Source organism: Electrona antarctica (assembly GCF_951216825.1).
Source record: "Electrona antarctica genome assembly, chromosome: 9".
NCBI lineage: Eukaryota > Metazoa > Chordata > Actinopteri > Myctophiformes > Myctophidae > Electrona > Electrona antarctica.
In genome coordinates this window covers 40160688-40304866 of record NC_136790.1, presented here as the reverse complement: position 1 = coordinate 40304866, position 144179 = coordinate 40160688, and the positions used below count along the sequence as shown (strand labels likewise).

The window sequence follows — 144179 nt, the reverse complement described above, 5'->3', positions numbered from 1 at the left end:
AGGCTCCAGACTTCCCAAAACAAACTGGTCAGGCTACTACTTGGCCTCACTCCCAGAACCTACCTCACCCCTGCCCATTTTGACAGGCTGGAATGGCTTAGGGTTGACGACAGAGTACAGCATCTTGCAATGGGTCTGGTCCACAAGATTCGCTACACCACCAAGATACCCTGCATGTACCTGTCTAAATACTTCTTTATAATGTCAATGAAGTCCACACCCACAACACCAGAGGGAGTTCAACAAACCATGTGCAACCCTGCAGTTTCAGCTCAAACAAGGGACTAAATTAATTTTGCTCCTATGCCACCAAAATGTGGAACGCCCTACCAACAGCCATTAAGACATGTGAATCCTGTGACTCCTTCAAAACCGCCCTCAAAGAGCACCTACAGACGTCTGCAATTCGAAACTGGCCCCCGTTGTTACATTCACACCCAGGATGAATGTAGGACCCAAAATGCAGGAAAACAGCCAAAGGAAACAAGGAACTTAAATAGTCTTTACTTAGAAATCATAAACCCAGGATGGCAAACGAACAGCAAACAATAATCCAGCAACCAAACACAAGACATTCACAGAACACAACTTAATTACACATCCAAGTCAAATTACAGTCTACAGCTGGATTGCTCAGGTGAAACCAGTCCCTCACTCAGGCCACACAGCGAGGGGAGGAGGAGAACATACCGGAGAACAAGGGGGGAAAGAACAAGGGGGGATGTTTCCCCCCTTGTTCTCCGAGGAAGGCGACCCAGGCATGGCACGCTTCTGGGCACCTCTGAAGATGTAGTAGAAGTAGGTACTGCATTACTTATACATGGAGTTTTGAAAAATTTAAATTCTCAAGTAAAAGTACAGGTACAATGGGAGAGCACTGGTCAACTGGTTAGTGCAATTGACAATTGCACTAACAATACTTGTGCTTGAGTAAATGTACTTAGTTACATTTGACCAGTGCTCTCCACCTACACAGTCCCTAAAATACCAAATACATGCAGGTGTTGGAAATACTCACGCTTCCTCTCTGAAAATGTGACTGTAAGCCTTTGATTGATTGATTGATTGATTGATTACTTTATTAACAGTTCACAAAAAGATGAATTAATCTCAAACCAATCTTGCTGCCCCAAAATAGAGCACTGGGTCTAAAGGTCTAAAAGCCCATCTAGCAGCCCCTAGTGTCGTGCTGCTCCATACACCAACTAGAAACTGACCTATAAGTGGTGCTAGAGTAGCCTAAAAGCCATATTAGCTGGGGAGCCCAGTCACCCAAAATTTGAGAGGACCTGTGTGATGTCATGACATACTTTTTATTTGTGTTTTTGAGGGGTGCTAGCCCCTCCTATATACAGGTTTAATGTTTGTCTTTAGTTCAATGTTTGTTTAATAAACGGCATGGAAAACTTCACGTAATGTGTTACGTAATTTTGTAACACATTACGTCATATTGTCTCTTTATTTTTAATGGCATTAAATGTTTGTTTTATATCACCATTACATCACCTAATCAACATGAGTTAGACTTTAATATATTAAAGCCCCTCACTTCACACGAGTGTGATTTTTTACCAGCTGCTTCGTAGAAGCGGCAGGTTAGTGTTTACCTGGGAAACTTGCGACCGGTAGACGGACACCGCTATTGTGACCGGTAGACGGACACCGCAAGTCTTTCTGCTGAGTGTTGCCAAGTCTGCATATTTCCAGCCTAACGTGGATTCATTCACAGTTGCTTGCCTGGTTTGGTTTTTGGAGGCTGCTTAGCTTATTTCTGTCACGACAGTTGCCACCACTGGCAACAACCCATAACATCCCATCGTCTGCACGGCTAGTCGAGCAGTTCTGATCTGCTGCCTCGTCTCCAGCCATGTTGCCTCAGAATTCTTTAGGGTCACTAATTTGAGCATAACAGCGGAGCGCAGCTAAAAAGTGGCATAACGTCAGCAGCAGACCCACAGATAATAATAATGCAGCTGGTAATTCATTGATTTAATCAATTTGGGCTTGTTCTCTATTCACTTGGTCATTAAGGTCCACAGAATGAGAGGTCTGCTCTGCCAGAAACATCGCGAAAAAATTACCATTTTTGTACACCACACCATAGACAACCTATAAACAAACTCCAAATTCCATCATGCTTTAAGTAGCATGTGACATGTCAAACTAGGGGGGCTTCATGATTCTGAATCCATTCCAAGCATTAGTTTTGCACAAAAACACTCCTTGGCCTAAAAACGGCCATAGCCGTCATCACAAATGTGAAGTCAGCACATTTTGGCACATTTGGGCAAGTGTTTTTCATGCAAAACTAATGCTTGGAATGGATTCAGAATCATGAAAACCCTAGTTTGACATGTCACATTCTACTTAAAGTATGATGAAATTTGGAACATTAATGCCTTATATTGGTTGTCTATGGTGTGGTATACAAAATTGTCCATAACTTTTTTGTGATGTTTCAGGCAGAGCAGACCTCTCATTCTGTGGACCTTATGACTAAGTGAATAGGCACAAGAGTAATAATAATATATTAATAATAAACTTTATTTGTATAGCACCTTTCATACATAAATGCAGCTCAAAGTGCTTCACAGGGCAGGACACAAAAAAGAATACAATAAAACACAGTCAAGTAGTTAAAATGATAGAACAATGGCAAAGAACAAAATAAAAGTATAAAAACATAGAGAAAAAATTAATAAAAACACAACATGCAGCCTAGGCACAAGAGGAAAGGCATCACAAAATCAGTGGAGTTCACTCTTCCTGAGTGCATCTTTTCTGGCCATAGATTTGTGATATTGTGAGTGCATAAAAGTGAGTGCATTTGGAAATGTGGACCTCTGGGCAGTGCTAGAGGAAAGGCCATATAGGGTCACCAAAATAAGTAGGTTGCCTAATACTTTGTAGAATGAACAATTTAAGTCAAAAGTAAGTATACTTTGAAGGAACAACACTTGGTCATTTAACATAACCAATTATTTAGGCTGTAAGCATAACAACTTGGTAATGTTAAACTGCTCGTGGGGGATTCCCCCCCTCTTCCCATTCCACATGGTGTTCATGCTGTTCTTTTTAATAACCATTCCTGCAGTATTCACTGAGCAAACCCCCTCCTCTTCCCCTCACCATGGCACCATTCTGTTTAATAAGCTCCGCCTTAAGCTGCTCACTCAGACACATGCTGTCCCACTCTCTCTCTCTTTCACTCTCTCTTTCTCTCTCTCACTCTCTCCCTCTCTCTCAATTCAGAGGAGCTCTCTCTCTCTCTCTCTCTCTCTCTCTCTCTCTCACTCTCCCTCTCTCTCACTCTCTCTCTCTCTCTCTCTCTCTCTCTCTCTCTCTCTCTCTCATATACACACAAGGCACTCTCAAACTCTCCACATGGGCTCACTTGTGGCTGGAGAGGACATTTGGCTAGGAGATACTACTTGGGTGTCTAGGCTAGGCTTGTTATTTACCAAAAAGCACCAGACAGAGTCTTCCACCTAGAGCTAAATGGAAAAATAAAGCAACCACAGACGTCTGACCTACAAACCTCCTCCCTCAGGTACACTTTATCCATCCCACTCCCTTTAGTTCTCCCTTTAAATCTGTAGAATATTGTTTATAGTGTTGATTGTAGGTGTAGATTACAGAGGGCTGTAATCTCTGTTACAGCATAAGGGCATCCCCATAGTTACTGTAAATGCTTCAGTGATCACACTGGTGTTTAGTATTTGTGGCTGCTGAATGTAGGACAAAGGTTACTGTCTAAAAGCTGAACGCTCAAATGGGAGTGGCTGTTTCTTCTTGTTTAACACATCAGACGGCTCTGAAGCATGCGTGCCGGTATAGCTAGGCTATTACATGCAGGGCTTTATCGCTGAATAAAGTTTATAAGCATAATAATAAGTTAATATCTAAACAATTTATACCAGTGATTGAGCAACAAAGCTGATAGTGTGCTTACAGTATATGTAATAAACGCTTAAAAACAATATATTTTACACAAACTAATATTCAAAGATTGAAAGGGTTTGCCACTCACTCATACAAGTACAACCAGAAGAAATATGTGACATGCCGCAGAGACTGTGCTATAATGGTATACAACAAGATATGATATTGGGTATATATAATACAGGTTAAGGAAGTGGTAAAACGTCCTTAACCTGGTAAAACTGGTAAAGTGGTAAAACTCTTTAGCAGGCAGCAATGGAGAGTGATTGATTACTATATTTACCCAGGGTATCTGGGCTAAGCTCAAGAACTTGTTTCCAGTGTACAGAATATGAAGTGAGAATAAATTAGCAACCAGGATACAGTAGGATATCTACAGTGCATGTACAAAATGTAATTCATGGAGGTTTGACATAAACAAGAAGAATAAAGACAGTAGCCTAAATGTGCTCTGAGTCAAACGAGCCAATTAAACACAAACTTGAACTTCTCATCTAGGCATTTAATTGCCTTGATTCACCCTAAGCACCTATAAAAAAGACCATGAAAATAATATAGCCTACTATGATGTATTAGGATATTACCAAAGATTATGTATTGTTATTAATAACAAAATATGAATCAATCATATAATCAATCAACAATTTGTATCTCTTTGAAACCCCCTAAGGCATTGTTTATCACAGCAGTGTACTTTACATTTTCATTTCATAACTCTAAACTTGAGTACAGCTGCCTTTAGTCCATGTTTGTTATCACATACTGTAGTTTACAGCCAGCCTCTTCATTGAGACTACTGTCAATCAATTTATGAATGAAAAGTGTCTGCCCAGGACACGGTCCATTGCCTTTTCTAGGTGGACTCATTTTCAGGTATTTGTCAGAATCTCATCTGTGTATGTGCATTGTGCATATGGCACTACGCTACATTGATATTCTCGCAAGGTTCCCAGTTCGAACCTGGACTCCCCGAGAGTTAGTGCCGATTCTGCCGAAGTGTCCTTGAGCATGACTCTGAACCCCTAATTGCTCCCGATGTGAAGGTTGGTGCCTTGCATGGTTTCCGCCGGCATCGGTGTGTGAATGGGTGAATATAATGCACAATCTCTGTAAAGCGCCTTGGATAAAAGTGCTATTTAAATGTAAAATATAAAATTTAAATGGCCAAATGTGATTCCAATCCAAATGCTAAAATGACCAGAGTGACTTAGAAGTGTAAGATTGGCAGCAGAAGGTAGCAGAGAGGCATGAACTCTAGTCAATGAATTTAGACCAGAATTAAGCACAGTACTGAATCTGCTCTCTTGAGAGTTTTTAATGATTAGCTTTTAACTGCTGATTCTGGCAGCTCCTCAGTCCTGGTCCTCCTGGATCTTTCAGCAGCATACTGTGTAGACTAGGGCAGCTCAATCCCACAATGCAATACTTTGTTTTCAACATGTTTCACACAAACGTCAGTAGCATTACAAAGTTATATACAAAAATCCCTACCTATTCCATTTTCCACCTTTATTTCCCATTCCAAGTGCGTTTGTCTATGTAACTATTTTCAACAATGGGATAATTCTTTTTTTTTTGGTGGGCATTTTGAAAGTAGCTCTCAAGTCTAAAAAGTGTGGGCACCCCTGGTGTAGAGCAGGGGTTCTCAACGTTTTTGGCCGGGGACCCCCGGAAATGCTTTGGCAATGTCTCGGGACCCCCGCCCCGCCCCCTCCCGACCCCCAATATAAATTGACTGCTACAATAACCTTAAACCATTTTGGGCGGGAACCCCTTTTGGTGTTTTAAGCATTGTTATAATTTAGCTATTGAAAAATAGCAGATCTACAAGCTCATAGCGCGCGCTACGAGCTTGTAGGTCTGCTATTTTTGAAAAAAAGTGAAAATAAAATTTAAAAATAAATCTTTTTTTTTTTTTTTTTTTTTTGAAAATAATTTGGGGACCCCCTAAAATAATTTGGCGACCCCCCGAGGGGTCGCGACCCACGGGTTGAGAACCCCTGGTGTAGAGCATGACATCACAACGTCATAAAAATAGAGACATAGAAGCGCTGCAGGAATGTCAGTGGCTCTTATATTGACGGGTTCTCTTTGGTGATACAGGTAGGACTATAGACACATTTTTTTTAATCACAAATGGTATCTCTGGCACTGCCCTGGCCTGGTTTCAGTCGTACCCTGCAGACAGAGATTCCATCATGCTTTTATATTTTCAAGACTGAATTATTGCAACTCCCTATTCACCAGTATTCACCAGTATTCACCAGTCTTCACTTAGGCGCCTGCAGCTGCTGCAAAATGTGGCTGTTCGCCTTCTTACTGCCCCTGTCAATTTTAGAATTCATTTTAAGCTTCTATTTGTTTATAAATCTTTGCGCGGGCTGGCCCCTGCCAACAAGTTGCTCCTGGAGGTTCCTAAAACCGACCGATGAGTAGAGGTGACTGTGCCTGTCCTTCCGCTGCTCCTAGGCTTTGAACAGTCTGCCCACCCAAATTAGAAGTGCTCATTCTATTGAGATTTTTAAATCCCTACTCACAAATTCACAATTCCCTTTTTTTCATGAGCTTTTAATCACATTTGAGTCCATCGTGTCTTTCTATCTGATTGATGTGACATGTGACTTTGTTGTTGTTGCATTTGCATATTTCCTTGTTGATGTTTTGTCTCGCTTTGTACAGAACTTTGGTTGTTGTAAATGCCCTCTACCCCAGTGGTTCTCAACCTGTGGGTCGGGACCCCCAGTTGGGTCCCCACGGGATTTTGGCCGTCCCCACAGTGAAGTGACAATTTAAGGACTTTATTTTTAATAAAATAAAATAAATGAAATAAAACTAAAATAAAATAAAAGACCATTACTGCATCAAAGGGCATCAACAAACTATAGGGCTACTAAAAACTGGTCAAACATTGGTCAAACTGTCAAATAATATAAGAAAGAGGCAATATTTTTGAAAATAGACGATCTACAAGTTCACAACGCCTCGCAACGAAAGGCGTTGTGAGCTTGTAGATCGTCTATTTTCACAATATCTATCTGTGGAACTCAACCTCTACAATTCCCAGCAGACTGCAGTCTGCCGTCTGCGTCACCCAGGCGGATGCGTGTGTGTAAGCTTTGACTTAAAAGAAAACGATGGAAGGTCAGCCCTACTACTGACTTTGTTTGCAGTTTAAACAGCAGACCTTAACAAACATAGATGGCAATAGACATGCATGCTTTTGCCACGTTGCAATGCACAAAATCCTCCTTAAGTGATACAGTTGGGTGCCACCGATATTGTCCCTTATCATTTGACCCATTTAGGCCTGACCTCAAAATTTAAAAAAATCCTTCTAAGTTTTCTGAAATAAATATTTTCACGATTTTTCAAAAATAGCAGACCTACAAGCTCGTAGGGCGCCACTCGGTGGCGCGCTATGAGCTTGTAGATCTGCTATTTTTCAATAGCTAAATTATAACATAATGTTTAAAACACCAAAAGGGGTTCCCGCCCAAAATGGGTTAACTGTCCTTTTGAACAGATCACGCAAACCTCAGCAAAAAGAAAAGGACAATATCGATGGCCTCCAACTGTATGTAGCATTGATACTAGACATGTTGCTCACTGGATCTCCTAAATTACTGTTTTAATACCTATACCTTTATTCTCATGGTAGGCCTACTCTAGGCCTCTTGTGACTTGACAAATATTCACGGTATTTATAACAACCTTATTTAATAAGCATGTTTTTGACAAAGTAATACTAACCAATAACAAAGAACCGTTTAATAATCGTTCCAGAAATAGCAACAGTGCTTTTAATATGTAGGAGATGCAGTCAATCAAGGTTTCAGCCAGCTGAAAAATACAAAACTGTATTAATTAACTCTCTTATACATACTTTTTTAAAAGTGTATCTGCTAAATATCTAAATGGTACTTAAAATGCATTTCTACAGGCAACCACACTTTAGATTTGCATGAACTTTAGTGTGTATGTATAGAAACATTCACTGACGTCCATGGTGCTTTTCAATTAGCGTTCATTTGAATTATGTAATATTGTGCCATTGTTATTCAGGAAAATTAATAAATATATGAATAAAACAAAATTGTATTGTATTGTATTTATGTACATTTAGGCATTGATAAATGTAAGTTTATTTATTTTATTTTTATGTTCTGCTCTGACAGTTGGACTTCTCTTCACTTAAAATCAGACCAGTCTGGAGTGAGTGGTGCTGTACTGTACTCGTGCTGTAGTAACTCTACTGTTACTGCACTGTAGAAGCCCTCCTCCCTGGCCTCTCTCTGTGTGTGTGTGTGTGTGTGTGTGTGTGTGTGTGTGTGTGTGTGTGTGTGTGTGTGTGTGTGTGTGTGTGTGTGTGTGTGTGTGTGCGCGTGTGTGCGTGTGTGCGTGTGTGTGCGTGCGTGCGTGGCTGCGCAACAGTAACACTTGGTGGTCAACAAACGCTAGTTCCGTACTCGGAGGGACACATGTACGTACATACGTACGTACGTACGTACGTACATGTGGGACACGCATACATAGGGACACACATAGCTGTCTATAGGAGTGGCTCGCACCACTCAAAAACAGTGAAGAGAATGGTTTTCATATGAATAGTAGTGGAAAAACATATTTTCCAGTGTGTTTAACTCCCACTGTAAATGCCATGCACCAACACAAAGGCAACATTGATGACAGAATTAGACTTCTGCCAAGGCAGTGCTGAGCAGTGCCCTCCTACCCTAATGCAACAAGGCCTCAGGCATAGTGTGGAACTGGAATATGTTTTTTTGATTTATTTTGGCATTTATGCTTCATTTACAGTAGATAGGAGAGTGCATGCAGAGAGAAAAACCTAGGACAGAGAGAGTACAAGACATGGTGATAATTGGAACTTATGACTTACAAGGACCACCACATGGTCAGTGCATAGTGATGGGATTGATAGGATTTGTGGCACCCCCACATAATCAATAGTTGTATCGATAGTATACATAATATAAATAGTTTCATGTGTAGAGAAATGTTACACTTTTATGATTTATTTTAATTTTACAAGTGAATAACCATATGTTTTATGATATTTGGCGTTATCGGTCAATATTGGTTTACATTCACAGATGGCAGTGCTGCAGTAGCTAGTAGTGGCTGTTTCTGTTGCACTGGCTATGTTGGTGTATTGGTTGCAAATGGTGTAAATAATAACACCAAAAACTAAATAAATAAATATTTGTATTGACTATCGGCTAATTGTTATTTACATCGGTATCGGCCAAGAATTTCCATATCGGTGTATCCCTAGTTAAAAGTACATAGTTTAAGTCTGTGATTGTAGAAACTGTGATAACAAGCTCCAATATCAAGCACACACTAATTCAGTCCAAGGTTGAAAAGACAAGGCTTTTTTAAGAACTGTGGGTATTTAAGTATGATGAGAGCTGTCTGGCTCTGTATTGATGATATGCACACGGCTGCCATCTTGACAGCAAGGTGCTACCTAGGTGCAACTTCCCATAGACAGCCCATTCATCCAAACAGAAAAGTCATATTTAATTGTATTAAATAACGTCAAACTCACCAACATTGCTCGTTATCAGTAAAGCAACCTCCTGCTGCCTCCTGCATTATGTGCAAATTCTAAAGGTGGTACACATGGGCTGTTAAGTGATAGTCAACAAGCACTTCCAAACTCCAGCACTTAGAACAAAATCATCTGCAAGGAATTTCTTGACAGGGAGTAGCTCATAACATGCCTACAGTGGATTTTTATTAAACACACACATTGCAGATAGAAAGAGGATAATTCAAGCTTCCGTACAGCTGCAATGTTGGTGAGTTTGACGTTAATACAATTAGATAGGACTGTTCTGTTTGGATGAATGGGCTGTCTATGGGAAGTTGCACCGAGGTAGCACCTTGCTGACAAGATGGCAGCCGTGTGCATATCATCAATAGTAAGTCACTGGTGGGCGTTGCCAAGCTGCTTGATTAACCTCTGCACTACCCTCCCTACAGTATGATGGACAAACACTATGACCCAGCTGTCAAGTACAAACTGGACATGGGACTTGTCCATTGTCCACCCACCACCGTGACTAGAGACCAATGGTCAAGCAAGTTGGAGTTCCTCCTTGCTGTTGCAGGACAAATCATAGGCCTCGGAAATGTGTGGAGATTCCCATATCTGTGCTACAAAAATGGAGGAGGTGAGTCAAGACTGTAAAACTAAATGCATATAGCAGCACCAAAACAACATATAGTTTTCACATTGTTTATAAAATGTTTTGTAATAATATCGTATTGTTCACATCCATTCAATATCGGATATTTAATTATTCCATGGCTCTATAGAGCGTCGCAGTCCCGCCTCCTACCCTGGACCAGGAAATGAAACCCAATGCATTATTCTCATAGACATTTCTTAAAGTATTTATTTAAAGACGTTTACGCCGCGGACAAAGCCAACTCGAGTCGTGACAACTCATGACAACACAAACAATATTTTGGACCAAACAAATAATTAGAAAGAAGAAAAAAACGGCAGGTTACAACACTTTTTTTGTTGTTTTTCTTCTTTGTAATTATTTGTTTGGTCCAAAATATTGTTTGTGTTGTCATGAGTTGTCACGACTCGAGTTGGCTTTGTCCGCGGCGTAACCGTCTTTAAATAAATACTTTAAGAAATGTCTATGAGGAAAATGCATTGGGTTTCATTTCCTGGTCCAGGGTAGGAGGCGGGACTGCGACGCTCTATAGCAGTGGTTCTCAAAGTGGGGTCCAAGTACACTCTGGATTCTTTGAGGGGTTTCAAATGATCCTTACAGGAATCTGGGTCATGAGGGTCCTTGAAGTTACCATTGCCACTGCGTACCACTGCTCTAGTCTATAGAAATGCTAATATATATTCTCAATTCAGTAAGATTCTTATGTACTGTCAAATGTTGATAAATAACTTGTCTTGTTTCTAAGGGGTGTTCTTCATCCCTTATGTCCTCTTCCTCTTTACCTGTGGCATCCCCTTATTCCTCCTGGAGACGTCTATGGGCCAGTACACTGCACAGGGAGGCATCACCTGCTGGCAGAAACTCTGCCCCTTGTTTGCAGGTAAACATCTACTATTCACTATAAACTAAACCAGGGGTGGGCAACTTTGACGATGGAGAGGGCCACTATATTTCCACACTCACTCCCTAGGGCCATATATTACTGTCGTCGCAAAAATAGCCGATCTACAAGCTCAAAACGCGTCGCGCTGCGACGCGTTTTGAGCTTGTAGATCGGCTATTTTTGCTATACTCGAATTGAAATCTTACATTTTTGCTATTTTTGAATTGGAATCCTGAAAATTAACATTTTTATGTAATTTCAAATGCCTTTAATTATACTTGTGTTGAAGCATTGAGCTATACTAATTTCATTAGTATAGCTTAATTAATATAAGTAATTAAAGCGGGTCATGTTTGCATGTTGTGGAATTGTAACAGCTGAAACCAATATTATATCAGTATTCTGACATTAACCTGAGGGCCACATTAAGTGAAGGTGGGGGCCGCATGTGGCCGCCAGTTGCCCACCCCTGAACTAAACATACATTACAAAGTATCTTATGAGGTGTGATCATTTACAAAATGGTATTATGTCCAATGAAGCTTACAGTAGAGTTACACACAGATGCAGGAATGCATGCACGCACGCTTGCATTAAAAAAAGCAATATCAGTACAATGACAATATAGATACATTATCAACAATATACAGTACATTAGTACAGTAACTGTACTGTATAATACACTGAAAAAAAGAAAATACAGTATCCGTGTGAACGGCAGGGTCAGGATCAGTGCGGTATTGTCCTCAGGATGGATGTTACTCCAGATTTATTATGGACCAAGTGGAGCAACCATGTGCGTCATTGCATAACCTCATGGCTACCAGCACAGACCAAGTCTATCGTTATTCTTCCAGGAGAGAATTGAATCTGCCCAAACGCCTGCTGCGTGCTGCTCACCCCACCAATTCCTACGCCAATTATTGGCTTAGGAATGCAACACAAACAAAAGAATCTCCATGAATTCAAGGCTTCATGGGGTATGTAATTGATAGAAAATAAGTATTTGTTTTAGGGTGAACTACTCCCTTTAAGTTAGTATTGTAAATGTTGGTTGTAAAGCAATAATTAATGTGTTTTACCTTCTGTGTGTGACCTGGCACATGTTTGCATGAGTTACAAAAGTTAATGGTTATTCCTATCTGACAAACCTGTGCTCACGAGATTCCAACTTTCCTAGTATTTTTGCACAATATTAACACACTGTGTCGCCCTGAAATTAATATGTTACAGAATGAAAAAGAAAACCCTAGGTGGGGTTGGCAAAAGGGCCTTTTTGTGTGGAGTTTGCATGTTCTCCCCATGTCCCCTAGGGTAGGTACCCTCACAAAAAACATGCAGTAATCCTGGTCTCTATACTGCCTCCCCCTGGCCAGAGGCACCTGATGGAGGGGAAAGGAACTGGTTGGAATAATGTGTTCCTTCCACACACTACGTCCAACCAGTCCGGTGAAAAGAAGTTAAGAATTAAAGAGGTTATTTTTCCAACAGCTGGACAAAGTTAACTTTTATGTCCTTCATTTTCACCATACCATAGTGGGCAAGATGAATAACTGATATAATCCAAAATCTTTTTTTGAATTGACTTTATTTTCCTTGTAGAAACATTAGGTAAATTAGTGTAATTCCCATTCTGGGCGGGAACCCCTTTCTGTGTTTTAACCCTTCTGGACGGGAACCCCTTTTGGGGCTCTGTACATGCAGTAGCCTATGTACAGTATTCAAAAAAATTTAAAACATTGATGCTGCTATATAAATAGTTGAAGCTTTTCAGAAAACTTAGGTCAGGGTTTAGGCATCAGTCGGCCTCAGTCCGAAATGGGTTAACACTGAGTAACACATGATTTATTTATTTCCTTTCAGGAATCGGTTATGGAAGTCAGGTGGTGGTGTTATACTCCAGTATTTATTACATCGTCATACTGGCATGGGCGTTCTTCTACCTCTTCTCTTCTTTCAGCTCAGAGCTGCCCTGGTCAAGTTGTAGAAACTTTTGGAACACAGGTACGTTGAAGTTTTAAATGCACAACTGATAATTCATGCTTTGAATGCCCATACACGGTTGCATCATATAATTGTATTATATCGTTGCTGTCGGGAGGAAACCACCTAACTCCATTTTTGAGGGTTTTTATTTTTTATTTATTTATGTATTTAGTTATGTATTATTAATTCTTTTTTAACGTGTATGTTTCTGTGTCACAACCTCCCGGCTGTTGTTTTCGTTAGTTTCAGACGTTCTTCTTTTGGTTAAATCACTGTGTTTTGTTATGGCTTTAGAAGTTGTTGTAGCTAAAGTTAGCTCATAACATTAGCTGTTATCAGTCACAGTGGGTATTTATTTAAAGACCTTTAAAGCCACGGACAAAGCCAACTCGGATCGTGACAAATCATGACAACAAACACCATATTTTAGGCTGAACAAATAATTACAAAGAAGAAAAACAACAACAAAAAAGTGTTGTACGTGCCCTTTTTTCCTTCTTTCTAATTATTTGTTTGGCCTAAATAAAATAAAATAAAATAAATAAATAAATAAAATAAATTGTGTTTGTTGTCATGATTTGTCATGATCCGAGTTGGCTTTGTTCGAGGCTTACAGATCTTTAAATAAATACTTTTCTTTTTTTTAATATTTTTTAACCCACGATTTTGTAACCCATTTTTCACCCCTGTGTCAATTATCTAATGTGATCTTGGGCTCTACACACCCTCCGCCAACCTAGTCCCCATATGGGGGACATGGGGAGAGCAACGGACTTGAACTCATGCTTCCTTCATGCCTGAGTGTCCAAGTTGCTCCTTTGCACCTGTGAGGGGGGAGTTTCCCTGGTTGGAATAACGTGTTCCTTCCACACGCTACGTCCAACCAGGGAAACTTTCCCCTCCATCAGGCGCCCCGGCTGGCCAGGGGGAGGCAGTTTAGACCAGGATTACTGCATGTTTTTTGTGAGGGTACCTACCCTAGGGGACACGGGGAGAACATGCAAACTCCACACAGAAAGGCCCTTTCGCCAACCCCGCCTCGGGTATGGGCACTGATGACGCGGAGGAGGAAACACGCCGCCAGCACCCACAGTGTCTCGAGCAGGAATCGAACCCAGGACCTTCTAGCTGTGAGGCGACAACACTACCAACTGTGCCACCGTGCCCCAATATAAATACTTTTTGAAATGTCTATGGGGAAAATGCATGGGGAATTATTTCCTGGGCCAGTCGTCGTCATGAAGGGACTGCAGCGCTCTATAAAGACACAACACCAACCTTGATGAGGCAGTAATGCTTTGTTTTCAAAATATAAGGTTTTCTTCATTTCCTGAAAAATGTATAGTTTTCATTTTCTGAAAAATTAACATTTTGGAGTTCCTCCCGACAGCAACGACATGTAATGTACCTGTATTCATGCCTGTTAAGTGCCTATAAATGTAGAAAGTTTAAAGATGATTTGGTAAGATCTTTTCGATCTTGTTAATGTCAATGCCCATAGTACCACCTTCTGTCCAATTACAGTAAGGCCATGGATAAACTTTGACCTATTGCCCAAACATAGCATTCGGTTTTATCTTTTTGTTTTGTCTAGAATGCTAATGAAGACAAACACATGTTCTCACAACATTGCACCGTGACGTGTTATGAGCATGTAGATCTGCTACTTAAAAAGAAAATATTGGCAAATGTCCTCTTGTGGGGCTCCCGGGTCCCGGTATTTTCAAATTTGGATATGTGGCCAAATGTATGACCAAACATGACCAAAGAAATACAAATACAAAATTGAAACATAAAAATGTCAACAGGGGGGGAACATTCTCAAACATTTTCATCTCAAGGACCCCTGAATGTTCTTGAATGCTGCCTCGATCAACAATAGTATGTATGTGTATGTGTATTTCACACAGATACCTGTGTGGAGTTTCATCGAAAGACTGACCTCGTCAATTGGACTGTAACAGAAAATGCAACATCGCCAGTAAGGGAATTCTGGGAGTGAGTAGACAAACTGCAGCCTATCCCAAAATCCCATTTGTTTTGTTTTAGTTGTTTTGGGGACCAGATACAAAATACATTAATCAAAACTGAAAACATGCTTTGTATTTAGTCACTAGCTAGTTTCCATAATGTATGTAGGCGGCAGGTGACTAGAAGCCATAAAATACAGAACCTATCATTGTCACTACAAATGGACCAAAACACTATTGACATCCACTCACGCGCATGTGCGCATAGTCCGCATACACATTACAATAAATACAAAGCAGTATACAAAAACAAAATGTTACATAGGCTTCAGATTATCCAAAGTTATAAAAGATAGGCCATCAAAATGTCAAGTGAATTGCTTAAAATATATATTGTATTTATAAATATGGAAATCAGATTTGCAGATTGACAGGGAGGTTTTCCATAATTTATGGAATAGGAAATGGAAATGCTAATATAATAATCTGAAAGGATTGGAACGTACGATTTGTGACTGAAATTTTGTTTTGCAGGAGAAGAGTTTTGAATATAACTGGAAGCATTGATGAATTGGGCAGTATACGATGGGAGCTGGCATTATGTCTTCTTTTATCCTGGATTATTTGTTACTTTTGTGTCTGGAAAGGAGTGAAGTCTACAGGTAAGGTAAGACACCATCTCTGCTTTTTTCATTGTTGTTGTGATATCCACGTGCTAAAGTCACATAGTGTGTCAATTGTGTCATATGCGCCGATCCCGTGGGTGCACTCCCACGGAGATAGCCGAGCACCCACGGGGAACGCGCCCCTGTATTTATTATAATTAATAATTACAGCTTGTGACGAGGTGTTGTAGCTTTCCAAAATATCCTCTTTGCAGCATTCCTTTTTCAGCGTTCCTTTCATAGACAATCACTGTAAAGACAGTGGAGATATACAGTACAGGTGTGTAGCTAGACTCGCTAAAACAGACTATTAAAATGAATGTTACACACATACACAGTATGATACACAGTATGATTTTAAGTCAAAATATCTAAATATTGGCAGGCAAGCATTCAGAGATTGTGGAAGAGTGTCTGTCTGACTGTCTGGCTTGAGAGACAGTATCAGCCAGTAACACGCAGGAGTCTGTCCCCGTTACAATGTGGTAGTCCCCTGGGAGATAGATGCTGAAGTGGAGCACCACAACCACTATCAGATCCACTTACCACTTGACTTGACGCAACCAAGCCGTGCTACTCATACGCGGAGTAGGAGGTGCCCTGGATCGAACCCATGAATTTGTGGTCCAAAGGTTAGAGCTCTACCGACTGAGCTACCCGGACACAAATAACCTGACCATGATGATGACAAAGCACATTTTTGATCAAAAGCGTTGAACAAAAAGCACATTGGAGCGCGAGTGTAATATTTGGTATTTCAAAGAATTTGTCCTCAATTCAGTCAACTGCCAGTCCCATACTTACAGAGAATTGTAGCTTGGTTAGTAATAGTATACTTTCTGTTCAAAGACAAGACACTGTCGTATTGAATTTACTCAATATTTAGAACTTCTAGGTTCTTTTTATAACACAAGACCTTTATTTTTTAATGTTTTTTTGTGGCTTTCGCCTTTATTTTATATTTTTTATGGAGGGACAGACGGTAGGCTGACGGGGGGTGGGGGGGGGGGGGTGGAGGGCGGTGGGGGCCGTCGGGATCGGGAGTCGAACCCACGGCACACTGCCAGGCTGGATTACCAGCCAAGGTGCCTGGACCATTGAGCCCTGGCCCAGGCCACAAGACCTTTATTGATCCCGCAAGGGAAATTCAGTTTATGAGAATATACTGGATTCAGGGATCGATTGTTTAATTTATTTTGTCAAGATTTAGGATGAAGACAGTAGTGACTTTAGTAGCTTGCATCATTTGTCAATCTGTCATAAATGGTACTTCGAAATGTCCTAAAGCAAGTGTCTCACTGAAATATGTAAAACATCTTGGTAATATCAAAAATAACACTAATATTCCATGCAGAGACAACTAATGCACACTGGTTCTCTCATAGGTGGTTTACTTCACTGCTACTTTCCCATATTTAATGCTGGTGGTGTTGCTTGTCCGTGGGTGCACGTTGCCCGGGGCTATAGATGGAATCAAGTTCTACCTCTACCCAGACCCGTCCCGCCTTTCTGATCCTCAGGTAGGATGATGTGTTGATGTGTGTTTTCTGTTTTGCACAGAAAACTAGGGCTAACAAATGGCCTCATCACATTTGTGATGACAGCCATCTCTGTTTTTAGCCCAATGAGTGTTTTTCGTGCAAAACAAATGCTTGCAATGGATTCAGAATCATGAAAACCCCCTAGTTTGACCCGTCACATGCTACTTAAAGCAGAATGATCTTTTTTTACATTTTGCTTACAAATAGGTTGTTTATGATTCTCTTAAATAATTTTGAGTTGCGTCCTTTATTCCAATATGAGTGCAAAAAATGGCCTGTTCATCATCTACAATGTCTTGGCATGTATTAGTCAATAATAAGATATCTATCTATCTATCTATCTATCTATCTATCTATCTATCTATCTGTCTATCTATCTACCAAGTCTGTCTGTGTGTAATCCACGTAACTCGAGAACCGTTCGCCCCAACGACTTCAAATTCAACACACACGTTCCACAACACCGCAGGGAGTGCAGTGCCAGGTGTCGAGCCGGTCGGACCCACTGCTGTCCAGAACCTCCCCAAAAAGGCCTTTGCCTGTGCCTGTGGTTTTGACATCATTCTGATGTCTGCATAGACTCCATATTTGGGCATGTCTGACAAATAACTCCATATATGGGCATAAAAGGGACACAGACATAATATCTGCGGGGCATGCATTATCAACTTGCCTCATTCCAAGTATGGAAGCATCCAACGGGCAACGCTGTAGAGGCCCCACGGGCACCGCTCTAGTGCAATGAACAACTGGACAAATGGCCTAATTAGTGCAGCTGACGTACAAGAGAAATCTTACCTACAAGTGCACTTTTTTCATGATACTCACTGTCCTTGCTCTCTATTCGGTCCCTAGGCCCGATTATTCTTGTTGCTCTCATGCAGTTGTTTTATATTTGTTCCGTTTTATTTTTTGTTCTGGCGCCAACCCCAACTGAAAAACAAAAAAAAATATTTTTGTTCCTCATAAGGTATTAGAAGGCTGTGAAATTTGATACGAATTCAGTTGGGGTAAACCTATGGAATAAACTGGATACCAAACTAAAATGTAGCCACTCCATCAAAATATTCAATATTCAGATCATATAAACCTAAGGTAATTGAGACTGTTACAATCTGACTCAGGATTGCAACAAAAGGGAGACACAGGCACAGTTAAGTGTATAAAAATATATTTATTTAAAGGTTAACTAACTAAATCACAATCAAGTATAAGAATATGAATGATCATCGGTGTGTAAGCAGTGCATGCGTGCGAGTGTATGTGCAGTGGGAATGTTGTAAGGCGTAAACCAAGGCACACAAACAAACAACCCAGTAGAGAGGAGAAAAGACTCAGGAGTGAAGGGCAGATTGACACTTATATAGGCGTGGGACACACCAGACTCAGGTGTGGTCCAATCTCACTGACGATCCAACTCCACCCTGCCAATGAGCCCTAGCAGCGGCCATGTTAGGCAGGGTAGGAGAGGGTCGTCACACATCCCCCCCCATAAAACAGGGACCCTAGGGTCACTGAAAACCAACTAGATCAAACATATATAGAATCACTGTAATTAATTATAATTGTATGATTATTTTATTAATCATATTACATTACATTACATATTTATATAGTAAAAGTGAAAGTGTGTATCCTCATACGTACGTGTGCATACGAGCATACGTGCGCATAAATGAATATATGTATTCATATATGCTTACACTTACAAACAAATTTAAACAGTATATATACTGTATGAAGCAACCACTTCATATATATATATAAAACAGTGAGTTCAATAAATTATTATAGAATATTACTAATATTATGTAACTACCGTATTTATTGCCTGGCTGGCTGGCTGGCTGGCTGCCTGGGTCTGAGCACGAAAATCAAAACCAAGTGTCACTAGTGTGCAGCCTAACACACACATACATGTATATTAACTGTATATATGATGATTTCAGGTGTATCAGTACAGTACAGTACAGTACAGTACAGTACAGTACAGTACAGTACAGTACAGTACAGTACAGTACAGTACAGTACAGTACAGTACAGTACAGTGACCCCCTGGGGACCCCCACACGGAGTTGCACCACTTACTTCACACGGGTGTGATTGTTTTCTATGTAATAACTAATTTATATATTAGTTATATGTTTAATATGTGAACCTTCATTCTGTATGTACAAATGCTGTGCTAAACCATGACCGAGATAACTAACTAACTAACTAACTAACTAAATGTATTGTGAAGTCTCTTATATTAGATTAATCTATCAAAAGAAAATAGGAATAAAAAAAAATCCAAAAAGGTAGCACATCCCAAAAAAGTATAAATGGCTCTGATGAAGGCTCATAGCCAAAATGCGTAAGCGTTCCTTTTTGGTGTGTGCCAATAAAGAAATGGAAATGTGAGTACTTTGTACTCTCTCTGTTGCAGGTGTGGATGGATGCTGGGACACAAATATTCTATTCATATGCCATTTGTATTGGCTGCTTAACTGCACTTGGCAGTTACAACAAATACAACAACAACTGTTACAAGTAAGTCTGCAATGTACTGTACTGTACTGTACTGTACTGTACTGTACTGTACTGTACTGTACTGTACTGTACTGTACTGTACTGTACTGTACTGTACTGTACTGTACTGTACTGAAGGTGCATGACTGGTGGATTATAAAAACGTACAATGGGCACATCTGACCTGGTAAACAGATGCAGGACAGACATAGAATTAAGATGTTTGTATTTATTTATTTTTAGGGTTAGAGCCGATCTGATCGTACTGATGAAGATTCTTATATAATCAAAAGGTTGATTGCTATTAAAGACAGCAGGACCAAGTTTAATTTGTGTCATGTTCTGATTGTAAAAACCTACAACGGCTTGCATCCTGCAGTATTATAATACAAGTACTGTACTGGAATCATTTAATGTATTGATTATTGGTTATCATTCCAAATACAAACTAAATACATGCTAAACTCCCCAGTGTATATGACATACTCTATAGGAGTGTTTATTAGGAGTATCTAGCTATAGGACAGTTCAAGGGAAACTGCTTAACATTGTTATTGATCATGTTCTATGCATGTAGACATGTAGGCAATTTTTCCTAATGAAACACATTTTTTGCACATCCAAACCGATACTACTGTGACCAAAAATGTGTCTTTTAGGGACTGTGTGTACCTATGCCTACTGAACAGTGGGACCAGTTTTGTAGCTGGCTTCGCCATCTTCTCTGCACTTGGTTTCATGGCTTATGAGCAGAACATGGACATATCAAAAGTGGCTGAGTCAGGTGAGAATTGGAATAATAAAGAGGTCCTTCAATACTGGTCTGGTCCACACAGATTTTCTTGTTTCAAACCCCAGTCCCCAGTCCATTACCATGACATTGTTTGCCTTCTCCCTTGCCAACTGTGGGAGGATGTTTTAATTTACCCTAGAACATTGGGGGAATTTCACCCGAACAATTGTAATATTGTGATTTTCATAATGTTGCTGATGTCTGAGGTGGCCAGGCAGGCTTTCAGGTGATTTTCACCCATCATTAGTGATAGAGGGTACAAAAATAATCTCATACTCCACAATGGACAGTTGATGTAATTAGACTGTGCCTTAATTCACTGGACCATTCTCACATATCCCAGGAATGGGTTGACCAAAGTCCAGCTCTATTATTTCTTTTTAAGAATATTTTGCATGGTGACCCTTTGGCCCTTTGGGCCATTCCATGCGTTGAATCACTAAGGACAACGAGCATCAACGTGCCTCAACGTGCAACAGGACAGATCACACCGCTGGGACAACGCTAAAACCGTCTCGACCCTTTGGTGTGGTTAGGGCTTAAGGATCTTTACTTTCGCTCTATCCATGCAGGTCCTGGTCTGGCTTTTATCGCTTATCCTCGTGCAGTGGCCATGATGCCTCTGCCTCAGATCTGGGCTATCTTCTTCTTCGTTATGGTCATCTTACTTGGTTTGGACAGTCAGGTAGGTTTACCCTTTTCCTAAATGTGCGAAATAAAGACATGTTAACCACTTAAGTCCTATTTTTATACTTTGACATAAGAAAATAGCAAGACTAGACTATCCAAAAGCTCAGAATGTGTCATCATGTGAGGTTGTAGATCTGTTTTTGCTATTTTTATGACATGCCTGGACAGCAGGCAGGATGAAAGTGGTTAACTTCTTTCTGTGGTCAAAGACAATCCAGAAAGACAATCCAATTTCTGGTAACTCGTGTGATTGATTGATTGATTGATTGAAATATTTATTAACAGTTTGCAGAATTACAGTACATTTCAAGCACAAACTTAATACAAAGGCTGTTAACTGTGAGTGGACGACCCAATTAAGCATTACACTTGTTTCCAATAGGGTCCACCATGTTCAATTCATCAAAAACATTTAGAGACGTACAAATAGACACTTCTATATAGACAAAGGACAGAACAGGAATTCATCATAAAGGAGGTAAAAAGGGAAAAGAAACATATACAGAGAGGGAAAAAGGGGGGGGGGGGCAGTGGGGGGGGATTCAGATTTTACGGGGGCCAGTTTCGAATTGCAGCCGTCCGTAGGTGCCCTTTGAGAGCGGTTTTGAAGGAGTCAAGGGATTCGCATGTCTTAATGACTGTTGGTAGGGCGTTCCACATTTTGGTGGCATAGGAGCGAAAAGAATTTAGTCCCTTGTTTGTGCCGTAAATAATCTTTATACTATGACTTTTGTAAAAATGACTGCCTTGCTCCGGTCAGTGGTATCAAACAGTTCGGCCATTCAATGCTGTGATCTAACCACCCACTTTACCATGTCTGAGTTAAATTAACACTGATTATGTTACTGTGTCGTCATATAAACTGAAATTACACTGTTTCAGTTTGTAGGTCTGGAAGCTCTCATGACAGCAATTTCCGACATGTATCCTGAGTTCTTTCAAGTCGGACATCGACGTAAACTTCTTCTGCTTGGTATTAGTGTGTTCTGCTTCTTCATAGGCCTGGTGATGGTTACAGAAGTAAGATCAAGTACCAAACTCTGATGCTGCATCCTTTATTCATGATCAAAATGGTTCCTCATCTCTTATACAACTAATTAACAACTTACTCCCAAACATAGGGTGGACTGTACGTCTTCCAGGTGTTTGATTACTATGCCTGTAGTGGGATGACCCTTCTCCTCTTTGCTATACTGCAGTCTGTGGGTATTGGCTGGGTTTATGGTAAGTTACGTAAAAAGGAATGTAGGTGTCTTTGTTAATGGTATGGTTCACTGGAGAATACTGCACTTGTGATGACACTGAAATCATCAATCACATTGAATTCCCTGAATGTCGATATCCATCCCATAGGTGCAGACCGCTTCTACGATAACATAGAAGACATGATTGGATATCGTCCGTTCCCCTTGATTAAGTACTGTTTGAAGTACGTAACTCCATTAATATGTATGGTGAGTAATTTAGGTTAAAATATTCAACAAATCAATTCACTTGATAAAAAAAAATAGAAACCTCTGTTTGAGGAATTTGAATTGCAAACAATTGCTTGTGAACACTTTAAGGAAACATACAAAATCAGGTTTTCTTTTACAAGATTTTTTTCTTATTCATGGATTAAACTGTTCTCACAACTAATTTCAGGGAACGTTTGTGTTCTCCTTGGTCAAATTTACCCCTCTGAAGTTCAACAACACAATTGAATATCCATGGTGGGGCTACACACTTGGTTGGTGGTTCACTCTCTCCTCTACACTCATGGTTCCTCTTTGGATGTTGTACATTGTCATTGTTACTCCTGGTTCTCTGAGACAGGTACGGTATGCTGTTTGTGTAATAAACTAAAAACTAAAACATGCCTTCTTTAAATAATACTCTTTGGCAGTGGTGGAAAAAGTACTCATATTTTGACTAAACGTATCAATACTGCAATGTAGAAATAATGTTACAAAGTAAAATTCTGGAAAGTACTCAAGGTTTAAATAGGACTGAAGTGGTTAATGTATGTTTTTTAATACCGTAATAATCAAAATCTACAAAGCAACTAGTAACTAAAGTTTTAAAATAATTGTAGTGGAGTAAAAGTACAATATTTGTCTCTGAGATGTAGTGGAGTAGAAGAAAAAGTATATTGGAATACAGTGGAATACAGTAGTAAAAGCACCTCAAAATTGAACTTAAAGGTATATTCAGTGATTTCACTTCATTCAAATATCACTTAGTTTTCTTTTTTTGTGTTTATAAACCTCCCTACTATAGAGTGTACTGACCATATAAGGAGTTCCTCCCTGTCCCCAGTGAGCCCCTGGGGTCAAAAAACCCTAGTTTCAGTTTTGGTGGCGGGTGGCAAAGCCTTCATCCAATCAGGATGAGAGGGGCCTTCCTCCAATCATGATCGAGTGGGGGCGGGCCTTGGCGCACATGCTGTTGGCCTGTTGCACTTCCCCCCACTGTAGTGCGTGCATGACTGCATGTGCACATTTTGTTACCGGGGCGGACTGGGTGGTTTTCCAAATCACCCAAATCACTGAATGCTCCTTTAAGTACAGTACTTGAGTAATGTACTTGGTAACTTTACACCACTGCTCTTTGGTCATCTAAATCTTCTCTTCTTTGTTAGCGAATCTCAACCCTGTGCACTCCTGCCAATGACCTTCCTTTGACCAAAGCTCAGAAGAAAGCTCTTGAACAGCATGAAATGGAAGTATGGCTGCACCACAAAGACACAGGATCCCTGAAACCATAAGGCCTCAAGTGTATGTTTCTTGCCAACCCATTGATGATAAAGTTTATATTGATTCTTAGGTATGATATTTTGTACAGTATTACAATCTTTAAACACATGATGATTATGTGAAGGTGCCAAATTAATGAACGGGAGGTGGTGAGACCAGAAGACCAGGATGTGTTTGTTTTTGTCAATACATTTTTTTTCAGTAAAGTGATAATTGTGTCTAAAATCTAACTGACATGAATTAAAGCTAATAAAGAACAACGTATATATTTTACTACTATTAGGTTTAAGACAGAAAGCCTGCAGGACCAAACACCATAGTACCTCAACAATGCTGACATTATTTCCATCAGGCTAAATCAACACACATCACCTGTCTCCAAGGAGTATCAATGAATTTAAGGTCTGGGGACTCAGTTGATGCTTGATTGACACTGAAGTCTTTGTCCTCGGACCAGATGTAGAGGGGACATGCAATAAAATGATGGTCAAATCACTTACTACACAATGCAAAAATACTACACATACTACACAATGCATTACTAATGTGAGCTTAACAGTGTGCGTGGGATATAAACTATACCGTTGGCTCTTAAAGCACCTATCTTCATATAGGCTACAGTATATTTGGTCCTTACTGGTGCTCATAAGATGGCACAATTCCTATCTACTCGCTCTGTGTCTTAGACGTCTTTGTACAGTTGAAACAAGTTCAACATTTTAATTCTTTGGTAATTGGTGGTGATTTTGTTTTAATATTTTTATGCAATAACAATAGCTTTTATTTCATCATGCTAACTTTCCAGTTAGACAAAAAACTGTAGTTTCTATTGGCTTGACAAAATTAAGTCATTGGTTGTCATTGGTAGGCACTCAGGTTTCTTAACTGTTCATAGCCCACCAATTAAATGCTAAGTGAGAAGATGGGAATTGTGCCATCTCATAATGAACATTAGTGAGGAACTATTATATTAAAGGTAGGGTAAGTGATATTTGTTAAAAGGTTAAAGCATATATTCTGATAGTATTCATTGCTATAGTGTTTGTTCAATAATGGTGGTCTCCCCACCTCTCCAGCTCTGAAGTGAAGTGAGGGGCGCTTTACCAACCCTTATCATCTTACATCATCGCGATATCATAACATAACATCATATGCTGCCGATTTGCTCAGTGACAGACAAAACAAACATTAAACGCTGTTCATTGTTAATGGCATTTAATGTTTGTGTTAGTGACAAAACAAACATTAGACTCTGTCCATTGTCAATGTTGTTTTTAATGTTTGTCTAGACAAGACAAACATTAAACCTGTATAGTATAAAATACATACTCTGTTTAAGAGCTGGAGAGACAGGGAGACCTGTTACTGAACAAACACTAGCAATGATTAGTCTCAGAATATAGTTATTTAGCACTTATTTTAACAAAGGAATATCACTTACCCTACCTAAAATACAGCAATAAATGGGTGAAGAGCTCTAAGGCAAATTTATGCTTTAGTGAAAAAGTAACTTGAGTAACATATCTCTCCCTTTTTTGTCATCTATCTATAAATGCACCAAGTCTGTGTGTGCGTATATGTCTGTAATCCACGTAACTTGAGAACCGTTCGCCCCACAGACTTCAAATTCGACACACACGTTCCACAACCCCACAGGGAGTGCCCTGCCCGGTGTCGAGTCTGTCGGATAGCCTTGTCAGGAACCAGCACAAAAGCCTCTGCCCGGGCTCTGGACCTGATCACCCTTGTTCTGACATCACAATGCTTGTTCTGACATCTGCATAGACTCCACATTTGGGCATGCCTGACAAAGAACTCCATATATGGGCATAAAAGGGACACAGACATAATAACTGGGTGGGGCATTCATTTCCAACTTGCATTGTTCCAAGTAGGCCAGCGCCTAACAGGCACCGCTCTAGTAGCATAAATTAGGCTTTACATAAATAAAGGCTTATTACTGGATTTTCCACATAGATCTGGATGGAATAATTTGAACACACTTATTTTTTGTTATCAGATCAAAGTTGTCAGCCTTCAATAGATGTATCAACATGTTCACATGTAATTAGTATTTTAATGTGTTAATATGTTTTGTGACTGATTTTCAAATAAATATTTTTTTTGACAAAGTGAGAGTGAATGTGACATAATTGGGCTTTTAATTTTAATTAAGCTATTCATTCCTATTATTTAACCATGAATACAACATTCCTGTTTAGAATGGTGAAATGTACCGGTAATTGTGAAATGATGCGTTTCACGCATATTGTCATACTGTAAAAAAGTAATCTTATTTTACAGCAACATTTAAAACACTTACTGATAGTCCCTTAAAAAAGATACAGGTTTACAATTCCCAACAGAAACTACTGTATATTTAAATTCTTTGACAAATGTTACCATACACACACACACACACCCATATACAAACAACCACAATTCGTTGTTGAACGTACAAGCCTTTTTACACAAAGTATGTAAGACACCAAAGGTGTGAAAAACCAACTAAGGGTTTAAGAAAATAAAAAATGTATAGCCAAGATCTCATCCAGGCTTGGATTGATGTGGTTTACTTGACAAAACTGTGTTTAAAGACAATAGCGGTGGTTTTACAATCTTAGCAAAAGTGCATTATTGTCCACAATTTAACACACATAAGAAAATAAATTCAGTGGCCTAAAGAGTTGCCTGTTGCTGGACTAAAAAGGCAAGCAAAAACAGTAAATTGCTTTAGTCACATAACCAGATTTTCAAAAATGTTGGAAAATACAAAGATTACAGGGACGATTTAGAGAGGACAGCTGTTTTGATGATTCATACTTAAAGCTTCATTGACTTTTCCTGTGATTGACTTTAAGAGGGTGGTACTCACAGTGTAGAGTAGCATACAAGAATCAGTACCAATATAATACACAGCTGTGAGATGGGGTGATTTGGTTGAGGTTATTATACGGTTCACTTCAGTAGTACTGTGATGGACTTTGCCAACCTTAACTGCTTTGCCAGTCATAATACGTTGTGCTCCACTACTTTGCTGTACTTTGCATGAAAACTAGGCTCCTATTCAGAGCTAAGCCATGTGTTCTTCAGACAAAGCAACATGCAAACTGTCAACTATGCTTAGTCCTGTTTTACAGGTGCAGAGCTGTAAAATGGGGTGGTGTGTAATCTGGAAAATATAATATAATATAAACTGAAGAAACATTTACTGACATTCAGAGTATTGTATTTAATGATCCAAATTAGTTATGGTCAAGTTGTCTTGGTTTATTGACACACGTACAAGTAGATTTCTTATTGGGTTTTCTTCAAAATACCACTAGGTTCACAAGGGTTATTCCACCTTTTATCAATAGTAGATATTGCACTGCACATTATGAAAATACGTTAAATTTCAAGTCTGGATAAAAAATAATAATTAAAAAAAGTTACAGCAAAGACAACTCTGTGGTCTCAGTACCAACATGTGCACTTTTGGAACTGAATACCATCTGTCCTGGCTTACCTGTGTTCCACTCTGAATAGAAGCCTAAGGACATCTAAGGAAATCCAATTACACTCATTTTGAACTAAAATGAAGTAATGACATCTTTCCAAAAAGAAGTGGCCAGAACTGATCACAGAACTATCATAATTTAATCACGCATCACACTGGGATTCATTCTGTTTTACAAAGAACAGAACACAGGCTGCAGCACTGGCTGTATTTGAAGGTGCATTGTGTGGCTGATGCACAGTCCATGTGACAGAAGCGATGCTTTTTGGCTTGCAATCGTCCTTGCTCACATGCTGTTTCATTTTCAGAAACAGTGATTGGGGGGCTAATGAGGTTTGGATAAGTGCGTGGGGTTTGTACAACTCCATTCCTGCCTCGACCCCTGGGGTCTGTTTTGGAAGCAAAGGGAGGCCTGCCTTCCTTTCCCGCCTTTCAGATGTCATTTTCATCAGGGACAATCCTGACTCCTCCGTCGTCGTTTAATTCCCACTTCACCGTTCATGTTGCTCTTCAAACTCTCATCCCTTCTCCTCTTCATCTTCCCAACCTGGATAGCAACCATGAGATGAAATACAAACTTTAGAAATGCAATGTTCGGAAATAGACTGTGAACCATCTGTATGGAAACATTTACTAAAGGTCTTTCCATAGATTAAACCATTACAAATGTATGACTGGTGTTTACCTATATATGAAGAAGTTTTTAATAGAGCCATAATTTCATAATGTATAATGCAAGTTAAAGGGATACCAGCATGACGCCATAAACACAATGGCCATTAGGTGGCAGTATGACATCACAACAAGTTAATCTAAAACCCATGACATGAGAGGGAGTTCTGTCATGAATGTTCACACAGTTTTAACATAGCAATGTGCAATAATAATAATAAAGATGGTGATCACAAGACAAATGACGAATGCATAGGATCAATATAAAATATGAAATCACACAATTAGTTTTCCACATATCTGTTGAGAAACATTCCATGTTTTTACACATTAATCAACTTTCAACCTGGCATCCGTATTTTAGGCATGCCATTATGAACAAAACCTTAAAGAATATTCTCACATTGCGAAAATAGCTGATCTACAAACGCATAACGCGCTGCACCGTACCATGTTGTGAGCTTGTAGATCACCAATTTTCTCAGCGATGCAAGACAAAGTATAAGGCTCAAGTGGTTCGTTGAAGCAACACAATTTACAGACCTTTGCATCATGTTCCGCAAATTTTTGGAACATGTTGGCATAGATCCTTTTGTCTCGTTCATGATGCTCCCTCATTTTGAGCTGGCACATGGAAATCTGGGCACGGGCTGCTCGGTTTGAGGAGTTGACTTGCAGCACATGCCTAAAGTCCGCCATGGCAAGGCTAAACTCATTTCGAAGGAGATGGGCTTCTCCTCGCCGATACAAAGCCTTCTCATTCTTCCCATCAAGCTCAATCACCTGACAGACAGACATACAGTACACACATTGTAACTGGTTGCAGATGCACTCATCCAGAGAAATGGAACAAATACAACATGTACATACAGTCTGTATGTATTGCACTGGTAATCAGTACACTATTATTTGCAGAATAAAAGCTCTCTAGAACATCACTATGAAAAGTATGCAGGTGCAGAATATCATTTGACTCAACGTGGAAACATGGAATTAGAAATCTTGATGTGCTTATTAGCCTACAGATTTAGTATCTTTCACACAATCACACATACACAGTAAGTGTACTCATGTGTGTGTGCAACTAACCTTGTTGCAGTTCTCTACTACATGTGAAAGTTCCTTTAGTCGCAAGAAACACAGAGCTAGATTGAGCTGGGACAGTAGAAGTAATTCTTGGATCCTTTTCTGCTGCTCCATCCCAGCACCACACTCCATCTCCAGCCAGGAAACAATTCGTTGGTACTGGATGACTGCCTGAAAGAACTGTCCTGCCTAGAAGGAAAACAATAACGATTGCATGCTTTAATTAACAGCTACTTGTTTTCATTATCTTAACATGATAAGAGGATGCTAATAGAAAAGGGTCAACTCAAATGTACCTTGAAATATTGATTCCCTTTGTGCTTAACTCTAGCAGACAAATCCAGCTTTTCATTCAATTCCATTTCCCAGGATTCTTTGGCCTTAAGGAAAGATTAAGTTAGTGTCATAAGATTTGAACTGATGTTTCTTCATTTTCAGAGGCTGACACATGGAAACTTAAAAACATTTTCCTATATTTCAGCTGAGCTGCTTATCAACAGCCTTAGTAATCTTTTATTTGGGTTGTATATTTCTAAACTGAGGTGAAACTCACCTTCTGAAAATCTTTAAGGGTGACTTCATATACAAGCTCTGTGTTTGGTCCAATCTTGTACTCTGGTTTGCCCTCTTTTCCAAAGCCATACCTACAAAAACAGAGACAGAGTGACTGAGCATGAGCATTTTCAAACAGATATCAAGAATCACCAAAACACAACGTAATGTTTAATTTGTTCTGTTTTTTCTAAGGATGGATCCCTCGGTCAGTCATGCCAATACTTTGGTCTCACACAAGACATTAGGCATCTTAAACGCTACAGGCTCAATTGGCATGCAATTGACTGTGCACCTTCATGCTCCCTGGGCCCTGAAGCTTAACCAGGTTGATTTTGACTCCATGGCCTTTCCTCTGGCACAAAATTTGGGCCAAAATCTCCATTTGCACACAAGGTATCTCAAAATTGAATGGCAGGAACCATTTGAGTAACCGCATGACCTTTCCTATAGTACCACCCTGTGGTTAAAAAAAGAACCCTACTGATATTGAGGACCCCTTGACCTTTATTCTGTCGCCATTACTCGTTGAGTGAAAATGCGATATATAGCCTACCCCGAAATTCTCAAGTTAAGTACATTTTATTTATAAAGCACATTTATGGATTTTTTTTTAATAGATTTTTTGTTTAAACTTTTGTTATGTAGGAAACGGGAAAAATAAAGGGGATATTTACTTGCGAGTCGCGACCCATAACATTTGGCCTGCGACCCAAACATGGCTCCCGACCCACTTTTTGGGGAACAATGCTCCATCAATACAATGTAAATACATTTCATACAGCCCTAATGTTTTTTTGTTTGTTTTTTGTTTTAATTTTTAGCCCCACTACTGAGACCGCAGAGCTCTAAGGATGGCAATGTCGGTTCAAACCACTTTCATCCAGTCAGTGAGTGTAAGAAGCAGCATGGTATTTTAGGGGCTTTTTTTCACCCTTTATTTATTTATTTTTGCTGCACTCCATGTAGTCGTCAACAACAGTTGCCAAATTGGCCTATGTACAGTCAAATCCTGAGTGTTAATTTAACTCCCAAGAATGTACAAATGGAAACAAATGGACACCTATGGGCCAACTGGTTCCATTTGTACATCAGAGTTAAATGAACACTCAGGGCTCCATTGTGTGGAAGTCACCATTTGGCCCACAAATGTTTTCACCAACTGCCAACAAACAGCCTTCTGCTTGACAACATGAAGATCCATCTGGGTTACTGTCTACAACATGGATGTGTTTATACAGTAGCTGCACAATTAGAATTAGAATTCATAAAATTGTATTAATTCATTCTATTATTAAAGGACCACTTCACCACTTTTCAACCTATCTTCATATAATAGGTCCTCATTAATAAACATGATAAAATGTGTCTCATAGGAGAGCTGTGGGCAGTTCAGAAACCCGGCCACTTTTATTTATATATTTTTTGTTCAAACCTTAATTTCAAAAAGTCAATTATTCTATATATTTTATATTCAAATATTCCTTCGAATATGGAATATTCATTTGCAGCACTAGTTCTTCCACATGGGTTCCCCAATTAATTTTCCTCAAGGGCCATATTTTGACTAGAGTACCAGAAACCCATCCACCAGTGACATCATTGTTAGGCAGAATCTTTTTAAACAAGATTCTTTTACAAAAATGTTTAGATTTTTATTATCGTGAGAACGATGGCTTCCATTTTCGCATTGCAACTTTTCAGGACTAGAAAGCCTGCAGTTTCTATTAGCTTGGATTCCCCATCGATGATGTCACTGGTGGACGGGTTTCTGCACTGCCCACAGCCCTCCTATGAGACACAGACTGAGTAGAAAAACATGGTGCCATTTTATCATGATTATAAGTGAGGACCTATTATATGAAGATAGGTTGAAAAGTGGTGAAGTGGTCCTTTAACATTATTATTCATAAAAGTTAACACTTCCAAATGTTCACATTTAAATAACTAAGACTACATTTATGGACATTTACAAATGTCATTTACAAATGTCATTTTCAAGATCTGAGAAAAAACAGAATAACAATTTGGTTCAAATCCACGGTGCCTCCGGTGTGGTCGGGCACAACCGACCACAGTTTGGCACACAGTTTGCGAGCAGGCAGCCAGTTGACAGGCAGAGCTAACCCTCTGAACCCTCTAATCCACTGAACAGTTTGGTCAGGGTGCCTGGTCAGTAGAGAGATGACCTGGGAGGGACAGCGAGTTCTTCCTAGTGCTGCAAGAATTGGCCAAAAATGTCAGTCGAATATTCCTTTTAAAACACCACGTGGGTTTGACTCATTCGAACTTCGAATGTATATAATTTTAATATAAAATATTGTAGCCTAATATGCAGTAAAACTTTCTCTTTCTTTCCCTATATGCGCCGGCCGCGGTTGGTGCTGGGAAATGCGCTCTCTTGCAAGTTCAAATTATTCAAAAATATAACAATTCATACTTATCTTATAGCCAAATTTTTGTAATGGTTTAGTAGTTTAGGTACAAGCCTGGGACTTATCTGGGAAACAGAGACGCATAACTCCAACGATGTGCTCATAGTGCCGTGATAGAAGTTGGAACAATCCTTACCTCGACATGAAACAGGAAATATTCAAAGCAATGCATTTGTTTTTGGTTTCAAATTAAGGTACGCTACAAGATAAATGTGTCACAGAGGGAGCTTTACCGCGAGGGACAAGAATCCATGCATTATTGCGTTTTCGGTCGTCAAGTCTCACGTACTGTAAACTGTCTGCCTTCACTACCAATATTCAGCTTGACCTGTAATCATTTTTTAATCAATTAAAGTAACATTGTGTGATTAAACGTGTGTGCTTTTTAATACCGAGCAACTTAGTCAAAAGCCTACCGACTCCGAGGCTTATATAACTCTATGGTTCGAGGCATCTGTGTGTGGGTGCACCGTGTCTGTGTTCAGCGTGAAGTCTGTGTGTTAAACAGGCAGGGAGAACGTAGCGAGGCAGCTGATTTATTCTTTGTTGTATGCCGATGTCGCTTGGCAAACATAACTAATCTACAAGTGTTGCATCAACGACGCATTGTGGACTTTTAAATCGGCTCAAGTTTACATACGGCACCGTCGTACGATCAAGTAAAGCTTTAGGGGAGACACTTCTCCTGCCTTCTGACACTGACGGTTATGTGTTCTCGCGAGACCAGCCGCCGTTTAACATTACATGGCCCAGAGTTTCGCGAGAACTCGCACAGCATTCTTTTTTTTATTCAAACCTTAATTTTTTTATAGTCGATTATTCTATATTTTTGGGGGAAATTCATTTGCAGCACTAGTTCTTCCACATGGGTTCCCCAATTAATTTTCCTCAAGGGTCATATTTTGACTAGAGTACCAGGCTGGGGGCCGAGTCCCCCAGTTTCTTTTCATTAATTAATTAAGCTTAGAATAGGTAAATGGTGCATTTATATAGCGCTTTTATCCAAGGCGCTTTACATAGATTGTGCATCAATTCACCCATTCACACACACATTCATATACCAATGGCGGTGGAAACAAACAGCACATCAGGAGCAATTTGGAGTTCAGTGTCTTGCTCAAGGACACTTCGACACTAACTCTGGGGGAGCCCGGGTTCGAACAGGCAACCATGCGGTTACCATCCAGCCACTCCCCTTGAGGGGGTTCCAGGTGGTCCCCAGCTAAATGATGGAGAGTTGGTAACCAAATGGACCCTTATAGATATTTAACTCTTGAGAGTGTAAAATGAATTCATTTTCAGGGCAAGACCCCATTTGAAAAGATATGGCAGTGCTCTAGCAGGGATTCTCATCATTTTTATTTGAAGGATGCCCAGTTTGACATGCATAGGTTACTGACCCCCATTTAATGCTATATCTGGGACCTCAATTTATTATAAAATTATTTATTTATTTTTATATCGGAAAATCAATGTCAACTTAACTCTGAGAGTACAAATGGAACCAAATGGACCTGTTATGGTCCATTTGGTTCCATGTGTACACTCTCTGTGTGCCAAAAGCCCTTGAATATGATTAAGGATTACTTTCATTATGGTAATCTCACACTTCATATCGCACATACCATACCTGTAACCTTTATTAGCCCTAAAAACAAACGAAAAATAAAGAAAGAAATAATATTTCTTCCAGCCTCGCGGGCCACAAATGGCCTGCGGGCCGCCAATTGGGGAACCCTCCCTCAGGTGAAAGGAAGCAGCTGTTTATCGGAGGAGACACCTGGTTGTCTACACCCACCCTAAGACCAACTGTAGGACAGGGGTATTCCCTGTCCGTGATATCCCCTACAGCGTGGGATATTGGGAGTTGGCATAAGGATTGGCAAAAACACTTACTTGGATTTTAAGTAAATTATGCAGCACTCTCCTTTCTGCATCTTCTCCATGGCCCGATCAACTCCCAGAGGAATCCCCTTATCCTCTCCCTCACCAACGACGAAACGGACATCCCTGGAGTCAAACAAACGATCCCCACAGCGGCCCTCCAGGTGCACTGAAATATGCATAGAACAATATACAACTTCAAAACTGAACTTAATTTAACAACAAAAACCCTGGCATCCCTATTTTGGGCAGATTTTCACAAAATGTCAAATACTTGATCATTTCAGTAATTTCACACAATCTATTATTACATTTGAGAGAATTCCACACCCACAAGGTGTATGCGAAATGCCTGGTGTTAAACGCGAGCGCGAGATTCTAGTAATTAATTACATTGGCAGACAGTAATAAACCACAGAAACATAAGGAAAGGAGGAAGTTACCCTCAACAGTTGCTCCATCATTGGGGTTGGAATAACCATCCCCTCTGACCTTGATTCTTCTCATGATGCCGCCATCATCTGTAAGCAACTCTCCTTCGAAATTGAGCAGCTCCACCTGAAGATAAGGATGCATGCTCACATTTACCGAACACGCCTTCATTCATACAGAATCGTTTGGTTGAGCACCCGCCTGCAAAATCACAAATCGGCGCCCCTGCTGTCAGCCATTATACAACAGAGGTAAACTGAGACCTCATGTGGCTTATTGCTTTTCTAGAACAGTTACAAATATGGCAACATGAAAATCATAGACACATTTTAATTAAAACAGTTTAATAATTCGAACAACTTCTCAATTTCAATTGTCAATTTCCTGACAGAGACGGGAACTGCCCATAGATCCGAAGTCCCGTTAGTCCGAACATGCACTGCTCCCGTGCTTGCGGTTATGTTTAGGTTAGGATTAGAGATACTCAGCCAGTCTGTTGAGTTGACTGTGTGCTAGAAAAATATAGCATAATAGCAACAATAAATTAAAAAAAAGAAGCGTACAGTTATTATGTGCATTAGTCCTAGTAGTGTACATAAAAGGTATGTCATGTCATTCTCTTTTTTCTTAAAGATTTGTTTTTGGCTTTTCTGCCTTTATTGATAGTATCAAGTGAAGATAGACAGGAAAGAGGGGGAGAGAGAAGGGGAGAGACATGCATGTCATTCTCACCCCAAACACAGCAGCATCATGATATACCCACCTCAAACAGTAGTGAAGAGTTAGGGGGGACTTTGGGGGGGTTCCCAGCTGCCCCATAGGCATATTCAGGTTTACAGAGTAGCATGCAGACCTCTCCCCTCTGCATAGACATCACACTCATATCCCAGGCCTTGATGACTTGTCCTGTGAAAAATGAAAGAGATATTCAATGGTTGGAGGGATTGTTATGGGTGTGGGTATTAATGACCATAGATACATAATTACATATATATATACAGTACATATTCAGTGACATGGTGCTCAGAGAACAATGGAACAACTATTTAGCAATTCTTCAGCAATTAAAGTTCAAGAAATGAAAATATATCAAATGTATTTTCTGTTACGCCATACTCAGGGAGGCATTGCAATATGTCATCGGTGGCACAGGATGAGCTGTAGAGACAGATACCCACCTTTTCCCAAGTTGAAGCAAAAAGGCTCTTTGCGATCTAGACTGGAGTCAAACTTCTTCCCATTGAGCAGCTTGCCAGTGTAGTGGACAGACACCCTGTCCCCGATCATAGGTCTGTCTCCATCCAAACCCTGACGTTTCACAACCTGCAGAGACAGAGACGACGTGTGTGTGTGTGTGTGTGTGTGTGTGTGTGTGTGTGTGTGTGTGTGTGTGTGTGTGTTTGTGTGTTAGCATGTGCAATATACACACAATAAAGTACTGCATATATTCCCTTCCTATAGAACTTGCTTTCTGATATGTGAATACATACCTTGAATACGCCTTGGTCTTTATTAGGTGTTATGTCCACGCCTTTTGCAGAAAACACAGCTACAGCTGCATGGCCATCCATAGACAAGTCTTTATCAGTGGTCATGTCCGCATCTGGGCATCACACACTACTACTGTGCAATCTGCAAACACAGAAAAATACTCAAGTTGGTATTTAATGTCATGTAAGCATCAATGTAAACGAAGCGTTTAACAAATACATATAGATAGACTATGAATGAATGCTATTCCTGTATAAGAAAGAAAAATACCTGGGCACTTCAGGAGAGACTACCAAATAAAATACAGAAGCACTCGAGTGGTTTGCACATATTCACCCCTGCAAAAATAATGCATTTGCGTCATCCTTAGAGTCAAACCTGTACGAGTGTGCCAGTATTTTATTTGGGTAGTCTCTCTGAAGTGCCCATTATTTTGTAGGGGTGATGACGAAACATCAGACTGATATCGGACTGGCACATGGTGAGGTTCATCATGGAGATGACCGTAGTTTCATCCTACAGACCAGCGACGGCCAGACCAGTAGACTCAGAAGGTTGAAGAATGGTGCCCCACAAGGCTCCGTCTTCTCACCAATGTTGTTTAACATCTACATTCAGAACCTGCCGGATACAACATCAACCAAGTACGGCTATGTGGACAACTTGGCCATCATGCTTCGACGCAAAAACATGGGAGGCGATGGAAGATGGCCTCAACCGAGACATGGGCATCCTGACAGACTACCTCCAGAAGTGGCACCTTCAGCTCAACATGGGCAAACACTGAAAACAGTGTCTGCTTAGTGCTTACCATCTCAACAACCGGGAAGCTAGAAGGGAACTGGACGTGAATGTTGGCAACAACCGCCTGGAGTTCCAGCAAGCCCCAAAGTACCTTGGCATATGCTTGGACCGGACACTGTCCTACAAGCAACACCTGGATGAAGTGAAGGCCAAGACAACAGCAAGAGTCTCGCCGCCTGGTGTGTTCGACTTGGGGTGTTTCACCCCCAGACCCTACGCATATCCATGGGTCCTACCCGTAGCAGAATACTGTGCCCCTGCCCAAAGCAGAAGGCCACATGTGCACAAGGTAGTTACTGTCATTAACAGCGCCCTCCAGATAGTAACTGGTTGTCTGACTCTGGACCCTGCCAGTCCTAGCTGGAATCACCTCAGCCAGTCTCCGACGGGATGCGGCTACCCCCGCCCTGGCAAGAAAAGCCCAGAAGTACGACTGGCACATCCTGCACAAAACCACATCAGCACCGGCACCACCAGGCAGGCTCAAGTCTCGCCATCCCTACAACAAGGCAGCACAAGAGATGCTACAGTCTATTCCTGAGGACTTGTCCAGAGACGCCTGGCTGGCAGCATCCTGGAAACAGTCGTGGGAGACGGTTGGGCCCTCCCGCATCCAACGATACATCTGGGACCCAGCAGGTGGTGTTAAAGGAGAAGACATGCCACGCCATTTAGGGACCTCGCTGAACCTTCTGCGCTCTGGCATTGGACGCTTTAAGTCATCTATGAAGAAGTGGGGGCTATCAGTGCGGAATGCGAGTGTGGTGAGCCTGAACAGACTGCCGAACACATAATCACTGACTGCCCCCTATACAGTCCACCCTCAGAAGCTGGCCTTTTCGACTTAGGACCGGAGATGAGGGCGTGGTTGTATGACACTGAGTTGGCCATCTGATGATATACGAAAGAAGAAGACTGATGTAGAGGGGGGGGGGGGGGGAAGAAAAGGTACAGAGCCAACTGTAGGTCAGATGCATACTGTATATTTGTATATATATAGTACAGAGGGTTTAATAGGTTAAGTAACTGTTTTCAGACAGTGTTTCACTCGATCACACATTCAATCTGTTTTAAATGCTTACCAACAGTGTACAAGGGCACTTTATGTTTGATGTCATGTCTTGTTGCCTCTGACATGCCTAAACTTAAACAGATGTCCCTAAACAGGATTATGTGCATATTTGGTTGTAGAGTGTATTTCATTTGTTCTTCCACTCAGTGTGTCATGTTATCGCTCCTGTTTAGTAGGAAGTAATAACAGTGACTAAAGTGTCATCTTTACTTCGATCTGTGGGAAAGACATCAGTAAAGTAGAAAAATTGCAGTGTGGTTGCCGCAATCGCTTATATTGGCCCCTCCCACAAATTTGTCTAGCCAGTTACAATGCCACGTCACCCCTGTGATCATGTGTAAGTTTTATCCCCCCAAAAATCATTTTTCTGCAACAAACGGTTAAATGTTTTGCATTTACGGTGCCCCCTATGGATGAAAATGGAATTGCTTTTGGTTCTGGGTTGATTAATCCACCCGCGACAGGTGATTCAAATTTGGGATGGATTGGACATTCTGTTTGTGATTTGTGGCGTTTTTTGTGAAATAGGCCCATCCCACTAAATTCGGAAGCCGATTATGGCCTAACGATACGCAATCAAAATTCTGCCTGTGGTGTTTTAATCGGATAGGTCCGGAGATCATGTGTACCTATTTCTGTGAGATTTGTACAAAATATGTAGGAGGAGGAGCGAAAAGTGTGTTTTCGAGAAAATTCAAAATTGCAGAAAATCTATCCTAACGGAAATGGGCGTGGCCTATATGGGGAGATGCGTCATGACCCAAGGAATCTAGGGGAAAAGAAAATGAGATTTTACGACATACGATTCAACAGTCTGTTGACAAGGACTTATAGAGGGATGTTATAGTAAAAATGCAGTAAAACCGTAGGCAGAGATTTGAGGAAGTGAACATGGTTAGATTAGATGAGTCATCCTTCACCATATTCCTGAGAAGTGGGTGAGTGCATGTGTGGTGCACACCAAGAGAATGGTACATGATAAAGGGAAAATGCTCTGCTGTTGGGGTGGCGGGAGGGGTGTCCACTTGTCCCCATAGACTCTGGGTCACTGCAAATCAATACAAAGTGATTGCCTCTATCCTATGATTAAACACTTTTATCCCAGTGGGAATGATCTCTTAGAGAATGACAATACCCCCTTCTACAGGCCACAAGGGGTCACTGAATGCTTTAATGAGTATTATATATGCTATGCCTTTGCAGTCACCAGATCTCAATACAATTGAAGACAGATGGGAGATTTTGAACCGGCATGTTGTTAGACAACACACCCCACCACCACCACCATTCGGCAAATCTGCACTGGGTGCCGACTTTTCTTGGACAATGCATGGCAGCCTTCTCTTGCACTGTAGAACATTTTACAAGAAAAAAAAGCATACCATTCGAGTACTGTCGGGACTTTTTGGCAACTAGCACCTTTCTAAAGGGAAATTGGGGACCACTCTAGAATATGTGATGCCTCCTTGCTACAGGCCTACAAATGTGGTATATTAAACTGCACATTAGATTGTATAGTCGCTCGGACTCGTCCCCAAATCTGTGGCATGTTGACATTTTCCCTAATGGCCAGACCTCCTAATGCAACAGGTGCCACAAATTGTTCTCATGTGCACATTAAGTGCTCTATCAAGTAATGCCAGATAGCAATCTCCATTGTGTGGTTGAGTTACAATTTATACTTTAGACATCTATCAGACGCCTTATTCAGAGCGACTTAATACAAAGTGCAGGATTGGAGTGAGCAGCATGAACTTGAGTGTCAAGTAAGTTCTGGGGGTGAGGCAGAGTGTGTGTGTGTGTGTGTGTGTGTGTGTGTGTGTGTGTGTGTGTGTGTGTGTGTGTGTGTGTGTGTGTGTGTGTGTGTGTGTGTGTGTGTGTGTGTGTGTGTGTGTGTGTGTGTGTGTGTGTGTGTGTGTGTGTGTGTGTGCCCATGGGGTGGGGCTAATGCCCCCCCCCATGGGCATTAGCGTGGAAGAACACTCCTGGAAGAACACACGTGGAAGAACACACGACTAGTTCATTTTACAAAACTGCTCTGTGGTCAAACGCTTGCTTGACACACAAGTTGTTGTGGATGACTCAGTGGTAAGCATAGTGTTTGACATTTAATAGCTCTAAATAATACAGTGTATTCATTTCATCTTGCCCGCAAAGTACCTCTCCACCTCTCCTGTTTATATTCATTACCTTCTGAAGCATGGTTAGAAAAATCCACCTCATGAGGTGCATTGCAAAAAGGAGAATGTACAGTAGCACATGGAAGGCAAATATTAGATGCGTGTGGACTTTACAGAGACTGTGAGGAAGGATATGCTATACATGGGACAATATGTCACTCCAAGCAAGTCTTCCTCAAAGTTGGAACAAATTGGAAAAACTACACTTGCTATGTATCCCATGTCTATAATGCATTAAACTTATAATATGCTTATTGTACAGTATAATTATAGTTGTAAGAATTCATAAATAACCATAATTCTTCATAACAATAATCTTAAAACATTTTATAATGCATTTTATAACTGCTTATACGGCCAAGTATTATAATACTTCATAGACACTCAGACATTTATTTTGCAAGGATCATAATGTACGGTAAGTGCGCACGCACGCACACACACACACACACACACACACACACACACACACACACAAAGTCAGCCTGGGAACACTGGAAAACGGCGTAAACAAAACAGCATTGTATGATTTCACTGTAGATGAGTGGTGTGGTACAGTATCTGTTATGGTGCATGTGATATTTGTGATGTCAGGGGTTCAAATCTGGCTGTTCACTTATCACATGATAGGATAACCAAACTCTCCTATTTTTCTTGGAATTCTGCCTTGCGTGTTATCAAATAAAGCAAAACCACGGGAATAGTGTTTAAAGACAAATTGGGCTACTGATATAATCATCCAGATAAACTGATAACTATGAGATTCTCTAACAACAATAAACAATAACATGTTACAGTCTGTATACAACATTTACAACGTGTTATATGAACATTCAAATATAATGTAAATTGGGTATTATAGCAATACATAAATTGCAGAACTTAACTGTGTTCATTATTAAACTATAAATTGACACTGACAGGGGCCTGATACTGTGTACATTAATAGACATCACACTTTAATGGATAATGACAAACTATGAAATAAATACTAATATCATAAGTAATGTAAACATCTAGCTGCTATCAATGTTAAACATACTGTCAAACCCCATTTACTGATTAGCCATGGGCAATGACAGCAGGTCTTAATGGTATAAAATCTGCTCACAGGTGTTGGCCAGATACCATATTACTAATAATCCTAATTCCATTTTTAACAAGAAACATGTAACCAAAACAGTGAATGAGAAAACAGGAATTGCAATGATGTTTTTCATTTGGTGAGCTTGTAGATCATTGAGCTTGTGCACTTGTAGATTTGGTGTAGCAGTTCAGTAAGTATTTTGTTAACAATGGTTGTTTATCACAGTAGCATGAAAGAAAGTGAGTCCGTACATAAACATTTGAAAGATGGCAACTAAGTCAATACTACCACTAGAGGACCAACGGAGGAACTCTACTTTTCAACAGTCTTAAGTCTTACAATGTGGTCTAAAATAACAATTTATGTATACTGATCAATATAATTTATGATTAGTCAACATTTGTCAAGTTCTACTTCAGACTGGTCTGAATCCAATAGATGCAAGTAGGCAACGCATCTTTATGGGTACACAGCACTGCATGGAAATTCTTCATGACACCTCTGCCTAGTGCCTACCAAAAGTATAGTGTAAAGCTCCTGACTGAGTGCTACTTTAACTCTGAGAGTGTACAAATGTATCCAAATTTGGTTACATTTACAGCGTTGTCCATAAAAAATAATAATAATCTTGAAATCCATGCTGCAATTGTAAAAAGAACAACAGATATAATATTCTGTTGATAAAAATGTACAATTTGATGAAAAGAAAACCCAAATTATATTTTTGTCACTTCTTCCAACTGGTGGAAAGGTCATTTTCAAATACAGTTAATGAACGCACGATGGATTTTGTAGGTTCAAAGAATATCTGACCCTTTATTAGAATATGTCGCTATGAATCATGAAGTGCAGTTTACACACAGCACACTCCTACTAGCTACCCCAAATCTCCATGTTCGCGAACCAGTAGATAGACAGACAGACAGACAGACAGACAGATCTGAGAACTACTAAGAAATGCATGCTGCATTTCTTATTATTGAAAATTGTGTGTAACAGTATAGGACATAATGTGCATATATACTGTAGGCCTATATTTGCAAAGCAGAATAACAGAAGACTAAAATGATGTTACAGAGAGCATAATCACATATTTTCTACTGAGTATAGGAGCTTGGTATTTTTAAAGGACTAGCATTCAATTTACCAAATTGAGTGAAGAAAGACTGTATTTTCTGTAATAGCGTGAGACAGCGTGGGTGAGGGTTGCACACACACCTTACTGACTGGCGGTAACTAAATGTAGTATATTCAGCTGTACTAAATATAATCTCCATGAGCCATGTATCCCTGCCAGAGTCTGATTTAGCAAAAACGTCTGTTTTTCTATATTTGTCACTTAAATGAAGTAAATTATTAATAAATGGAACTTCCGATTAGATAGGGCACACTATGTTATTTGTAGAATTGTATTTATTTATGTGCGTGTGCGTGTGCGTGTGTGTGTGTGTGTGTGTGTGTGTGTGTGTGTGTGTGTGTGTGTGTGTGTGTGTGAACACTGTGTTCCTTCTGTTCCGTTTCCTGGCACAGCCCAATGGTGTTCACTATTCTCAAACCCACTTAGTTACGACACAAGCATCTTTGGTGGAAATAATAAGCACATATAAAATCATCCCCCATAAACTATTCTCTTAAATTATTAATAACTTAATGAAAGTTCACTGTGTTCCTTTCTATTCATATTCATGTTTGGGCAGTGTAGTCATTTTGTGATGATAAATAAAACAAATGTTCAAGAATAAGACGGTTTTGCCCTATAAAAACTGCCATGAAAATTAAATATGAAACAACAGGGGATCTATAGGCCTTTTTACACTGGGAAAAAACATAATAAGTACGTATACATACACGTGTGTGTGTGTGTGTGTGTGTGTGTGTGTGTGTGTGTGTGTGTGTGTGTGTGTGTGTGTGTGTGTGTGTGTGTGTGTGTGTGTGTGTGTGTGTGTGTGTGTGTGTGTACTACTGTTTTTTACCTTTATTTTTTATTTATTTTTTATAATACAAGATGAATTAAAATACCCTACCCTGACATAGACCATGAAATGCAGGAACAGAACTAAACAAAACGACATTCATGGTTACTCCACAATTACTTCCGTTCTTCCACCGTCTCAATTACCAGTCAATGCTTTAGTGATGATCTACACGTGAGAAAATGTTCAGTACACTATGTGTATAACAGACTGACAACCAGGCTGGCATGGCAGAGACAATGACACATTGTCTGAAATAACTATTGTCTCTTATCCTCCTGACTATGCGTGTTCTAGACAATTTTGTTGTAGCCTAGAATTAGTGAGTGTGAAGATAAACACAGGCGTAACTATGAAGCTGCAACATCTTATTAATGCTTATTAGTTCTACTCCTCCATTAAACTGACATTTGTAGCAACACATCTCAGTAATTTCTCATGTTTTACCTTGAGGATGTGCATTATACTATGGATATGAAACATAATGATAACATGAGTTTAAAAGAAATTAGGTCTCTAGTTCATTTTGAGGGTATTTTAAGGGATATCAAAACATAAAGGTTTGCCTTTTTGTACAGTGTCCCCCATTTGAAGGCATACTGGCCAAAAGTACTCCGGCAGAGGTTATATAATGAATGAAATGATGGCCCTTACCATTTCTAATCCATCTCTGAGATTGCTTGAGATCACTTCAAGTCCCTCTTAAATGTCCATCAACCCGAGCACCTGATGTATTAACTTATTATGCCTCAGTCACAACTTTAATTGTTCAGAGGCTGAACCATAAAGGAGCCAAATAAAATGACATCTATGGAAAACGTTAAAGTCTTCAACAAGTAAAATATGTATCCATAAACCCCAGGATAATGGCTGCTAACTTGTAAAATACTTATTCCCTTATTCCTATGTAATGTTTCGATGGTTTGTCTCTACAGAAGCACAAGGTGTTCTGCAGCCGGATTAAACATTTTGAAGAACCAGATCGAATTCATCCTCCTGCCCCTGGCTGCAGGTAAGTACCAAGTAGCTCTGAATATGTGTGCGTGTGTGTGTGCGTGTGTGTGTGTGTGTGTGTGTGTGTGTGTGTGTGTGTGTGTCACGCGCGCGCAAGAGTGCGTGGCGTGCGTGTCTGCCAGAGAACTTGTAACCTTAACTGACCCCACAATTAACCATCCTAATCATGTCTTCAGTGATCATCGTGGCTTGTTGGTAGAAAGCTTGTATGTGTGTGAGAGTTCCGTTTAACAGGACATGTGTCAGACATCATCCATTCAATATACATTTCACTTTATAACCGTTTAACAGCAGATAGCCAGCGATGTATACAAAAATAGTCAATTAAACAACCACTTACTATTCTCGTTCCTTCTTTATTCCTCTGTCAAACGACGCTGAGCAGCGATCTGCTGAAATTCGTGCCGGTATCGAGGATTTAGCCGCGTCGATTCCGCTTAATTCAAGCCCGCCCTCTTCATATCCAGGGTACTAAATGTTCTGCCCATTGCTTCTTCTCTTCTTTTTTTCTCCTCTTCCTTTTTTTCTTCCCCTTACGTTCGACTCTGATGACGATCAACATGCTAGAGTAACGACCACATGGAGTAAAGAATTGAACCGACACCGAGGGGGGCGGGGATATGGCGAGTGGGAGGGCGTTTAGTGTAAAATTAAGGGCAGGTCTTGGAAAGTGGCCACAAAGTAACACAATGTTCCGGCTGTACTGTAGCTGCGCTGATGAGAACACTGTGTTCCAATAGACACCCTGACCTGTAACCCGTTCTGTGCCGTTCTCTGCCGAGTCGACTGCGGAGCGCCGGGAACAGCCTGTACTGCAGTGTAGTGTAGCAGTGTAGTGTGCGTAGGGTTCGTGCTGTCCTATCGGCGCATCGTACAGACAGAGAGAGCTCAGATGAACAGTACAGTCAGGAACATTGCTGCATACACAGGGAGCATTAAGGCGTGATGTGATGGTAATAAGTGCGCCATCTGGAGTAGTTGCATGTCCACAATAAGATCCTCTGCGTTAAAGCTGCAATCCGAAATATGTTGCAACTTGTGCAAAAATACATTCCATTAAAATAAAATGTTATTTTAACCAGAGAGAATGTCCTACAGATAGCACAGCACATGGTTAAAGTGGCGTCCGGGGAACCCCCCTCCAGGGTGTCCATATAACATTGTGAGTTTATAGATCATTCTTTTTTTTTTTTTTTTTTTTTAACACAAATCTTCTTGTATGGGATTATTAATTAAATCATTTCAGGTGGGTGGGGGTCTGCCGTCTGCGGCCAAACATATATTATAACATATTTGGGGTGCTTGACATTTTTGAGAACCACTGAGGTAGGACCGGCAGTGACAAGTAGTTCTGCCCGAAGCTGACAAGCCCAGTAAGTAACTGGTATGGTACCCGGTTCAAATGGGTGACACAGGAAACTTACAGATTGGAGGAGTGTACAAGTGGATAAGCACTGAGGAGTGTACTCACCTACTTTATTGAAAGCAAGCTTTCATAACTTTTTATATGAAGCTTATTATGTCACTATGTTAACAATAACAGGTTCAGACAGTGGACGTATCTAATAGAATAAGCCATGAATGGTGCAGATCCCACTCTAGAAGTACTTGTTTTACAATAATTGAATGCACACTAATCACTTAAACCATACACTGTTGAACAGAGTCGCTCAGGGCTCTAATACTAGTGACTCTTGAACTCTTCTGTTTTTGCTTGACATTCAAATATCTTCTTTGAAAATAGCCAATACAAGCTCACATTGCATTGTAGATTGATTGATTGATTGATTGATTGATTGATTGAAATTTGTATTTCACAGTCAGTATGCATGCAGAATGGGTATATTTCAAACGAAAGCACAAGTCAATACAAAAACTGTTATTGTGGACAACATCATGATAAAGCATTACACTTGTTTACAACAGGGTCCACCATTTTCAATTAATCAGAACATTTAGAGACGTACAAATATACACTTTTATAAAAATAACAGGAAATCATCATATAAAGGAAGGAAAAAGGAAAAAGCATATACAGTAAGGGGAGAAGTATAGGTGCCCTTTGAGAGCGGTTTTGAAGGAGTCAAGGGATTCGCATGTCTTAATGACTGTTGGTAGGGCGTTCCACATTTTTGTGGCATAGGAGCGAAATTAATTTAGTCCCTTGTTAGTGCCAAATCTGGGTGGCACATGGTTTGGCATAACACCCTCTGGTGTTGTGGGTGTGGACATTAATGAAGTATTTAGACAGGTACATGGGTATCTTGTTGGTGTGTAGAGACATTAATGAAGTATTTAGACAGGTACATGGGTATCTTGTTGGTGTGTAGAGACATTAATGAAGTATTTAGACAGGTACATGGGTATCTTGTTGGTGTGTAGAGACATTAATGAAGTATTTAGACAGGTACATGGGTATCTTGTTGGTGTGTAGAGAATCTTGTAGACCAGACCCATTGCAAGATGCTGTACTCTGTCGTCAACAACCCTAAGCCATTCCAGCCTGTCAAATGGGCAGGGGTGAGGACGGTGGGTTCAGGGATTGAGGCCAAGTAGTAGCCTGATCAGTTTGAGGCTGAACTGTGCACGTGTGTGTGTGTGTGTGTGTGTGTGTGTGTGTGTGTGTGTGTGTGTGCGTGCGTGCGTGCGTGCGTGCGTGCGTGCGCGCGTGCGTGCGTGTGGCTGTGCGGCTGTGTGTGTGTGTGTGTGTGTGTGTGCGTGCGTGCGTGCGTGCGTGCGTGCGTGCGTGCGTGCGTGCGTGCGTGCGTGCGTGCGTGCGTGTGGCTGTGCGGCCGTGTGTGTGTGTGTGTGTGTGTGTGTGTGTGTGTGTGTGTGTGTGTGTGTGTGTGTGTGTGTGTGTGTGTGTGTGTGTACTGAAACAATTGAGAGAGAGGATTTTAACCAAGCAACAGCAACCACTGGGCACGAAGACATGGGCAAGACTTCACAAATGGTCAATTGGAATCGCAGGTTGAGGAGCCTCTAGCGCCACCTATAGCTCCAAAGACACACTGCCCCTGGGTGGGGTTGAGGAGCCTCTAGCTCCACCTATAGCTCCAAAGACACACTGCCCCTGGGTGGGGCAGGTTGAGGAGCCTCTAGCTCCACCTATAGCTCCAAAGACACACTGCCCCTGGGTGGGGTTGAGGAGCCTCTAGCTCCACCTATAGCTCCAAAGACACACTGCCCCTGGGTGGGGTTGAGGAGCCTCTAGCGCCACCTATAGCTCCAAAGACACACTGCCCCTGGGTGGGGTTGAGGAGCCTCTAGCTCCACCTATAGCTCCAAAGACACACTGCCCCTGGGTGGGGTTGAGGAGCCTCTAGCTCCACCTATAGCTCCAAAGACACACTGCCCCTGGGTGGGTCACAGATGTGCAAAAGATTAATTGAAATGTTATTTCCCCCCGCAGCTCATGTCATGCAGGCTGCAACCATAGAGTATATAAAGGATAGAGACCGAACTGGAGCACTAGCCCCGCCCCAAGCTATTCATTTCGATGGAGTTGCTCAGTGGCGTTTTGAAGCACCCGGAAGACTGCCGGAAGTACCTCCTTTTGAGGTCCGGGGTGACGTAGGGAGTGATGGTCCTACGTGTTAAAGCCCAGCTGCACGGGGTTTCCTCGTCATGAATCCACGGGTCCGCCTGCAGTCTTTCCTCGTACCACTAGGGCCCAGAGCTTCAACGTTGAATAGCCTCACTGGCCCCTTGGCTGCAACTCATGACTGACGCAGCCCTGGGTAGGCCACCCACCCAGGCTGGCAAGACCTGCACTCAGAGAGCCCTTTTCTAGTTGTCCAACCGTTATGTAATGAACATGAATGGCGAGATGTCCTATAACAAGGTATATCATTACAATTGTGACGCATTGTCATGACATTCACCCAATCCAACAGATATTGCTAAGATTGTTTTCCCTTTTTTTTCTCACTGTATTATAGTTTAACTATTATAGTTTAACACATGCTTATGAATGATGTCGGTAAGAAACCCTAGGTTGTAATTGGTGTATGTGGACATATTTTATCTGGACTTGTCCTTAATATCTGTGGCACATTTTAGATTTTTACATAACATTATAATGCTCTTATTTTGATCAAAAGATTACTGAATGTCAGACTCCAGGTTTTCTTCAGAATTTGAATATGTATGACCCTGATTTATTATGACACTATAGCACATTAGGACATTACGTGGATGTACTCAAAACCAAAGATATGCACCCATGGTGGGGGTGAAGGGCTAGGGCTACCATTATTATAGGGCTAGCTCTTTATGTGTTTGTCTACTCATTTTGTATGTCAGTGGCAAAAATACAATTTTGACAAAAATTGACCCCTGGTAATCAAGAATCTCTTCATAAGCTAAATATGTCAGGAATTCACCAGTACAATTTTATGCTGTGCCGTTCAAGCTGATTGTTTGTACTTACATTTGGGACTATAAAGTGGTTATTTTCTGCCTTCATATCCACTTAAACCCTTTAGTCTTTGTAAAACAGACATGAGTTACATGGACGCTTCGTCTACACCAAACCTCTTCACCAAAAATAGCTGATCTACAAGCTCACAATGTGTTGTGATGCGTTGTGACTTGAGATGTAGATATAGACAATGGATAAGGTTCAAGTGGTTATAATGGTTTCTGCTGTAGACACAATTCCACACCCAGGGGAGGTGACTAGCTGCTTAATCACTAAACACTGGCGGTTAGCCAGCTGTTCTAGAATGGAACATGATGTACCTGTTAATTACAGCATAACGATGATAGCACATGTGATGTGGAAATGACTATTGTCTTTCAAGGCACCAATTAGACAGCAAGAGTCTTTGGCATGAGCCTCTTGCTATATTTATACACGTGTCGCTTTATTAATATTCAAACCAGCATTCACTGTATTATTCCTGTGATCTAAGTGCACAATCGTTATTGTGAACACGGACAACTCTCTCCCGAAGCTAAGAACCAAAGAACACATGGAAACCTCAGTCTCACATTCATTTTGGAGTGCTTTAGATTTTGTCTCTTCATGATGACATTGTCAACAGAGGCTTTGCTTGTTTCTAGCTGTAAGAGTTGTTTAAGTTCAAAAATCCATAACTGAACCTATGTGAATTTACTTTTGGGATCAGTTTTCTTTCTTTTACTTTAGAAACATGCAGTACCCATTTAATATATTGTGTTACATCATGCTGCTATCGTATTACATGTCTCCTGCGTGACTGCGTCAGCAACACATTGTTTGACACATGCTTTTGTGAACTATTAAACCTTTAGGTATTTACTATTTATGTGTCATCACAATGTCTTGTTTCTCATGAAATGTTTCAAAATAGAAGCTTTTACCTGAGTAGCAATCCCACTGAATGTTTTATTTTTGGAAAACGCTCACAAAACAGTAAAATCCTCAGTGTTCAACTCTATTACAAGTGTAATCAAATGGGCCGGGCCCTTTGTAACCATTTGGTTATAGTTACAAATGGATAAATAAACACTGAGGATGTTATTGTGTAGCTTAGTGTGCTGTAATCTTTAGAATGATAGAGACAACTGTAATGAGCGCACCAAAAACAACAATAAACAAACAGACAATTGAACATTTATGTGCAATATTTTCTGTTTGTCAACCAAATTCTATGAGGCAGTTCACAAGTCTGTGTCTGCCTGTGTGAAGGACTGTTGTAGTGCAGTGGTTCACAAACTAGCTCAAGACCCAAAATAGAAATGTAATTAATGTAAAAAAAGAAACGATCTAAAAGTTCACACCGGGTCGTAAGTAATTAACACATTGTGAGCTTGTAATATTTTCACAAATTTACTTTACTTTGATATTTTCACTACTACACATTTTTTTTAAATCATTTGAATTATTATTATTAGCCTATTTTAATTGTAGGGGGAAAAGGGATATTTATGACCCATAAAAATGTGTCTTCAAGCAACAAAAGGGTCCCGACCCATTGTTTGGGAAACAGCATTGAAGTGTAACCAGAAGCGCAAGGGAGAGTTCATTCAAGGATAGGTCTACAGTCATCAGGAAGTGAAACAGAACAGAATGTGCCGTACTAATCTGATTGAAAAACACTGCCCTGAGTGGATGCATAAAAAATATGTTTGGTTTAAGCAGCTAAAAAGAGAATCTTCAGACAGTGGGGGAGACTAAGAAAGCAAGCTGACAGTTCCTAAAAATGTGTTTTATTTACTAATGGCATAGGCCCTATGCCATTAGTAAATAAAACACATTTTTGCCATAGGGCAAGGGCTCTGGATGTTGCCGAGCAGTCGCTCTCACAAAATCATACACACTGTGACTAAAATAAAGCAGTGCAACATAATGCTCTTTGTTTGTGTTCGAGTCATCTATGTTATGTAGTAATCTCCTCATCCCTTTTATCCCTGAACTTTTGCCCTGTAGAACAAGACGTTCTGAACTCTTGTTCATGCCAAGCGTAGTCCAGCCCTAGTGTTCCAAAACAGTGTTCCAACACTTTGGGTAAATGTATGATTCATATTATTATTGTCCCCACCAGGCCGAAGGCATGGGGAGAGAGTATGTTTTGCACTCTGTCCCTGGTGGAGAGAGTATGTTTTGCACTCCGTCCGTGTGTGTGTGTGTGTGTGTGTGTGTGTGTGTGTGTGTGTGTGTGTGTGTGTGTGTGTGTGTGTGTGTGTGTGTCCGTGTGTGTGTGTGTCCGTCCTTCCGTCCGTCTGTTACCAGCTAATCTCCGGCACCGTTGGCCCGATCCATGCCAAACTTTGCACACACACTCCCTGGATGCCAACGATGAACCTCTGCCCCACATTTTCCAGAATGGCCTGTTATAGCGCCACCAGGAGGTCGACTTTTGTAAAACACATTGTTTTATATTACTCCTCCATATTTTGTCCAAAAATCCCGCAAATCGTTACACAGTATCTCTATAGTCATGTGATCAAGACATATCTGTCCGATATTGCATATTCCATCCTGATTGGCTAACAGTGACTTTCAAAATTTGCAGGATTGGCTCCATTTGAACAAAAAGCCTCAAATCATGAACGCAGCGTGCAATTTACGTGAAATCTTTCACAGACGTTCCTACTAGGCTGAGGAATAAATCCCACCTTTTCACATTGGCCTTTTATAGCGCCACCAACAGGTGGATTTTTGCAAAACACATTTTTGGAACAAAAGGCCTCAAATCATCCAATTGCCATCCAAGTCGTAAGAAGAAATTGTACCCTTTTCACATTGGCCTATTATAGCGCCACCAGGAGGCCACAACCTGACCTGCCCTGGTGGAGACCTGTGCCCCGAGGGGCACTTTTTCTAGTTAGTACTAGTATGATTATGGTTATGATTATTATTATGGTTATGATTATGATTATGGTTGTGGTTATGATTATGATTATGATTAGTAATTAGTAGTAGTAGTAGTTGCGACTGCAGGTTGCATTTACTATGAAAACGTGCATTTCCCGTCAGTCCGTCCGTCTGTTAGTCACTGCACGCCTCCATATATGGTCATGCCTTGTGACATCATCTCCATATATGGGCATATATGTAGTCAGTCGCGACGTAGACGACATGGCCAGGGGCCCTTCCCCATATATGGGAATGTCAATATACTGTATGTCCATATCACGCCTCCTATATGGTCACGCCTCGTGAGATCACGTGACATCATGGAGACCCTTAGATCTTGTGCATTTTTTGGTCAAAGACACTGAGCTCATCTAACCCTGGATAACCATACATGGAGAAGACTGGATCATCACCTAGATCTGCATATATGGAGCCAGCCAGCAACTCTACATCTGACCTCAAATTCCAAACTCTTATATCTCCATATGGAGCTGACCTGTTCTGACATTCCATATGTTGATCCTACCCCACCCGTCCTTCCTGTTCTGACATTCCATATGTTGATCTGATCTCACCAAATCCGGTACACTCAATACAGCGCGTCTTGAGCGCTGTATATGGCGAGACAGGCCAGTACAGAATGTATTCCAAATGTTGATCTGACCCCCCATGCCAAAGCACCAGCGCTCGCCCAGCAGTCTGCCGTCACCCAGGTGGATGCGTCCACGCGACCTCGCCCTCAGGGCGTCTTACTGGTAGTATGTTTGTTGTTATTGTTGTTGATGATGATTGATGATGATAGCATTTCACAAAATCACAATGAAACAAAATGAAACAACTGAAAGAAGGTAAAATGATTGTAGGCACTGCCTGTATAGTACCTGTATGAGAGAGTAGGCTACACTACATCTATGTGTGTGAGTGACATATAAACCCCTCTTGATTCTTGTGTGCTTTTTAGGTTAGGTTATTCATAATACTATGCAACAACAAAAGCACCTCTGTCCAAGATTATTGCTCTGCATTATGTTTTCAATTGTAGATGTGTGTGAGAATAGGGTTATAGTTCAGGGTACTCAGTCAGAGAAGTGGAAAGGCTGTCCTCATACATTTGCTATCACTTCTCATTTGTCTGTGGTTAAGAGGTTGGTGGTGTAGGCCCTACTCTGTTTTTTTACTGAACTAAAAGTAGCTATAACACAATAATGTAGAAAAATCTTACTTGAGTAAATGCACAAAAGTATTGGTTTCAAAATATAAATCCTGCTTAAAGTACTAAAGAAAAAACCCACATGTATCATTTTTTAAATTTTTAAATTAACGGTACTCGTACTAAGATCTACAAACTCAACACATAGTGATGTGATGGGTTGTGACTGTGAGCTTATAGATCTGCAATTTGATAGTGCAGTCTTTCACTTTTGCCCTGCCGTTTGGCACTATGGCACATGGCCCAACAAGCTGGTAAAACCCAGTCTCAAATACAATATGGCAGGGTGGGAAAAACAGTGAAAGGTTGTTGTAGGTTAGGTTAAGTGGGTTAGTTGTCCTTCTACAATAGATCACATAATACATCTGGTTACCCCTCAATACAAATTCATTTACATTATACAAAATATAGCAAAATGACTAAAATACAACAAAATACCTAAACCGACGCCCAGACAACATACTCAAGACTCCCACTGAATACCCACAGCCTGTGGATGTGTTTAACACAGGACCTGGAGGTCCTATGTGGAACGCCCTACCAACAGTCATTAAGATATGCGAATCCCTTGAGTCCTTCCGAACCGCTCTCAAAGGACAACTACGGACAGCTGCAATTCGAAACTGGCCCCCGTAAAATCTGAATCCCAACCCTAACCCACGCTTTTATGCCCTCACTGTAGGGCTCCATTTTCGTCACAGCTAAACCCCTTATCCCTAAACTTCTTTGCCTTTTTTTACGATTTTGAAAAACATTTTTTAATAGTTCAACTAGCCGACACATTGTGAGCTTATAGACTGGCTATTTTAACTATTCAAAAATGTTTTGCAAAATAGTAAAAAAAAAAAAAGGCAAAGAAGTTTAGGGATAAGGGGTTTAGTGGTGACGAAAATGGAGCCCAGTGTATGTTCCCCCCCCCCCCCCCCCCCCCCTTTTTACCTCCTCTATGATGATTTCCTGTTTTTGGCTATATAGTAGTGTATATTTGTACGTCTCGAAATGTTATGATGAATTGAACATGGTGGACCCCATTGTAAACAAGTGTAATGCTTTACAGCAGGGGTAAGCAACCAGGGGTTCGGGAGCTACCGCTCGCACGAGCCATTCAAGTAGATCCCGGAGTGAGCGGGTGTCAGACTGACACTGCCAGCCATCACTACCAATACACAGAATTTTGAATAGCTCGCAGTGATGGCCCCAGACATGTGTATCGAGTCATCAACTGCAGAGTTTGTTTGTTCTCTTGTTTGACAGCCTCTCACTCACTACTATACCTACACAGGCAAGCAGTCCGACTATGGAAAAATACATTTGTCTTAATATTTTGGCATTGATTATCAGTATTTATTCTTATTTAAACTATAGTGTTTGTGTGCACATGCATTGAGCCAGTCAAAAAGTGTTTTTTTAAACAGCCTATTTTAGTGGTAGATCATGGCTTACAATTGGGAATAAAATGGGCTCTTGGGCTTGAAAAGGTTGGTTACCACTGCTTTACAGTGTCGTCCACAGTTACCAGTTTTGTATTGAGTTGTGCTTGAGATACACTGTAATTCTCCAATCTGTTAATAAATACTTCAATCAATCAATCCCCATGTCAAAAACCTCTTAAAACCACCCCCCTACCCTTTACTGACACAGCTCCCCGTCACAAAACATCACACCTGCCCAACTCTGTAAATGGAAAATAAAATGTCACTAATTAAAATATCCCCCATATAATCACAATGAATTATCAAAGCATCAACATTCTGTGGCACCCCTGGACTTGCGCCATGGCATAAACTTTGAGGACCACTGACCTAGCAATCGTATTAGTTTGTGCTGGTCATTTCAATGCGAGAGCCAGCAAGTTCGTTCAACTTTGCAGATATAAATCATTATATTATAAAACCACAGTTCAGCCCTGTTTTAGGTATTTCAAACATTTTAGTACTTTTACATTTGGTATATTTTGATGGCAATACTTTTGAACTTTAACTCAAGTAACATTTTGAATACAGGCCTTGTACTTGTAACAGATTATTTGTATAGTGTGATATTTACTTTTACTTATAAGTAAACACATCTTAACTAAAATATCGGGGTACTTCTACAGGTACCGCCCCCCCCCCCCCTTTTTTCCCCTCACTGTATATGTTTCTTTTCCCTTTTTACCTCCATTATGATGAATTCCTGTACTGTTCTTTGTCTATATAGAAGTGTCTATTTGTACGTCTCTAAATGTTTTGATGAATTGAACATGGTGGACCCTGTTGTAAACAAGTGTAATGCTTAATTGGGTCGTCCACTCACAGTTAACAGCCTTTGTATTGAGTTTGTGCTTGAAATGTACTGTAATTCTGCAAACTGTTAATACAATTTTCAATCAATCAATCAATCATATGTCTATGCTTCTCCCACCACTGACTCTTGCTGTGCATTCACCTAGCGGAACACTGGGTGGCGCTGTGCGGTTGCATGTTGGCGTGTAATCCACCGGAACAAGCAGAAGAAGGTGATAATGGAAACGCAGACGCTTCTTCTTTCCCTCTCAAAGCAGACTCGCTAGTTTCAGGAGACGGACGGTTGGTTGGGTGTCCATTACAGGTAAGATATTTATATATTTGTAAATAAAACGTATGCCATGTTGCCTCTCTGAAACAGTTCAGGTTAGTTTAGTAGTACAGCCTGAGCCAACTTCTCTAGGGTAACGATATGTTAGCAGCGCTAATGGCTGTCGTTATATTACTGGAGTAGGCCTTGAACAACCACACCGTCTTAGCTACATCAGCTAATTTAGTTAGCTAATAGCTAATCGACATATACACCAGCAACATTGTTTAATGTTGTTTAATGTTTTTATACGTCTTGGCTGTCAAAGCGTATAACGATTAGCGTTAGTTTTATGGCATTTTATTGTAATTAATAGCAACATTAGCCTACCCAATGTTGACAACGTAGATTACATGGCAGCTACGCTAACACGTTTGTTGGCAACTAGCTTGATGGCTAACATACAGGTAGATGTTAAGTAACTGCAGCTTAAGTTAATGCATACATGTGTCGCTTCGAGTTCTAAGTTCGATTGTTTAGAGCTGTCTGTGGAAACCGACAAGTATTGTGCTGTTGGGAGAATCGGGCCTAGCTACTAGCTGAAACCAGACGTAGTGCTCCACGAAGCGAAGGAGAGCCTCGAGTCAATGTGGGGGATGGGCCTTCACCCGTATTCAGGCGTTGGTTTCGATTGTTGTGACCAAGAACGATTCCACTCGTTTACAAGGTTGATTGATTTAATACTATGACCAAGAACGATTCCACTCGTTTACAAGGTTGATTTAATTTAGTTTGCAAATAAATAAAAGGCACGGTGGCACATATTTATTTATTTTATATAACGGGATAACCCAAATAACCCCTTGGGTATTGTTTCTATTAAGTGTATTAAATTCATCGGGACATTTAAAGGCAAACAATATTCTACAGTAATCTAATTAATCATTGATGTGGGCATTTCCTTTCTTCATCTCTTCTGATATTGATTCACATACTGATTGTTCTGAGATTTCTTTCCATTGTCTTGCTGCAGCCTAATTGTCGTCCTTTTCCTCTTGTGTATAATTCACAGTACAACTCCAAGCGATACCCAGGTCAGCTGAAATGGGAGGTATGTTGATGTGTTAACAACTCTTTAAAAAAACTGTTTTGGTAGAGCCGGCTTTACATTCAATTGTTTCATTTTTACTTGATTCAATCCAAATTTCCTTCACGGGAAGGTCCTACAGTTAAACAGACATTTCACTTAAAATTTTTCACATTTTATTGTCACCCCAGACAGTTTTTTTAGTTGCTTGATTCAGTATTTGATATTCATTTCAGCTGACCCGCCCCCTTCCTATACAAACTCATGACTTCAAACTATTTTTTTTACCATTATATATTCATCAAAAACACCTGTCCTTTTTCTGGGGACTGATATTGTCCTAATACGTGAGTGGGCCGTGTTTTTCATTTACTGATTTAATGTATTTTTTACAATTGCTTTTAATGTTTTGGTCTCCTCCAGCCTCTTTTCCAAAAGAATCATTAAAAATAAATGAACGGGAAATGAAGAGACACATATTAGGACTATCAGTCACCAGAAAAAAGGAATCGATCATGGTTAAAATAGAGTTTGAAGTTATAATGGGTTTGTATAGGAAGGGGGCGGGCCAGCTACAATGAATATCAAATAACTAAATACTAATTGAGCAACTTGGAAACAGTCGCATAAGCCTGAGTAGACGATAAAATGGCATGAAAGTGACATCCCTTTAATATGCCCCTCTTATTAATTACCAGTACGGTGTTCTAATTTGCTATTTACATGTGTAAACTGCATTTCCTTTTTCCCCTTCTGTCTCCCCTAGATCCTGCCCTTAGTAGAGATTGTCCCCTTGACTGCAAAGTGTATGTTGGGAATTTAGGAAATAATGGGAATAAGACAGAGTTGGAGAGGTCATTTGGCTACTATGGTCCCCTGCGCAGCGTATGGGTTGCCCGGAATCCCCCAGGCTTCGCTTTTGTAGAGTTTGAGGATCCTAGAGATGCTACTGATGCTGTGAGAGAACTGGATGGAAGGTAAATCTTCTAAATATATTCCAGGTGTTCCTGTTGTGTGTCCCATTGATTTTTGCAGTGGTACTAAGTACACGTATCAATACTTACAGTGTTATTAACAATTTAGTGTTATTCAAAATTTACTTGGTAAAAGTACAAAAGTAATGGCATCAAAATATACTTAAAAGTACCTATTTTACAGGTTTCAAATGTATCCAAATCTTTTGAAAATGGCACATATCTACTTTGGTTATTTTTAAATGGCATAAGTAGGGCTGAAGTGGTTTTTGTTTGTTTTGTAATCTAAATCTACAAACTAGTTGGTAGTAACTAGCAACATTTTAGATGTGGAGTAAAAGTATAGAAAATTGGAAATGCTTCCGTAAAGTAAAAGCACCTCTAAATTGTCTTGTACTTAAGTAAATGCACTTAGTTACTATCCACCACTGGATTTTGCAGACTGCAACTAATGATGTTCCCGAACCCTTTTCCTTAGAACCATGTGTGGCTCCAGAGTGCGCGTTGAGTTGTCCAATGGTGAGAAACGCTCCAGAAGCCGTGGTCCACCTCCGTTTGGGAGTAGTAGTAGACGCCCCCGTGATGACCGCCGTGATGACCGTCGCCGCGGCAGTCCTCCTGTCAGACGCCGGTATGCTTTTTTATGCTAAAGATTCATGTTATTTGTCCTGTATTCAAATTTCAATTGGTCATAATGATATCAAATTCCCCTCACACTTTGTTAATTTTGTTTGAAATCAGTTGCAATATTGCTAAAACACAAAAACCCTGAGGGCATTAGATGTTTCACGCCCTCTTTTCTGAATGTATTTTGGGTATAGATGGTTTATTATCAATCAGCCTGCAAGAACGGGCAAAAAAAAATTACAAATCCAACAGGGCACAACACTTTCTACAATTGTTTTCATGGGTGAAAAAAAGTGACTGTTCATATAACTATACTTAATTAAACTAGAATATTTATTCTTTTAGCCTGCATACCGATATGAGTTCATGCAGTCAACCATCAAAGCTACGGTTGCTTTTATTTTCCAAGACTAGTCATTCTTGCCAAACATGAATGGGGAAATTAATATTTGGGTCACCGTAATGTGGCCCAGTTTAGATTTTCCAAGTAAATGCCTCCATAGCAGCTCCTTTGTGTACATAGATACATTTTTAAAAAGACATGCGTGGCCTACAAATGTAATCTTATTTCATAGGTTGACTGTAAATGACCAATATTGGGGCATGTGTATTAAAATGGAAATTCTCTTGAAATTGCATTAAGGGAACATCTATGGCAGTTAAAGCCCTTCATTCATCAAAACGTTATTAATTTGATTTGTAGGCTGTGAAGGATTTTTTATTTTTTAATTGCTGAGTTCAGATGGCATCTATATTAATAAAACTGAACCCCGTTACAGAGTCACCACCACGCTTCTCACCACCCCCAGTCAACTAGTCCTCTTTCAGCATCATGTGACTGCTGACCAGCGTGACCAAATCAGCTTGGCTGGTGCTGTCACATGACCCAGGCGCACCGCCAGTCGTCAGGTTCCACCAACCTATTGGTTCCTGCCCATGCAGTTCCCAGCATCCTCCTCCTCCTCCTCCAACCTTAACGCAATCGACAGCAGCCCATCTCCCATTATCGACCAATCAGCATCTTAACCTTTTCTGTTATGAACACAACTATCTACGGGAACAGCCCTTGGCTTACCTCCCAAAAAAGGCATGGAAAATCTACAACTACCTTTTCCAGCCAAGCAGGCAACTCCATATCTCCAACATTTGCGTCATGGGGCAAATCCTCTCTGCAATTCGACCTCCCTCACCATCAGTCTGCCTTCTTTGCGTCATTTCTATCTTGTCCAATTCCCCCAAAATAGTAAGTTGCTTTTATCCTGCTCTTTGTAGTTTGTGCTTTATCTAGTTGTCAGAGCTGCGTGATCATTTCCCCTCGGCAGTAGTGTAACTTACACTACTAAAGAAATTTTGGAGGTCCTTCGCATAGATATGTTACAAAATAAGTTACAAAACATAAATCCATGAGATCACAACTTGTGGTCAAGGAACTGCTGGCTGCCAATTTTTAACTACATAGAGGGAAAAATGACAGACAAACAATGTTTCAAACATGCGCATGAGTACATTTTCATGGCTCGACATTAAGCAAACAGTTTGAGCACTTTCTGGGAAAATTGTGCTGTTGAGCCAGAAAGTTCACTAGTTATGGTGTTAGTAAAAAGGGTAAATGATGACTTTTCTGCTCCCAAACTGCACATATTGACTGTGCTAGTCCGAAAAGAGTTAGTTTCATGTGGCCAGAGAATCTGAGATCCGTCTGGTGATTAAACATTTCATTTTGTAGTTTTTCAGCGCTATTAGTGTTCTGTTAATGTCCATTTCAGACATTAACCACTTCAGTATTTGGTAAACTTGACATATGCCTTTGTACTTGGTCTGCTATTTTTTTCCCTTTTTTACACCAAATCTCTTGCAGAAAAAATAAAATTTTACAAGCAATGAGATGCGTTATGCACTTGAGATTGGCTATTTTAGGCGAAGGTTCCTTCCCAGAATGGGGATGCTAGGGTTCAAGTGGTCAGAGGATCCCCTGGGGGTCCCGAAACCCCCTGTTTAAGACCCCTGAGGAAGAGATATAAAAAAAAAAGACTGCATTGAAGAACCAATGCGTCAATTACTTTAGGGCAGCCCTTAACTCTTCCAGCACCACGTTTAATATCAAGTTTTGGTCGCAAATTGCCACGCTTTTCTTAGAGCCACCAGCTGATTTGATGAACCGGAAGTAACAAGCAATCATTTCCGGGACACACTCTAGATACTTTCGTTTTCATCACAAGCGCTAATATGGTACCACAAGGTCACAGGTTTTTTTTATTGAGCTAAAACATGTTTTGTATGATCACCTCAATCTGAGCTTCAATTTCGAGAAACGGCACTAAAGATCGTTGCTAAAGATAGTATGGACGGAGGAAAAATAATTGTCACCAACGCGGAAGAGGATGTTAGTTGTTTTCAAAGCGGTGGATGTAGGTTAGTTGGCATCTGTTCTCGCCCATATATATATATATATATTTTTGGATTTAAACCGGTATCTGTAGGCGAAGAATGCCAGAGATCTCTGATTGTCGGACTACATGAGACTATTAAACTGCACACACCAGTAGCGGAATTTCAGACAGATGTTGGCTATTGAACATTTGAATAAAACTGCCCTTGGTTTGCATGGTATCCGTTTGGGACCAGTGTGAAGCAAATGGTTGTTTAATATGCCTCACGTTACAGGTAGGCTGGACATGCATGTCCTAAAGTGTCTAGCCAGAAGTGCAGGACAAAACAGTAGACTGACCCATCAGCAGTAGTTATTTTCCAGGCATATCTAAGAATCTTATCATCTGGGTTGCATTACACTACAGTTGTAGCTGGACAAAATCTATTATATATCGCACCAAATTTCATAGCAAGGTGGCAGCAGAATGAGAATTTCACAGCTTTTACTTATTCCATGCAATGTTTCATAACCTTTAACGTTGAACACAGATTTTGTATTTAACAGAAATAACATGCTGTAATCATGTTTGCGTAAGGATTCAAGGATCCCAGTGGGTTCATTAGTGTAGGAGGGGTGTGTTTGCCGCCGTCATCTGATGTACTCTTCTTTTTTGTTTTTTACCTCATCTAATACTTCAGATCACCAAGGAGGAGGAGCTTCAGCCGTAGTCGCAGCAGGTGAGCCTATACATTTCCCACTTTGCCTAAACACTGACTTGTGATCTTGTAGAGTTTATATTCATCTGCGTTTGTTTTCAGGTCCGTTTCAAGGGACAGGCGGAGAGATAGGTCTCTTTCCAAAGAGAGGAACCATAAACCCTCAAGATCTTTCTCGCGCTCAAGGAGGTGGGTGTCGGCATCCTGAATTTGTAGTATTACTGCCTTTGGTATGTTTTTATGGTACTGATCTTAATTTTACTACTTTTCCAGTCGTTCCAGGTCTAACGATCGGAAGTGAATTCATCAGAAGGTCCAGGCGCAGGATTATGTTTCGGTCGTGAAGGTTTTTATACAGTCCTGTTTTTCCTGTTCCTCAGCTTTTGAAGTGTCATCCACTTTGGACAAGATATACTGTAATGGCCATTGATCTATGGTCATATTTTCTTGTCAAATCCCATTGCAAGATTTGTTTTTTTTAAGTTTTCCCCCAACCCTCAACTTTTATTTTCTCTCTTCAAAATGTCAGCTAACTGAAAGTGAAGCGAATACTGTCTTGCCTTGCATGTCTTGAAGTGAAATACTGGGATTCAACTGTCAGTAGCTCAAGTTTTATTTTTGTTTTTTAGTTCCTGTAAAAGTCAACTTGCCATTTTTATTTTCTGGTTTTATGTGAGTCATTGTTGTCCCTTAAAACCCCTGATGTTTAACCATGTTTGAAGGTCATCCATATTTTTATGATAACGCATGACAAAAATCAGCAAAGCATACATTCACATCGTAGTATTCTTATTTAGATTATCTTTAGTTATCCCATATTTCGAGTTTTTGACAGTTCTAGTGCAAATGCAGTCGTGCTGTTGCTTGCCGGACTTTATTTGAGATTTTCCCATTAACATTGTTTGCATAAAGGGTGCTACTGCTATTCATTTTTAATTGGTTTGCTGAATATTGTGTCACAATGCTTGTTAAATAAATTTGTTCTAGGAAACCCTGCATTTCAGATTCCTTCAGTGTTTTAATCTCTGGGAAAGGTTTGACTACACAGTTGGTTAACTGAAGAAAAATGTTGTAAATGGTGCAATTTTGCAATGAGCTGTAATAATCAAACAAGTGATCCACTTGAACCACTCGAGTTCCTGCAAAAGTAGCCTATGGAAGTTGAGTAATTTCCAGGTTTTGATGATGTGCATGGAAAATATTTTGTTACAGACTTATCCCTATTTATTTTAAGAGCAGTGGTTCTCAGCCGCCTTCAGTCCTTTAGAAATGTGTAGATGCCCTCTACACTTATACTATACACTTATAACCCCCAAAACCGTGCACAGGGTTACAATTCAGAATAAATTGATCATACAAGCAGATTGATTTTATGGTTATGAGGTATATTTCATATAAACACAACCACATGCTACTGAGCCTCTTCACCGTACAATGTAAGTCGATGAACATTTTGCATTATACATTTGTATTTCTTGCCTGCCTTTGGAGTTTCATCATGGCAAGGTACAGCCCTTTAACCCCGTACTGCTCCTGTTAGGATGGGTACATGCAGAGGACAAAGAGTAGGTTCATGTGGATAATAAACATTGGGAAATAAATAAGTAGTAATCCTGTGACTGCATGGATTCCCACATTTCAAAAAGTATTTATTTAAAGACTTACGCCGCGGACAAAGCCAACTCGAGTCGTGACAACTCATGACAACACAAACAATATTTTAGACAAAACAAATAATTACAAAGAAGAAAAACAACAGTGTTGTAAGTTGTAACCTTCCGTTTTTTTCTTCTTTCTAATTATTATTTCGGCCCAAAAAATTGTGTTGTCATGATTTGTCACGACTCGAGTTGGCTTTGTCCGCGGCGTAAACGTCTTTAAATAAATACTTTCTGAAATGTCTGAGGAAAATGAACGGAGAATCATTTCCTGGGCCATGGTAGGGGGCGGGACTGCGACGCTCTATAGGCTTACTAGGCTCCCTCCTGTTTTTGCTCTATATCAAATCATGTTATTAAATTGCAATGAGCTCCAAATGTTGGTCCCAGAACAGTGGGAAAAGGTTCATGTGGTTATACACAAATGCTGGAAATGTATTTCATGTGGTTTATATACACAAATGCTGGAAATGTATTTTATATAGCAGTCCCTTTATAATGCAATTCCACTTATACTAGATGTATATAGGCTGTAGGCACAGGTTTGACCAAGTAATTGTAGCATAAGCATACTGCAATTTTACTATGGGAAAAATGGCTTCACACATTGACTAATTTCAGGAAGTGTGGTGAAGTGTTAAGAGTTGCAAGTAACGTACAGGAAGACATTCAACATGGTTTCAACATAAGGTACTTCCCCTTGTGCAAAATGTGTCTTGCTATTCAGAAGCTGCTCATACTGTGTTTTGAGGCGAGTTTGTTGGTATTCTGCTGAGGTATTGGGGTTGACAACCTGCATGTATCATCAAAAGACATCTGATTCTAGTGGTAAGCCTGACATTTGTCCCTTTTTTATTGCAGAGTTAAATGTTTATGATTTAATTTGAAGTGTAAGGGAGAGCAGTGTGCAATGATACACCCCAAAATGGTGAATCCAAATCGAATCAAAAAACTATTGTCTATTGTGGAGTAAGCAACTACTGTACAGCCTACTACTGTATATTAAATCAATGATACATTCTGAGTAGAAAAATACCTGTTCACTTCAGAAGAGATTACCTAAATAATATGTTGGAGCACTTGACTGGGTCTGCACCTTTTATTTTGCAGGGGTGACTGACATGCGGCTCCCTTACTTCAACAGTGGTGGAAGAAGTACTCACATTTTGTACTTTAGTAAAAGTGCCACAATGTAGAAATAAATTAATTTGACTAAAAGTACAAAGGTATTCACATTAATATGAATATAATAATAATATACATTAGTATATACATTTAGCAGAATGTCCCCTTTCACAATTTTCCAAATGTATAAAAAAAAACTTTACAAATCGATCTACAATTGACTATTGACTATTTTCACTATTTTAAAGTATGCACAGGGCTGAAGACTGAAGTGTTAATGTTTTGTAATGATAATCAAAATCTACAAGTAACTAAAGTTGTTAAATAATAATAGTAGAGTAAAAAGTATAATATTTTCCTCTGAGATGTGAAGTAGAAGTGTTGTATATCATATTCTACAGAAGTAAACGTAATTGGAAACACTCTGGTAAAGTAAAAAAAATACCTCAAAAGTGTTGAGCACAGTCTTTTAGCTTTTTTGGGGAAAAAAAAAATATATATTTCTGTGTGTATGTAGACCACATGGGCATGGCTTTATATATTACATACAGTATGTAGTTTCCAGTGGTGTAAAGTAACTAAGTACATTTACTTAAGTACTGTACTTAAGTAGAATTTTGAGAAACTTGAGTATTTCCAATATCCAAGTGGAGTAGAAGTAAAAGTTACTTCTACTCCACTAGATATCGGATCGAAATATTGTACTTTTACTCCACTACTTTTATTTGAAAACTGTTGTTATTTTAATACTTTGTAGATTTTGATTATTATTACAAAACATACATTAAACATTTCAGCCCTATAAACATTTCGGCCATTTGAACATAGCTGATCTACATGCTCACAATGCTTCACGATGTGACGCATTGTGAGCTTGTAGATCTGCTATTTTCAAAAGATCTTTATACATTTGAAAACTTGAAATGGGACATTCTGCATAATGACTACTTTCTACTTTTGGTACTTTAAGTACATTTTGATGCCAATACTTTTGTACTTTTACTTAAGTACATTTTGAATTCCGGACTTCTACATGACTATTTCTATGTTGCAGTATTGACATTTCTACTTAAGTAAAACATGTGAGTATCTTTTCCAACACTGGTAGTTGTTTATGATTTTGACAATTCAGACAAAATCTTATTCTATAAAGTTTATAGATCAATAGATAAATCAACTTTGTTGCATAATCATCTTACCCCAAATTGGGGGTAACTTGTTCCAAAGGAACCGTTTGTGTATCGTACATCAAGATTACTGTTCAGTCACTTAACCAAAGTTAATACATCGGTAGCTTCTATGCCCAGGATGAGTGCTCAGATGGGTAAGAGTAGCGAGGAGAATCTATATACTGTAAGTACATTTATTAATCCACCTGCTGATCGGCTGTGAGGATTGAGCAAGGATTGACCATAGACCATTTTATTATTGAAAAGTAATCCTTCCTTATACCTAGTGTATGAAATGTAAAGATTCTGCAAAAAAATGTAATCCAATCCAATTTGGGCACCTGATGTCAGCCTAACACACATGAATGCACCACATGGAAATTTTGGAAAAAAATGTATTAATATAAAGTTAATAGATATTAACTTTGGTTAAGTCAGTGACCTCATTAATTAACAGGAATGAATGATGTATTCATGATAAATTAATGTATGTGTTAATCATTAATTAAGCATTAATTACGGGTATGATTTGGACCCTTATGAGCAAGAATTACAGACATGGCAAACTGCACGTGCCTTAACATTGCTGCTATTTTGCTATCATTTGTTATGGTTCCTCTTTTAGGAGAAGATTACAGGAATCATGTCTGGCCAGAGATCAAGGAAAGTAAGAATGGGCTCATCACGGCGCAGGACATCAAACCAGAAGGAAAAATCTGATCCTGATGATGGGATTCTCAAAACTCAAAGTCTTTCAACTGTAGAACATTCTGTGGCAGAAGAAAGTAATGAATCCGTAGCAGACTTTGCTGAACCTAATTATTCTCAGGCTGGAAGCCAACCTGTAGCAGATTTCACAGGAAACAGAAGAAAGCTTGGGTCTAGTAGAAAGATTAAAGATAGGAAAGATGTCAAGGACTCCAATGTGAAATCATATACATCTCAATACAGTGAGACGAGAGAGGAAGTTTATGACAATACCCCAAGCAAGGAAGAACTGTTTCACAAAAGCAGAAACTCAATTCCCAGCATTCTTGAAATGGAATCAGCCTCCTACCAAGAACATGACTTTGTACAGCAGCCAGATGTCTATTATAAACAACACAACTGCAGCCTAAGAGAGAAAATAGGCCCTGAAAACATAGATAATGATGAACAAAGCAGTACATTGTGCAGCAACGAAATGGACACAGTGACTCTGCCTCCAGAGTACCAGTTAAATCCACAAGATATATTGTCAAAACAAAGGGAACCTTTCAGAGGTGAAACTAGAGAGGTGAGTAAAGAAAATATTTTGGAGCAAAGGGAGATCATACAAGATGAAGAAACTATTCAAGATGAATCAAAGTGGAAAATGTCAACCGTTACAATAACTGACACGAGGCAGGATGAAATGAGTCAAGCGAGTGAGCATGACAGTTCCCCGTTCTCATCCAATGTTCCTGAAGATTCTTTTCAGTTTAGCACCCCATCCACAACAAGCTGTACTGATGAATGTTTAATCCCCAAAGGTGAAGAAGCACTGGATGTTGATGGAAACAACGATGACAACAAACTCAAAGGAATGAAGCCATTTCTACAGTTTCAGAGTGAGGAAGTCAGTGATCATGTCAAAACATATAGTTCTGCTAAAGTGGTCACCCAGTTACACCAATCAGATGATGCAAATGACATGCATTCAAACAAATTCAAAGAAACAAACATTGCACAGCTCACAGATGCTATAAAAAATGAAATCGCTATTTCAGTTACTTTGGATCCATCTCAAAATACTTCCCTTAACACAGCTGAACATGTATCTGATTCTGAACACAGTTTGGCATCTGAGTCTGATGCATCTGATTCATCAACTTTAATAGGAAGTGACAGCCAGTCACATGATATTAATACATCTCACAATGAACCAATGGACACCTCTGTTGACAACACAAATGATGATGATGTTGAGAAGTCATTGATAAGTGGACTAAGACATAGTGAAGAAACAAAACATGACAAATCAGAAACTGATTATATGGATTTGGACTCAACTCTGACTAACCTACTGGGTGAACAAGATGAAGATGTGACAGAGACCACATTCAGAGTAAAGAGGGAAGTGGAGGAGAGATTTCTGGTTATCGAGGAGACCAATGCATTGCAATCAGAAAAGACACCTTTGATGACTTTGTATAGACCTAATCGTGAGAACAGAAAATCATTTGACAGTCATCACCAGGGTGTAGATGCCTCTGACCAGTTTGATATACATGTACAGGACAACACAGAGTCAATGAAAGTCCTTACTGGTGCAGTGGACGGTGCCTCCTATAGTGAGGATGTTGGAAATAATGCATTGCCTGATCAAGATTCAACTGTAATGGCATCCACTTTCAAAAATGTCAGAGAACAACCAGAAGAAGAAAACTTGGAACATGTGAGGGATGCGAAGCAGAAGATTGATGTGGACGCCACACCACCCACAGAAAATCAATTACAGTTTGATGTGGAATGCAAATATGACAACTCTGAGGAGCAGGGACAAAAACCTTGTGAAGCAAAGATGGACAGCAGACACTTATCTGATACTAACTCCCATGAAGTGGACTATGATAAAGATTCCCCTGACACAGCTGAACAACATGTATCTGAGCATAGTTTGTCATCCAAGTCAGATGCATCGTATGCACATAGAGGCCATCAAGGCATACTGGTCAAACAAGATAAAAACCAAACTGATGAAAATCCACGCATAAAATCCACTGGAAAAAGGAGAAAGATGGGTTCCACTCGAAGGCTTCAACCTAAAAAAGCAATCAGCGACCAAGGTGCAACAATGGAGTTTGACACAACAGATGTTAATATGAGAAATCAGAAATCCTTTGAAGGGGAGTTGAACGTGATATCCGAGACTAAATATAATACCAGTAACAATACTGGCAATATGGACTTGACGTTAATAGGAAGTGACAGCCAGTCACATGATAATAAAACGTCTCACAATGAACCAATGGACACCTCTGTAGAGATGGAGCCACTTGACAACACAAATGATGATGTTGAGAAGTCATTGATAAGTGGAGTAAGAGATATTGAAGAGATTAAAGATGCCAACACTGATAATATAAATATGGAATCAATTTTCAGAAACCTGGGTGAACAAGATGAATATGTGACAGAGACCACATTCAGAGTAAAGGAGGAGGTGGAAGGCATATTAGAGGTTATCGAGGAGACCAATGCATTGCAATCAGAAAAGACGCCTTTGATGTCTTTGTGTAGACCTAATGAGATAAAAGAATCATTTGCCAGCCAATACCATCAGGGTGTAGATGCTTCTGACCAGTTTGATATACATGTACAGGACAATACAGAGTCAATGAAAGTCCTTACTGGTGCAGTGGACGGTGCCTCCTATAGTGAGGATGTTGGAAATAATGCATTGCCTGATCAAGATTCAACTGTAATGGCATCCACTTCCAAAAATGTCAGAGTACAACCAGAAGAAGAAAACTTGGAACATGTGAGGGATGCGAAGCAGATTGATGTGGACATAGCAGAGGTAGCAAAGAACGTGGGAGATGCCATCATGGTGGAAACCACACCATCCACAGAAAATCAATTACAGTTTGATGTGGAATGCAAATATGACAACTCTGAGGAGCAGAGACAAAAACCTTGTGAAGCAGTGATGGACAGCAGCCACTTATCTGATACTAACTCTCATGAAGAAGACTATGATAAAGACCTTGACATAGCTGGACATGTATCTGAGCAAAGCTGTGCATCTATATCAGATGCAGCTGATGCACATAGAGACCATCAAGGGATACTGGACCAACAAGATAAAAAACAAACTGATGACAATCCACAAATAAATTCCACAGGGAGAAGGAGAAAGATGGGTTCCACTCGAAGGCTTCAACCTAAAAAAGCAATCAGCGACCAAGGTGCAACAATGGAGTTTGACACAACAGATGTTAATATGAGAAATCAGAAATCCTTTGAAGGGGAGTTGAACGTGATATCCGAGACTAAATATAATACCAGTACTGGCAATATGGACTTGACGTTAATAGGAAGTGACAGTCAGTCACATGATAATAATATGTCTCACAATGAACCAATGGACACCTCTGTAGAGATGGAGCCACTTGACAGCATAAATGATGATGTTGAGAAGTCATTGATAAGTGGAGTAAGAGATATTGAAGAAACCAGAGATGGCAAAACTGATAATATAAATATGGACTCAACTTTCAGAAACCTACTTGATGAAGATGTGACAGAGACCACATTCAGAGTAAAGGAGGAGGTGGAAGGCATATTAGAGGTTATCGAGGAGACCAATGCATTGCAATCAGAAAAGACACCTTTGATAACTTTGTGTAGACCTAATGAGATAAAAGAATCATTTGCCAGCCAATACCATCAGGGTGTAGATGCTTCTGACCAGTTTGATATACATGTACAGGACAATACAGAGTCAATGAAAGTCCTTACTGGTGCAGTGGACGGTGCCTCCTATAGTGAGGATGTTGGAAATAATGCATTGCCTGATCAAGATTCAACTGTAATGGCATCCACTTCCAAAAATGTCAGAGTACAACCAGAAGAAGAAAACTTGGGACATAGGAGGGATGAGAAGCAGAAGATTGATGTGGACATAGCAGAGGTAGTAAAGAACGTGGGAGATGCCATCATGGTGGAAACCACACCATCCACAGAAAATCAATTACAGTTTGATGTGGAATGCAAATATGACAACTCTGAGGAGAAGAGACAGAAACCTTGTGAAGCAGTGATGGACAGCAGTCACTTATCTGATACTAACTCTCATGAAGAAGACTATGATAAAGACCTTGACATAGCTGGACATGTATCTGAGCAAAGCTGTGCATCTATATCAGATGCAGCTGATGCACATAGAGACCATCAAGGGATACTGGACCAACAAGATAAAAAACAAACTGATGACAATCCACAAATAAAATCCACAGGGAAAAGGAGAAAGATGGGTTCCACTCGAAGGCTTCAACCTAAAAAAGCAATCAGCGACCAAGGTGCAACAATGGAGTTTGACACAACAGATGTTAATATGAGAAATCAGAAATCCTTTGAAGGGGAGTTGAACGTGATATCCGAGACTAAATATAATACCAGTAACAATACTGGCAATATGGACTTGACGTTAATAGGAAGTGACAGTCAGTCACATGATAATAATATGTCTCACAATGAACCAATGGACACCTCTGTAGAGATGGAGCCACTTGACAGCACAAATGATGATGTTGAGAAGTCATTGATAAGTGGAGTAAGAGATATTGAAGAAACCAGAGATGGCAAAACTGATAATATAAATATGGACTCAACTTTCAGAAACCTACTTGATGAAGATGAAGATGTGACAGAGACCACATTCAGAGTAAAGGAGGAGGTGGAAGGCATATTAGAGGTTATCGAGGAGACCAATGCATTGCAATCAGAAAAGACACCTTTGATAACTTTGTGTAGACCTAATGAGATAAAAGAATCATTTGCCAGCCAATACCATCAGGGTGTAGATGCTTCTGACCAGTTTGATATACATGTACAGGACAATACAGAGTCAATGAAAGTCCTTACTGGTGCAGTGGACGGTGCCTCCTATAGTGAGGATGTTGGAAATAATGCATTGCCTGATCAAGATTCAACTGTAATGGCATCCACTTCCAAAAATGTCAGAGTACAACCAGAAGAAGAAAACTTGGGACATAGGAGGGATGAGAAGCAGAAGATTGATGTCATAGCAGAGGTAGCAAAGAACGTGGGAGATGCCATCATGGTGGAAACCACACCATCCACAGAAAATCAATTACAGTTTGATGTGGAATGCAAATATGACAACTCTGAGGAGAAGAGACAGAAACCTTGTGAAGCAGTGATGGACAGCAGCCACTTATCTGATACTAACTCTCATGAAGAAGACTATGATAAAGACCTTGACATAGCTGGACATGTATCTGAGCAACGCTGTGCATCTATATCAGATGCAGCTGATGCACATAGAGACCATCAAGGGATACTGGACCAACAAGATAAAAAACAAACTGATGACAATCCACAAATACAATCCACAGGGAAAAGGAGAAAGATGGGTTCCACTCGAAGGCTTCAACCTAAAAAAGCAATCTGCGACCAAGGTGCAACAATGGAGTTTGACACAACAGATGTTAATATGAGAAATCAGAAATCCTTTGAAGGGGAGTTGAACGTGATATCCGAGACTAAATATAATACCAGTAACAATACGGACTTGACGTTAATAGGAAGTGACAGCCAGTCACATGCTAATAATACATCTCACAATGAACCAATGGACACCTCTGTAGAGATGGAGCCACTTGACAACACAAATGATGATGTTGAGAAGTCATTGATAAGTGGAGTAAGAGATATTGAAGAAATTAAAGATGCCAACACTGATAATATAAATATGGAATCAATTTTCAGAAACCTGGGTGAACAAGATGAATATGTGACAGAGACCACATTCAGAGTAAAGGAGGAGGTGGAAGGAATATTAGAGGTTATCGAGGAGACCAATGCATTGCAATCAGAAAAGACACCTTTGATAACTTTGTGTAGACCTAATGAGATAAAAGAATCATTTGCCAGCCAATACCATCAGGGTGTAGATGCTTCTGACCAGTTTGATATACATGTACAGGACAATACAGAGTCAATGAAAGTCCTTACTGGTGCAGTGGACGGTGCCTCCTATAGTGAGGATGTTGGAAATAATGCATTGCCTGATCAAGATTCAACTGTAATGGCATCCACTTCCAAAAATGTCAGAGTACAACCAGAAGAAGAAAACTTGGGACATAGGAGGGATGAGAAGCAGAAGATTGATGTGGACATAGCAGAGGTAGCAAAGAATGTGGGAGATGCCATCATGGTGGAAACCACACCATCTACAGAAAATCAATTACAGTTTGATGTGGAATGCAAATATGACAACTCTGAGGAGAAGAGACAGAAACCTTGTGAAGCAGTGATGGACAGCAGCCACTTATCTGATACTAACTCTCATGAAGAAGACTATGATAAAGACCTTGACATAGCTGGACATGTATCTGAGCAACGCTGTGCATCTATATCAGATGCAGCTGATGCACATAGAGACCATCAAGGGATACTGGACCAACAAGATAAAAAACAAACTGATGACAATCCACAAATAAAATCCACAGGGAAAAGGAGAAAGATGGGTTCCACTCGAAGGCTTCAACCTAAAAAAGCAATCAGCGACCAAGGTGCAACAATGGAGTTTGACACAACAGATGTTAATATGAGAAATCAGAAATCCTTTGAAGGGGAGTTGAACGTGATATCCGAGACTAAATATAATACCAGTACTGGCAATATGGACTTGACGTTAATAGGAAGTGACAGTCAGTCACATGATAATAATATGTCTCACAATGAACCAATGGACACCTCTGTAGAGATGGAGCCACTTGACAGCATAAATGATGATGTTGAGAAGTCATTGATAAGTGGAGTAAGAGATATTGAAGAAACCAGAGATGGCAAAACTGATAATATAAATATGGACTCAACTTTCAGAAACCTACTTGATGAAGATGTGACAGAGACCACATTCAGAGTAAAGGAGGAGGTGGAAGGCATATTAGAGGTTATCGAGGAGACCAATGCATTGCAATCAGAAAAGACACCTTTGATAACTTTGTGTAGACCTAATGAGATAAAAGAATCATTTGCCAGCCAATACCATCAGGGTGTAGATGCTTCTGACCAGTTTGATATACATGTACAGGACAATACAGAGTCAATGAAAGTCCTTACTGGTGCAGTGGACGGTGCCTCCTATAGTGAGGATGTTGGAAATAATGCATTGCCTGATCAAGATTCAACTGTAATGGCATCCACTTCCAAAAATGTCAGAGTACAACCAGAAGAAGAAAACTTGGGACATAGGAGGGATGAGAAGCAGAAGATTGATGTGGACATAGCAGAGGTAGCAAAGAACGTGGGAGATGCCATCATGGTGGAAACCACACCATCCACAGAAAATCAATTACAGTTTGATGTGGAATGCAAATATGACAACTCTGAGGAGAAGAGACAGAAACCTTGTGAAGCAGTGATGGACAGCAGTCACTTATCTGATACTAACTCTCATGAAGAAGACTATGATAAAGACCTTGACATAGCTGGACATGTATCTGAGCAAAGCTGTGCATCTATATCAGATGCAGCTGATGCACATATAGACCATCAAGGGATACTGGACCAACAAGATAAAAACCAAACTGATGACAATCCACAAATAAAATCCACAGGGAAAAGGAGAAAGATGGGTTCCACTCGAAGGCTTCAACCTAAAAAAGCAATCAGCGACCAAGGTGCAACAATGGAGTTTGACACAACAGATGTTAATATGAGAAATCAGAAATCCTTTGAAGGGGAGTTGAACGTGATATCCGAGACTAAATATAATACCAGTAACAATACTGGCAATATGGACTTGACGTTAATAGGAAGTGACAGTCAGTCACATGATAATAATATGTCTCACAATGAACCAATGGACACCTCTGTAGAGATGGAGCCACTTGACAGCACAAATGATGATGTTGAGAAGTCATTGATAAGTGGAGTAAGAGATATTGAAGAAACCAGAGATGGCAAAACTGATAATATAAATATGGACTCAACTTTCAGAAACCTACTTGATGAAGATGTGACAGAGACCACATTCAGAGTAAAGGAGGAGGTGGAAGGCATATTAGAGGTTATCGAGGAGACCAATGCATTGCAATCAGAAAAGACACCTTTGATAAATTTGTGTAGACCTAATGAGATAAAAGAATCATTTGCCAGCCAATACCATCAGGGTGTAGATGCTTCTGACCAGTTTGATATACATGTACAGGACAATACAGAGTCAATGAAAGTCCTTACTGGTGCAGTGGACGGTGCCTCCTATAGTGAGGATGTTGGAAATAATGCATTGCCTGATCAAGATTCAACTGTAATGGCATCCACTTCCAAAAATGTCAGAGTACAACCAGAAGAAGAAAACTTGGGACATAGGAGGGATGAGAAGCAGAAGATTGATGTGGACATAGCAGAGGTAGCAAAGAATGTGGGAGATGCCATCATGGTGGAAACCACACCATCTACAGAAAATCAATTACAGTTTGATGTGGAATGCAAATATGACAACTCTGAGGAGAAGAGACAGAAACCTTGTGAAGCAGTGATGGACAGCAGCCACTTATCTGATACTAACTCTCATGAAGAAGACTATGATAAAGACCTTGACATATCTGGACATGTATCTGAGCAAAGCTGTGCATCTATATCAGATGCAGCTGATGCACATAGAGACCATCAAGGGATACTGGACCAACAAGATAAAAAACAAACTGATGACAATCCACAAATAAATTCCACAGGGAAAAGGAGAAAGATGGGTTCCACTCGAAGGCTTCAACCTAAAAAAGCAATCAGCGACCAAGGTGCAACAATGGAGTTTGACACAACAGATGTTAATATGAGAAATCAGAAATCCTTTGAAGGGGAGTTGAACGTGATATCAGAGACTAAATATAATACCAGTAACAATACTGGCAATATGGACTTGACGTTAATAGGAAGTGACAGTCAGTCACATGATAATAATATGTCTCACAATGAACCAATGGACACCTCTGTAGAGATGGAGCCACTTGACAGCACAAATGATGATGTTGAGAAGTCATTGATAAGTGGAGTAAGAGATATTGAAGAAACCAGAGATGGCAAAACTGATAATATAAATATGGACTTAACTTTCAGAAACCTACTTGATGAAGATGAAGATGTGACAGAGACCACATTCAGAGTAAAGGAGGAGGTGGAAGGCATATTAGAGGTTATCGAGGAGACCAATGCATTGCAATCAGAAAAGACACCTTTGATAACTTTGTGTAGACCTAATGAGATAAAAGAATCATTTGCCAGCCAATACCATCAGGGTGTAGATGCTTCTGACCAGTTTGATATACATGTACAGGACAATACAGAGTCAATGAAAGTCCTTACTGGTGCAGTGGACGGTGCCTCCTATAGTGAGGATGTTGGAAATAATGCATTGCCTGATCAAGATTCAACTGTAATGGCATCCACTTCCAAAAATGTCAGAGTACAACCAGAAGAAGAAAACTTGGGACATAGGAGGGATGAGAAGCAGAAGATTGATGTGGACATAGCAGAGGTAGCAAAGAATGTGGGAGATGCCATCATGGTGGAAACCACACCATCTACAGAAAATCAATTACAGTTTGATGTGGAATGCAAATATGACAACTCTGAGGAGAAGAGACAGAAACCTTGTGAAGCAGTGATGGACAGCAGCCACTTATCTGATACTAACTCTCATGAAGAAGACTATGATAAAGACCTTGACATAGCTGGACATGTATCTGAGCAAAGCTGTGCATCTATATCAGATGCAGCTGATGCACATAGAGACCATCAAGGGATACTGGACCAACACGATAAAAAACAAACTGATGACAATCCACAAATAAATTCCACAGGGAGAAGGAGAAAGATGGGTTCCACTCGAAGGCTTCAACCTAAAAAAGCAATCAGCGACCAAGGTGCAACAATGGAGTTTGACACAACAGATGTTAATATGAGAAATCAGAAATCCTTTGAAGGGGAGTTGAACGTGATATCCGAGACTAAATATAATACCAGTACTGGCAATATGGACTTGACGTTAATAGGAAGTGACAGTCAGTCACATGATAATAATATGTCTCACAATGAACCAATGGACACCTCTGTAGAGATGGAGCCACTTGACAGCACAAATGATGATGTTGAGAAGTCATTGATAAGTGGAGTAAGAGATATTGAAGAAACCAGAGATGGCAAAACTGATAATATAAATATGGACTCAACTTTCAGAAACCTACTTGATGAAGATGTGACAGAGACCACATTCAGAGTAAAGGAGGAGGTGGAAGGCATATTAGAGGTTATCGAGGAGACAAATGCATTGCAATCAGAAAAGACACCTTTGATAACTTTGTATAGACCTAATGAGATAAAAGAATCATTTGCCAGCCAATACCATCAGGGTGTAGATGCTTCTGACCAGTTTGATATACATGTACAGGACAATACAGAGTCAATGAAAGTCCTTACTGGTGCAGTGGACGGTGCCTCCTATAGTGAGGATGTTGGAAATAATGCATTGCCTGATCAAGATTCAACTGTAATGGCATCCACTTCCAAAAATGTCAGAGTACAACCAGAAGAAGAAAACTTGGGACATAGGAGGGATGAGAAGCAGAAGATTGATGTGGACATAGCAGAGGTAGCAAAGAATGTGGGAGATGCCATCATGGTGGAAACCACACCATCTACAGAAAATCAATTACAGTTTGATGTGGAATGCAAATATGACAACTCTGAGGAGAAGAGACAGAAACCTTGTGAAGCAGTGATGGACAGCAGCCACTTATCTGATACTAACTCTCATGAAGAAGACTATGATAAAGACCTTGACATAGCTGGACATGTATCTGAGCAAAGCTGTGCATCTATATCAGATGCAGCTGATGCACATAGAGACCATCAAGGGATACTGGACCAACACGATAAAAACCAAACTGATGACAATCCACAAATAAATTCCACAGGGAGAAGGAGAAAGATGGGTTCCACTCGAAGGCTTCAACCTAAAAAAGCAATCAGCGACCAAGGTGCAACAATGGAGTTTGACACAACAGATGTTAATATGAGAAATCAGAAATCCTTTGAAGGGGAGTTGAATGTGATCATTGAACCGATATATAATACCAGTAACACTACTGGCAATAATATGGATGTGACTTTAATAGGAAGTGACAGCCAGTCACATGATATTAATATGTCTTACAATAAACCAGTTGACACCTCTGTAGAGGTGGAGCCACTTGACAACACAAATGAATATGTTGAGAAGTCGTCAATAAACAGAGTAAGAAATAGTGAAGAAATGAAAGATGACACTCTCAGAAACCTACTGGGAGAACAAGATGAAGAGGTCACAGAGACTACAGTCAGAGTGAAGAGGGAAGTGGGGGAGAGATTAACGGTGATTGATGAGGCCGATGTATCACAATCAGAAAATACATATTTGATGAATTTGTGTAGACCTAATGATGAGATCAAAGAATCAAATACAGAGGACTTGAGTGACACACGTAGGAGGAGGAAGATGGGCTCTTCTCGCAGAAACACAAGATTTGCACACAAAAAAGAAAAACCATTAGAAGATGTAATAGCAGTAGGCCTACAAGAGCAAAAGGTTACAAGAGCTGAGCTATCTGTCCAGAAGGAGGTCAACAGAGCATCTCAGGGTGTAGATGCTTCTGACCAGTTTGATATACATGTACAGGACAATACAGAGTCAATGAAAGTCCTTACTGGTGCAGTGGACGGTGCCTCCTATAGTGAGGATGTTGGAAATAATGCATTGCCTGATCAAGATTCAACTGTAATAGCATCCACTTCCAAAAATGTCAGAGTACAACCAGAAGAAGAAAACTTGGGACATAGGAGGGATGAGAAGCAGAAGATTGATGTGGACATAGCAGAGGTAGCAAAGAATGTGGGAGATGCCATCATGGTGGAAACCACACCACCCACAGAAATTCAATTACAGTTTGATGTGGAATGCAAATATGACAACTCTGAGGAGAAGAGACAGAAACCTTGTGAAGCAGTGATGGACAGCAGCCACTTATCTGATACTAACGCCCATGAATTGGACTATGATAAAGATTCCCCTCCTGATACAGCTGAACATGTATCTGAGTGTAGTTTGCCATCCAAGTCAGGTGCATCTGATACACACAGAGACCATCAGGGGATACTGGACCAACAAGAGAAAAACCTAAATGATGAAAATCAACAAATAATATCCACAGGGAAAAGGAGAAAGTTGGGTTCCAGTCGAAGGCTTCAACCTAAAAAAGCAATCAGCGACCAAGGTGCAACAATGGAGTTTGACACAATAGTTAATTTGAGAAATCAGAAATCCTTTGAAGGGGAGTTGAATGTGATCATTGAACCGATATATAATACCAGTAACACTACTGGCAATAATATGGACGTGACTTTAATAGGAAGTGACAGCCAGTCACATGATATTAATATGTCTTACAATAAACCAGTGGACACCTCTGTAGAGGTGGAGCCACTTGACAACACAAATGAATATGTTGAGAAGTCGTCAATAAACAGAGTAAGAAATAGTGAAGAAATGAAAGATGACACTCTCAGAAACCTACTGGGAGAACAAGATGAAGAGGTCACAGAGACTACAGTCAGAGTGAAGAGCGAAGTGGGGGAGAGATTAACGGTGATTGATGAGGCCGATGTATCACAATCAGAAAATACATATTTGATGAATTTGTGTAGACCTAATGATGAGATCAAAGAATCAAATACAGAGGACTTGAGTGACACACATAGGAGGAGGAAGATGGGCTCTTCTCGCAGAAACACAAGATTTGCACACAAAAAAGAAAAACCATTAGAAGATGTAATAGCAGTAGGCCTACAAGAGCAAAAGGTTACAAGAGCTGAGCTATCTGTCCAGAAGGAGGTCAACAGAGCATCTCAGGGTAGAGATGAGAATGCACTTGCTGACCCCGAAAAACAAAAACAATTGCAGATTGATGTGGAATGTAAATATGAGGAGACTGAGGAGCAGAGAGAGAAATCTTGTGATGCAGTGGACAGCAGCAACTTATCTGATACTCATTTCATATCCATTCAACCGGAACCAGCACATTTGGGAAGTGAAGAAAATCCTGTCAGTGATGGTGAACTGATAGGTAGAGAGCAAAGTCCAAGGTATATGCCTTCAAATTCCTCCTCTTCATTAAATGCATCAACATTTGAAAGAAAGAGAAGAAAAATGGGCTCTAACCGCAAGTCACGAGGACAACAACAGGGACGAGACAAAATGACAAATCTTGCAGGAGATGTGAAAAATTTGCAAAGGGCAGACGAGGTAAGAAGCAAAGATTGACATATTTTTGTTGTATGTGTTATTTCCTTGAAAAGAACACAATTTTGACGTACAATAGTGTACCAGTAATGGCTGCACAAACACATTTAATTTATATGTGTGTGTGTGTGTGTGTGCGTGTGCGTGTGTGTGCGCGTGTGTGCGTGTTGTGGTTGGAGGCCCAACTACCAATTTCCCACACATGAAAGAGGAACTTAATACATATCAGTCTTTGATCTATATATATTTCTTCTTCTTCTTCTTCTTCTTCTTCTTCTTCTTCTTCTTCTCCTTCTTCTTCTTCTTCTTCTTCTTCTTCTTCTTCTACACTTTGTTAGATGCTTGGGGTCTGTTGCCATAATGTAACTGCAAATATTGTCGAGTTATATACAATACTTGCTCTGTTGATTAAAATTTGATATTCCAAAATATTATTCTCATTGACTGACATTACACAGTATGTGGTCTCAAAGTCACTATTTTAGTATACAAATGAATGCTATTATGCTAAAATAAATGGGGTTTGTAATGTTATACATTGTCAGAATCCACTTTGTTTGCATTGGTTTCTGACTGTGCAAGAGTGTCTTTGAGACCTGTTTCACTGTGCAATTATACTATTATATATAAGTCAGTGGGGAGAATATTTTGGATGATCAATGTCTGATCAACGGAGCAACTATATTGATATCTAAACAATATTTGGAGCCAAACCTCTACCAAAGTGTAATTCTGTCAGCCCATTTGGGATCTTCTATTGAAAAGCATGCATAGCAGTCATACATATTCTTGAACTAGTCTTTAACGTGTAATACCCTGTTCTAAGTTAGAACCTTTTCCCTTTTCAGGTTCTCAGTTCATGTGATGAAAATGTGGAGAGATCCTCATCCGACACTAACAGAGGACACTCTAGGCATGGAGCATTCCTTTGGTATGTCAGGATTATATATGAGAATTGTTGTCCTCCCCCAGTCCAACATTTAAAAATCTGAGATGCACTTTTTAGTTAGTTTCAAACTAATATTTCATGTTTTGCTTAAACAATTGCATGGTATGGGACAGACCAAGTCACAGTGGGAAATACAGAAGGTGTGTAAGCCATAAGGGCTGCATTAAAATACTTGAGCATCAAAGTCAGGGTCAGTTTAGGTGACACTGTGAGAACACTATATCTGGCTCCTACTTGTGGTGATAATTTGCCACTCCACGTGGTTATTGAAAATGACATTATGTAGAATCATATTTTAAATCAGATGGCATAATGATGATATACTGAATATGACAAGCCATATGTTAATACTGTCACTTGACTTTAGATGCAAGTTAGATGCAAGACATATTATTATTTGCAAAATCTAAGATGAAACTATGAGAAATAAAACATGTACAAAAAGTGCAAGTGCAAAACAAAACTTCAAATCAAATAAAACAATGCTTGCCTCTCAAGCATTTTTTAGTCACTTTTTTTAGTGCAAGATGTCACTTTTGTACCATTCTTTGTATATGAGTGATTTATTTTCAATGCACGAGGATGCTTACGCACACCAAAGCCCTTGTAGTTGTGCCGGTCAACGGGAGAGTAAACTGAATAAGATCTTGCAGGAACAAGAAGCACACACTGATAGCCAAAGTGGGAGATATTTAATTTAGGACAGGGAAACCAACATTTCGGCCATTAAGCCTTTTGCACATAGGTCACACTTAAATATCAATCAGATGGAAGTAAAAGAACACAGGTTCTAAATAAGACCTGTCCCTGTGTTGTGAGCAGTCGGAATCAAGGTCAGGAGGTAGTGTCTCACTGACAGCAAGGAGTAGTTATACCTCAAGAATAACTATAATGCAAATACAATTATCAGAGGCTCTGGACTGTTAATTCCTTGTCAGAAAGACAACTAAAATTATTATATCTGAAAGTGTAGCAGATACATTTATGACATGGAACCATATAAAAGATAACTTGAAAAGAAAACAACATAATACAATATCAAATATACATTAAATACATTCGACACAATCAAAGATAGAAATTAAGTACATGTCCTGAAAATAGACCTGAATCCTAGTTTTAGAATAAAATTAGTGTGAAGTAGGTATGCCACCTGCAGGTCAGATAAGGGGGAAAAGGGGGCAACAAGGTTAAAAAAATATTTTTACTAAAATAGTAAAAACAAATAATTTGACAATTTTCATAGTATAGTTTTCCATATCATGTCTTTCACAGTCAAGAGGCATCTGATCAAGCGACTGATCTTCAACACCAACGCCCAGAGGAATTGCAGGTTCATGACAAAGAAAAGGGACATTACATGGGTAAACATTAAATACTGAGTGACTACAATGACAAGGCAACCTGTGAAAAAGAAATGCTGAGAGGAAGAAAACACATCTTTGATGGAAATTGCTGATCTATAAGCTCACAACTCCTCACATTATGAGCTTGTAGATTGACTATTTCCGGTTACCAAGTAAGCTATACAGGCATTGTGCTCACAGTATGTGCTTCCCATTTTGCAGGTAATTCAAAAGAATGTGACCTCGAACCAAGATATGATGTGGCGATAGTTGGAAATAGCTATGTGGGTAAAACCTCCTTCATAAAAAGGATACAAAATGGGAGATTTTCTCCAGATTTTTGTGCCACTATTGGTAAGTCTCAACTCCTCTGATAATTTCACAGACATGCCATTAAGAAATAATCAGCTCTTTTTATGCAATTATGTTGTCCCTTTGTCTTTTTTATTTTTGTAGGCATTGATTCATGCAAGCAGTCTGTGACCGTGCATGGGAGAACAGTGGTGCTAGAGCTCTGGGATACTGCAGGTCAAGAAAGGTAGGCCTAAAAAGTTGTGTTATAAGTTCATTGTATACATTATTCCTATGATCATCCAAAGGTCAGTTCATATTTGTGAAAATGCAGAATTCTTCTCCAAAACTCAAGGTTTCAATCTATTATTTTCAAACGAGAAAACTTGCAACTGCTTAATTTGCAATGAACATATGCTGACACAGGACAATCCAGTTTGATTAATACTTGTTTGGATTTATACTCGCATTACCCTGTCATCATGTAATTAGCCTGGGCTATTTGGTTGTTTTTATTATGAGCATGGTCCGGTAATGTTATCAGAATCAGAATCAACTTTATTGTCACATCACAGTTTTACAAGTAAATCATTTGTGCATAGGTCCATGAATCAAAATGAGATCAGTTTTTGTATGTTACAAAACCTGTTTACACACATACTTGACCTGCCGAAAAAGAACATGTGACTTCTGATTTGAGAGGACCTTCCCATGACCTGGTGTATAAACCATTATTTTTGCCTGTTAAACAGTGGTTGTTTGTCGAACACTTTAAAAGTAAGGGTGATTCATATGGAAAAGCATCCTCTGGACTGACACGATTCAGTCCTCCACGCCAGCCATCATAATACGTGCTCTCAGTTTAGGCAGCAACAACAGATCCATTTGAGCACTGTCATGTGTAAACACCTTGTCTATACTTGCATTGTTGATCGTCCTCCAAAGGTTTCGCAGCATTACAAGACAGATGTTCCATAAGGCCCAAGCATTCCTGCTGATGTATGACATCACCTCCTCCCAGAGCTTTTGTGATGTCGCCTACTGGATTAGCTGTATTCAGGTATTTCATTACATCATGGAATCTGAGTTCCCAGAAGTTTTCACCAGCTCCCACTGTGCCATTAAGAAAACATAGACGAGAAATCATTCAGATGGTCCCACCAATGTCCCAAGAAATACATTTGTTATCGACTGTGCAAATTAAGTATCCCAGATGTCAATTATCACTTAATCACTATATTCTTTCTGGCATTAAAACCATTCAGAGACAACAGCTTGCTTAAAAGATACACTCAAGATAATGAATGAATTTTAATTTATAAACTCTAATATCAATAGTGGAAACAACTGATGAACGATGATCTGAGGCACTTAATAATTTCTTCTAAGAAATGTGGTATGCGGCCCACGTTTATAATGTCTCATAAACATACTAATGTATTATAATCTGCTTAGAACACTGTATCGCTATATGAATATATATGTATTGAATATAATAAAATACTCATGCTTTATTTATAACAATAAGTATAAATGCATCATAATCTGCTTATAATTATAACATATTTACAGTTATAAGAACTCATAAACTCACTTCTCAATGCAATCATACCACATTATAAAGTATTATTTGATAACTAAGTAAAGTGAGAAAATTGCATTAAGATTATGCAAGTTTCTTCCCCTTCGGGAATGTCATTACTAGCACCCAATGACCATTTATAGTGATCTATAATCACACTATAATTCTTTATAACAGTGATTATATGTATATATTATAATTACTATGAAGTATGAATTAACTATAATCCATGCCAAACATGCCAGCAATATGATAATTAATTATAAGCATGTTTAGAATTATTATAGACATGGGCTTCATAGAAAATGTTGATGCTCATTAACTACTTCCAACCTGGCATCCTTATTTTGGACATGTCATAACCATAACATGACATAGGTAAGCATTTTGAACTAGGGCTTAAAACTGGGAAAGCATCTGTGTCATTTTAGATTTTAACATTGGCTATAAAAATAGCAAATATACAAGCTCACAGCACACCCGTTCGTGCCACGCTGCAAGCTTGTACATTTGCTTTTTGAAAATGTTATCTTGAAAGTGTTTGAAACATTTTGAATAATTTTGCATTAAGAGTTTGGTAACTACTGATTTATAAGGCATTTGTGGAATCGGCCTCAGGTCTTAATGGGTTAAGTGGTTCACCCGAAATGCACACTGAGCGATTCATGTTTTGTAGGAGGGGGCAACAGAGGATGTGGTCGTCATGCTTCTTGGGAACAAGATTGACTGTGCCAAACGAGAGGTTCAATCTCATGAAGGGAAGGCCCTTGCTCAGGTACAATATATATATATTTTATTATGCTGAATGATAATGTATTAAACCAGAAATCGATGACAATGTTATGATTTTCAACCCATTCCTCTCACAGGAATACAACATTGAATTCATGGAATGTAGTGCTGCAACCGGTGAAAATGTGACTCAGTCTATGGAAACCATAGCAAGGTATTCTGTCCAGTCTTGTCATACCTTGTCCTATTGTGTATTACTTGTAATTACTCAACTAATTAGTGTTTTTTTTCCCAGTATGTTGAGTAAAAAACATGCCACCAAAGAGGAAGGCATGTTGTTGCGCAAAGAGCCTCCACGGAAGAAATCATCAGGCTGCTGCTGACCATGTTCATCTCAGAATGGAGTCTGGACTGTTATGGTTGGACCTTGTATGGATCAAGGATATACTTAAAATCATGTGTATATAACTACTGTAAATGCAATTTAAAGTAATCATCTAGGCTGGGCTTAGACCGGTGAATTTCTCTCAGACTCGCGCAATGTACAGCCTACATTTTTCCCCATGTCATATTGGTTGCTACTGCCATCGATATATTGCATCAGGTGAACAGGTTGGTTAAAACTTTACAAGTACCGGGTGGTCAAATTAATCTTGATAATTAAAATGGAAACCCCTGGAGTTTTGATACTTCATCAAATATTGGTGTAACACTGATACTGTCATAATAAAATATAAGTTCAACAATGTTATGTTTTTTTTAATGGGACAATTCTAAATGATGCATTATTGTACTATGAAGTCTCATGACTTTCCAATCATTTTGCAGAAGTGGTCATTATTGCACGATTTTAGGCATAAGTTCTGTACATTGGGCACATTAATTCCTTTGTGATGTTGGTGATAGTTGAGACACTTTTTTGTCCATTTGATATATGCTACTGGACAACAAATTTGACAATACATTGATACAACTTCTGTAATTGTCATACTATTCCATTTTATGTTTTTGTCATCAGTCATCAGTTTTATATATATTAAAAAAAGAAATACATGAGGAAGGCTGCAATTTAGATTCCCATCCAGCTCATCCCTCTGCTCTGGTACTGGGAGTGACTTCTATGCTTTTTGGTGAGGTTTTGATGAGGTTTAATAGCAAGCTCGACATCTGAAGCAGTCCATTGGTGCCGGATCAAAGCACCCTGGAGAGTGAAGGGACCATCTCGGATGCGGCGTACTCCCTTACACACTGCTGTGCTGCGAAGCTCTAATCCAATCTCATGCACCAATTTGCACAGGTATTTTTGTGTTTCATTGAAACACTGGATCTCTGTAAGAACAAGAGAGCATAATGTTAACTATTTAAGACCTGATGTCGATTTTACAAATTCCTTCAAAAACAGTTTTCGGAAAAAACTTTTGTTGCAATATAGAGCTAAAATCTAAAATGACAGTGATTTCCTGGATTGAATGGGTTAAACAAGGTTGGTAAGGCCAGTACATGGGCTGTTTATGACAACAATTTGACTTTGTTCATGACTTTTCTCCATTGCATTTGAATGTATGGCTTTTACAAGAGGTAATTCATTACCCAAGGTGAAGTGGGGTGGTTGGAAGCGTATGCAGCGCAAGCCTGTTAAAATGGGGCCAGATTTCCCATCTGGACCCAGTGTGCCTTGCACCGCCATTTCATAGGCCTCTTGTGACTGCATATCCACATTGGAATACCTGTGAGGAAGGGAAAAAAACAACTATGTATTAATAGCACATTTCACTTTGGTGTGTGGTGTGTTCATTATACTGTACATGTGTCAGTTTTATACTCCCTATTTGGAGTATAAAAGCTGATAATTAGGAACCAACGTGTTTTCAAGTAAGGCTGCAACTATAGACTATTTTCTTAGTGATTATTCTGATCGATAACTTTTTCGATTAATCTCGAAGTGCATCATATATTTGTTTTAAATATATGAATGAATCAATTCAGAACACATATCGTGTTGTGAGCTTGTAGATCTAATATTTTCGGACATTTCATTAAGAAAAAAAAACATTTTCACCTATAATGGCATGCCCGAAATATGGACTGATTATCGATCACTTGTTTTTATAATCTATGAAATGGATTAGTTTGATTAACTGCAGCCATTAAAGTTCCATGGAAATGTAATGAATCTGTTGTGTGAACATACATTAACATGGCCTTTTGATTGGCTCCCTGCAACATGGCCAACACACTCTCCAGCTTGTCCTGTGTGATGTGATCTGTTGGACACATCAATGAATCAAGGTACGGTAGGTACGGGCCCATTTTTATTATATCGTTGCTGTCGGGAGAAAACCTCCTAACTCTATTTTTGAGTTTTTTTTAAATTTCTTTGGCATAAATCAGTGCTATTGAACAGCTACTGTTCAGTAGCACTGGTCTGTGTGTTGTTTCGAAAATATTGGACCAATAGAAAGCAGTAAAAAAAACACTCAAACTGTCTGCTGAACTAAAGCAACTAAGTCCACCACCTCTCCCCCTCTTTCATGCAAGTAATTGACAATATATAAACTAAGTCACAACATCAACTCCGATGAGGCAGTATTGCTTTGTTTTCAAAATATAAGGTTTTCTTAATTTCCTGAAAAAATTATATTCTTAATTTCCTGAAAAATTAACATTTTGGGGTTAGGTGGTTTCTTCCCGGCAGCAGAGATTAGAAAAATAATATAATAAATAATAAATAATCAATCAAATCAAATAATCAATAATAATAACAACTCCATAAATGCTAAATAAACAACAATAATAATATAATAACAATTTTAAGAAGTAGGGAAAATAGCTGATCTACAAAGTCAGTGAGTTTGTAGATTTGCTAATTTCACTACTTTCGGTCCCAGGGGAAACATCACGAGCAAAAAGGTTTGGGTATAAACTAAAGTACTTCGCACAGTGAGTTGAGCATTTGCAAGTCGCAACTAGTTGGTGTGGACTGGGCTTTATGGCTCGTACACACTGCACGATATTTGCTCCGATTATGCTGTCGGGGACCATTTTTGGCGCTCGTCGACAAAACTCCCGATCTGACGCAAGATCGGGCTTTGATCGCCGAGGTTTTGCTCGCTGTGTGTGAAAGGCTCTGCGAGAAGATATAGCGCCGATAAAAGTGCTCGCCGACGCCTTCCTGACCGTTTCTGAATATCAAGCAGGGTTGATATTTGGCTCTGTCGCCGACTGGACATCGTACAGTATGAAATGGGTTGCGATTGCGTCCAGAGAAGTCCTGTATTACAGCCATGAGAGCACAGCTGTGCTCACTGACACTGTCTGTCGTGTCGACTGTATCGATAGATGATCAGATGATAATATATATAACCTTTATTTATTCCTTGGGTAAATCCCTGTCCTGTGTCGTACATGCAAGCTATATTAGCCCAATGTTGCTGTTAAATATTGTATAAAACCAACTCATTTCACTTGAATAATGTTGATAAAACCGCATCAGAGCAAACTTTTGGACTCTGTGCGCTCTCTCTCTGTGTGTGTGTGTGTGTTTGTGTGTGTGTGCGGAGAGAGACGGAGAGTTATTTCATGAAAATCAAAATTTGACTTCATGTCTCGCTGCAGCCCACGTAGGCTACACACTGCCTGTCACAAACATTTCGCCGTGTAGCCTGGCTATTCCTGTGTGTGTGTGGCATGCACGGATCAGAGAGAGAGAGGCGTCTGTGTCGGTCTCGTGCTTGTATCACGGCATCCTGCACGTGCGTGAGATGTCAAAATGAAGTGGAATAAAAAACAAATGATGTAGCCTATATCTTGGTGAACTCTTGCAGTGTGTGATGCCTAGTCGCGACCAATCGTTTAGTGTGAAAGCCACAACGATATAATGACAGTCGATAAAAAAAAAAAAAGAAAGACTCCTGTAGTGTGAAATACATAACGATTTGATGACTCGCCGACAACTCCTACAGTGTGTAGGGGCCATTAGTCTTCACTCTTCACTGGTGATTATTAATGCAGTGTTTGTCTTTCACGTCAAAAGTGTGACTATGGGACAAACGTATAGGAAGATGTACTCGAACCCCATATGAGGATGTAATAAATTATACATTAGTAACAAATAGTATTGCAATAAAATACCATATATTATTAATGCCATTATAATTTAAATTATCTATAAAATATAAATATCTGTGTTAATGATGTGGTTTACAAATAACGTGTTCTTGATAAGCATCAAATGTAAAAACTACCACACCATAAGTGGATCTCTCCCAGACACGTCCTGTGTGACAGAAATTGTCTGTTGCAGTCCCAAATTCACCCTCCAGTGTGTAGTCCTGCAACGACCATTAAACATTGATTGAAAAAAAACAACAACAGCTAAGCGACAGTGTATCTAGGAAGTTAAATTATGTCTTTTGAAGGCAGTGGAAATGAATGCTTACCCTTGTGACACGTGACTTGTAGAGCTCATTCAGAGCCTTGTTGCCACTTCCAACTCCAAGAACTACAAACACAGGAGAGTCACAGATAAAAGTAAGAGTTAAGAACAAACCAAGATAAATAAAAATAAGTGAGCTTAGAATTCTGGCACTAGATATATGCACCGGGTCTGAATTAATATATGTACAGTATGTATTCAATCAATCAATCAATCAATCAATAATATAACTAATATTATTCCGACCAGTTCCTTTCCCATCCATCAGGCGCCCCGGCTGGCTGGAGGTAGTTTAGAGACCAGGATTACTGCATGTTTTTTTTGTGAGGGTACAGAACATGCAAACTCCACACAGGAAAACCCTTTCGCCAACCCCGCCTCGGGTATGGGCACTGATGACGTGGAGGAGAGAACACAACCCCAGCTCCCACAGCGTCCCCAGCGGGAATCGAACCCAGGACCTTCTAGCAGCCTGTGAGGCGACAGCACTACCGACTGTGCCACCGTGCCCCCTAGAAAGCCAACATCTTAAACACTAAGCCAAAGGGATATGACTCTGGGGAGATATTCAACTTTTTAGGCCTGAGGTTGTGAGCCCCTCTGCTACATATTACAGTATTAACATTGAATATATGAACAAATACAGTCTGTTAGAGAGGCTTTCACGTCATCTACGAGGGCACTGGTTCTCAACGGGAGGAATCGGGACCACCAGTCACCACTCCACACTTCCACCTAACTCCTAAAATAGACACCTCAAGATCTAAGATCGCTTCAACTGTTCTGTGACTGTCTGTACTTAGTATGACGGCTAGAGGTCAGAAAACCTCTTAAATATCACACACATGTGAAGTGACGACGAGTGCTTCCAAACTCCAGCACTTAGAAAAAGAATCACCTGCACAGAATTTCTTGACAGAAAGTAGCTCATAACATGTCTATGGTGGATTTTTATGAAACAAAAGCTCGGCAGATTGAAAGAGGATAATTCAAGCTTGGCTTAGAGCTGCAATGTTGGTGAGTTTAACATTGTTTAATACAAGCAGATCGCAAACGCAATGTGGATGAGTAGGGAGTAAATGGAGGGTATTGCAACTATAGATTCATCCCATTATAAAACATTTAAAAAGAAATCTAGAGTTGCAAATTGCAGCGGGTCCTAGACTCCTAACAACCACTCAACCAGCAATACAACCTTCTCACAACCCCTATTTTTCAGTGAGTATCTGGATGTATACATGTAAAGTATTACCAATAAATGAATGTATGTTCAATCTACAGTGAACTATATGGATGAAGTCTATCAACAATATATGAATGTGAAGCGTTATCCGCAAACCAAAATTGCACTTTGAGTTTTTGGGTTATGTTACCTTACCATACCCTGGTTTCCAATATATTTTGCATTATAATTTTCAAGTCACGCGAGAGAGACTGAGTAGAGTCGCTGCTTCTTCGCCTGGAAAAAGGAGCCAGCTTAGGTGGTTCGGGCATCTGGTTAGGATGCCTCTCGGACGTCTCCCTAGGGAGGTCCTCGAGGCACTTCCCACTGGGAGGAGACCCCGGTGCAGACCAAGGCGCAGTTGGAGGAATCACATTGACTCAATGGCCTTGGAACGGGATCCCCCAGGAGGAAGTCACTAATGTTGCTCTGGAGAGGGAAGTCTGGTGCTCTCTGGTGGAGCCGTTGCCCCCGCGACCCGACTATGGATAAGCGGTTGAAGATCGATGGATGGATGGATTATAAGTTTGTAATTTGTTGAGAAACTATTGAAGATATGACACCAATATTTGAAATACATCATGGCAAGGCAACTACACAAACCAAACCTCTCCCAAGTTTGTGCTTACAGTAAGTTTCACTCCCAAAACCTTACCAAGAACACCAGAAGAGAACGCATCCAGGCGATGTCCTACTGCAACTTTAATATGCTGGAACTCAGGTCCACAAACTGCAACAGAGCAACAGCAGAGAGGCACTATCTTTAATAGATATTGTATTCATTCAATTACCGTGGTGCAGTTAAATTATACCACATCTATGACATGAGAAAAGTAATTGGCGTTTCAGAATATGGTAATTCCAATTACATTAAAAATTATAATAAACTGCTAAGAAAGAAGATTAAATGCAAAATAACAAAGCACTGTGGCTTTGTCATTAAATGAGCATAACGTACCTAAGGGGTGTTTGGCCAGTACAGGCACACGGGAAACAGAGATGGTGAGCTCATTGCATGTGTTTTTAGCACCACTTGATTCTGCCAAGAACTTGAAATGTTGTGGAGAAGGCAGGGAGGGTTCCGAATTAACACCTGTGAACACAACAATGCGTCATTGTGGACTTGTTTTAGTTTGTCTTAAATTCTAAAAACCTAGGTTTGTACAGCAAAATGTGTCTCAATTTTCTTTTCCATTTAAGTTTCTAAAAATTATGTGCTCGAAGACTTAAGAGCACATATTTAAGGAGACATATTTTCAATTGTGTTTTCCTTCTTTTTTAATGCAAATAAACACTTTAGTTTCGTTTTAAACTTTGTTAACATGCATATTTGTTTAATGCACATTTGTTTAATCAAAGTAAACTTGGATCAAGACTATAGATAAAATACAATTCAATTATAGTCTTGAATTAGATCCAAGGCTAGTATCAAAGAAATTGGTGTTTATGTGATGGATCGAGACAGACAAGCCAGATAAATGGATAGAAATGTGTATCTGTACATTAGGGACACACACACACACAGCTCCATCATGAAAAATATCTCATGATGGAATACAACAAGTCTCACCTTTGAGGAGGTTTGTCTCTACGGTGTCTCGGACGAGCTTCCAGTGAACACCCGGTGGTTTATACACGGAAAACAGTCCCTCCAACCGACGAAACACTCGGGTGGCTGGCGTTGCCATTGTGTTAAGATACCTATCACCGTGCCTACTGTTAACTTATTTAGAATATATTCAACTTATAATAAAACAGAAGTTTGTCCTGTGTGTCAATGTTTTCATCTTACCAGTAGAAAAACAAACACGTGAGTGTAATGCGCATGCGTATCCATACCCTGTGTACTAGACCATCTCATCTTGACCACCACTGCTCTCTGCTGGAGTGGAGCCGTTAGCTTTTTAGCATGCAAGCACAGCAGCAGTGTTTCTTCAGTTAATAACAAACTAAACACTGAAATAAAACGAGCGAGTGAGGCCGCTAACAAAACCTAATCTGACTCTAACGACGACTGTTCAGTCAACAGAAGAGAGAGGGGGAGAGAAGTCTTGCTGACGACGTGATCGTGAACCGGCTGTCACTATCACAGAGGTTACCGCAGTGTGTTGTTGACAGTAAGATCCCTTCAAGTTAACCTGCAGAATGTTGTCTGTCTGTTGACTTGATATATTGAAATGGGAATGACGATCCTTTGCTGACTGAAGTTTTTAAAGTATTCAAGAAACGTGTGACGTAGTGAACCACGGAAAGACAGCGTCAGGTCTGATTCCTGTCCTTAATCAATCATTCATTGTAGAATGTAGACTAGACAGTGTACTACTGCTTAACATAAGTTAACACCATAGGGGTTAACACTAGTCTGTTATACTCACGCCTTGTGACGGTGTCGCGAGCCGAACGTCATAGAACGTCATCATAGATCTACACCCCCAGACAGAGCCATGGCTCTGGCCCACCCTACAGGCTAGAATGGGAGATAGGCTACCCTCAGTAGCCTATCAGAAGATTTCTACGGCTCTAGCAGAGATTCTCAACCCGTTTAATTTCAAGGACCCCCCAGTTTGATATGCATATTAGTCTACAGAGCCTCTTTTAATGGCATTTCTATCCCTGGGACCCCAATTTATATTGTAAAATCAATGTTAATTAGATTGTACAAATAGAATGGACCGTCCATTTGTACTCAGAGTTACAGACCCATAAGGGTCCATTTGGTTCCGAACTATCATTTAGCTGGGGAACCCCTGGAACTCCATCAAGGACCCCTGGGGGTCCCCGGACCCCACTTTGGGAACCACTGATTTGGAGGACCCATCATGTAAGCAAGTGCTTTTTCTGTGTTATCCTCGTAGCAGATTTTGCATTGACCTATACTTACTATCGTTTGAACTGTACCCATTTTACAAACTGTGAATAACATTTTCAATCAATCAATTTTTCAATCAATCAATTCATTTCTCTATCCAGAAAGAGAATGTATTGTGACACCATTGAAAGCAATAGTGGCAGAACCTCACAAGATGGCACCACCCATCCATTGAGCATAGCAGATAGGGATTTTTTTTTTTTGCATTGACAAAATCAATGCAGATTTCAATTTTTGTCCGTTTATTTTGTCCATGCAGGTGTCATGCGGGGTCCTTTGCAGTGGGTGCTGTGGGATGTGAAAGATACCCTGTTGAAAGTGCGCAAATCTGTGGGAGAGCAGTACTGTAACGAGGCAAAGAGAATGGGTTTGAGCCTCGATCCTGTGGAGGTTGAGGCTGCCTTCCGACTGGCCTATCGTCAGTATTCCAGCCAATACCCCAACTATGGCACGAGTCAGGGCCTGAATGGTCATGTCTGGTGGATGAGAGTGGTGCAGGACACCTTCTCTCGGTGCAGGGTACAGGATCCAGCCTTGCTGAACACAATGTCTCACAATCTTTACAATAACTTCTGCAATGGAGAGAACTGGGAGGTAAATCACCAAAGTATCACGTTATCACATCACAGTCATATACATATATATAGTGGATCTAAATACTAAATAGAAACAGAAGGGTTTCCTGCACAATTATTATTGTCTCCACCAGGCCGAAGGCATGGGGAGAGAGTATGTTTTGCACTCCGTCCGTGTGTGTGTCCGTCCTTCCTTCCGTCCGTCCGTTACCAGCTAATCTCCGCCACCGTTGGCCCGATCCATGCCAAACTTTGCACACACTCCCTGGATGCCAACAACGAACCTCTGCCCCAAATATTCTTCAACGGCCTGTTATAGCGCCACCATGAGGCCGATTTAGGCAAAACACATTTCTGTAGATTACTCGTACACATTTTATCCATACATCACACAATTCGGTATACACTATCTTCATAGTCATGTGATCAACACGGATCTGCACCATTTCCCATCTTCCATCCTGGTTGGCTAATATTGGCTTCCAAAGCTCACATGATTGGTCCGTTTCGAACAAAATGCCACAAATCACAAACCCAGTGTGCAATTTCCGTGAAATTATACACGCACATTTCCACTAGGCCAAGGACGACATGCCACTAATTTCTTTCCAAATCAGCGCTATAACAGGCCAATTCCTGTTTTTAGCTATAACTGCATCAATCTGTATACAACTTATGTATGCGCACTCCCTAGAGGCCATGGAAAAACATTGTCCCTGCATCCCTCCACATCTGCCGGCTATAGCGCCACCATGAGGCAGATTTCTGCTAAACACATTGCTTATGTTAGTCGCACAGATTTCATCCAAATCTCACGCAAATCGGTACACATGATCTCTGTAGTCATGTGATCAAGACGAGTCTGTTGGATTTCTCAGATTCTACACTGATTGGCTAACATTGCCTTCCAAAGTTTTCAGGAGTGGCTCTGAGTGATCTGGCTCTGCATTTCCTCAACAAAATGAAGAAAATTGTTGTAAAAAACAAACAAACAAAAAAACATGTTTATATTACTCCTAAACATTTTGCCAAACATCTCACACAGTCCTATCCTGGTGGAGACCTGTGCCCAGAAGGGCACTTTTTCTAGTATTGTTATTGGCATGGCACCCCCCCAGTGTCTGCCCAGTGCCACCCCAGTATCTGCCCAGTGCCTCCGCAGTGCCTGCCCAGTGCCTCCCCAGTGTCCGCCAAGTGCCTCCCCAGTGTCTGCCTAGTGCCTCCCCAGTGTCTGCCCAGTGCCTCCCCAGTGTCTCCCCAGTGTCTGCCCAGTGCCTCCCCCAGTGTCTCCCCAGTGTCTGCCCAGTGTCTGCCCAGTGCCTCCCCAGTGTCTCCCCAGTGTCTGCCCAGTGCCTCCCCCAGTGCCACCCCAGTGTCTGCCCAGTGCCTCCCCAGTGTCTGCCCAGTGCCTCCCCAGTGTCTGCCCAGTGCCTCCCCAGTGTCTGCCCAGTGCCTCCCCCAGTGCCACCCCAGTGCCACCCCAGTGTCTGCCCAGTGCCTCCGCAGTGCCTGCCCAGTGCCTCCCCAGTGTCCGCCAAGTGCCTCCCCAGTGTCTGCCTAGTGCCTCCCCAGTGTCCCCCTGAGTGCCTCCCCTGAGTGCCTCCCCAGTGCCACCCCAGTGTCTGCCCAGTGCCTCCCCAGTGTCTGCCCAGTGCCTCCCCAGTGTCTGCCCAGTGCCTCCCCCAGTGCCACCCCAGTGCCACCCCAGTGTCTGCCCAGTGCCTCCGCAGTGCCTGCCCAGTGCCTCCCCAGTGTCCGCCAAGTGCCTCCCCAGTGTCTGCCTAGTGCCTCCCCAGTGTCCCCCTGAGTGCCTCCCCTGAGTGCCTCCCCAGTGTCTCCCCAGTGTCTCCCCGGTGCCTCCCCAGTGTCTGCCCAGTGCCTCCCCAGTGCCTCCCCAGTGTCCCCCAGTGCCTCACCAGTGTACCCCAGAGTGCCTCCCCAGTGTCGCCAATAGCAATAACCCAAATTAATCTAATTCATTAATTAATCTAATTAATTAGTGCGCCAAAAGGTCCCCCCCGTGCCCAGCACCATGCCAAAGCTTTTTCCTGCAGGAAACACTACATATGGTGATATGTGGTATCAGTGCCTTACTGAAGCAGATCATTGTCCAACAATCAAGAGAAAAAACTCTCTTGATTGTTTAATATTAATAAATAATAAAGGTCTTTTCAGACAGGCAGCGACTGACGCGACTAGTCATTTTCAATGAGAGGCGTGCGTTTATTTTGGACGCACGGAGAAGTTATGGGGCAACAACGCAAGCTTATTTTCATGGGCGCTACGCGTCCCACGCCCCTCAAGAGCAGACCAGGCAACAACGCAGGCGTCACCCGCTCCCCGTCTGAAAGGACCTTAAGGGTGTTAAGATTATTGATTAGTTCCATGAGCCAGTGACTGAAGATGTTCACCCGTATGAAATGAGGGGCGGTCTTATCATCAATTGCTTCATTGTTTGTGTTAGAACAAAAAAGCCGATTTGCTCGTCCACAGCACATGACGTAAATTCTCCATTCATTGTCAATACTTAGCATTTAATGTTTGTGTTAGGACAAGAATCTACACTATAGCTTAATATAGTATATAATAAAATGTAAATCATTATTTAGTTTTTGTTTCCTAGGTATTTCCAGACTCAAAGAAGACTCTAGAGAGATGCTCATCTCTTGGACTGAAACTGGGTGTAGTGTCCAATTTTGATAACCGCCTAGAAGGAATTTTACAGTCTTGTGGCCTGCTGTCTCACTTCAACTTTATAATAACATCTGAGAAAGCAGGTGTTGCCAAACCCAACCCAGCAATCTTTGACCAGGCACTACAGCAGTGTGGCTCACCAGCAGCTCATGTAGCTCACATCGGTGACCACTATGTCTATGACTACCTCACCTCTCGGTCTCTGGGCCTCCATGGGTACCTATTAGACAGAGAAAACAAGCATCACCACCCAGATGTACCCCTACAACATCGACTCAGCTCCCTAGATGAGCTGCCATCACGACTTCAACAGCTGGACTAATGCAAAAGTTTCATAGACATAGACGAGTGTGACAATCACCTACTCTTTACTGCAAAGAACATGTTAATTGCTGAATTAACCACCGGTATATATTATTTTGAGTGGTCTTATGCTGAACACTCCTGAATATAGAACAGAAACCAGATGTTTCTGCCACCCTTCACCAGTCGGTGACTCGGTGTGTGGAAACCTCCCATAAGCGAAATATTTCGCGAATGCTCACTTAAAATAACCAATTGGCAAGAGGAAATGACAATATTTTGTGTTTTATTAATATTATTAATCACATGAATCCTAGTGTCCCTATCTGGTGTGAGCATTAGGCAAAAATAGCAGACCTACAAGCTCAACGCATTGCATTGTGAGCTTGTAGATCAGCTATTTTCAGCCAAGAGGCTTTGTGCCAGGAGGCTTGGAGACTTGGTGACTCCGGGCACTATACTCCCTGTGGTGGTGTGGAACGTGTACCAAACTTACCTTAGTTACGTCATCAAGAATGGTGGTCCCTTATTGGCCGGTGGACAACACCGACATACATACGGTACATACTTATTGGCCGGTGGACAACACCGACATACAGTACATACCCAGCCGATTGCGTGCTCTGCTTGCGCAAGTAATAACAGGAAAATGTGGTTGTCTGGTTGGCAGAGATCACAGATGGGAAGGAGGCAGGGATTATGTCCTTCCTGCACTATCAACGTCTGATTGGTTGGTTGCCTGTTGAGCAGGGAGGAACAGAATGAGATAGGGCTGGGTGATATGACTTCAGTTCAAATCAATATCACAATGATTTCAAATGTGCCTTGATCATAATAAATGACTTATTCTACAATCGGCTATTATCGCCCCCATTGTACCATGAAGTAATACAGGGCTTAAGTTGTTAATCAGAAAAATATGTAAAATAAGTCAAGTCAAAGCACAGAGAAATATAATGGTCCAAACAGTATTGATCATGTTTTTAAAATATGGGAAGGGAAAGGTCTCACAAGATTCTATCAACTTTAAATTGATTGCGTTTTTTTGAATATTCATAAATATAGTCTTATTAGTAATCATTTTTATCAATATCTGCAAGTGAGAAGCTACTAGAAGAAAATCTCAAAATGAGAACTCTTGGAGACCTTCACCCTCTCCTGAGATATATAGTACAGTCCCATCAAAGACATGATTACAAAAACACAATTGGACAAATGTATCATATATTTCAGGAAAACAAAATTAAGATCTAGGTCACATTAAGGACAAATGGGATAAAGAAATGAAAATGATTATAGTAAGTTAATGTATGTATATCTGTACATCTGTCTGCAAGCTTTCAATTAATGTGTTCAATAAACCTTATCAAGCCCAGGGTCATATGTAAAAGTAGTACCAATCACACATGTGTAGTACCGTTACCTTGTATCTTTGTGTCGATGGCCGATGTAATCACAGTATATGTCATTTTCCTTTGAGTACAAAACAAAATATTATTTGGGCCACACTTAACAGTAGGTCAGTGTGAGAATCCTTACAATGTGCATCTCATAAAAAAAGCATTCTTGGTCCTAGAAGAAAATAAACTTGGCTGTAAATAAATGTAAGATCAATGAGGTTCATCTTCCCTTCTCTGGAATCCTGCCTCAAAGCAGACCAGAGGTAGAGAACTGCCCTGATGGCATCGCTAGGGACACATGCATCAGTAAGCAGGAACTGGGGATGGCAATGAAGGACCGGAAAGTCTGGCGTGGCATTGTGAAATCCATGATCTCGACCGTGATCGAAAAATTATCTTAAAGAATTTTAGGGCACAGAATAAGGATACATTTCAGTATAGTGGCATTAGAGGATAAGAAGACAAGTGGGCAGGATTGTTACCTAAATACTCTTATTTCAAACCATCTGGTCATTGACAGATACTGGGAGAGTTGGTTGGGGATCAGAAGGACCAGGGGAATAGAACAGTTCAAAGCAAGCAAGCCTCCAGCCCATTATGGGGAATAGGGATTGCTCCAAAATGGATGTAAAGCTTATTGGGAATCCCCTAAAGCCAAGAAAACAGTGAATTTTGTTATGTATGTTTAGTTTAATATGGACTCACTGTATAAGGGAGAACACTTATAACAAGTCTTGGTGTCAATTTTGTCTATCCGTTTCCTTATGTTCTGCTCATGTGATTATGTTTCCTACAGTATATTGTATTGGTATTTACATACCAAAGCTTAGTGTATGTCTTTAGGGAAGCTCACAGAAGAGCTGCTTAATTTAAAGCTGGCTTTAGTAGCTCAGCCAGACTGCTCTGAAGAGCTCCACAGAAATCCAATTGCAAATGTAATGCGATTGGGAAACAAAACAAAGGTCTTCATGAAGCGATCAGAAAGGCAAGAGCATGCAGGAGAAATAAAATACATATATTTAAATAAAAAACTGAATGTGGATCAGTGTAACTAGCTATGTTTTGAAATGACCACAAAGGTTTTGATCTCCCAGATAAGAGTGCTACAGGGACGACACTTTTTAGGCCGAACCTGGAAGTATGGTCACCCTGGGATGTAACAAAATATTTACAGTGCAATTAAGATTTGACATAAGTGTTTTTGAACACTTATAGCGCCAAAACTGTATGGTTGTGATATTTATGGGCGTGATCTAATGTTGTAGAATGAAACATGCATCTCTTAAGTAACAGACATTATTTAGGCTACTACCCAAATATAGAACAAACATGGGAAAATTCTCATTCTACTACTCTTCCACCAAAATGTGGAATGCAGTGGTGTAAAAAGTACCTCAATGGTTTACTTAAATATAAAACTACTCCATCACAGTAGAAGTCCAGAATTCAAAATGCAGTTGTACAAAAGTATTGGAATCAAAATGTACTAAACTACCAAAAGTAAAAGTATTCATTATACATTTCAAGTTTTCAAATGTATTAACAATTCTGAAAATAGCAGATCTACAAGCTCACAATGCGTCACATCACGAGTCACGACACATTGTGAGCTTTTAGATCGGCTATTTTCAAATTGCCGAAATGTAAAGGCTGAAGTGGTTAATGTATGTTTTGTAATAATAATAATATAAATCTACATAGTAACTAAAGTCTTCAAATAAATGAAGTGGAGTAAAAGTACAAATTTACTCAAATACTTGAGTAAAGTACAAATACCTCAAAATTGTACTTAAGTAAATGTATTTAGTTACTTTCCACCACTGGTGGAATGCCACGACGCCATCCTTTCTTTCAAAACCCCAAAAATCATCTGTCCGGATACCACAAGGGGAGGTAAATGCAAATTCCCATAGCAAGGACGTGTCATTCACTGCTGTTTTTCCATTTTCTCCTTTCTACATAGTGTTTTGTATTTGTTGATGACATGTATTATTGTACTATTTTTTATGCTACGTTAATGAATTCAATACAGAGGACCACAATGTGTTAAGTATTTGTCTGACTGTACCACATGCTGTCAGTCAGGCCAGTCATTTTTCCCATAGATTTAACTTTGATTCTGTGATAATTTATAATTGAATATTTAATTATATGATATACTACATTTAATAAATACCCTTTGTTTAGCCGTTTTCTTTTTTTTCCCACAGAAAAGGTTTTATGGTCATGATTCACCAGGAACCTGGATGGCATGATTCTAGGCTTAAAATGTATATCATATTTTTGTAACTCTCTATGGGAAAAACGAATGGGAGATCTTTCTGTGGAAAAATAAATATTCAGACAAATATTTGCATAGTTAAATCTTCATTGGAAAACAATACAGGAATTGGAAGCCTTCCAATATTGAAAACAATGGATATTTGAATCTGGCTAAGTATCGTAAAACAATGTGAACCATCATCAGTGAAATGCATTGCAGATGGCATGCTCACTGTTGTGTCTCTCATTGACTTTTCCAGAAGACACTGTACATAATGTTTATATATGAAACAGTTCCAGTTTTGAACATTGCAACTGCTCATCAATAATCCAATGTATAACTAGATACTGTAAACAAAAACATGTGTATCCCTTTAGGACACTGTCTTTTGGCATGTAAATAACAAAACATTCAGAACATGTTCAACAGTTACCCCAATCATAACTCTCTCCCCATTTTGGATTTTTTCACAAATACTGTATGCTCCGTCTCTACTCACCCACACAATCTTGCCCCTTCTTACTCCAAAGACAGAATGTGCACTCACGCACACACAAACAAACGTATTACTTTGCATTTCCTCACCAATTCAAGACTCACAAAAGTTTTAGACATCAGAGGCTTCTTTACCGAATTACCGATTAATTTAAAAGCAGAGATTCTGTACAACTACTCTTGTATACTAAAAGCATTTCTTTGTGTCAAATAGTGTGAAGTGTAACAATTCAAATATAGCCATTTCATAACAATACAAGCAGTGATTTAAGAGTATGCATGCATACAGTAAGTGTGTGGAAAAAATACATCTTTTTAGTGCCCTCATTGCTCATTCGAATCGACTACATAATAAGAGCAGATTTGTGAAAATTGACCAAGCCTTAGGAGAATTGCAGTTACAAAATTACAATAGCTACAAACACATCATAAAAGAAAACATTGCGTTGACATCCAAGATACAGTGACACAAATTAAATGGCTTTCAGCTCACAAACCTCTGCGGTAAGAGAAGTCTTGTTCAAGTACAGTGCAGGAATTTTAAAGAATTGCAAAAACTGCCTAATTGCTTGACTAACTTGAAAGTCATCTTTGAATGATCTTTAGAAACCTGTAACCTCATACATACTGTACGTCTTCATTTCGCTTACATATGGCATAGTATATGTTGATGAAAAAGACAGCATAAGCATATGAATCGTTCGTAATCCATAATGGTTCTAAGTCAATCAGTTAACCATTTCCACATTTTGTCAGGTGAAGTGAACTAATCTCCCTTGATTAAAAACAAGACACTAAAACTCTTTCAAAGCAATCGTTTGCCCCACCATATATTCCTGTAAAAATCACTTCAGTGCTTATACAGTTCTGTAAAAGTGAAAAAGATATTTAAAAGACAAAAATGGAAATATTTTCGGTCCTCTGACTCAAGTAAATCAAACATGTTATCTCACATTCCAAAATAAATAAATTCATTCATGTATTAACATCCGTGTTAAGATGCTTAACATTCTTCTTGTTCATCTCTCCCGTTCTCTTTGCCAGCCATAAATAGTCACCATGACTCACTGAGCCCTCCCCGTATAGAATCCGACAGAGGCTTAAGTTATTCCACGGAGCTCGGAAGAGTCTGTGCTCAAAGCAGGTCTTCTTCTATTTCCACAGAGAAACTAGTTCAGTAATAGTCTTCCTAGTTTCTGGGAGTTCAAATTTCGGTGTAAAAATGTCATTGGATAGACAGGCCTACCTGGGCCATGATTACTTACAACCATCCGTCATTGCTTCTGGCCAGCTCTGCATGATCCAAATATCAGAATAAAATCTTTGCTGCCATCCTGAAGGGTTCGAGGACTGATCCATGATGCAAACAGGCACCTGTTCCAAATATGTGTCCTCTCAAACCACTGAAAGTCACAAAACACAAAAACAGTTGTTTAATAAGTGTAAAATAATTGTCATTGTGTAATAAATAGTATTCACTCGTTTAAATTATACAATTAAGAAGAACATCTGCACACCATTTTAAAGATATCTATGACAGATCTATATCTATATCCATCTATGAGGAAACAGTTTATACTACTATTTTAATGACTAAAATAGATTTTCACAGGAAGAAAGGTAAGGTATGATGTCTGAATTCTATCACATTGCTATTTGAATTTCTGAAATGTCAGCTTAAACTGGCTATCAGGTCATCTATGACACATCAACACAAAACTATACAGACTTACAGTATAGTAGCTATCATAAGTTCAGAACCCATAACAGATACAATTAGCAGAGTAAGCAGAGCGTGCCATGAGATGCGTTCATGGCGCAATGCTATTAACCAATGTCTACTACAATTTCTGTTCTAAATGTTTTACACCCTTTATATACAACTTTGAAACGTACATTAGTTACGTCACCAAGTATGGTGGCCCCCTATTAGCCAGTGGAGGACACCAACATACATACCCAGCTGATACATACCCCTTACTGACCTTATACCAATTTTGAAACATACTTTAGTTACGTCATTGAGAATAATGGTCCCTCATTGCCCTACGGAATATACCGACATACATACCAAGCCGATCGCCGTTATTGGTCCCCGATTGGCTGATGGAATACACCAACATACATACCCAGCCAATCGCAGTACTTGCGCGCTCTGCTTGCGCAAGTAACTAAATTAAGCATTAATTTTAAGCATTAGATGGCAATAAACTTATATGAAAGTAAGTACATGAAATGTTAAGATTCATCATGTACGCATGTCACTGCGAGACAATACTACAGTACCAACAGTGTATTGTAGCATATCTCTCCCTCTCTCCTCCCCTCGCCTCCCCCCAAGGGGTGAGACAAAAACATAACTGAAAATCAGTTCTTCTCATTGAATGGTCATACAACAAAGTGTGAATTAGACTCAGGTAGAAAAAAATACTGTACCACTTTCAGAAGGGCAGTAGGATACTCTCCCTTTTTCCATGCTACTGGTCTTATCTGGGACATAGATAAGTACATGTCTCCGTCTGTGACAGTCCTGCCTCCACAAACAACTGGAAGAGAAAGACGTTCAGAACTTCAGACTTAAGGCCAGGCCACACCAATGCAACTCCTTGAAAAAAAACAGGCCAGTCCACACCAATTCAACTCCTGGCAACTGCCATTGGGGATACTTTGTTGCAAGTAGTTGCATGTTGCAAGGAGTTGTGGACTTGCATTTAAAAGGGATAGTTAAGATTTTTTTTAACTTAAGCTGTATGAAATACTTGCCATTAATATAGTGGTTGCAACTGTATTAATTGATTGCCTGAGTCCCGTGGTGGGAGTTCTGCTCTGGTTTTGGTGAAATATTAACATTTTGTGGGGGGCACAGGGGGCCACGCATTAAAATTCACAAAACTAACCAGCTCAGTGGCCTTGTGGTTAGAGTGTCCGCCCTGAGACTGGGAGGTTGGGGTTCAATCACCGGGCGGGTCATACCAAAGACTCTAAAAATGGGACTCAGCCCAGGCTGCGTTCGAATTCATAGGGTTGTTCCCTACTCCCCATATAGGGATCCAGACTTAGTGGACTCTAATAGTTATGATTTACTCCCTATATGGGGAGCACCGAGTCTGACGTCAATATTGGTAGAGGGCTATAAGTCTGTGGGTTCATGTACTTTTTATTTGCATTGTAATCCCCATAGGGATTTTTCAGATCGCCTCATATAAGAACTGTTTGAAAAATAAACAAATCATCCTGGCCGTTTCACTCATATGGATATGAAGAATCAACTGACTACAAGAAACCAGTCAAAACGTTAATGTTACTGCTGCTGAATTAGTACAATTTTCACTAGAAACAGACAAATAAGTGACTGCATGCTGTCGTAAACAATAGAGAGCCACCTAGCACCGGCAGCTAGAGGCGGGATCAAGGCATACACAGTGCTGCCTTGATCCCACCTCTAGCTGCCGCTGATTGGCCAGGCCGTTTGGTGGCCGGAGCATCAAGTCTGCCTGAGAGTTCCCAGATGGGAGCAGGAGGGGGGAACCCAGTGTACTCTCTGCTGCCCCATCTGGCGGAGTCAGGTTAGTAGATTTGCTTCACTGCGGCAATGTAGTGACCATCGGATGGTCCCTACAATTCCCGGTGCATTGTGGGATACTTCAATCCACTACATTAGGGTGCAAAAATGCTCACTACACATTCAGACACTAACAAAATGGCGGAACCCCAAAGTACTGCACTATATGGGGCATAGGGAATGAATTCGGATGCAGCCCCAGTGCCTCCCTGCTTGACACTCAGCATCAAGGGTTGGATTGGTAAGTAGGTAACCTGTGACATATTTCTGCTATGTCCTTTTTTTTCCTATCACATCAATTTTTTTTCGCTGTCATTGTTTCTGGCTTTACTTGTCTTGATGTTGTCCTAAGTGTTGGTTTTTGTATCTGTATGACCACACCGTGGTGTTCACATAAAATAAAAATATTAAAAAAAAATCACGCCCGTGTGAACTGAGTGGTGCAAGGTCTTATATAGCCTGATCAGCTGTGGTCTGACGTAATGTCAGTGACCATAGTAACCATTCTCATTCTTTTGAGACACATACACACACACACACGGGTACTAACAAAGCCAGTTGTTGGAGTGGTTTGCACCACTCAAAAAAAAGGATTGGGGGTAAGTCCCTGCGACATACTAGCGTCATGTCCAGGGGGTGTACTTGTACATGAAGCTTCCCCACGCTACAGAAACAGGAGATAGGCTCCTGCCCTATGGGCCTCATGGCTCGGCAAGGCTACTTACTAATTCACAAAACTAGCGTCATTTGTATTGTTGACCTAGTTCTACCATATAGTGCAACTTTCCTTCATTTTTGACCCCTCTATCACACAGAACTATGTTATACACTGAGGTTTAATGTTTGTTTTTAGTTCAATGTTTGTTTTAAAAACGCCATTGACAATGAAGGGAAAAATGTACGTCATCTTGTCCCTAACAAACATTAAATGCCTAATACAATAAAGATAATTTAATGTTTGTTTTGTCACAGTTTGTTTTACATCACCATTACATCACCTAATCATAGCAACATGAGTTAGACTTTATTATATTAACGCCCCTCACTTCACATGGGTGTGATTTTTTTGTATCCATATCACTACGCCCAAAAAATAGTTCCATGTGAGAGGGGTCAAAGTTGAACGAAAGTTACGCTAATATTTTAGAAATAGGTCAACAATACAAATTACGCTAGTTTTGTGGATGAATACATTTTTAATGCATGGCACCAGTGCCCCCCACAAAATGACCAGAACTACTTAATATTTACCAAAACCAGAGCAGAACTCCCACCACGGGACTCGGGCAATCAATTAATACAGTTGCAACCACTATATTAATGGCATTTCATACAACTTAAGCTCAAAAATGTTGAACTATCCCTGTATTGCTTCATGTTCTTCATCAGGTTATGGAAAGCTACTGGTATGGTGGAATACACATTAGGAATCAATGATACTTCAGTTAATTATGGGCCTAATTATAGAAGACAATGGATTCATGACTTAATGTTTATGCATCATAAGATAACAAGGCTATGCATTTTACTTACTGTATAAGTGTACAGAATAGCATCATCAGCACACAACCAATCACACATAGCACCAGTGCAGAGGCAAGTGTATGTGGTCTGTGATTAGTTGCTACTACTGCAAGCAGGTCGGCGTGTTCACACCTCATCCCAACAAAGCCTGGGTGACACCTGCCACATAGAGGAACATAGGACATTCATCAATGGTATCCCGACCTGAAAATGTATTTACTGTTTACTAAATAGCTGGAGACATGGGGATACACTGGGGAACAATTCTTGTATTATTTTGAAAGGTGCTTTATAAATAGAATGTACCTTACTTTTACTTATTTATAGTATCACAAATACCATAGGCCTAGGGCATACATGGGCAATTGGCGCCCCGGGGGCCATATTCACTTAACCCCACCTTCACTTAATGTGGCCCTCAGGTTAATATCTGAATATACTGATATAATATTGGTTTCAGCTGTTACAATTTACAATTTACAATTTAGGCATTTAGCAGACGCTCTTAATCCAGAGTCTTCATTAAGCAATAACAAAAGCATGGCATACATCACATATATAAAAAGTAGTTATCATGAATCATGCGTAAACTAAGAACGTAACAGTGGAGTATCTATGTAAACTATACATACTATACTATATTATATATTATACATGTGTACTATAAAGTGCTATGACTACATAAAATGCAATTCTAGTGCTGTCTACGTAACAAGCTATAAGTCTGTTTAAAATACTATCTAAGTCTACATAAAGTGCTATCTAAGGGGCTAGGCTAGGGCAAGTGCTACGGGCCAATTACAATTCCACAACATGCAAACATGACCCGCTTTAATTACTTCAGTCTAAATAAGTAGCTCAATGCTCAACACAAGTATAGCCTAATTAAAGGCATTTGAAATTACATAAATGTTAATTTTCAGGATTCCAATTAAAAGAAAATCAAAAGTTGCCCACCCCTTGCCTAGGGCATAGACCTATCAGGTACCCAAACTAGCTTTTGAAAGGCAATGTATTTTCACCATAGCTGAAGACAAAGCTTACATAGCTGACATGTCAAAGAATGTACATGCTGCCTGTACATGCGTTCACTGTAGATATATCATATGTTCCATGTTCTGATGGGAAATTACAAACTTCAATGTCTATATTGTTATCATGGTCACAGAAGACAATTTAATGTCACTTCTGACATTTTAATCATGTCAACGCGCCAAGCTATATTGCACTGATTGACTCATTAATACTTGTTGACAGTACAGGTAGTAACAGTACAGTCAAACGTTATTCTAAAAGGAATAAAACAAAAATCCCCTGGGGCTCGATTTCCATTGTAGTTGATTGTACTCAATTCATCATCATAAATCATACAGTAGGATTCCCATGGTGTTTTTGCCATACAATGTGATGCAATGCCACAGCTCATTAGTCATGGTAATGAATTACCGTAATGCTAGTCACCTGCCTTAAAATGACCAGTTTATTACAATTTCCTGTTTGCCACCAGTGATTGAATACTATGAATTAGTTTCGGGATTTTCACACAGACTGTACTGCTCAATGACACAGGAGCAGGCAGATTTATGGCCCAGGCAGTTTCCTATCCCTTGAATAATTCATTCTCCAAATTGTTTGGCCACAGTAAGCCAATGTTCTAAACCCAACACTAACCCTATTAGTATCCACAACTCATGACTGCAATGAACGTTTACCAACAGACTTGACACTGATCTGCTTTTTGGTGCAAATATATCCATAGATGGTGCTATAACAAAGAGTTGTGTTAGCTCAACAAGCCCCATTCCTCCATCTTTAATTGTGCTTTGTCACTTGCATCTTGTATTTGGCCTTTTGCCCCCTGGCAAAAGGCCTGGCACCCTGAAACTCATCACATAGTATGGAATGACAAACTGCACATTTTTGACCATCAGAAAATTACAGGAAGCAGAGCACCTTTCAGATTAAGATTATATTCAATAAGAATAATTACTCTGATAAGTTCCAAATGAAAACCAATTAACATTGCCAGACTCTGACGCCATTTGAGTTAAATTTACCCTCAGTCAACATACAACCATGTACAGATGACTATGCATTATGACTGACTGATTGACGGACTTCCTGTGCCTAGTATTATGCCTTAAGCATTAGTACAACACTGACACATTACCATAGAACCTTTCCTCCTTCCATAGAACCACATAGTAGGCTATAATCTGCTCCACAGCTGAATGATTACAAATCCAGTGTTAATTGTCTCCACCAGGCCGAAGGCATGGGGAGAGTAGCCTGGCTAATAAGCCAGACTCAAATCACACTGTCGTGTGGTATTTGAGTCTGGAGATGCTGTGTATGGATCTTGTTTCCTGGGGGGCGGGTTCAAACATTTTCTCTTTGACGCAATTGGTCAGAGCTACTGTCAGTCAAAGGTCTCAAGCATTGAACGTCACTGTACCAAAGCCCGCCCATACTGCATACCGTGTCCCGATTGGCCACACTAGTTCTCTGGTGTAGGAAATGGGCGTACAATTGAGCCTCTCCAGACCGTAATCCGCCGGCAGGCAATTTTTTTTTTGCCAACGGCTGATTCGGTCTGGCTTATTAGCCAGGCTATGGGGAGAGAGTATGTTTTGCACTCCGTCCGTGTGTGTGTCCGTCCGTGTGTCCGTCCGTGGGTGTGTGTGTGTGTGTGTCCGTCCGTTACCAGCTAATCTCCGGCACCGTTAACCCGGTCGATGCCAAACTTTGCACACACTCCTTAGATGCCAACGATGAACCTCTGCCCCAAATTTTCCAGAACGGCCTGTTATAGCGCCACCAGGAGGCAAACTTTTGATATTACTCCTCCATATTTTGTCCAAAAATCCCGCAAATCGTTACACAGTATCTCTATAGAGCGTCGCAGTCCCGCCTCCTACCCTGGACCAGGAAATGAAACCCAATGCATTATTCTCATAGACATTTCTTAAAGTATTTATTTAAAGACGGTTACGCCGCGGACAAAGCCAACTCGAGTCGTGACAACTCATGACAACACAAACAATATTTTGGACCAAACAAATAATTAGAAAGAAGAAAAAAACGGCAGGTTACAACACTTTTTTTGTTGTTTTTCTTCTTTGTAATTATTTGTTTGGTCCAAAATATTATTTGTGTTGTCATGAGTTGTCACGACTCGAGTTGGCTTTGTCAGCGGCGTAACCGTCTTTAAATAAATACTTTAAGAAATGTCTATGAGAATAATGCATTGGGTTTCATTTCCTGGTCCAGGGTAGGAGGCGGGACTGCGACGCTCTATAGTCATGTGCTGAAGACGGATCTGTCCGATATTTCATTATTCCATCCTAATTGGCTAACATTGGCTTTCAAAGTCTGCAGGATTGGCCCGTTTTGAACAAAAAGTCTCAAATCTTGAACGCAGCGCCACACACACACACACACACACACACACACACACACACACACACACACACACACACACACACACACACACACACACACACACACACACACACACACACACACACACACACACACACACACACACACACACACACACACACACACACACACACACACACACACACACACACACACACACACACACACACACACACACAGTGAGGTCATTCATCTGATACTAAGACATTGTTCCAGCTTTAAGAGGACACTAGCACTGGAAGATATGGATCAACTTTGCTGGGATTGTGAAAAGGGTAAACAAGTTTCGTTCTGTACTAGTATGGAATGATAATAAAACTCCTTGAACTTTGAAGTCAAGTGAGTAATACGTAAGAGAGGAAGGAGCACATCTGTTTGGCCAGAGTAGAAATCTCTAAACTGGGTGACAGAATTTAGGGTAATATGTTAACTCAGGAAGAAGTATCCCAGTTCTTTAACTTCTTAGATTATGTCAGTCCCAATTATAATCATCATTGTCTCCACCAGGCCGAAGCCATTCAACGAAACTGGTCTTTCAGATTTCTCAGACTCCATCCTGATTGGCTAAGATTGGCTTCGTTCGCAGGAGTGCTCAGTTTCAAACAAAATGCTGCAAATCATGAACACATTGTGTGATTTCCGTGAAATTGTGCACCCACATTCCCACTAGGCCGAGGAAGAAATGCCACATGAACATTTTCAACTCAGCCTCATGGTGGCGCTATAACTGGCCGAAAAGTGTTTTTACCTCTAACTGCACGGATCTGTGGATAACTTTGTATGTCAACTCCCTAGAGGCCAAGGAAAAACCTTTTCCTGGAATTTTTCACATCTGCTCTTTATAGCGCCACCAGGAGGCCGACATATGTAAAACACATTTTCTAATATTAATTTTATCCAAATTTCACGCAAATCGGTACACATGCTCTCCATAGTCACATAGACGGGTTTGTTTGATTTCTCATAATCCACCCACATTGGCTACGATTGGCTTCTAAACTTTTCAGGAGTAGCCCGCTTTGTACAAATCGCCACAACTACTAAACGCAGCGTCCGATTGTGGTGAAACTGTGCATGCGTATTCCCACTAGGCTTTGGAAGAAATGCCACTTTTCAAATCAGCCTCATGGTGGCGCTACAACAAGCCAAGCCCCACCCACCCACCCACCCACCCACCCACCCACCCACCCACCCACACACACACACACACACACACACACACACACACACACACACACACACACACACACACACACACACACACACACACACACACACACACACACACACACACACACACACACACGTTTATATTGCTTCTAAACATTTTGCCAAACATCACACTCACATCCTCCTGGTGGAGACACTTTTTCTAGTTTTAGTTGAGTTGTAGGAGGTTTTATACACAGTGTGCATGTTGGTTCTTGTTGTTTATTTTTCAGTTTGTCTCTGCTCCCCAACACGTTTACACACACATTTACACTCAACGCTTTTTGTGTTTTAACCTTTTAACTGTTTCAATGTTCGTGTATAGACTTAGTCTTCAATCAATCGATCAATCACATCTAAATCTTTATATCTTCCTTTGCTATGAAGTTCCAATTCCTGGAGTGAGTGAGTGAGTGAGACAATGTTTACATGTAATTAGTGAATTAAACACTTACACACATGCAGGGGTCTCCTCCTGTATCAAGAAGCGACATGTGCCATGAAAGCAGAAGTGACTGTGGGAGTCTGGGCAGTCATCAAAATGAGAGTGAACCGCTGCAACCACAAATTCTGTGAGGTAAAAACAAGAGAATCATTGTAGATATTTTCACAGACCCACAGGTTAGTCCATGACAGTGTTTTCCTGTCTCTTGCATTTTGGCTTACTAAAATATTAATTTGAAACAAAAATAAATGAAATTGGAGTTAACCACATGAACCCTATAGCATCCCTATTCTGCACAAGTCAACCATTTGGCAAAAATAGTTAAACATTAGGTGAAAATAGGCAAACGTTCGCCAAAAATAGCAGATCTACAATCTTGAGATGTACTGCAGAGATAGATCAGCAGTTTTAACATGCAACATACAATGAAGTACTAAGGCTTGGTGATGATCCCAGCAAAACCTGCGTAGACCATGTGAATTCCGGTTAGGTTCGCTACAATATAGTGGATTTGAATGTTATCAACCCATATCAATCAGTAGGTTACTTATCAAGACAATACACTGACACCACGGCGCGTAAACAGCGCCTCAAACTGTGATTCTGCCCACAAACGGGGGAAGTTGTGATTTGCGCTCGTTCACTGCATTGCAATTTGCGGCATTTTCAAAACAATATTGAGCAGAGTAGCGATTATCAAACGTATTTGCAATGCCATACGTTGAAAGATCTGTTGCCCGTGGACAAGGCACGCTACCTCCGCAAGTTAGATAGCATCGGCATATATGTTTGTCCGTATGTGATTAAGGATTGGACCAAGTTGCATTGGCAGACATAGAAAATTCTTACCCCAGGCTAAAACCGGATGTGACGTTTTTGGGCGTTCCTGTCTAGCGTGGTGTCAGTGTATGCAATGGAGCCAGTAGACTCTACTGGTGCTTTTCAATCACCCCTGACCTGTAGACAATAGACATGTGTCCCAGGAAAGTGTTGTACAAGAGGCTCAACTACCACATAGAGCGTCGCAGTCCCGCCTCCTACCCTGGACCAGGAAATGAAACCCAATGCATTATTCTCATAGACATTTCTTAAAGTATTTATTTAAAGACTGTTACGCCGCGGACAAAGCCAACTCGAGTCGTGACAACTCATGACAACACAAACAATATTTTGGACCAAACAAATAATTACAAAGAAGAAAAACAACAAAAAAAGTGTTGTAACCTGCCGTTTTTTCTTCTTTCTAATTATTTGTTTGGTCCAAAATATTGTTTGTGTTGTCATGAGTTGTCACGACTCGAGTTGGCTTTGTCCGCGGCGTAACCGTCTTTAAATAAATACTTTAAGAAATGTCTATGAGAATAATGCATTGGGTTTTATTTCCTGGTCCAGGGTAGGAGGCGGGACTGCGACGCTCTATAGTGGCTCTGCATAAGAGTCAAGAGCATCAGCTGAACAGACATTTCATGAAACTGACTGAGCACAGTCAAGTGTTGGGATTAATCCTGTATAATGCATTTGGTTTTGTCACGGCATTGTCGTGTTCTCTCTGGAAGACCACAACGTTACATTACAATGTAAAGTAAGAGATCAGGTCAGATGACACATTAAGTTGACAGTAGCAGACCAACCGCAGTTGCCGTAATACCATTACGCAAAGTCACCACCTAATCTCTATTTTGAGCGAGTAAAAACCCCAGAATGATTGTAATGAATGAGCGTAATGTAGTAAATTAAGTAGATAAGTATATAATATAGGTGAACATCATACTTCTAAAAATAGTACAAATCTCCGGAGGCCTGAACTAACATTTACTAAAACCCAAAGCTGACACCCACACCACCAACAGGGTGTAACTGAAGCCTTTTGTTATAATTTAGAGTGGATATATCGCTGGGAGGGACACAGAAAAGTGTTGTATTCAATGACAGAAATATATAATAGCAAATGAAAAAGACCACCAGCCCCATAAAATTCAGGAACAGCACTTCCCTGCAGGAACTGGAGCTCTTTGAGACCAATTTAAACTTTTCTGTGCACCTTAAGCAAGTTTCTCGAGTCCTTTTTCATTATTCAGCTCAGCAAAATGACAGGACTAGAAATGTCTAAATTTAAAAACAAGGCATAGTCATTTCCTTACACATAAGCCGTACAGTTCCTTACACATAAGCCGTACAGTGAGAAACATTCCTACATGACCAATAACAAAAGTCAGTATTTGTTTCCCTAGACAGCCAAAACAAATGTGACAATGTAGCATTCAGGGAGGGAAGGAGGGCAAGCAGCCAGCCAGATTGCTGCATTACAGCTGCCGTCACACACTTCATTCCAACGGTAAATGGGCTTCTGGATTCCAGCCTACATGCATTGTCTCCTTTTGGACTCTGTAAAAGCCCTCTGTTTTCCCTGAGGCATCTGCCAACCAACCAGTCTCTCTTTCCATGTGATTTTGGCAGTCAGACGAGGATAACTTTCAAAAGGAAATTAGCCATTAGGGCATCTCTGCATGGGTTTTGCATGGTGCCTTTGAGATAATGATTGAATATAGCTGTTGCAGCTTGTGGAACTGCTGCTGAGTACAGCTTCTTAGAAAGGATCAATTATCAGCATGTGCCACACTGTCTAATAGCTCTGGGGAAGTGTTAACATTTTTCAAAAGAGACGCTTTTAATTCTCACTTCTCAAATATGGATATAGCTGTCGTGAGAGAGGATAAAAGACCATAACGCTTCTTGATTTTATTGAATGCATTCAATGCTCTATGGGCCCCTCTTTAAAGAAGAGGGGCCGTGTTATTTATGCCCTGAAGCAATATACATTTACAGTACATTGTGCAACACTGACTTACTTTTAACTGGGGGGATTTTAGGGGTGGTAGATATGGTGGTGATGGTGCTGGTGGTAGTGGTAGTTGTCGAGGTGCTCATTGAGGTGTAAGGAGCAATGGTTGAACTGGTAGTAATGGAAGAGGTGGCAGTGATGGCATAACCTGTGTCAATGATGGAATTCCCCTGCCCTGCTCCAAATGTGAAGAGGGAACCTGATGGGGGAAAGCAGGTTGTTTACTACTGAACAATACACACAGCTGACATAAATAGGCTCCTTGCATCAGATTAACCCCAGGTTTAATAATATAAATAATAAAATCTAGTCGACAAGTATTGGAAGACTTGTTACTTTCAGCAAACACCAATCGTCCATATTTTTTATTAAGAATCAAATGGCCTTCAGGAGCATCAACTCAAAGTATCAAGGTCAAGGATCCACATAGAATGAGTCCAACATAGACGGGTGCAGGTATAGGTTGTTGTAACTCACACCACAGATCAAATTAAAAACAAATACAAAATATATATAAATTCATTTTCGCCTACGTAGGCCTACAACAGGAACAAGACGAAGGTGCACTGCAATAAATGAACCTATAGGCTATATTAAAAATAAAGCTACTAAACGAAGCAATACAATAACTAGCCACCCATCCCATGACACATTGTGTCAACATCATCGGTGTTGACACAGGCTATGTTAATATAAGACTATTTATATATTTAAAATTAGGCTACTTACCGGTTATGAGTAAAATAGTATCCCAGAAAATCCGACACATCTTGACGAATTGTAAGCCAACTAATAGAATAGGCTACTTGTAGGCAAAATCTCCGAAATTTGAGAGCCTGTGTTCTTGGAGACAATAAACACCGCGGACGTTAACTACGGCCAACGCCGATCAAAAGGTAAAATGCCATTCTTTAATCTGATCGCAATAGTGGCAATTAAACCAGTGTCAAGTGCAAGCATCTCCTCGCTTGACATGTCTTACAGATGTCATGTAAATGCAACGGTTTTCTTGGCGAAAAACGCTTTTTGTTTTTGGAAGTTATTTATTCCACACGATGAACTTTTTCCTGTTGTCCAATTAGCAGCTCCTAACGTCACACAATACCCAAGCAGCTGACAGAAGCACTGAAGACTAATTAGAGAGAGAAACAGGGGAGAGAGACAGCTGAGAGAGAGAGAGAGAGAGAGAGAGAGAGAGAGAGAGAGAGAGAGAGAGAGAGAGAAGGGGGACGCGCTGGCACGCGCGCACACGCTGGCACACACACAAACACACGCGCACGCACGCATGCACGCTCACACACACACACACACACACACGCACACCATGCACTGTCTGCCACCACCATTCTGTCATAGACCACCCGATGGAAACAAGCCCCTGGGTCTTGTTGTGTTATCCCCATATAATTAGTTATCCATCCCTTCAGCATCTTTGTATAATAATTGTACCAATGTAGCCTTTCTGGTGAAAACTGATAATAAAAGTATTCAATCAATGAATCAAATCAATTATCCATATGTAGTCTGTCTATATTAGTATTGTAGGACGCTTCACCCATTTTCAACCTATCTTAACCTAACCTCACTATTCATTATATGGTAATTCTTTTGTGAATTTTGTCTACTCAGGAGGAGAGCTATATCTGTACGTGGCCAGAGCCATTGAAGGAGAGTTACGACATCTCCGTTCACTTCACGGGGCTCTTCTACATAGACTTGTGAAGAGACAAAGTCCTGGACAGAATGCACAGGACTCAGGCAACAGCCCAGCTTTAATGATCTTAAATCCATTCATTTTAAATCATTTATTTTAGTACAACATACAGTCTATACAGAGACTTAATAGTTGTCACTGTACAATAGACTTTAAAACGGGTTGGCACGTTGCACACATGCCTAAAATTGCTGATATGTGCGCCGCCCTCGTTGAAAACAATGTATTTCAAACTCCAGCTTGTCACACTCTAGGGCTGCATGAACAGCACTCGAGCGCTGTTTTCTGCCCCCTCAATGACGCCACTCTCCTACTAAACCCCATGGCACCGTCATCTCTGCTCACAATCTATCTTATCACTGCTATGCCGATGACACTCAACTGTTTCTATCCTTATTCCCCCCCTCAGGTGGAAGAGTGCATCACTGGTTGACATCTCACAGTGGATGTCTTCTCACCAGTCACCACCTCAAGCTGAGGTCTTCCCAGCTAAGTCCTGACCCATGCAGGCGCAAACTATTTCCATAGACTTGGTAACTTCGGTTCCAACAGCCACAAACCTTGGTGTTGTCCTGGACAGTCAGCTGTCATTCAAAGCACACATGTCAGTGCCAGCGGTCACTCGATCCTGTAGGTTTACACTCTAAAAGGCGACGAATTAGACCCTTCCTCACCCAGGAGTCAGCCCAGCTCCTTATCCAGTCCAGAGTCCAGACATCAGTCATATCAAAACTTGACTATTGTAATTCTCCTTGGTAAATGGTAAATGGTGCGTTTTTATATAGCGCCTTTATCCAAGGCGCTTTACATAGATTGTGCATTACATTCACCCATTCACACACACATTCATACACCGATGGCGGCGGAAGCCATGCAAGGTACCAACCAGCACATCGGGAGCAATTTGGGGTTCAGTGTCTTGCCCAAGGACACTTCGACATGTAGACAGGAGGAGCCGGGATTCGAACCGCCGACCCATGGATCATTGGACGACCTGCTCTACCGACCTGCTCTACCTTCTGAGCCACAGTCGCCCCACTGTACTGGCCTACCGGCATGCATGCGCACTTTAAGCCTCTCCAATTGATCCAGAATGCCACAGCTCGCTTGGTCTAGAACCAGCCAAAATTCTCATGTCACACCCCTTCTCCACTCCCTCCATTGGCTCCCGATCGCTGCCCGAGTACAAAACTCTGATGCTGGCCTTCAAAGCAATAAACCAATATGGCACGGTTGGCACCCCATATCTTGCAAATCTGATTGGACCCTAGTACAGACCCTCCTGCGCGCTCAGATCAGCCAACACAGGGAAGCTGGAAGTACATTCACTAAAAATGCCAGGTCAGCCAGAACAACGCTCCACACGTCCCAAACTCTTCTCCCTTCTGGCTCCAAAACTATGGAATGCACTTCCCATTGCAATCAGAACTGCAGACTCACTCCCAATCCTCCTAAAATATTCCACTGTTAAATGTAAATAGTCTTTAAATGGTAAATGGTAAATTTATATAGCGCCTTTATCCAAGGCGCTTTACATAGATTGTGCATTACATTCACCCATTCACACACACATTCATACACCGATTGTAGCAGAAGCCATGCAAGGTACCAACCAGCACATCGGGAGCAATTTGGGGTTCAGTGTCTTGCCCAAGGACACTTCGACATGTAGACAGGAGGAACCGGGATTCGAACCGCCGACCCATGGATCATTGGACAACCTGCTCTACCTCTTGAGCCACAGTCGCCACAGTCTTTGACTTTACTCTTCACAGAGTTCAAGTAGCAGACACATCTCAACATCCACTGTTCAGAGGAGACTGCTTGACCAAAACCAGCGGGCAGCGCCATCTACTGGACATGGGCAGTATGCCTGTGTGCAGAGTGCAGACCTCTAAGGTGCAGACGCAGATATATGGGTGAAATGCTCGTCCGCCAAGAGCTTCTGAGGCGGATTCATTCTTCACCCGTGGTCTGTAGACCACCTGTCTTATTGTAACAGACTCAGTCTATTATTTGTTTTTCTTTACTTTAATGTCGTGACGTGACAGTGACGTCTGCACTCGTTCATGGGGTGGACACCTATAGCTTAAGTAAATCATCGATGGTGCAGCATGTGAAATTTAACCGTATGTTTGTTTTAGCAGTTAGACATCTTTCGATGTGCTAAACCTAGTAGGCTATTGACCAACTCGCCACAATTCTCACGCCCATCTCCAGATCTGCTATAGACCTAGACTAGAGGCCTACTTCATATTAAATCACAAGTGGAACTGCATTACGCATAGCACACACACACACACACACACACACACACACACACACACACACACACACACACACACACACACACACACACACACACACACACACACACACACTCACACTCACACGCACACGCACACGCACACACACACACGCACACGCGCGCGCACACACGCGCGCGCGCGTATGGAAAGTGTGCCCGCGGGCGCGCGGTCGAGGATCACTTATATCGGACGGTGAAGTTATGCGCGTCATGGTGTCCAGAGCTGACCGGACGGAGTTTAAGCTACAGAATCTAGATTCCGACGGGGAAATAATATTTCATGAGTGTGTTAAGTTGTCAGACTTACTACAACTTGAATTTAGGCTTTTGTCATCATGCCAGATTCTGGGGCAGAAAAGGTAACATTTCAAAAATGTATTTTTATTTGAAATCATTTCAAATTACTCTTTAAATGTGTAATAATTGAAAGTAGTTAAATCTAGCCTAGGCTACTGTTATATACTGGTGGTGGATAAATAGACTCATCGCATTTAACCCATGTGTCAATTAATTATTTGTTCCATATCGAATTTCATGTAGCGCCTATCGGCAAACTAATATTTAAAGACATGTAGCTTTATACTAACATGATGCTTGTGTTGATCTGATTGATATGATGTTTGAACTGGCAAAGTGCATTTGTAGACTAGCTTGTAACTTGACTCACTTCTGTGTAATGGCAGGGAAATTCTCGGACATTGGCACTTATGGTCACCTCATGTGCCATTGGTGGAACTCTTCAATATGGCTACAACCTGGCCATAATGAATGCCCCAACAGTAGTAAGTTTGATTCCTGTACGTGTGTGTGTGTGTGTGTGTGTGTGTGTGTGTGTGTGTGTGTGTGTGTGCGCGTGCGTGCGTGCGTGCGTGCTGTGTGTGTGTGTGTGTGTGTGTGTGTGTGTGTGTGTGTGTGTGTGTGTGTGTGTGTGTGTGTACAGTGCTTGTTTAATTTAAGAATGTTTTGAATGACTATACAGTAGATAAACTTCTTGCACCCTCATTGCAGTTGCATGCTTCTTCCATCACATATATATAGAGTCATAGATGATGCAGGACATGTGATTTGTGTGTAGTGTACGTGTTTGTGTTTAGTAAGTTAATTGAAGTAGATTTGACAATGCTTACACTATGGTGTTTTTCCTTCCTTACAGTTTATTAAAAACTTTATAAATGAGACATTTCTGGAACGCTGGGACATGCAGTTAGAAGATTACCAGGTGACTCTGATATGGACAATAATTGTATCCATATTTTCATTGGGGGGCTTTGCTGGCGCTCTTCTTGCTGGACCTATGACGATATATTTTGGGAGGTAATGCAAGGACTCTCTAACTGACATAACTGAAGTCTATGAATGTGTAGATATGACTGAACCTCATGAGTAAATGATCCGTGTCCAATGAATTATTTAAAAGTTTGATCATTTACTCTCATTGCATGGTCTAATGGTCATACTTTATGATGTGTATGTCCTGGTGTGAATCAAGGAATTTATTTACAGAAGGAAGAGACGCCGCTGACGTCATGAATACGCCATGACACTTTCAAAGACGCTTTCATGGGTTGCAAACCTTGCACCGGAAATTCCTTCTTTTTCATATACCTTGGTGTGAAGGCATTATGGTGCTTATTTATGACTAGAGAAACCACAATGCCTGCATCACTCCCACAATGCAGTGAGGGCTCAGGTGCATGGCCAAAGAGCACAATGAGAAAAGATAAAGCCAACACTCAGTAATGTCCTTTCATTTTTTTAATTTGTCTCACCGGGACACACAACAGACACATTTTGAATCAGTCAGTCTTCATCAGCTTTCAGGTACACTGATGAAGTCTGACTGAGTCGAAACGCGTGAGGCCCGGTGAGGCCAATTATTGGCTTCACTGGGACACACAACGGATTAAACAATTACTGCAAGTGCTGACTGATTTATAGTCTGTCATGTGAACTTGTAGATCTGATATGTTTGGCATGTGATGGAAATATTAAGGATGGCTATAAAATAATAGCCAAGATCAGAAACCCAACCTTTGTAAATTCACCTTAAAGATGTAAAACTATGAAAACCTTTAATTAACCCAGGTGTTGTGATCTCTAAATGGACCCTCGGTCTGGTTCTGACAGGCTGGTAGTGTGTGCAGGCTGGGTGGTGTGTTATAATCCAGTTGAAGTATTCCTTTGATACGACGACTGCGGTGTCGGGCCCGGGAGAAACAATAACGCGACACGAGACAGTATCACGCTAAAGGTTCACAAAGTTTATTACACAAACAGGGAACATATAATATATGTTCTCAGCACTATATTATAGTGCTGGATCATAGTGACATGACGACAAGATATGAGACATAGAAATGTGACATGAATCATGATAATGACAATGCAGCAAGGCTGACCTTACTGGCGCTAAGATGTCTCTCGTAGCCTATCTATAAAGTAGGCTACAGTATAGGCAGTGCACATATCAAGTACACTGTATCTCAAGTTCAAGTACACAGACTTAGATATCTCCACAAAGTTTCAAGATTCTCTGAATAATATCACATCAATTGCACAAACATTTATACCAAGAAGATGTCCAACGTATCAGTCCACATTTGTCACTTTTCAATATAGGTTGAAATGTCATAACATAGAGAGGTGTCATAGTGCTGTCATCTGGCGACATTTGGTCTGAAGTCTGTCAAGGCCAGAAAGTATTTTTTTGCCACTCAGTAGGCGTTCTTACATAACTTCTGGGTACGATGATGTCACACGCATACCCTCTATACCAGAGCATACCAGAGCATCAGGATGTTCTTGATGTTTGTATCCAGCCTTGTAATCGTGCTCCACAATACTCTGTTGTGTCCCTGACTCCAGAGAGAGACACTGCTGAGACCTGACCTTGTCTTTATGTATTGTACGCTCTCATATCATATCATATTAAAGCTTAACAGCAGGGAAGACAACCAAGCCCTCAAGTCTGTAATACTATCTGGTGTGCTTGGAACAATGGGAACGAAGATGTGTCCAAACAAGAGACAGGAGGTCCCAGAAACTCAGAAACAGTAACAGAAAGGAACATATGTATTATAAAAGCTATATTAGCCATATTATATTCATATTAAACCTTGTTTATTATGAGACTTCATTGCATTCCTGGCTCCAAGTGTGTTTAGAATACACGTACATCAGAGAAAAAGAGAAAAGAGAAACCCCTCTTTTGCCAAGGGATGCATTAGACTTCTGGGCTTCAGGCAGTTTGAGTTGATTGAGTGATAACTGTATTTGGATATCGATACACTAATGGTAATGGGACATGTAGAAACACAAATGATCAGTTTTGTTCTCTTGTCATACCCAGATACTCAGGTATCTTGCCTGATGAAGGTTGTATGACCCGAAACAATATCAATACAATTGTACCGGTATGTTAGTAAAGATAGTGTGTGTGGCTACTCTCTTTTAACAGTAACAATGTTCTTCTTTTCATAGGAAGAAATGTATGCTGTTGAACAATGTTTTCCTAATGAGTGGTGCACTGTTGGCTCTGACAAGTAGAGCTGCCAAGTCTTATGAGATGATAATAATCTCACGTGTCCTGGTTGGAATAAACTCTGGTATGTCTAATTCCATTTTAGAGTGATATGAATACAATATTGTGTAATACTTTGATCGGTTGTTGGTTTGACCTGGCATATAGTATAGAATTATGTACAGTATCATATGGCTATATGATGGATTTAACACTAGGATATTGCATAATCTAAAAATAGAGTTAAATTAACACTTTGGATTTTATTATGTAGGAGCAGTGGCCAGTATTCTAACAAAAAGATAACTGAGTGACATGTCAGTTTGACATGAGCTTATGTGATAAATTCATGGTGTAACGACTCTAACTGTCTTGTTGACAGGCATCAGCATGAATGTGCAACCCATGTATTTTGGAGAGAGTGCACCGAAGCACTTACGAGGCGCTGTGTCTTTGTCTTCAGCAGTCTTCACATCTTTTGGAGTGGTGTTAGGACAGGTGGTTGGACTCAGGTATAATCAAAAAATCACACCCGTGTGAAGTGAGGGGCGCTATATATATTAAAGTCTAACTCATGTTGATTAGGTGTCAAAACAAACATTAGATTCTCTTTATTGTTAATGGCATTTAATGTTTGTATTAGGGACAAGATGACGTAAAGTTCCCCTTCATTGTCAATGGCGTTTTTAAAACAAACATTAAACCTGTATATAGGAGCGCCCCTCAAAAATACTAATATTGTTCGGAGGAGGGAAGCCGCGTAGACAGGACGATCTTTGACTCCTATGGGCTGGGGTGGCGCTCACAATTTTGCATATTGATAGATAGATATTCAATATACATTCTTATATATTTGAATGCTTTATAATGTTCATGTGAATTCATCTGCAGAGAGATTTTGGGCAGTGAGCCCTACTGGCAGTACCTTCTGGCCAGTAATGCAATTCCTGGTTTCATCCAGCTACTAACACTGCCATGGTTTCCAGAAAGCCCCAGATACCTGCTCATTGACAGGGGTGACAAGGAAGCTTGTGTGAATGGTAACTAAGTACTATTATGTTCAAATCAATTTTTGATGGAAACGTACACTTTAACTGCTTTCAGCTGTCGTCCCTATTTTGGGAATGTCATTATATAGGCAACAATTGTCAGAAATTGTCAAAAGTCTTACAAAATAGTGAACATATCCAATCTATAAGTTCACAACACATCCTAATGCGACACATAGAGAGTATAGTATACTGTATAAGTATAGGGCTTAAGTTGTTATTGGGTCATTGTACTGCAATCTTTTTTTCAGCAATACAACATCTGTATAAGACTATTTAGGGCCATGTAAAAGTATAGAGAAATTATTTGCAGGTGTTTAACTAGCTGTGGTATTACCTTAAATTAAAAAATGAATCCTTCACTCTGCCATGAGAATAGTCAGTGCACAACAGATCTGCTGATGTTTATCTTTCTCCCTGTCAGCTTTGAGACAGTTGCGTGGATGCGAAGTCCAGAGCAATGAGCTGAATGAGATTCTGCAGGAGCAGGCTGAAGCCAAAGGTGTAAAGCCCAAGGGACCATGGGACCTTTTTACTGACCGCAGTGTCCGCTGGCAACTCATTTCTGTGATGGTCATCAGCAGTGCCATGCAGCTGTGTGGCAATGATTCGGTGAGATAGACACTTCGGAAAAGACATGATACATCATTCTGCACACATCATCACAAAAATAAATCACCTTTTTATTGCCAATACTCTCTGAGTAGTGTAGGAGTTTGTTAGTGGGATTAATCATTGCTTTTCAGCTGTGCTCTTTAAGTTGTAAGTGGGCAACTGGTGGCCCGGGGGCCACATGCGACCCCCACCATCATTTAATGTGGCCCCCAGGTTAATATCAGAATACTGATATATTATTGATTTCAGCTGTTACAATTCCAAACATGCAAACATGACTCGCTTTACTTCTATATATGTAGTTTTACTAGCTTAATGACTAGTATCAAAATGTGTTTGTCTTTTTTATGTCCAATGAATTCGATATTTAGTTCATAAAGTTAAACAGTTCTATAACTAAATGCACTTGAATTTAAATAAAAAAGGTTCCAATTAAAAAATGGCAAAAGGTAATTCAGGATTTAATTTCAAATATAGCAAAAATAGCTGATCTACAAGCTCAAGACGTGTTTTGAGCTTGTAGATCGGCTATATTTGCTGCAACAGTAATATGCAATATGGCCCTCTGGAGTGAGTGTGGAAATATAGTGGCCCTCTCCATCGTCAAAGTTGCCCACCCCTGTTTTAAGTTACAAAAGGTTACTCTATACTCCAGAGGATCAATGTCACTGATACCCAATGAGATCACTGTTGTACTGAAGGTATAACAGTCCCCCTTTAAGCCTGATTAGACATTTGAGATGGTCCATCAATAATTTATACTCTGTTTGGATGTTTTACACAGAAATTTTAAAAAATGCATGTGGGTGACGGTATTTGTCCCCATTGTAATGCTGAATGAGTGACATCTAAGTATAACATCTAATAAGTTTACAATAGCTAGCGTTAGTAAGAGGTGTAAGCTTTGTTTATTACCATTTTGTTTTTGCAACATATTGTTTTTATTGTCATTGCCAGGGAAAACAATACACTTTATACACAAGCACAACATAGGTTACACAGCAGTAGGTTCTCAATACAAAATTCACATTGTCTCCCCAAAGAGACAGCAGCAACATTAAAAGTAACACATTAAAAAAAAAAGAAAGAAATGTAAACATGAAAGTCAACATCTGATCGAGTAATTCAGTCAACGGACATGAAAGAAAAAAGAAAGAAAAGAAAAGGAAAGAGGGGAAGGGGGGGGGGTGTCCATCAATCAAAGAGAATGATAAATAGTAGATGCGAGTCACAGAATGTACCATACATATTTTTATAGACACTGTCACACAATGCGCATCTACCCACATATTGCACAATCATATATCACATTAAACATTCATAATCTCTTTGCAGAAATACATCTTGGTAATGTTAAATATCGATGCGTGCGAAGGGCGTCCATTTCTTAATACATTTCTCATTTTGTAGCCTCACCAATTAAGTAATTTCTTCCATGTCTCTAATTTATTTTACTTTATTGTTTATTACCATTTTGTCATGAATGTTCATCATAACTATAGACCAAGAACAGTTTTTCCTGCTGCAGTAAGCCGCCTCCCTCTCTCAAAAATGCTGACTAAATAGTTATGGGTTTCAAGGATTTCAACCAGCACTGGCAGCTTTGGGGGGAATGGGTATTATGTAAGTTATGTAGCAAATAAACCATCTGGGTAAATCAGCTTATCAACTATTTCAACTTAACACTTACAGTTAATCATAATTAAAGATGCTCTGCTCTGATAGTTGTCATTTGTGCTCTTCCTTACAGATTTACTTCTACGCTTTCCAAATATTTAAAGAGGCCGGGATAGCTGAGAGTCAGATCCAGTATATCACAATTGGCACTGGTACATGTGAATTCACAGCCTGCATACTGTGTGTAAGTAATCTTCAACAAAACCAACTAATGTCTTATGTAACTACCTACACTACAGTACCTTGAAAAGGGAATAGAGACCGGCCCCTACTTCTGTTAAATCCTTAATCCAGACGAGTGGAATGTCTGGGTTTTAATAATTCTGCTTATATATGTTTCACATTCCAAGGGCCTAACCCTCTATATATTGAGCATGTTTTTGATATACAAATTACCTTACAAGAGCACAATGTGAAGTTAACCACTTCAACCGTACTTACAGCACTGAAAAAGGAAGGACCTTTTTCCTCTGTGAAGCAAATCTCTTTGCCAAAAAATAGCCTTTAACTGCAATTTTCACTAAATGTTTTACTCTTTTCGCTGAAAATCAATGTATAATTTCTAAATTTTCAGAACCTTCTGATAGAACGAAAGGGACGGCGTTTCTTGCTGATGGGCGGTTACATTTGCATGACTGGTTGGGCAATAGTGTTCACGATAGCCCTGTCATTTGAGGTATTCATCACATTTAAAAATGTAATTGACTGTAGAAAACTAATCTTTTCTTTCACAGGCAACTGCATTTTCTTATTGAGTTTGTTGACTTGATCATGCATTACAAAAACTCATAATGCACGTAACTACCACATAGACATTTAAGGTAGTTTACAGGGGAGTAAACTTAACATTTTCGACAATTTATAATTTGTTGATTTACATTTGTCATTGCTGGAATTCATTGATGAATTTCCTGTCATGTCCAACTTTTCAATGCAACTGTCTCTCCACTAGGAGGCAAATGAACAATTGGAAGAACACAAATTGAAGCTGATAAATTATCTCTCCTGATTGGATGAAATTGTACCTTAAACTGAAAATGTGGAGAGCTGGAAAAAAACGGATTGGCGTTTTACTGAATAAACACCCTAGAGCAATGATTATTGGAAAATAAAGCTGTAAATACAAATATTCTAATAATTTTAGTTCTTTATTTATCACTAACATACTAACTTTTGGCATATTATTTTCCTCCCATTAATACAAAAAAATAGCACATAGTATCTTGGATGCCCTACTTGAGCATGACATGTATCTTTACCTACATTCTCAGCTTTGGAATGGGACCAGGTCAGTTGAAAACCTATTACTTTGTATTGAGTTTTACATTACCATACATAAATCTACAGACTCATAACATACTATGAAACACCTTTATGTCACTTTCATATTAAACAGTAAGGCATGCTCTAATCATCTTAATGCAATTCAATTTGACTGTTTGACTGACTCACCCTGCACATTATTTGAATGCCATCAATATTATATATTTTGTGTTTCTCTCAGCCGGAGTGACTGGAGTTCTGCCTACAGAAATCTTTAATCAGGCTAGTCGGCCAGCGGCCTACATGATAGCCGGCTCCATGATGTGGATCAATCTCTTCATCATTGGAATGCTCTTTCCATTCTTGGTGGTGAGTCTCATTCAAGACATCCACTTACTGTAGGTACCGGTTAATGACATGCACACATACAGTATATATACAGTTAGACATGTTAACAAGAATGCAGTGAGAGAAGAGACATATCCTCCCATTCCACGGATAAAATCTTCAGTGTTTAATTTACTTCTGAGAGTGACAGAGAGGCACTCAGGTGGCGTCCCTGCCCTGTGCCCTCCACCACAGAGGTTGTGTTTTCAAATCCACCGTGGTGCAATCGGCTTTTAGTCTAGGATCTGGCTAAGATATGTATGCACTTCATTTAGGAGAGAATATCTAAATTTTTCTTGGCTAATATGACCCCTGCGAACAACTTGGGAACTGTGAAAAATTCTCTATCCGGGGCGAAATACCCGAAAATGACCACACCCTTTTTAAAATGAAATTGTGGCCAAATCCAATATGACCGCCAACCCGCCACCTGAAAAAGGTTTTTTCTACAACTTTTGAACCAGATGAATGCAAACTTGGTGTCTAAATCATGTTTTTTGACATTTAGAAACATTTTGGAATCTGTATGACTGGGTGTGGCTGAACCTCTATTTTACCAGAGGTGGACAGAGTACTCGACCTCAGTACTTGAGTACAAATACGACCTGTTCAGATTTACTCCACTACAAGTAAAAGTAGCTCAGTCAAAATGTTACTTGAGTAAGAGTGAAAAATGATATGCTATTAAATGTACTTAAGTATTCAAGAGTAAAAGTAAATTCAGGCCTGGACTGGTCACTTGACGTACAGGGCATATGCCGGTGGGCCACCCAATGAATGGGCCGCTCGATACATTTCTTTTCTTTTCTCCATTCCATTTCCTTTTTGACCCTGTCCAGCCCTGCACGCGTGCGCGCACGCACGCACGCACGCACGCACGCACGCACGCACGCACGCACGCACGCACGCACGCACGCACGCACGCACACACACACACACACACACAGAGAGAGGTAGCTCACATCATATGTAGACTACTTAAGAAAAGTATCTGGTGTTAAGATGTATTTAAGTATCAAAAGTAAAAGTATTAAAGACCTTTTCATGGTACAAAGAAAAAAAAACAGCCAGACATGTCTACTTCTCTTTCCTTTCAGAATAATGCAGCTTTTCAAGTACCGGTACTTCAGCTGTTTTTGTAGAGAAATTTGTCTTAGACTAAGGGCCCGCATCAAGCGTAGCCCTTATGCCCATGTCGCCGCAGAGCAACGCCAATACATCTTTCTTGCAACATCAAAGAAAACTGCCCTCTTCAAGTGGCTGCTGTCCATTACACCAAAGAAAGAATTCTCCGTCTACATCCATTAGCTAGTTTTGTCGTCACATTGGTTTCATCTGTCCTTCAGTGTCCTGGGCTGAATGAAGGTCTAAAAGCACATCATAGGAGCTTGTGCTCTTATAAGCCGGATGCTTAGGGGGAAGAAAGGGAAAAAATACCATTCCTTAATACGAACGAATGTATACAGAACTTAACCATGCAGTCTGCCTCCAATATTTCAATTCAATTCAAAGGGCTTTATTGAAAGGGCTCTTTCACTATATCCATAAATCTTCTCTTTGATCTTCCTCTAGGCCTCCTGCCTGGCAGTTCCAACCTCAGCGTCCTTCTACCGATATACTTACTATCCCTCCTCTGTATGTGTCCAAACCATCTCAGTCTGGCCTCTCTGGCTTTATCTCCAAAACATCTGACATGTGCTGTCCCTCTGATGTACTCATTCATGATCCTATCCATCCTTGTTACTCCCAGAGAGAACCTCAACATTTTAGTCTCTGCTACCTCCAGCTCTGCTTCCTGTCTTTCTGACTATCTCTAAAACATAAATGTGTAAACTACAGATGTAATTTTATTGAAACAAGACAATAATAGCATAAGAGCTAAGAGCATAATAGCTAAATAATTTATGCTGAGCATTAGTCAAAGGTATCACATTTTAACAGTATGTTTAAATTGGAAACACGTGCGAGCAAACACACACACACACACACACACACACACACACACACACACACACACACGCTCTGTCCTTTAGATTCATCACAGAGAAGACCTTTTTTTTGTCCTGATCATACAACTATATATCGAGGTGCAAAGGATTCCAGCTTTTCATAATTCCAATGTGTTTCTAATGCTCAAAAAGCACAAAATAGGCACCAAGTTTGCAAAAAAGGACAAAGTTAAAATAAGTAAAACAAATAAATAGTCGCCATCTTTGAAATATGCAAAATAGAGGTTCAGCCACACCCAGTCATAAAGATGATCATTCCAAAATGTTTCTAATTGTCAAAAAACATGATTTAGACACCAAGTTTGCATTCATAGCTCATGTGGTTCAAAAGTTCTAGATAAAACCTTTTTCAGGTGGCGGACTGGCGGCCATACTGGATTTACAATTTACAATTTGGCCACTATGATGACCTGGAGGGTTGCTGGCTTGGGCACGGATTCAACAAACATGAGTATTCTGAACATTTTGAGCACCTCAGAAAATGTTTAGCTCCAACGGTTTAGAAGATAGAGTCATTTTCGAAGTAGTGGTCATTTTAAAAAGGGCGTGGTCATTTTCGGGTATTTCGTCCCGGATAGAGATTTTTTCACAGTTCCCAAGTTGTTCGTGGGGGTCATATTAGCCAAGAACAGTTGAGATATTCTCTCCTAAATGAAGTGCATACATATCTTAGCCAGGTCCTCTACTATTTGTAGTGTTTGGGGGAGGGAAGTCGGGCAGGGAAGGTGATATTGGTCATTGCATGTACTCCGACGGGCTGTGGCAGCACCTGGCAGCAAGGAATGTTAGGCGGGAGGAGTAGGACGAAGGATACATCCTATCTGTGGGGGATACAACAGCAGTGACAAAAAAGAAATGTGTGTGGGAAGGAATCAATTGGCATAACGACAAAATTGGGGAGAAAAAGCATTATTGGCTACCCTAAATTTAAGAAAAAGAAAAAAATCACACCCGTGTGAACTAAGTGGTGGACTCTGTGTGGGAGTCCCCGGCGGGTCCCCGGAACATTCAGACCCACAGGAACGCACCCAGGGTGCCGGCCTGGTTCCGGCAAGCCGCCTGAAACGGTTGAAAAGTTGAGTTACTTTGTGGGGGAATTAGCAGACAACGCTCTCTCTCTCACAAGTAATAGGGTGGTATTCTCTCTCCCTCACTCACTCTCTCCCTCTCTCTCTCTCTCTCTCTCTCTCTCTCTCCCTCCCTCTCTCTCTGTCTCTCACATGAACACATGACATGCTCCACATTGTAATTAGCACAACAGTGCAAGTGCAACACACTCTCTCTCTCTGTTTCGAGCTCAGCAGCGCCACTTTTGCACCTGTTGGTACTCTAAACATACATACATAGGGACGGACGGACAATGCTGATCCTTGAAGTGGTTGCACCACTTAAAAAAGAAAAAACTTCTGAGAGTGACAGTTTTACTGTGGAAGTGTGCATGTAGCCACACATCATTGTCATCATAATGTCTTTTCCTTTTGCAGAGTGAACTGGGTCAATACTGCTTTGTACCTTTTGGTTGCGTATGCCTGTTGGCCTCTCTGTATGTGGGCCTGTTCCTGCCTGAGACCAAAGGGAAGACTCTACCAGACATTACCAGTGAATTCCACCGTCTCAACTATAAGGGCCAGGAAAAACAGAATTCATCAGCCACTCAACCTCAGTATCAACTGGGTGAAGTGTGCCATTCCACTTCCTTATAGACCGCCCTTAATGTTTTTTGTAACCTTTTTTTAACATACTGTACAGCACAACAATAAACACAAGTCAAGTGTATTTTATTATTATTTATTCATGAATGAATTACTTGCGCAAGCAGAGCGTGTAAGTAAGAGGCGAAAGCCAATGCAGTGATAAACTAATAAACAAATAAACTATTCAATCAATCAAATATCACTCAGTTCCTCAATCAGTTCCTCAAACTGTTCTGTCAAACCAACTAACTCAAACTTAACTTAGAGTTAAGTTTGTCCCCTATAGATTAGAATGACGAAGTGAGACATTCAAAACCTAATTCCACATTAATGGTCAAAAACCTCCTAACCCCACTTGAGCTGTATAGGCCGGGTAAAGTGATGATAATATAGGCCCTACGGATACATTCAAGTACCTGACAATGTATAAAGTCACCATACCAACTTTGATGAGGCAGTATTTTTTTAGTACCTTTTCTTTCTTTCGTTCTTTCTTTCTTTCTTTCTTTCTTTCTTTCTTTCTTTCTTTCTTTCTTTCATTTCCTGAAAAGTTTAAAACTGGTTTCTGCTCGACCGCAGAGATATTATACTATTGTTGAAGGTTACATGGGGGTGAGAGACGTGAAGAGGAGTAGAGTAGAAGAAGCGGGTTAGAACGGGTGCAGGCTCTATAGAGAAGACTAGGCCCAATACTTCCGGTTGTTTTTAGGATTGATTTTAAAATTCTTTTACTTGTTTATAAAGCTCTCAATGGTCTCGCACCTTCCTACCTACATGACTGCCTGCCGAAATATGTCCCAAACCGCCCCCTAAGGTCTTCCACTGCTGGCCTGCTCGCTTTGCCTAAAAAATGTTTGCTTCTACGGGCCGACGGCGTGGAACAAACTCCCACTGTACCTTCGACAGGCAGCCTCTGTAGACATTTTTAAAGCTCAGCTCAAGACCCACTTCTACACCCTTGCTTTTAATTGATTTATTTGTCTTTTTAAAAAAAAAATTATTCATGTCCTCACTGTATTGTTTATGCCCTGCCTTTCTTTTCTTTTTTGTGTAAAGCACTTTGAGCTGCATTTCATGTCATGAAAGGTGCTATACAAATAAAGTTTTATTATTATTATTATTATTATACATTACCCCCGTGCTATGATTAGGAGAAGGTAAGGAGTGGTTGCATGAAGATGATACTTGTCTGTGTGGGTATTGTCACCTAGAAGAATGACAGGATTGAGTGCCATCTTTTTTCTTTTTTAATATGGAACAGCACGGAAGTACAGTAAAACACTTAAGGATAACACAAAAAAAGTCCTGGTTTGCATTGTGGTCCTATTAAATTCATCAACAGAGCATGGAATAGAGATAGAGCATTCCTTCAAGAAAATCCCCAAGTGGAACTGGAACAATGATGTAAAGAGGGACATTGTATTTAATTGAAACAACATGAAATGTATTTACTGTATGTTTGGCGTTGTAAATTAAGCCTCATAATGGTTTTAAGGGATGTATTTGTATGTATGTATATGTATTATTATTGTAACTTGCATTATGCCTTTACAGTAAGTAGGCTACTGTAGTAGCCTATGCTGTACATGAAATGCAATCGAAACCTTCCATATTGTATCATTGTTTTGTATCATTATCTAATATTGTGTGTGTACCTTGATTGTGTGTGTACTCTACTTTCACTAAATTAGAATCTTTAACTTTCTATTGTTTGTGTTTTGTGATTACAGTGGTGATTTATTAAAAACTGCACAGTACAACAGAGCTTCACACTCACAGCACAGAGTAGCCTACTTCCATAAGTGTCATTTGCTCATTGAGTAATCAGGTTTGGAAAAGAGGTAGTCTATTTTGTGAAAATCTCAGTCTTTAGCAGTGGTGGACAGTAATTGTACATTTATTTTTGAACTGAAAGTCTAGCTGGAAATAGGCCTACTTTGAGTAACTGCAAGGTGTACCGTGTAGTAGCCTATTACCGCGACTCAAAGGTTTCTGTTTCATTTCATGAGACTCCTTCTGTTTAGTTCAAAACACTACACTTGATTTATGGGCTGTCATCCCGAGCCAGGTTGTTTATTGGGGTCATTGAGAGTTCACTTAGTTCAGTGGCCAAATGTGAGTGATATGGCATGTCCAAATAATAATAATAACACTTTATTTATATAGCACCTTTTCAAATTTTCATTACAAAGTGCTTTACAACAACAAATCAAATATACAGCATGACAGCAAGACATTTCAAAATAAAACAAAAATTAGGAAAAATATATATACTAAAATATTTGATTTGGAGTGAAAGCTAATCTATAAAAGTGGGTTTTTAAAAGGGATTTAAAAGAGGACACTGATTCAGCACGCTTGATATGTAGGGGCAGTGTGTTCCAAAGTATTGGCGCTATGGTGCTGAAAGCCTGGTCTCCTTTAGACTTTAGCCGACAAATTTGAGGGTTCAGAAGGTCATTGGATGAGGATCTCAGGGAGCGGGTTGGGACATAGGGGGAGATAAGATCGGCGATGTAGGGTGGAGCGAGACCGGACCTTGACCTTGAATATGGTGAGAAGGAGTTTGAAATTGATTCTGAAGGAAATTGGGAGCCAGTGCAGGGACGCTAGAACGGGGGTGATATGGTCAAATTTCCTGGAGCCAGATAGCAGACGAGCAGCAGCATTCTGTACTAGTTGGAGACGATTAATAGATTTGTTTAGTGAGGCAGGTATACAGAGTGAACGGTGGACACTGAAATTCGTCAATTAAAAGAGGAATGGACTGAACTATGCATTCATCCTAATATGCCAAGAGGCATGTAGCTCTGGTGAAGAGGCAGTGACCACATTTTTACTGAAGCCAAACAAAAAGAGGTATTGACACTTGACAGGTAAAATCATGCACCCCACTGTCTTCTGCTTCTGCTTTTTGATTGATTGATTGATTGATTGATTGATTGATTGATTGATTGATTGATTAGTTCATTAACAGTTCACAGAAAAAAGCACACCTACAGTTTTATACAAAGGCTACTAAAAGGATAAACCCAGAAAGCACTATGGCTTGTTTCCAAACAATAATTTACAAAATATGCAAAAACATCTATAAACGAGTAGTAAACAAAAAAGAAAAATAGGCTTTGTACAGTAAACAAAGCCTATTACAGGGGTCATTTCTGGTGATAAGCTTAGACTTTTTAAACCTGGGGCATGCACGTTGCGAATGGCTCTTTTAGAGCCGTTTTGATTGAAGGAGAATAAGGAGTCATGCACATTTTTGTATGACTGTTGGTAGGGCATTACACATTTTTTGCTTGTTTTGGGATATCTGAAGCCTATGGTACCATGATGAGTCTGAAAGTGAGAACACCAATTGTGATTTGCTAGAATGTGATGATGTATGATGACAAGAGCGCCCCTCACTTCACACGGATGTGATTTTTTTTTACTGGAAAGATTTGCCTCTAAAATACAACCCCAGGTATAGTTAATTTAGTCTTTTCTAGTCGGATAACATTGTCACCATGCACTTTGACTGTGAAGCCATCGGCCTTGCAGAGGTTTATTTTGGACCCAAAGAGAATGGATTTTTTTGCAGTCTGCAGTGCGGCTGCTGCTGATGATACAAACATGCTCAGTGCATTTTAGCTGTGACAGTGGATGAGTCCACTGACTGAAACCACTTTCCACAATTCTCCGTTCAAGGTGATATTTAAACCACATGTGTACAGGATGGTAAGAATAGTCACAGCAGGATTTGATCATTTCAGCAGCATCGTAGCAACGGACAGAGACTAGTTAGCTGTGAGTTAGCTGTGCTAACTGCTGGTTAGTAGGACTATTAGACTAATTAACAACATGATGCCTATTTAGATAATGGGGTAGTGGTAAATGGGACAGTGGTAAAAAGTAACAACTAAGAACATTTACATTATTACAGGCTACTATAGTACTTAACCATTTAAACTCCATATGGTTGAGTGGAGTCCCTCAGGGCTCTGTGTATTTTATGTTTTGTTGTAGTATTTCCAATTTTAAATACTTTTACTTTACTCCAAGGACAATAATTAAACTTATGGCTTTCACTTCAAAATCTTGGTCTCATTTTTCATATTAACTAAATAAACTGTGCACAAATGTATATATTTTGTATTCTTAGTACTCGCATTAATAGTCCAGGTTAGGCTAGCAATGCAAATCCAATGCTAAATGAATCCCCACTATACACCACTGCACGCGCGCATGCATCATGTGACCATGCATGTTCCTGTTCATGGGCTGATCTATTGTTTCAGCATCATCAACACTGAGATGCATGATGCACACGTGCAGAAGTCACAATAAAGAATGCAATCTAAGGAAACGTGGGCCCACCAGTCACATTCTGTCAGAGCTATTAGGCTACGAGACTTGAGACTTGGACTTGAGTCGTTTCAGTTCAATTGAGTCGTTAAAACACACCCCAAAGACCATGCACAATTGCACATGCACAAAAAGAGTTTGTGTGCATGTTTGTGTACGTGTGCGCGGATGTGCATGTGTGCTTGAGGTGTGAGGTGAGCGCTATACAATCACATTTTGTGTCAATATTTGAAAATAAAAACATGAGTTCTGGTAAATGACCCACTCTTCCTGAACACTAACATCTAACATGAAGGGAGAACACACTTTTGAACAGCTCAGTTTGAACTGCAACGACTCAAGTATACAGCTCTGAACAACGTGACTGATGGGCCCACGTTTCCTTGCACTCCATCCTTTAGTTTAATGTGACTTTTGCACATGCATACATCTCAGTGTTGATGCTGAAACAATATACAGTACCAATATCAGCCCAGGCAGGAACATGGTCACATGCTGTTCTAGAAAGCTGGTTCATATCTTAAACTTTAACTTGTCTTGTCTAACTTGATCAATTCAGATGTAAGGATATCCATATTCCAGCCTGCATTCCATAAGGAGCCCACATGACGTCAACATTGACGTCTGCCAAGTCTGTATAACAAATGAGTTACCTCCGACTAAACACACTGAAAAACAAATACCTAACCAGAGGATGGGCTTTTCCTTGAAAATTACAGTATGACGTTTTAAAGGTATTGGGAGCAGGAATGAACTAGACCTGAGCCAGTTTGGCAGTAGCTCATTCAAGTATTGAAGGGTTTCATACCTACGCACTTACATGGCCAAGCCCCCGTTATCTCACAATAATTGTCTAAATGATCAGTCAAGATCTGTTGATGAGTAACAGGGTACAGTAGATGTGTGTCACAGTGTGTGGATATATGCTGAACCATGTGTGTTGTGCCCATCATGAGCTACACTCACTCTGGTGCTCCAATTCCAGCCAGTATATCCAGGGAGCCAGTACCAAAATGAACAGTGCACTAAGAGAGCTGGTAAGTTGAACATATTCCAGAACTATCACTTTTTCAAGTACAAATAGCACTTGTGGTACTTTTGCTCATTTTCTTTATATTTTGCAATTTACAGCTGATAGAAATTGGTCACATGTTATATAAATTTAGCCTGTGTATCATAATAATAATAAGGGTAATAATAATAATAATAATAGTAATTATTACAATTATTATTATTATTATTATAACAACAATAAGAACAATTCTTGGAATCTTGTATTCAGTTGGTGCCATTAATTGGGCCTCATGCGGCAAGTTCTTTGTTCTTAGGCCCACTTAAGACGTTTTTAAGAAGATTTTCGCATCCCTCAATGTTTTCTTAGCAGTGATTTGTTCGTAGCCTACCTGAATTGTACTCGTACTGTACTCGTACTGATACTGTTACTGTACTTGTACTGTACTTACTCGTACTTTACTGTACTCACAATGTACTGTACTCGTACTGTACTGTAGTCATACTGTACTCGTACTGTACCTGTATTGTACTCGTACTGTACCTGTATTGTACTCGTACTGTAATGTACTAGTACTGTACTGTAATGTACTAGTACTGTACTGTACTGTACTTGTACTGTATTTACTCATACAGTACTTGAACTGTACTCATACTGTACTGTAGTCATACTGTACTCGTACTGTACTCGTAATGTACCTGTATTGTACTCGTACTGTACCTGTATTGTACTCGTACTGTACCTGTATTGTACTCGTACTGTACTGTAGTCCTATTGTACTCGTACTGTACCTATATTGTACTCGTACTGTACTCGTACTGTACCTGTATTGTACTCGTACTGTACTGTAGTCCTATTGTACTCGTACTGTACCTGTATTGTACTCGTACTCTACTGTAGTCCTAGTGTACTCGTACTGTACCTATATTGTACCTGTACTGTACTCGTACTGTACCTGTATTGTACTCGTACTGTACTGTAGTCCTATTGTACTCGTACTGTACCTGTATTGTACTCGTACTCTACTGTAGTCCTAGTGTACTCGTACTGTACCTGTATTGTACTCGTACTGTACTGTAGTCCTACTGTACTCGTACTGTACCTATATTGTACTCGTACTGTACTCGTACTCGTTCCTACACTCACCTATGGTCATGAAGTGTGGGTCATGACCGAAAGAATAAGGTTGTGAATACAAGCGGCCGAAATGGGTTTTCTTCGACGGGTGGCATTTATTTTTGACATCGGCTCCTGTACGTGTGTGCAGTACGTAGTTCAGACTAGTCATTGGTCCGACAATCGACAACCCACCTCAAACCCTAACCTAACCATAACCGCAAGCACAGGAGCAGGCCCAATGTACTTGTAGCTGTGGGATTTATACATTGTGCAGTAGCTCAACTGAAGCTGTGCATGCATATGAAAATGAATGGTAGCACTTTAGGCTGTAGCAATTTATACTTGACACCGTTTCAGTTGAAAATATGTGATTTTTGGCAAGCAACATGTATGTACAATGAATTATACATTTTGGAGAAAATGAGGGAGGAAGACCAGATCGAGTCAGTAACCGTACTTAAAATAATTTGTAGTTTGAGTATTAGCTAACTAACCTTTTTTCTCCCTGGAAATAAAAACGTCTGGGTTTCCGAGGCTACCATAACCTTTGGAGAAAATGAGGGAGGAAGACAAGATCGAGTCAGTAACCGTACTTAAAATAATTTGTAGTTTGAGTATTAGCTAACTAACCTTTTTTCTCCCTGGAAATAAAAACGTCTGGGTTTCCGAGGCTACCTAACCTTCAATTCAATTCCAGGTGCAGTACTGGAGGCTTTATCTGTTGGCCCTGGTGCTGGGGATCGGGGGATCATTTCAATATGGCATCCATGTTTCCATCATGACTTCTCCAGCAGAGGTACAGTATGAGACAAATCATCTTAACGTGTTTTTCCCATGATGTGTGCTCATGCATTAAACTGTGTTTTGATTAAAGGAGGCATTTTATTTTCTTAGTTCTTACAGTATATTGTGGAATGCATAAGGACGGAGGAGTTGTATACACCTTGTTAAGGTGTATTGAGGTGCAGAGTTGAGGCTATAAAGTGTCACTGAACCAAATTATTTTATGCCAATAATAACCAATTTAATGTAATGCTTCTGTCCCTGGTGATGCATCAGGCCTTCTTCAGACATCTACCTGGTAGCTCTAGGGACTCCATTACGGAGCTTTGTGTCCCTGCCTGGGTCCCTGGGTCTGTCCGAGCACGAACATAGTTTGGTTGGTTTTTCCATCACCAGAGACTCAACCACGTCTCTGTAGTCGGCTTCCTCACCTATATGACGATGTGGTGTCATCTGCAAATGTAGCCTAATTGTGTTGGAGCTATGTGTGTTGTGAATGAACCCCGATGAGCCCCGATGTTTAGGGTCACAGTTGAGGCAGCGTATTTCTTAGCTGAAATTACAGGCTAACCACAGTGTTGATACTGCTGTTTTACAAATGTGCAAAGAGATGGCCTATAATGTACATCCGTATTTGTTGATCAATAACTAATTATCAAGCCAGCTGTACAAGCAACAAAATAAATGAGAAGCAAACTGCAAAAATGAACCATGAGGAGCTTGCAGGCGGCATCAATAATTGTGTGTGCTCACATACACAACAATGACACAGGCCAATGACATTTACATCCCATCATGTCTGTTTCTTGTGCAGTGTTCAATGATGTTTAATGCCATTAACACATTCCTTCTCCTCTCTGCTTGTAGCATGTCCAGAGCTTTTTAAACCAGACATGGTTAGAGCGATATGGCAGTCCACTGGATGACTCCACCGACAAGCTCATCTGGTCCTTCATTGTGGCCATCTTCAGTCTGGGTGCATGGTTCGGGTCTGTTCACAGTGGTAGCCTTCCTGTCAGACATGGCCGGTGAGACAGAAATATAAAACATACATACACACACTCATACACACCCGCACATCCAGTGGTAATAATACATGTTCTATGTTTCGGTAGGAAAAAGGCTCTTTTGATCAACAATGTGGTGGCTTTTGTGGGTGCTCTGGTTATGCTCAGCAGTCGCTTCGCCAAATCTTTTGAGATGATACTGCTGGGCCGATTTCTCTATGGATATAATGCTGGTATTTTTTTATTTATATATTGTGGATGGAGGTGTGTGCAGTGTACATGCGTGTGGATATGTGTGCGTGTATGTGGATGCATACTTGTGAGAAATAATGCTTTGATTTGATTGTGAACTTTGTGTTCCTCCGCAGGCCTTGGACTGAGTGTACATTTAATGTACATAGGAGAGTGTTCTCCAAAGAAACTGAGAGGTTTTATGACACTTACATCTTCTATTTTCATTGCCCTGGGAAAGCTGATGGGTCAAATACTTGGACTCAAGTAAGAATCAGTTGCTCAGATTGTGCAAATCAAGATATTGACAAAGACCGGTATGTTTACATAAGATTCAGCTTTTAAACGTATTTTAATCTCATAACAGGGAACTGATGGGCACTGAAGACAAGTGGCCGTATCTGTTAGCTGTTAGTGGTATTCCTGCCGTGCTCCAATTTGGGGCATTGCTTTTCTTCCCTGAGACACCTCGATACCTCTACATTGACAAAGGCGACATTGAAGGAAGCAAAAAAGGTGGACAGACTTGTTGCAAGAGTTCATTACATTTCATTGACATTAGCATAAATACTGGATTCTTCTTTAGCTTAGTGATATTGAGGCCTCTGTAATTCAGTGTAACCTACGTTTAAAGTTATGCAGGAGCAGCAGGAATATGCAAGTAAGTGTATGAAATTAATGCATGACAAGACTCATTTATACTTGATGTATGATGGCATTGCTCGTGACAATTAAGACAATTTTGTTGTTCACTTGTAGATGAGTTATATTATGGCTTCAGACTCTCACTAATTGGGTTGGGTTTCATTGCATGACTTGTGCATGTGTGTTGTTTGGTAGCTTTAAACTGGCTGTGGCAGGAGGAAGACCTGAAGTTGGAGCTTGAGGACATGAGGAAAGAGAAAGAGAGTGCACAGGGGCAGAAGGCAAAGTCTGTAAAGGATGTACTCTGTTCCCAGACTGTGAGATGGCAAATGCTGGCTCTTGCTATCCCCTGTGCTGGTGTACAATTCTGTGGCATTAATGCTGTGAGTTCATTTCACATTTCCTCTACAGATTTGATGGAAAAATAACAAAATGTAGGCTTACTCGTGAAGAAACATAATTTAGCAACTGTGTGTGTGACGGCTACACCACACAATACTGCATTCAGAAATAAGTTAAGAACACATTCAAATTTTAAGATCAAAACTTGTTCTACTAAGTAAATGTCCTTTCATTTTCTGTCCTGTCATCCAGCTTTACTTCTATGCTTTTGACATCTTCCGCGAATCCGGAATGGAAGAGGACAAGATGCATTACTTGTCCTTGGGCATTGGAGGAACAGAACTCATTACTATAACTCTTTGTGTAAGTATCCCATCACTGTGAGATTAATCGAACTGGAGTCATGATGAAGTCACACTGCAAGGTCATAATCTGTCTGCTTTTGTTGACTCCCTTGACTTTAATGCATCTGTTTTTCATCAGTCTCTGTTGATAGATCGTGCTGGAAGAAAAATTCTAATGGGATATGGTTATCTGTTGATGGGTGTAGCTATGTCCGTACTTACTATCATGCTGTCTATTAAGGTAATTAAACTCCAACTATACTCCACTTTCTACAGCGTGGTGCCTAACGGGCCTTGCTGTCCTCTCTGTCTCTGTCTGTTTTTGTCCCCCCCAAAAGTAGACTAATTCATTATAGCTCAGCTCCCCCTGCTACATGCATACATGAACATGCAGTATTCTAGTATACTGTGCCACAAGGCCAAGCTCATTAGGAAATGAGCACACAAAGCTCAGATGTATCATTGTTGAAGCATTGTTCAAGGTACACTGTAGACCAGTGGTTCTCAACCTTTTTTCAAGTACCACCTCAGAAAATATTTGGCTCTCCGGGTACCACCATTATGACGTTAAAATACGTCAAACAAATACAGTAGCGTACAACTACATCCTATTCACACAGCAGGGAGATTTGAACGGCACAAATTTGTGCTGGGACATCAAATCCGGCCTGGATGTCAACTAATTTCACTGGAGCAATAGTGCTGTAGGTCCGTCTGACTCCGAGACGTCCACCACTGGAGTTTTTACGTACAGCTGCTGCTGGTCAAAATATTCTCCCTAAGCCCTAACCACACCAAAGGGTCACCATGCAACTCCTTGGGTCCAAACGGTTGTAAGGAGTTAACGCTAAAACCGTCTCGACCAGTGACATAGACTCCGTGAATCACTAGGGTCAACGTGGGTCAATGTGCAACAAGACATATCACAACGCATGAGGGACAACACTAAAACCGTCTTTGGTGTGGTTAGGGCTTTACACTCTAAGCCACCGTTTAGTTTGTTGTTAGTTTGTTGTGGGGATAAATGGTCTACGGTAAAGATAAGGTAAAATATTACCTGGCATCAGTAACTGAGTAATCACTGTGTCTTGTATTACCCCCAACACACACACACACACACACACACACACACACACACACACACACACACACACACACACACACACACACACACACACACACACACACACACACACACACACACACACACACACACACACACACACACACACACACACACACACACACACACACACGCGCACACACACCCCCAACCCTATACCACAGGTTGAGAATCACTGCTGTAGACCAATGTGATGAAGGAAAGCAATTCTGCCAGTGCAGTAAAACTGAAAATATGTATGGAGGATTCAAGAGAGCCCTTTCAGTTGTACAGGGAAGCCATGCCACTATCAGACTCTGTTTTTGTTTTTGTATTAGGCTGCAACCTAATCCCAAAATAAAGCATAATAATAATCTATTATTTTCCAACAGGACCTGTATTCCTGGGTCCCTTATGTGAATATTTGCCTAATATTCTCTGTCATATGTATTTATGGACTTGGACCTTGTGAGTTTTGTTTCTTTAATACTGTATGTAATCCACACTACATTACTAGTCATTTCAGTACTGATAGTGTTTACTGAAGCCAACTATTGTATTGTTTTCCTCTCCTGTCAGCTGGAGTGTCCATGGCCCTCCCTGCTGACTTATTCCTGCAGGCCTGGCGCCCTTCTGCTTATGTAATCAGTGGGACCATCAACTGGTTAGGCCTGTTCTTCATTGGAATGGTCTTCCCTTACATAGTGGTGAGTTCTGTCTTATTCTGTCTAAGTTATATAGCTGTTTTGTGTAGTAGGTCCAGAAATATTGTGGTACTCTCCAGGGTTATCATCAGACATTTAGCGTTAGCCTAAAATAGCTGTGTCCCTATTAATGTGTATTTTAATTGATATTTCATGTGCTCTTCTATAGGATGGACTTGGACAATACTGCTTCTTGATTTTTGTGGTTTACTGCATCTTCAGCTCAGCCTTCATGCTATATTTTGTCCCAGAGACCAAAGGAAAGACAATGGTAGAAATTACAGAAGAATTCAACAAATTGAATTTCAAGAACAGGAGCACTGATATTGAAAAGTCTGACTTTGTTCTTGCAACAAAATTTTAAAATAAACTTTTTATTTATCTTTTTTCTATCATACTTTTATAATTGTTACGTTTTCATCATGGAGCTGGCGTTCAGTATCTATTCCTCATTATGGTGAACAAAAAATTAACCAACAACGGAACATCACAGTTACACATTGAACAAGTTTAGTATTCTGCTAAATCAAATTACGGATGGCAAAATTGTTAGCTTTCAGGTAGCCCACTATGCCTTTATTTAGAGGGGTTCTTCTTTGACTTCTTATTGGCGATATTGCTAGGGATTCCACATTAATTTGTCACCATAAGAACCAATAATTTGTATTCATGCAACTTTCAGGAACATCTTATTGCAGTACACAAGATTGCCTCTTGGTGCCAACAAGCTTTTATGTACGAATAAAAATGATTCATACTTTTTTTGTTTCGCCCTCAAATAATTGAGTTGGTTTCAAGATATTTGAAAACTTTTGGAAGCATATAGACGGAAAACACAAGTGCAACTGTTAAGACAAAAGCATATTTAGAAATATAACTCTGGCCTGAAAATTTGTGCTAAAGTTTGAATTGAGTTTATCTGGCTTGATATGTCTACTTTAGTTAAATGTCCCAGGTATGGGGACATTGTGCATTTGTTTGTTTAACTGTATGTAATGTGTTTTTGTTTTGTTTTTTGTTTTGTTTATTTGCTTTGTATTTATGGACATTTCCTGATGTTTCTTTAAAGATTTTGTTTAGTGTTGGGGAAAAATATATGTGAATAATTGCTTTGAAATTACTATGTTGTAAAGACAAATCTATAAACATATGTTAAAAAATAAATAAAAAGGTCCCAGGTAATTGTTAGTAGTAGTTGTTGTACAATTAGATGTAGCACACTTAATAAATATTTAACATAATCTTCCCTGTCATAATGCTTTATTAAATTATTAAGTATTGTTGATAAATAGTAAGGGTCACTCTCCACTAATAAACAGCGATAAACAGCATCTAGGGCTATTACTGTAGCACTGATGGAGAACATTTGGTGCATTTGCTGTTAAACTATACATTTCAGACTGAGACAATAAATAACGGTAATGGGTCACACACACCAAGACTGCATTTCAGGAATTTATTGTTGCATTTTGGACAGGAGACGAACGTTTCGGCTATCCAGCCTTCATCAGTCTGATGAAGGCGCTGGATAGTGCAGTCTTGCTGTGTGTGACCCATTACCGTTATTTATATGATATGATTTTGAATGGGTAACGCACCTTAAGTCAGAGCGCGGTGGTCTCATGAAGAGTGTAGACTGAGACAAATGAAATTGCCAAGATAAATGGTCTACGGTAAAGATAAGGTAAAATATTACCTGGCATCAGTAACTGAGTAATTACTGTGTCTTGTATTACCCTGTGAATTTGAGTGAATTGCCTTTAAAGGGATTGTGACATAAAAATGTAATTTTGTAAAAACAAAATTAGGTTTTCTGAGCTCAATTGCACCCAAAAAACTTGAACTTTTAACATTCAGTAGATTGTATGTGGTCTGGGGTTTTCTGGCTCAAACAAGTGCTTTTTCCTGTGGATTGTGATGTAAAACTCCACAAATCCATATGTCATGGGATTTGCCAGCAGTTTGGCTGTCATTGCAGCTCAAAAGACTTCCAAACCCCAGAGAAAACTCTAGACCACAGAAAATCCACTGAATGATCAACGTTCAGGTTGTGTGGGTGTAATTGAGGTCATAAAACCTAAAAGAAAAACGATGAATAAAAATTAATGTCATGAAACCGTTAATATCTACCAAAGCTATGCTCTCTGACTTAATCCTGAATTATACTTGGTCACATGCATGGTGAACCACATTGTGAGCTTGTAGATCGACTTGAAGAACCTAGGCCTAATTCTCACCTATGCCCAAAATAGGGATATCATATCAAGTTAAATGTGGTTCATCCCAGCGGCTCTGCAGGACAGGATAGTCACTTGTTATATTTAACGTTATATAACTTTTCGTGGTAAAAGATAGTGTATATCATACTGTATACTGCCCACAATTAACTGACAAAATGAGGTTATAGTAAGAGCTTTTTCAAATGCAATTTATTTGACACTCACCTCTGAACCAATAAGAGAGATGAGACTCAGTAACAGAGTACAAAAACAAATATCTATAGAAAAGTATGCTTATATTGAAACATGTCCCAAGACATAATAAAACATGTATCTGACATGTTTCAGAACAATCTTCTTGATTACAATGATAAAATACCAAGTTAACATATTGTACATCTTGTTTGTCCATGTCGGTCTATACAAAAGTGTCAATGCAAGTCACTCTGTATGTTTTAGCCTACCTTTTTTTTTAAAAGAGGTTTTAATCCACTGCTGTGCACAATCAGTATTTGGAAGGCACTTTGCAACAGACCAAAAGCAAACATCAAAACAGAAACAAATAAGTATCTAGGCCTAAATAGCGAATGAAATATTTTATATTTATGTACCAACATGAGACAAATCATAACATCCAATGAATTTACTACCATGTATTAAATATTGAGAATTTGTAACATAATGGTATACATTGCCTTAATAGCATTTCCCACTTTTTTTTGAAAAAAAAAACCCCCAACAAAAAACCCCCTTTATTCCCTCTACTATATACTAGTGCATCACGGCAGAGTGGATCCAAAAAAGGTGAACAAATTGGTCAAAGAGGTGAATTGAGAGTAAATTGAGAGCAAATTGAGAGTAATGAACAGTGGTACTACTGTTACCAACCAGTGATTGACACTCAGTCGTCCCCAACTCAACTCATATAAATAG

The 144179-nt window shown here is 40.2% G+C and overlaps 9 protein-coding genes across 11 annotated transcripts; 6 read left to right on the top strand and 3 right to left on the bottom strand.

Annotated features, from left to right (window-relative positions):
* Positions 1-3411: 3411 nt before the first annotated feature.
* On the top strand, positions 3412-26063 carry slc6a22.1 (solute carrier family 6 member 22, tandem duplicate 1). Of its 2 annotated transcripts, XM_079511111.1 has the most exons (15): positions 3412-3550; positions 9949-10139; positions 10903-11037; positions 12904-13044; positions 14937-15024; positions 15531-15663; positions 17047-17181; positions 19631-19734; positions 20373-20497; positions 21079-21191; positions 22079-22216; positions 22318-22420; positions 22550-22650; positions 22841-23011; positions 23817-26063. In XM_079511111.1, the coding sequence occupies exons 2-15, from the start codon at positions 9950-9952 to the stop codon at positions 23940-23942; spliced, it is 1803 nt and encodes a 600-aa protein (XP_079367237.1). In that variant the 5' UTR covers positions 3412-3550; position 9949; the 3' UTR covers positions 23943-26063. The 2 variants fall into 2 exon arrangements, with proteins under 2 accessions (XP_079367237.1, XP_079367238.1); XM_079511112.1 differs by lacking the exons at positions 3412-3550; positions 9949-10139; positions 10903-11037 and adding an exon at positions 12354-12499.
* Positions 26064-27551: 1488 nt separating this feature from the next.
* Positions 27552-44713, bottom strand: fkbp5 (FKBP prolyl isomerase 5). Its single transcript, XM_079511115.1, has 11 exons — positions 44453-44713; positions 35982-36123; positions 35670-35814; positions 35255-35397; positions 34503-34617; positions 34072-34228; positions 29742-29832; positions 29485-29568; positions 29192-29377; positions 28646-28885; positions 27552-27977 (listed from the first exon to the last, which is right to left on the bottom strand). Exons 2-11 carry the CDS (start codon positions 36084-36086, stop codon positions 27879-27881), a joined length of 1365 nt encoding a protein of 454 aa, XP_079367241.1. The 5' UTR covers positions 36087-36123; positions 44453-44713; the 3' UTR covers positions 27552-27878.
* A 10423-nt stretch (positions 44714-55136) lies between these two features.
* srsf3a (serine and arginine rich splicing factor 3a) lies at positions 55137-61975 on the top strand. Its single transcript, XM_079511126.1, has 7 exons — positions 55137-55256; positions 56275-56313; positions 57056-57266; positions 57742-57894; positions 60960-60998; positions 61080-61166; positions 61251-61975. Exons 2-7 carry the CDS (start codon positions 56307-56309, stop codon positions 61276-61278), a joined length of 525 nt encoding a protein of 174 aa, XP_079367252.1. The 5' UTR covers positions 55137-55256; positions 56275-56306; the 3' UTR covers positions 61279-61975.
* Positions 61976-76754: 14779 nt separating this feature from the next.
* rab44 (RAB44, member RAS oncogene family) lies at positions 76755-84415 on the top strand. Of its 2 annotated transcripts, XM_079511097.1 has the most exons (9): positions 76755-78979; positions 79825-79907; positions 81201-81289; positions 81494-81625; positions 81728-81809; positions 82508-82622; positions 83821-83919; positions 84014-84090; positions 84172-84415. In XM_079511097.1, the coding sequence occupies exons 1-9, from the start codon at positions 76799-76801 to the stop codon at positions 84257-84259; spliced, it is 2946 nt and encodes a 981-aa protein (XP_079367223.1). In that variant the 5' UTR covers positions 76755-76798; the 3' UTR covers positions 84260-84415. The 2 variants fall into 2 exon arrangements, with proteins under 2 accessions (XP_079367223.1, XP_079367222.1); XM_079511096.1 differs by having other exon boundaries at positions 84014-84415.
* A 431-nt stretch (positions 84416-84846) lies between these two features.
* trub2 (TruB pseudouridine (psi) synthase family member 2) lies at positions 84847-91920 on the bottom strand. Its single transcript, XM_079511117.1, has 8 exons — positions 91104-91920; positions 90492-90626; positions 90189-90263; positions 88316-88377; positions 88126-88207; positions 86068-86140; positions 85467-85603; positions 84847-85205 (listed from the first exon to the last, which is right to left on the bottom strand). The coding sequence occupies exons 1-8, from the start codon at positions 91219-91221 to the stop codon at positions 84946-84948; spliced, it is 942 nt and encodes a 313-aa protein (XP_079367243.1). The 5' UTR covers positions 91222-91920; the 3' UTR covers positions 84847-84945.
* On the top strand, positions 91519-96170 carry hdhd3 (haloacid dehalogenase-like hydrolase domain containing 3). The gene is made up of 3 exons (XM_079511121.1): positions 91519-91650; positions 92662-92996; positions 95601-96170. The coding sequence occupies exons 2-3, from the start codon at positions 92667-92669 to the stop codon at positions 95991-95993; spliced, it is 723 nt and encodes a 240-aa protein (XP_079367247.1). The 5' UTR covers positions 91519-91650; positions 92662-92666; the 3' UTR covers positions 95994-96170.
* A 3420-nt stretch (positions 96171-99590) lies between these two features.
* On the bottom strand, positions 99591-114276 carry tgfa (transforming growth factor, alpha). The gene is made up of 6 exons (XM_079511122.1): positions 113885-114276; positions 113163-113354; positions 110324-110438; positions 105228-105377; positions 102569-102678; positions 99591-101535 (listed from the first exon to the last, which is right to left on the bottom strand). The coding sequence occupies exons 1-6, from the start codon at positions 113922-113924 to the stop codon at positions 101528-101530; spliced, it is 615 nt and encodes a 204-aa protein (XP_079367248.1). The 5' UTR covers positions 113925-114276; the 3' UTR covers positions 99591-101527.
* A 3147-nt stretch (positions 114277-117423) lies between these two features.
* Positions 117424-131096, top strand: LOC306930255 (solute carrier family 2, facilitated glucose transporter member 11-like). Its single transcript, XM_079511114.1, has 12 exons — positions 117424-117536; positions 117861-117959; positions 118331-118491; positions 120658-120782; positions 121080-121209; positions 121589-121737; positions 122171-122358; positions 124112-124222; positions 124613-124714; positions 125251-125326; positions 125543-125670; positions 129182-131096. Exons 1-12 carry the CDS (start codon positions 117513-117515, stop codon positions 129398-129400), a joined length of 1512 nt encoding a protein of 503 aa, XP_079367240.1. The 5' UTR covers positions 117424-117512; the 3' UTR covers positions 129401-131096.
* A 3655-nt stretch (positions 131097-134751) lies between these two features.
* On the top strand, positions 134752-141391 carry LOC306930257 (solute carrier family 2, facilitated glucose transporter member 11-like; the record flags this gene model as incomplete). The annotated part of the gene is made up of 12 exons (XM_079511116.1): positions 134752-134775; positions 136567-136665; positions 137520-137680; positions 137768-137892; positions 138028-138157; positions 138258-138406; positions 138731-138918; positions 139130-139240; positions 139361-139462; positions 140716-140791; positions 140903-141030; positions 141197-141391. The coding sequence occupies 12 exons, from the start codon at positions 134752-134754 to the stop codon at positions 141389-141391; spliced, it is 1488 nt and encodes a 495-aa protein (XP_079367242.1).
* Positions 141392-144179: the final 2788 nt, after the last annotated feature.

Excerpts from the sequence above, each read along its gene's own strand:
- slc6a22.1 (XM_079511111.1), top strand. The coding sequence starts at position 9,950 with ATGATGGACAAACACTATGACCCAGCTGTCAAGTACAAACTGGACATG. Across the intron at positions 19,735-20,372 it reads TACAACAACAACTGTTACAA|GGACTGTGTGTACCTATGCC; the intron begins GTAAGTCTGCAA and ends TGTGTCTTTTAG. Across the intron at positions 22,651-22,840 it reads TAACTCCATTAATATGTATG|GGAACGTTTGTGTTCTCCTT; the intron begins GTGAGTAATTTA and ends AACTAATTTCAG.
- fkbp5 (XM_079511115.1), bottom strand. The coding sequence starts at position 36,086 with ATGACCACTGATAAAGACTTGTCTATGGATGGCCATGCAGCTGTAGCT. Across the intron at positions 34,618-35,254 it reads ACTCTTCACTACTGTTTGAG|GTGGAGCTGCTCAATTTCGA; the intron begins GTGGGTATATCA and ends CCTTATCTTCAG. Across the intron at positions 28,886-29,191 it reads TAGTAGAGAACTGCAACAAG|GTGATTGAGCTTGATGGGAA; the intron begins GTTAGTTGCACA and ends TCTGTCTGTCAG.
- srsf3a (XM_079511126.1), top strand. Across the intron at positions 57,895-60,959 it reads AGTCCTCCTGTCAGACGCCG|ATCACCAAGGAGGAGGAGCT; the intron begins GTATGCTTTTTT and ends CTAATACTTCAG. Across the intron at positions 60,999-61,079 it reads TTCAGCCGTAGTCGCAGCAG|GTCCGTTTCAAGGGACAGGC; the intron begins GTGAGCCTATAC and ends GTTTGTTTTCAG.
- rab44 (XM_079511096.1), top strand. The coding sequence starts at position 76,799 with ATGGATGTGACTTTAATAGGAAGTGACAGCCAGTCACATGATATTAAT. Across the intron at positions 79,908-81,200 it reads AGGCATGGAGCATTCCTTTG|TCAAGAGGCATCTGATCAAG; the intron begins GTATGTCAGGAT and ends TGTCTTTCACAG. Across the intron at positions 81,810-82,507 it reads GATACTGCAGGTCAAGAAAG|GTTTCGCAGCATTACAAGAC; the intron begins GTAGGCCTAAAA and ends CGTCCTCCAAAG.
- trub2 (XM_079511117.1), bottom strand. The coding sequence starts at position 91,221 with ATGGCAACGCCAGCCACCCGAGTGTTTCGTCGGTTGGAGGGACTGTTT. Across the intron at positions 88,378-90,188 it reads GTTCTCTTCTGGTGTTCTTG|TTCTTGGAGTTGGAAGTGGC; the intron begins GTAAGGTTTTGG and ends CTGTGTTTGTAG. Across the intron at positions 85,604-86,067 it reads AATCAAAAGGCCATGTTAAT|GTATTCCAATGTGGATATGC; the intron begins GTATGTTCACAC and ends CCTTCCTCACAG.
- hdhd3 (XM_079511121.1), top strand. The coding sequence starts at position 92,667 with ATGCGGGGTCCTTTGCAGTGGGTGCTGTGGGATGTGAAAGATACCCTG. Across the intron at positions 92,997-95,600 it reads GCAATGGAGAGAACTGGGAG|GTATTTCCAGACTCAAAGAA; the intron begins GTAAATCACCAA and ends TTTGTTTCCTAG.
- tgfa (XM_079511122.1), bottom strand. The coding sequence starts at position 113,924 with ATGTGTCGGATTTTCTGGGATACTATTTTACTCATAACCG. Across the intron at positions 113,355-113,884 it reads TACTATTTTACTCATAACCG|GTTCCCTCTTCACATTTGGA; the intron begins GTAAGTAGCCTA and ends TTCCCCCATCAG. Across the intron at positions 102,679-105,227 it reads CTATTCTGTACACTTATACA|TTGTTTGTGGAGGCAGGACT; the intron begins GTAAGTAAAATG and ends TTTCTCTTCCAG.
- LOC306930255 (XM_079511114.1), top strand. The coding sequence starts at position 117,513 with ATGCCAGATTCTGGGGCAGAAAAG. Across the intron at positions 117,960-118,330 it reads TAATGAATGCCCCAACAGTA|TTTATTAAAAACTTTATAAA; the intron begins GTAAGTTTGATT and ends CCTTCCTTACAG. Across the intron at positions 121,210-121,588 it reads GGACAGGTGGTTGGACTCAG|AGAGATTTTGGGCAGTGAGC; the intron begins GTATAATCAAAA and ends ATTCATCTGCAG.